At 39.8% G+C, this 144,179-nt stretch overlaps 1 protein-coding gene across 6 annotated transcripts; it reads left to right on the top strand.

Annotated features, from left to right (window-relative positions):
* Window positions 1-15,004: 15,004 nt before the first annotated feature.
* GALNT1 (polypeptide N-acetylgalactosaminyltransferase 1) lies at window positions 15,005-107,381 on the top strand. Of its 6 annotated transcripts, XM_075142356.1 has the most exons (15): window positions 15,006-15,627; window positions 16,633-16,688; window positions 17,635-17,695; window positions 41,708-41,886; window positions 60,350-60,578; window positions 67,681-67,855; window positions 81,661-81,827; window positions 89,207-89,414; window positions 91,033-91,203; window positions 92,888-93,005; window positions 93,965-94,145; window positions 101,148-101,287; window positions 102,413-102,511; window positions 103,271-103,405; window positions 105,976-107,381. In XM_075142356.1, exons 5-15 carry the CDS (start codon window positions 60,440-60,442, stop codon window positions 106,120-106,122), a joined length of 1,680 nt encoding a protein of 559 aa, XP_074998457.1. In that variant the 5' UTR covers window positions 15,006-15,627; window positions 16,633-16,688; window positions 17,635-17,695; window positions 41,708-41,886; window positions 60,350-60,439; the 3' UTR covers window positions 106,123-107,381. The 6 variants fall into 6 exon arrangements, with proteins under 6 accessions (XP_074998459.1, XP_074998457.1, XP_074998456.1 ...); XM_075142357.1 differs by lacking the exon at window positions 15,006-15,627 and having other exon boundaries at window positions 16,060-16,688; XM_075142355.1 differs by lacking the exons at window positions 16,633-16,688; window positions 17,635-17,695.
* Window positions 107,382-144,179: the final 36,798 nt, after the last annotated feature.

The following is a 144,179-nucleotide window of genomic DNA, read 5'->3' on the forward strand; positions in this document are numbered from 1 at the left end:
AAACAAGGAATTTTGCTAATTATTTCATTGTAAAAGCAAGCTAAGATCCCTGCTTCTCTAATGGAGAGGAGCCCGTCATTAAAAATGTAATGCATGTTTTTGTGTAATTAAAAATGGTGCATCTGAGTACTTTTCAAGGTTTTTCCCTTCCCCCAATTCCTTCCTTCCTCCAACACACTTCTCGCATGGGGGTGTGTTGTTTCCTGTAGCAAATATTAAGGGCTGATATGAACAGAAGATATTGTCTTTATCACCTTTCATCTTTTATGATTGAAAACAAATGTTTTCTGCATCATTTTGATTTAAAAGAAACCCTACATTTAAATTCCTCTCCTGAAAGGTTCCGAGGAATCTGTCTTCTCCAGCTAAGAATCTGAGAATGCACATAATTATACCAAATAATTTCACCACTGTCAGATTAGATTGATTTTTAGTCAATTTTGTGCAGATTAGATTCAACTCAGGTGCTTAAAGTGAAAGAAGGTGCATTAATCTGCAGTGACATTCTGTCTCTCCCAATTAGCAAGTTCTAAGAGATATTAGATAATGCAAGTTTGATGGTGTGAAGCACTTTTGTTCTCCTATGGACTTTAGTAAAATTAAGGAGGTTTAGGCCTTCAGAGGCAACCATCAGCAACTTAAGTGTTGGGCCTACAACTAATGGAAAAACTAATGGAAATAAAGAATATTCCTGACAGATTTAAAGTCTGGGGACAAATGATGGTGTTTAAACAGAGATTTTGAGGGAGACTTTTAAAAAAAATTAAATATCTGTAATGTAAGCCTGTAGTGTACACATCTTTGTGCAATCAAAATATGTCTTTCAAAATTTTGGTTAGCATATTGACATTTATAATGTGTGTAAGTTTGCATGTAGTGGTTTATCTAATGCTGCATAACCTTGTTGTCTGGCATGTAGGTGTTTCTGTGTAGTGTTGAAGGTCACGCACCTATTTTTTCAAACTGCATGTGGTTAGACCATAATTTTAATTATTTTCAAAGCAATAGTATGTTAGCATTACAGATGTGAACAGTGAAGGACAAAGTACTGAAAAATGAAGTGCAAATAAATGACATTGCAATGTGTGCATGTCTTCTGATTTGGCAGAATTCATGCTGGCAAAGCTTTGCTGTAGCTCAAAGTATATGTTTATTGCTTAATTATCTCAGTTACTGAATATGCTCATTGCATAATCTGGGGAAGCAGTAATTGAGTCCATTACTGCAGATAAACAATTGCCAATTTATAGTACTTAAAAAAAAAAAAAATCTTGACTGTAAACAGATGTTAAAAATCTAAAATATTGATGCTATCTTACTTTTACCATGATGAAATCTTGAGTGATTTTCTTAATGTGTGCTCTGCCAATGCTTGTTGAAAATTGCCAATATTTTCTTTTTATTTCTTGGAGAAAGGAGTCTACTCCAATTATATTAAAATTTTTTTTTCCTTTTCACACTTGCCTTAATTTTTGGATGAGCTATTAATTTTTTTTGTTTGTTTGTTTAATGTTGGTCTTAGATAACGTCAAGGAGCCAGTTCTTTTTAATAACTGAAGAAGATTGGCTTTTGATTAAATGAGAGTAATATTAGATATAATTTTAACTGATGGAGCAATGATGATTTTGTAGGCGTGTAGGCAGTTTTCAATCTCCTCCTCAAAAAGATATAAGAAGTTCCTCCTATTTCAGGAATGTTTGCATAATTCTCAATTTAGTGTTAAAACAAATGAAAAATCCAACCTGGTAGGAGCTCAGTGTTAATACCAGAAACAAGTTTGAATGGCATGGTGAGATGTAGGGGTTTTCCTGCAGATGATAATCCCTTGTAATTTTTAGGTTTAATTCCTTATATCTTGCCAGAATGTTAACCCACCTAATCCCGAAGAAGTGGTCTATATCCACTTTCCCACTTTCATAAAGCTCTAACTGATTGTTTAAAATTGTACCATAGGTTGGAAAGAGGGAATTTTCCTACATCTGAAACAATCCATATAAGAAACGGGTTGGGTTGGGTTTTGGGTTTTTTTTTCCTTTATTGGTGATTATGAGTTTTCCAGCACTTTAAAATATGTAACTATAAGACCCAACTCCTGCATCACGGGGACACTGTTGTCTTGTCTGAATGACTTCTGTCTGGATGAAGCAAGGCCTGGGCTGATTCCTCTTGGAAGCAGAGGAAAACTCGCCATCGACCATAGTGGGAGCTAGAATTCCTCCTGAAAGAGGAGTTACTTCATATATTGAAGTAGATTATGTGACTGTAAAATTGGAATTGGGACCTCTAATGTCTTAGGAGAATGAAGTTGCAACCCATATGAAAGACTTTCTGTCTCCTAACCGCCCCCCTGCTTTGTTAGCTTATGTATTTTCCTATTACAATATATGCTATACAGCAGTGATAGATTGGATTTTAATATATATATATGAATATAGACAGATTTTAGTATCTATTTATGTAACTGGAAGTCACATACACAGACACACGTACATATAGATACAAAGCTAAAACTTCTATATACGTGTATAGAAGTGTGTGTGTGAGTGACTGTATGTAAAAAGCACTCCAGAGGGCTCTCCTACTATCATTAAAGTTTTGCTATTGAGTATAGTAAGAATGAGTACATGCCTCCTGTTATGCAGAATTATTCTCCCAGTCTCAAGGGGCGATTTTGTATCTTATGTCTGCAAAATGAAACTGATCTCACAAGTACTTAGCCCAGAAGTGTTCATTTAATCTTGGAAGTAGTCCCACTGAATTTAATGAGCCCTTAGATGGTAAATTCTTTGGGGCTCTTATTTTCCTTTGTGCCTTTTTCAGTGGTAAGCACAATCTCCATTAGCTTTTACATTAACATCTACTGTTACTTACAGCAAAAGGCTTTTAGGTTTTGGCTTGAAAATGCAAATTCAAACACATAGGCACAAAAACTCTGAGGCAAAAGACAACAATTAAATTAGAATTATTCCAAAATTACATTTGAAGAATCTGAGTTGGCTTTGTGAAATTTCTAAAGTTACATTTTTGAGTGCTGCTGCAGGGGTCATCTGATTTGGCCTTACTTGGAAAAAGAGTCTTACAGCCATTGGGATTTTTGAGAGGGGAAGGATTGTAGACCTCAGATAGTAAACACCCCAAACTGCTGATGAACGCTGATAGTCAAGGTAACTCTGGCTTCTGTGTAGCGGGGAGTAAGTGTAGAAGACCACAGCTTTTGTTAGCTCCAATGCTGACAGCCGAAGGTATCCGACTGTTACCCACCAGGGTCCTCTGAAATCCATTCCAGTCAACTGACTGCACTGGCTCTGGATGAGCCTTCTCTTCTGCATGCTTCCCAAATCACATGCCTAAAATAAGCTTCCCGCAGGCTGGATTTGCTCAGTAGAATTGATGTGGTCTGACTATATATTTATTAATAAGCTATATGTAAAACACAAGCTCATTTGAGATAACTGACGCATCTTTTTTTTTCTTTTTCTTCCCAGATGGTTTCAATCTTTATTTTCAGAGTAGAGGACAACTCAACCTTGCCAGCAGAGAATTTCTAAACTTTGTAAATTTATAAACTTTGTAAGCTTTTTGATTTAGTTATAACACCATTTCTATTCTGGTGGTGTAAAACAATGTCCCACACTGACCAGAGCTCAGTATGAGACTTACAGTGCGTGACCATATTCTTTTAGCAGCACGCTTTGAAAGAATTCATGGGAAATTGTGCATGGTTTTTTAGGTGTTTTTATCTTGAGGGTTACTCTGCTAGCATCTGTTTATTTTCTCTTTTGAGAAAAAAGAGAGAGGTAGGAAATGGGAGGAAGAGAGAACAGTAATAAATACAAATGTAGGCAATAAAACCAAACTAGTCTGTCATTGCTATGAGAAAATTAGGTGAGATGAGTTGGTTTGTGTATTGGTTTTCACTTTAAAGCTGTGCTTGAAAGGCACATTATCTACTGCATTGGTTTTCATGTTAAAAAATGGTATTCTGGCTCAGCAGTGCTGTCAAGAAGTACAATATGTCCCACCTCATTAAGTACCATCTTTTTCCTCTCCATCTGTCTAGAACAGCAGGAAAACTAGTTTTCAAATAGAAAAATAATCAGTTTTGTAGATTTCCTTTCTTCACCTCTGTATCTGTATTCATCTAAAAATTCAATCAAATTTCCAGGGAAGTCTCCCTAGCACAACAATCCTAAAAAAGGCGCCATTCAAAACATCAGGACCTGTTGTTTGGGATGTAGCAAAATGAGCAACTATGAGAGCCCAAACAAAAAAATATATTGGACGCAAAAGGGAGGGAAAATCTGCCTATTTAATAGAAATATAAACTGTGTTTGATTGACAGCATAGTTAGAAGAAATTTAGAAAGGGAGGCATTTCCCCCTCTGTTTGAATATGTGACCAAGAGGTTCATCACTGTTTGGGTGTTAGAAGTAGTGCACCACTTCGTGCCTAAAAAGCATGATTTATATGGAAGTAAATAACTATGCCACATGAAAGAGAAATGCCCTGAAGGTTATTTGATTCATTACAGTCAGTACTGTTCACTTAAGGCCCTGATCCACCATAACAAAAGTGTAATACTTGCCACTTGCTTAACTGAGTAGACAGCAGCAAACTGCAGATGCTGGCTTTACTGCTGGAACTAAGAGAAAAACAATTCCAAAAGCCAGGAAGAAAAGGCAACAGCAAAAACGTCAAAACATTGCCTATGTTTTCAGGTAATTGCTTTCATCACCTATCAGCTTTTGGGAATTCCAGCATTCTTCAGGTTAAAGTGATTCTGCTCATGGGACTCGTATCAATGCCATCTCCTTATTCTTTACAGCGGCTGCTCAGAAGTCCTGCAAAAAATCAATTTTAAGCCTGTACTGCCTTTCTGAAGAATGTGCCCAAAAACTGAAGGAGGGGCTCTGATAAAACCTTTTGCTTTCAGAGGCTTCAGATCATACTGATACTGTTCAACGAGTTGGAGTAGTGATACTGAATGAATAAAACAGTCTTAACTTAAAAAGGTCACTCCTTTGCAAAGTCAGAGAGCGTGGCTATAGGCAGAACTTGGCTGCACACAAGGCTGACCCATATCAAAGGTTGGGTAGAAAATTGTATTTTACAACTGAGGTAATACCAGAGGATGTGTAACTGTGTGAATGAGTATTGTTTGCAATACAAAAAGCCGTTTTTAAAAAGTAAATAAATACAGGTTTAGAAAAAAGCAAATAAGCTAGCATAATTTATTCCCTGCATCCTGAAATATTTACATCTTTAGTTCTATTGTAGACACAAAAGGTAAGAGACCCCAGTGTGTAACAAAAGAAGTAAGCATGCAAATCAATTGCAGACAACAGACATCAGTTACCAATTTGCCACTAGGTGATGTTTAACAATCTGAGAGTAATGAAAGGAATTTTCAGGGAGAATAATTTACTGTGTTCTAGGCTATGCGTGTGCTAAGGATGATGTCATACACTGAAAGAATAACTATGCAGACCATAAACAGTCTTTCAGCTAGAGAGATTTAACACTCATTTTGCAAGGCAGGAGTGTATCTTCGAAGAAATCACTTTTCTCTTTCTCCAAACCCTTCTCTTTATCCAAAGAAGGATACTTCAAATCATAAAGCAAGTTTTACTGTTAAAACTGTACTAAATATTGATATGCTGTAGTGAAAAGCGAGATGCATGTAACAGAATAGGAGCATGTTTTAATAACGAAGCACAGGAATGGGAGGGGAGGTAAGACCTTGAATCCTTTTGGCACTATGTCACTGGCTTGCTTTGCAACCTCAGGCAAGACTCCAGTATGCCTCCCCAAAAGCAGGGGTAACCTTACTTGCGTTACAGGGTCATGTGAAGTTTAGTTAGGATTCGGGGTGGTGTCTTCTGGCCATGGTGTAAGTGTAGCTGATTGTCTAATATGAATGGGACTGAAAGTTGTGTCAGCAAAAGCTGTGACACCCTCAGGTAAGAAGTGTGGTGGATGTACAACACGTTTACTTACCTGAGACTTGCGCTAACCGAAGTCCCAGTGTTCCCAATATTTGATAATACCCAGATCTTGTGTACATTCAGATAATTAGAGAAAGAGCAAGACTTTGTTAGATGCGAAGGTGCAACTTCAAAACAGTATTTTGGAAATGATGATATTGTGCTTACTCTTGACTCCGATGCAAGTGATTAGCCCAGACACTGTGGAAATGCCTCAGAATTAGTACGGGGCAACTGGAATGCAGTTTATAACCCCGAGAAGGTACTATATTACTTTCCATGCCCACTGCCACCCGCTGCGTCTCGCTGTTGACTTTGTCAGACTGATGGGTTCACATCCCACATTGGAACAGTTCGAAAAGGAAACATCACATTCCTGCACTGTCTTTGACTTTCTTCCATCATCTCTTTTCCATAGCAGGCTTCAAGATCCCACTGGGACTTGTGGTATTTGGGCATTGTATTAAGCACTTTATCTAAGCTCTCTGGAAATGCCTACTTACTGAGCTCTCTGCTCACACACATCTGCTGCTCGCTCTCACTGGAAAGGTCGTAGACTTTTCCCTTTTGCATTATGGGAAGCCATCTCAGAAATGGCACTCTGGAGACTTAAACCTTTTTTTAGAAAAGACTGGAGGAAAAGAAAGGTATGAAAATAGATTCATATAAAATTAAATACATGAATTTACTTTAGTGCTGGTTCTAGACTATATGCTCCATCTTTTTCTCATCTCCTCCTAAGTGTATAGCGCATTGCTTGCACAGTCTCTTTGCTTGTTACATGTGATGAAATAATATTTCTGTACTATCCACCTCTGCTAGGATTTCTGAACATATATCCAAAAAAATAATGCAGCTTATTTTTAATTTAACAACATAATATTGGGATAGGGCTGGGGGAAAGGGAGGGGAGGTTTCTGTGGCTGCATTGTGTAATAGGGATGAAAACACAGTCTTTCTCCTGGATCCACAAGATTACTCTCCAGGTAGAACTGTTTGCACCACGTCAAGGAATAGTTAAAAAATGCAGGCAAGCCACAAAGTGGGAAGGAGAAGTAGATCAACAGTTCAGGCTTATCTTCCTTTTTTTGTCTGTTCCAAGCAGTGCTGCTTTGGCTGTGGCAGCTGCTGTAGCTCTAGGGCTGAAACAGCAGCTGCCAAGTAGTACCTCGAGGTGTTGGATTTTTTTTCTCTAATCCCTTCATGCCAGGCTCGTGCTCAGCCGTGGTGTACTCAGTTCTGGTGCAGGATTTAGGAATCGGGCGGTAGGCATTACAACAGTTCCAGATGGAGTGATTTTTATCCACCTTGTCTAAAATCAGTGCATCCCTGGAAGGAAGGCAGTGAATTTACTGATATCAAAGATCATTGCTACCCAGCAAGACACAAGAAAAATTGTTAGAATGCCCTTATTACTCAAATGTCTCCTGGGTAAAATATTTTATACTTGCATATACTTCGAGGTTGTGGGGTAGAAGGATTTAAGAACAAGAACAGAGCTGTAAGAATGTTAGACAACTTCATAATACTTGAAAATTGTTAACAAAGAAGTCTGAGTGATGGATTATTCCTTGGTTTTACAGAAAAGCCTCTTTATACTTTGGATAAATTATTTGACCCTACACACAGGTCGTCCACTGGTTCCAGAAATCAAAACCCTAGGGAAAGTATACAAATTCCTATGGTCTCAGCCAGATCATAAGGGAGAAACTGAATTAAGACATAGAGGTGATACTCGCCTTTCGCTTTTGCCAGCAGTCTGCATGTCCACAAAGATCACCTGCAGCAATTAAGTATTGCCAGTACATTCCAATTAAACATACACTTAAGTGGAGACCTAGCTGAGGATGTTTTACAGGATTATTGCCTCTGCAGACCTCTTCAGGTTATAGAAAATAAGTGAATTGCAAATCACCTTTGTATTGAAAAGACAAACTAAACCCAAATTCGGCTGGAAGCTGAGGAGTTGCCACCATGTGTTTGTAGTGGCCCTTGTAATCTTTTCCTGGGTACCCACTTTTGGGGGGTGTCAGAGAGAGGATACAAAGCTAGACAGACCTTTGGTCTGACCCAAACCATTCATTCCTGCAGGTGTAGCTCATTTGCAATGTCATTTAGGTAAATGGTAAATGTAATTAAATCATTGAATTGCAGTGGGTGTTGACCATTTTAAAACCTTAATTGGGCAATAAAAGTGGAATCTAGATTATGGGTGGAGTCCTTTGACTGAAAATAACATGTGGGAATGCTAATCAACACAGAGTTTACAGTAGGAACACCAGACTAATGGGAAAACCTACCAAATACTTATTAAGGGCTTGTCCTACCTGAAAAGTGAGTGGCAAACTGCGTATTTTTATCACATCAGTTCACTTCCTTTACCTGCCAGTAATTTCTTTTGATGCTTGTAACTAAAAAGAAACGTTCCCGCTTTCTTCTGCTGTTTGTGCTTCACAAGCCATATATATAACAAATAGTGCTTTTCTAACACAACTGTTTATTAAGTTCCAATCATTGCCTCCACTAGAAACCTGCTGAAGGCAAATGGACTATTCAGTTGTCGCTGAAGGCATAATTTAATGATGCAGCGTATCTCTACACTGATGAATTCAGCCTTTTTATTGTAGTTAATCTATGATGTGTGGAGCAGACGGTACCTTCGTTTTGCAGACCTGTCTGTGGGAAGCCTGCTTCCTCTCCTTTGCTCTTCTGTATACGATAAACAGAGCCTATTTATTGAAGAAGCCATCGAGGTCCAAAGTTGAAGCCCTCGGGTGCCACTTGTACAGTCCCTTTTCAGAAGGTACCTCCTCCTTCAAGCAGTTGGTTTCCAAGTGGCCTCTGGCATCCCCTACAAAATTGCCTTGTTTCACATTTGGCAAAAAATTATATTGCTGACCCACTGTGTTAACAGCAATGGTAAATAGTGAAGGATAGATGGAAGCATTTGGGTGAGAAATCTGTAACAGGCTTTTATGTGAAAACATGTACTATCTGCTCTCGCTTTAATCACTTATTGTTTTTAAGTCGGTGACAAAAACATCCTGCTGAAATAGGAACACTGGGATCCCATCTGCAGGAGAACGAATGGCGTTAGACAGACCTTACTATCGTGGAGATGCGACAGTATGTCAGGCAAACATATTAGTTACTAGTTTTACTGTTGTTTATAAGACTGCTTGAGAAAAGTTGCTTTAACCAGGCTTATGAACTTTCAAATGGCTACATAAAATTATATCTTGTCTTTGTTTATCCATAACATAAAGCTACTCTGGTAAAAATAAAATAGAGACTTCATCTTTTAGAGGTTTACTATACCTTTATGTTGCCCTCAGGCCGCTTCTATTTTTCTTGAGAGAAAGCTCATTCATATTTCTTCCAGAATAGGACCAGTCACTTTCAGTTTGTAAAGGCTAGAGCTGTTTGTGATAAAACCTCAGTCCTTTTGGTCACATGTATATTTGAATGAAGTGTAACAGTTCTTTTTCTTTTGTGGTTTAAACATCCACATTTCGTAGTTGTGGATATTCTCGCTGGATTAAATGTTTTGTAATATATTGAAACATGTCATTGCTGTGCCAGAAATATCCTAGAAACACAGCGCTCGTCTTTTTTCCTGTAACAGAACTTAGAAATAAGTATCAAAACAAATGATGACATATGGAATAACAACAAGCTATGTAAGAATGATGAATATGCTCCAGGTTTAATGTAGATGGGAATGGAATCACTTTCATACCTGACAAAACCTTTTAACAGCGTTTTAAAAACTGGTGTTTACATTCTTTGAAATGTTTATATCTAGAAGCAACCTCCTCCTTTGGCAAATTTGGTTTAAATCATCTTGGACCTTTGACAACCAAACTGACGAATATACCAATATGCTCTGATGTTGTCCTAAATCTTGTTTTCAATCGGAGAGTTAACAGAAGTAAAAATTGAGGACTGGGATTTGAGAAACTACCTCCGGATGAGGAACTAACACTCTGAAAATGTTGGCCTCTGGTGGTTTGGTCCAGTAGGCCCAATAGGAAAAGTTATAGTGTCAGTCAAGATGGATTTCAGGAATATTATTATTTAGGAAAAAAAGAAAGTGCAAGAGTTGCCAACAGCATCCTCTTTTATCGAACGCTTTCCTTAATGATTCACGGTCTCCTGTAACTCCTGACCCTTCTGTTGTACGATACAGAGCATAGACAGCAGCAGCACAGTGCCGCTGCTATTTTGCTTGCACATGGTAATCAAATGATTCAATAATTATTAGGTTGTCAAACTCGCATGATATCTGTAGGGCTAGGCTTACCCAGTCCAGTTTTGCCGGTCCAGTCTCACTGTTTTTCTGTCCTTAACTTTCAGCTCAGATACAGGATAGGCCAATACAGGGGAAGGAACAGGGTGAAGGAGACCTGTTCTCCCTCTTACTCCTCCCCAGCAAAGGAGCAAAGCGGGCAAGAGCTGTGCACCCAGGGGCTCAGGGAGCATCCATGGGCAGTGAGAGTGCTGCGAGCCTTGCACCCTGGGAGATGAGAAGGTGCCCTACCTTCCCCTCCGGGGTGCCAGCGCAGATCCCAGCTGTTCCTTCCTTACAAGTGAGGCGAGATCAGATCAGCTGGGGGGGTGGGATCGGGTTCATGAAAGAAAGACAAGTTCTCGTGGTGCTCTCTCTTTCTTACTTGCCATTTGCCCAAAAGGTATTTTTATTGTTATCAGGAAAAATTCACCCAGTACAGCTGCAGCTTTTTTGGAGCCCATCAGTGGTACAGGTGAGGAGCATAGAGATTACCCACTCCTCTTTGCTTGGTTTGAGCAAACAAGCTTTACCCATCTTTATGCACTGCATGTCACTGAACAAATGGAGGACATAAAGCGCTTTGTTCTTGCCCAGGCTGGAGGGGAAAAAAAGAAGTTGCATTTAATAGACAGAAGTCTTGGATTCTGGAGTAGAAGCCATTCATGACTACCTCTCGGATGACACTCTAATTCAGGAAAAGTGTGAAAGGACATCTGTTGGCAAATTGCCTTTTTGGGTTACTGAGAGCAGCAAGTTGAAAAACAGAAGAGATAAGAATATGTGGGATCCCAGCTGACCATAAGAAATCAAACTGCACTCTTTAAAAGAAAACTGATTACCAGACATATTAAGCTTTAATCTTATTTGCAGTTAGTAGCCCCAAAGAGAATGCTTTGTTGGAGACCTTCCAAGAACAGCTATTGCAGACAGCTTGTAAAACAAAGACAATGTGATGGAAATAATGCAAATACAGTTCAACATTTGCTATAATAAAGTTAGTTTATGACGCCCTTTGTAACAAACTCAACAATAAACGCCAATTTCTTCATTGGCAATTAGCTCTGGTGGGACAAACACTTCCCCAAAGTTGATGTGAAGACAGTATTTACATATTTCTTTCTTTTTACAAAGCAGATTGATTCTGGCATGTAAATATACTTTTTATTTCTAAGGTTTTCTTTTAAAAACACCATTTAAACACTGAATGAGTGCAAAATGACCTCTATTAAGGTACTGCTTGTTTGCATTCAGTTCAAATGGGATGTTGCTTCAGATTCCAATGCAGCAAACTGCCAAACCCTGACACAGTGACCTGCTTCAGCTGGGGAACATTTTAATCCTGGTTCTGTGAGGATTCTTTGGCAAGGATGCTCCTGGCTGTTGTCCTCATGACACTAAACCATGCTGCCAACACGAATGATGGTTACACATACCCTGTCTGTGGGATCTGGCCCCTGGTGCCTCTGTTTACCTTGCAGGTAGCCTAAACATCAGTTCCTCATCTGCCCTGAGCCTGGCAGCTTTGGCATTTGTCTTGGTCAGTTCACCTCTCTGCAGCTGTAGGTGGGCCGCACGTGTAGGATGGAGACCTGCGCAGGCAACTGTGCCCATTAGTGCCTGCTACAGTACAAATTGCACAGGAGGTTCCCCTCTGCAGTGTACTAGCTGTCTGCCCCAGACCTGGTATTTTTGGGGGTTCTGGGCACATCAGAGGAGTGGCACAGCTTGCACAAACATGTAAACCAAAGTAAGAAAAATCCATTATTTTTTTCCCTCCTCCAGGCATTCTGCAGTATGTGTGTTAGAATAATTTGAGAGTCTCATGAAATCAGAATCATTGACTATAATTACAAACTATCACAAAGATTTTAAAAATCTATTTATTTGTTCTCATGACCTGGAGATACGCGTATTTTAAAAGATCCCTCCAATAATAATTTTACAAGGTTGACTTAGTAGTGCTCCACAATCCATAAACCTGAATCTCAATATACTTCTCTTCATACAAATGCCATAAACTTAGTCCTTAAATTATAGACTACATTTTTGAATGTGCACTTACTCCAAAATTACATCTTTTTATCTACATGGTTTAGTGAATTCATATCACTTCTTAAAGTGTCTTTGGCTGTATCTAGACATATCACGCTGACTTCTTCTTTTCATGAAATTGATAACATTTTTGCTAAGTGAGTTTCCTGGACTTGGTTGCAATGCAATAGGACAGATAATCGAGGTGCCATGAAGACATTCCACCAGAGGGATTTGGGATACATCCTACAGCATCATCAATCATACGGAACAAGTGTTAAGCTGCTTGTATACGGTAAACTGCTTGCACACAATAGATCATTACTGCTAAAACTTTTTAGCGTAAATTGAAAACACACATTTTTGGCATAGGACAGCCTGATACTTTTTATATTATCTGCCTGTGTATAAACACACGCATATTCAATCCCCAGCCTATAAATGCTAAATGAAGGCAGCTCTATAGTTCTTGCAGTGGTGTGCATTACTCCTCACAGGGAAGCTGCCTGTCGTAGTACAGGGTCCCTGATGAATGTATCAGCTGAGCAATACAGCAAAGCTCAAACATTTAAGTTGTTTAAGCACACAAGGAATCCCATTCAGCTCATTGAAGGTGAACATATGCACGAGTCCTGCGCTGGGCGAAGAATGCCTCCTTGTCCTACTGTTTATGCGTTGGCTACCTTGGTATTTTTACATGTATGTTTACTCTGTCACCTGACTACAATTTCAAGCATTTTTCAAAATGTTTTTTATCCAAACTATTTCAGTCAACATTAGTCAAAGCCACTTTTAGTCTAATCCTCAGCCTACGCTGGCTAGATGTCTCCTCTCCTCAGGAATCCATCGTCCACTTTTGCCTCCCCCCAGTGAGGGAGGAACAGGCAGATGGAGTCCAAGTGCAACTGCCGTGCTGCTCCCTGCACTCTCCTGCTTAAAGAGGGGGGCCTGAAATAGCTTCTTCAACGCTTGCAAAAGTAGGCAAGTATATGGCTGTCAAAACATGCATACAACAAAATATACGGAGAAATAGGATTCTGTATGCTCTCTATCTAGCAAACTAAGTACTCGTCCTCAACAGATCTGCGGGGGCACAGCAGGATTCTGAACTCACCGGTTTTGTCTGAAGAGAAAGTATCCCGAATGAATGGTTGGGAAACCTAAGTGCCTTTAAAAAAGGCCTAAGTTACTTTTGAGGGAGGCAAGAGCAAGTAGCACCTGCATATGTGGGAGAGTAAAAAAATCAATCTTATGGTTAGACAAAATAAAAATACCACAGGGCTAGTGGCAGCTGCAAGTGTGTGGTGGGCAAAAGGCTAGAACCAGTCCGTGTCTGAACAGAAAGATCTTTAAAGAGAGAAATAAATGGGAGCACCAGCAAAATTCCCCACAAAATTCTGGGGCATCAGTATGAAAGTGTTTGGCACTCACCTAACTTTGTCTGCACACCTTTTTCTTTTTTTTTTCCCGTTTAAATTCTATTTAGAATATAGGGTTTCTGCCAAGGAACTTGTTAAATATGTTTATAATGAGCACAGCATGGCTTTTGGGTTCTGTAAACAAATACCTCTTTAAAGTTATATATCATTTCAGAGACTTAAGATTCACTCGTCAAGAAAACGGAAACCCAGTGTTTTCTTCACTGAAACTTTGCTAGTTAGACTTTTTAAAGAGGGCATATAAACTTTGATCTATAAACTTTAAAAAGCTGAATTTAAGAGTAGGGAAAGATAAAACGCTTCCCAGAATTCAAGTGTCAAAATATGTCTTGGGGGGGGGGTGTGTTGAAGTAATTTTCTAGCTGTATTAAATAATCGTAGCACACAAACACTGTGGTAGGGCACACGCCTAGCATTGCGATGCCGCAGTGGGCCCCGTACCCGCGGCCGTGCTCAGGGGCCGCTGCCAAGAGGCGGCTTGCTACGGCCCAACGACCTGATGCAAGGTTTCTTTCACCCATGGGTCCGAGAGTGGCAGCCGGCGCGCCACGCTGGCGGTACAGAAGCCACCCCAAAGCCATCCGTGGCCCAGCAAGGAGCTGGGAACCGCCGTCGCTGGCGGCCCCCACCAACGGGCGCAGGGAGGGCAGTCTGGCAGGTCACGCAGCCCCCGCACGCCCCCCAGCCCGGAGCTGCTCCTAGGGCACACCTAGCGCCAGGTGTAGCCGCTGCCAGCGCGGCAGGGACCAGGCAGGCAAGCACCGCACCTGCCGGCTGACTCCAAACCCTGCCGCGCCGCGCCAAGCCGCCACCCCTGCTTGCCGCCGCGCGTTGACAGCCGGCAGGGCCGTGTCGGAGATCCGGGCGCCGCGCAGCCCACCCTCCGCCGGCGGGCCGGGGGGCCGCAGCCCAGCGGCGCTCGGGGCGACACGCGGCGCTTCCACCCGCCTGTTGGACTAGAACCGGCCGAAACGAGCAGCGCCCCCCCGCCCCCCAGGGCACCGCCGCCCGCCAGCTCTGCTGCACCGGGGGAGGAGCGGCGGGAACGCACGCACGCGCCCGCCCCGCGGCACCGGCACCCCTGGGAGCGCGCGCGCCCCTCCGCACATCCGGGGTAGCGGCGGGATGGGGCGGGGCGCCCGGGCTCCGCCCAGGGGGCGCGGGCGCGCGGGGGACGTGTCCGCGCGCCGGGGCGGTCACCGCCCCTTTCCCTTATGCCCGCCCCCCGCGCCGCCGCCGCCGCCGCCCCCGCGCCGGTGATGGAGGCGCGGCGCTGAGGAGGGATCGAGCGGCAGCGGCGCGCGCGGGAGAGCGAGCGAGCGAGCGAGCGGGCGGGGGCGCCGCCGCCGGCAGCGGTGGTGCGCGGAGATCGGGGCATGCGGAGCGGGCGCCGCCGGGGGGCTGCAGCTGCGGGCTCTGAGGCGCTGAGGGAGGCGGCGGCGGCGGCGGCTCCTCCGCGGGGCTTCGTGTGACCGCGCCGCTGCGCCCGGAGCGCGGCTCCCGGCAGCCGCAGGAAGAGGGGGGCCGAGGCGGCGGTGGCGGCGGCGCAGCACTCCCTCCCCGGCCGCGGAGAGAGGCGGCGAGCGGAGGCGCCGGTTCCCCGCGGCTGTAGCGGCAGCGGCCGCCGCCGGCAGCCCGGCTGCGCAACGGCAACGGCGGCCGCGCCTCAACTTGGTGCGAGGCAGCGGCCGCCGCGACGAGCGGGCGGTGCGCGGCTCGTCCCCCTCCCCGCCGCCGCCCGCAGGATTTACCCTGCGGGACTCTCCTCCCCGGGCGCCCGGTGACAGGCGCAGCAGCGGCGGGGCCGGCGGCGCCCGTTGCCTCCCCTCAACGGCCGGCCGGCCGCCCTTCCTCCGCCCCGCAGCGACGGAGAGGGCCGAGGTGAGTGCGGGCTCCGGGCGCCTCGGGTTCCGCTTCCCCCCCCCGCTCCCGCCCCGCGCTGGGGCTCGGGGAAGGGGAAGCGCCAAGTTCAGGCAGCGCCGGGCTTCTCCCCTCTCCGGCCGCCGGCGGGGGAACCGCCGCCTCGGCCGATCGCCGCTTCCTCTCCGCCGGGTGGCCGGAGGAGCGGGGCGGCCCCGCCGCGGAGCCTGCTCGGGGGGCAGCCGCCGGGGAGGAGCGGGGCGGGGGGGGACGGGCACAGGCAGCCCGCGTGCTGCCTTCCAGCGGCTCCCCAAGTTGCTCCTTGCCGGGGAAGGGTGGGGGGCGGGGGGGCTGGGGACGTCCTGTTGCTGCTTCCAGGGGTCGGGGAGCTGCCCCGTGTCGGCAGCCTCTCCCTCTGTGTGTGTCTGTGTGTGTGTGGCAGCATCCCCGGCTCTACCTCCGCACCGCTGTCACATCGAGTTCCATCAGTTAATGGTTATTACACAACATGTGACTAATATTTTAGACTTTCTCTTATCTGCTGGAATCCGGATCAGCCTTATTTTATTTCCTTTTAATTCATAAAGCTGAAGAGGATCGGGGAAACTAAGGCTCTCATTCCAAGTAGTTGCCTAAAGCAACTTAGTTTTCATGTGACTTTACCCGTGCTACCTCCCTCCACTCCCAGAAAGCAGAAGTGTGTGCTGTCCGTCCGTCCCCCCGCCCCGTTGATTATTAAGTACGGCCAAGTTTCTTTTTCTGTTTTTAGCAGCCTCTAGAATCTGCCACTTTGTAAACTTACAGGGTGACATACTAAAATAGAAACTGATTTTTGTGCAGCAGCTGCTGAGAGAAATAACTTTTATGGCGATGAACAGGAGTGAACCAGCCTCTTCTGTTTATATAAATGATGTTGGCACTACATGAACTGTAAATGAACATAGCCAACAGCTGTGCAAACCAAAACTATGTAACTAACCGTGTATTTCTATACACTGCTATTCTCAACTTCGCTCCATTGCAAAGGCAGTGAAGATCATGCTACTCTGAACACTTGGAACACCACAGAACTCGTTTTTCTGGTAAATACAAAGGATTGCTTATATTGGAGAAAGCATTTCACTTTCTAGTGCCAGCTTCATCATTTTCTGTGACTTGGAATTTTGTCCGTGTCCTCCTGTGATGTTGGCCTTTTTTAAGTGGTATGGCCGGCACTTTGAATTTGAATTTGCTGCAGTTTATCAGGCTTACCTTATCTGTAAAACATGAATGCACATCAGACATAAATATTCCTCAAATGATTGTTGATAGGGAGATTGTGGCAGCATGGTCATCTTCAGAAAAATGATACAAATGGTACCTGGCAAGGACACCACATACAAGCCACCCTTGAGATCAAGGTGATAATGATAACACTTGGACTATTATTGGATGCTGCCTGGCTTTTCAGAATAGTAAGCTGTGTGAATGAGGATACCTTATTCCTCATACACCTTGTTCCTGTAGGAAAAGGGCAATTCAAAGACACTAATGAAAGTCATGGAAATGTTTTAAAAATACCGTGTGACAGTCATTGCGTAGCCTAGTGGTGAGGTGGTACTGTTTCACTTTTATACAAAGATTTATTCCTCCCCCCTCATCATTTCAAACTGGATTTATTCAAACGAGTTCAGGAATAAGCTATACAGAGAAAGAATGGAGGTAATTAAGAGTAAATTTCAATGCCAAATTGCTGCTTTAGTGAAATAGTACCCTGCTGTCCTTTCTTTGTTGCATACGTGTTGATAATCTATACATTAGCTGCAAACTTGTTAAGTATTTTTCTTTATTCTATCACAGAAAGAGCGTGATGTTTGTCTTTGGGATGAGAACAAAAAGTAGCTCCAGGGACACTCATCTAAAAATAGGGCACTTCCAAATACTTAAATCATTTGAATGCAATTTACATTATGTTTAGTTCAAGAGACAAGAGGTTCTTGACAGATTTTGCATTTTATATATTTAGTGGTTGTTTTTTTTTTTTTTTAGTGCACATGATACATCTCAGACTATCTACCTGGCACAAAGTTTGATTCACAGGACCAAAATGGTATGGTCTTCGGCTCTGCAGTCCTCCCCAGTCTGTTTCTTTAAGTGTCTTCTATGTGGACATGCAGGAACCATCTCTAGATGCAAGTTGACCTGTATTGGGAGCCTTCAGTGCTTACAAGGAAAAGGACTGGCCTACAAATTGAAATACAACTTTTTTTTGTATAAGATGCATTAAAACACCTTTAGCAGTTGGAATGGTTGCTTTTGAGAATGGTGCTGTTTCATACTTATAAACCAATTACTTTGTCAAGAAGATTGGAGTTCTTTTATTTGTCTTAAATTATTAACCACAATCTGGAAGTCTGAAGTGCTGTCCTTTAGGCCAAATTATAGTGTATGTTTTGCATTCCAGTGTTGCTCTTCAGGATCTTGATTTTTAAAGTTTGGTTGGAAGGTGGTGTTTTTGGTGTGTGTACCCCCCCTTGCAGGGCCAACATGGTGATTTTAGCATTGAAATTGTGGCAGTCGAGCTTATTTGGAGTTCATCTAGATGAATAGCTTGTGGCAGATATAAGAAGTGTTAAAGGAGGCAAATGTTGAATATTTCTGTATTGGTATGGGTCTTACACCAATACTTAATAGAAGGTAGGCTTGGATCCTTAAATGTGATGTTCCTCATCCCAGTCCAGTTTTCTTTCCTTTGACTATTGGCAGATTCTTTATTACAAAGACGCACTAGAAATTACTTTGAATATTTAATTATGCATTGTATCAAAAAAGCATACTTCTGAGCTGTATACTTCCCACTTTCACTGAGCAGCATCTTAATTTTTGAGGTGTAAATTACTTCCCTTCTGTTTATGTTGTTTAGTCTACTTGCAACTATGTATTTTTTTTCATGTCTTGCTTTGTGATTCTTTGTATTAACAGTATTAATTTCTCATTCTCCACCTAATCTAATACTGCAGCAGCCTTTTTCAAGTAACGATTAACAAAAAAGCACTAGTTTTGTATGAAGATACCACAGTTTTGCTACTGCTTGCCACTGCTGCTTTTGAATCCTGATACTTTTAATTTTCAATAGCTACATTCTCATACTGAACAGAGATCTTCCTTGAGTTCCACAGGGATGCTTGTAATCCTCTTGTTTGTACTAGGTCTACTTAATTTAGAAGGTTGCTAACCATACTAATAATTCTGTCTTTAACTTTCAGTGACGCTTCTTCTGCATTTATTAACATTGAATTTTGTCTGCCGCTGTGTTAGCTGTACGTCATGGTTGATCAGCTCCCAGTTGGTTACATTTTTGGTCTTGACTAACCTACACAACTGTTAACTTTTCTACTTTCTTTTCCAGATCATTAATTAATGCCTTTAAATGTTGCTTGCTTTATGGATCCTTGAAGCATCCTGCTGTTAACCTTTTGCCATGTTGAAGTTTGACCACATATTCATAGTCCAAGCTTCCTGTTTCTCAGCTAGGAATAAAACAAAATATTTAAAGCAAAACATAACTGAAATCTGCAAAATATATCTGCAGTGTTGTAATCATGGCTTTTACTCAACTTTTAGCACCAAATTTGTTCTTGAAAGTAGTATTCTAAATTTAACATCCCCAAATAAAATGTTTTAACTGTATGCTTGTCGTAAAAGCATTTTGACACCATCTTCCACTAACTCTGGCAAAGCATTTTTTCCCTTTTACCGTCTTTCTAGCCAGCTTAATCTATTATGTGAAATCAGCCCATCGTAAAAATCAATGGAATTGATATACTTTTAGCTAATGTATTAAAGAGCTGGCTAACTGCTCTATTATTCACTTTTTGATTACTTAAATATGGTTTTACACTATGAAATACAAAGATTCTTAAGGGGCATTTACTTTCGGCTGAATTAGAAGCTTGTGACTTAGAGCTCTGCATAAATACCTTGTGCATGTACTGTTGTAGTAACTCCCAACTCATTGAGGCGTTCTTATTGTCAGGTTCACATAAAGGTCTGGTTATAATCCACTAAAGAGAATTAATTGGAATTCTAAAGCCCTGGACTATGCAGGGTACTGAGTGGTGGTTTGTGGTTTCTTGTACGAAATATGACTTTGATTCCTTGTGTCTTTGTCTGAAGGGCCAATGGAACTGAGCAGTCAAGATAGAAAGGTGTGTTTAGCTGATAACGTCAGTTGAAAGCAAATGTGCTTGGAGACCTGGTCGGTTAAGAAAAGGTACCCTTGGCAAGGTGGTCTCCCTAGATTGTCTCTTGATATCACTTACTACCCTTGCTTCTGTGATCCAGGGCTTTATTTTCAATCATTTTAAAAAAAAAAAAAAAAAAAAAAAAGACAAACCTGCAACTTTTTTTTGTCTTATCTTCTTCTGCCTTTAAGTGGTAGGTAACTATGGTATAGGACTTGATTGTGAAGTGGCTTCAAAACGTCTTGTTTGTTTGTTTGTTTGTTTGCCGAGGTATTTGGTTTTGGTATTGGAGTGGTCAGCTTCATTTCTGTGGAATTAAAAAGTTATCCTCAATAGTCAGAGCTTTGTAATGGTGCCTTTTCACTGGAATCAGTGTTTAATGACCACCGCAGTTCTCATTGATAGTTTCAGCTCATGTATTTTTCCTTTATTATCAGATCTTTTCCAGCATTTGAGAGAGATATACAGGTAGGGATATTGAGCACTATTTGTGTTGTAGACTGCTATTCTGCGTAATCTGATGGTTCTTAAGACATTTGTGTTTGTTGTTCTGTGAGAAGTTACTGCCAGTGAAGAACAGTATAAAGCAGCAGCCGTTTGCTGCTGTGGAAATTCAGACTGTGGGACCCGCTGATGTACAGCTGCTGTGAAATTAATTCCTAGTTAAGGAAGGAAGTGTTTTCATACTTTTTTTTTTTCCTTGTGCCATGCTGGTATCAACTTTCAGAAACTTGACTCTGTCAGAAAACTTATCCAAAAGATAAGCCAGTTCAGTGTTCTGCTGTCTAGCTGAAAGAACGTTAGCATCCTTTGGAGGCAGAACGTGTGAACTGCTCTTTTGTTCCATAACGTTCGTCTTGCTTTTTAAAACTTTGTCCTGTAAATTGCAAGTCAGTGTAATATTGTAAATGTTTTGGAAAGCCTACTTTATTTTCACTAGTGCTAATATTGGTTAAGCTGTGCAAGTGGTACAATCTCTAGGAATTTTTTTTTTGTGGGTTTTCTTCCTGTAGATAAACTCTTAGCATTTTTTGTATACAAATAGTATTCCTTTGTAGTGGGGTGCGGTACCATATTCATGTTGAGTTCCAGTATTTCTTCATGTTAGAGAATTCCTGATGTGTAAGTGAAGTCATATGACAAAATCTGTCACCCACCAGTTACGTGGAACAATTGAATCAGGATGATATTCAACATCCAAGTTGCCTGTGAGAACTTGTTACAGGCAAGTGAGACGGTATGTCGTGTTCTTTGATTTTTTTTTTTTTTTTACAGTGCATCAGAATAGACTCCAGAGCTTCAGCTGGTGCTTCCCGTCAGCTACAGGAATTATGATAATATAGAATCATAGAATCGTTTAGCTTGGAAAAGACCTTTAAGATCATCAAGGCCAACTGTTAACCTAGCGCTGCCAAATCCACCACTAAACCATGTCCCTAAGCACCACATCTACACATCTTCTAAATACTTCCAGGGATGGTGACTCAACCCTTTCCCTGGGCAGCCTGTTCCAAGGCTTGACAACCTTTTCAGTGAAGAAATTTTTCCTAATATCCAATCTAAACCTCCCTTGGCGCAACTTGAGGATGTTTCCTCTTGTCCTATCGCCAGTTACTTGGGAGGAGAGACCAACACCCACCTCACTACAGCCTCCTTTCAGGTAGTGGTAGAGCGCGATGAGGTCTCCCCTCAGCCTCCTCTTCTCCAGGCTAAACAACCCCAGTTCCCTCAGCCGCTCCTCATAAGACTTGCGCTCCAGACCCTTCACCAGCTTTGTTGCCCTTCTCTGGACACGCTCCAGCACCTCCATGTCCTTCTTGTAGTGAGAGGCCCAAAAGTGAACACAGTATTCGAGGTGCGGCCTCACCAGTGCCGAGTACAGGGGCACGATCACCTCCCTGCTCCTGCTGGCCACACTATTCCTAATACAGGCCAGGATGCCGTTGGCCTTCTTGGCCACCTGGGCACACTGCCGGCTCATGTTCAGCCGGCTGTCAACCAGCACCCCCAGGTCCTTTTCCTCCGGGCAGCTTTCCAGCCACTCTTCCCCAAGCCTGTAGCGTTGCCTGGGGTTGTTGTGGCCAAAGTGCAGGACCTGGCACTTGGCCTTGTTGAACCTCATACAGTTGGCCTCAGCCCATCGATCCAGCCTGTCCAGGTCCCTCTGCAGAGCCTTCCTACCCTCCAGCAGATCAACACTCCCGCCCAACTTGGTGTCGTCTGCAAACTTACTGAGGGAGCACTCGATCCCCTCATCCAGATCATTGATAAAGATACTGAACAAGACTGGCCCCAGTGCATAAATATCTCATGTTAAGTAGTTCTACAGGAGACAGGAATACTAGCCTCATTTTACAGGCACAACATGATGGAGGCCAACAGAGCCTGAAGAACTGGAATCTGAATCTGTTTATTTTTCTGTAGCCACAGATCGTTGTTACCTTATCTTTTTCCATGCCATTTAAGTCTGCACTCTGCATGCTAGCAATGCTTTAGTGCAAATCGTGAATGATAACCAGAATTACACTGAAAATTAAAAGGGAAGTGATAATGCCAGGATTCTTCCAGGGAGAGGGAAATAAATTTTGGTTTCTTTGGAGGGTTCTGTGAGGAACAAACCAGGGGATGGGAATATTGGTAACGGGTTGGAATCAATTGTCAGTGTGTAGAGAGATTTGGAAGCGCTCATTACATATCTCAATGAAGAAACTGACTGAAAAGCAGAATGAAAAATGGATCAAATGACCATAGACCTCTATAAAGAGAAAGAGGTATCTAGTACTGGTCTTAATCAGATGTCTCCACAACGATGTTCTAAAATGAGTTTAACTAGAGTGGCAGGATGAGCAAGGACTAAGACCAAGCATAAAGCTATCTCTCACCCCAGCCAAAAGTGGGTGACAAGCAGATGTAATTTCACGTGGCCAGTTCTTAACTTTGCTAGGTGACACTTTTAAAAAAAAAAAAAAAACCACAAAAAAACCCCAAAAATACCAAAAAACCCCCAAACCACAAGTACAATAGGCTTCTGAATCTTCAGATGGTTCAAGTGCAAATTAGTTGTAGGTGAAAAAATAAGATTGGTCAGAGTTGTGCTTTCACTTTGTGTGACATTCATCAGTTTGATTACCATTATGAATAATTTAGCATTAAGAACAACCTGGGCTCTTATGTGCATATCCTGTTCATGATGTTTCTGCATTAAATACGTTGAAGAGAGAATATTCACTGATGGGACTTTCTGTAAGTATCTTTAAGGACTCATTTAAGTTAAAATTAAACTAATGGATTTATTTAATTTTTAGTTCATTGTGTACTCAGGGTAATTGGGATTGATACACTTTTTCAAACGCAGAAGCTGAATCCTAATTCTAGATGCAAAACTCAGCTTTGACTATTGTCTCCAGACAGTACTTCTGTAAGAAACTACATCAATTTCTGCTGATTGGAATACTACTTTGCATGTCCAGTTTGTGAGTTAGTGACTGTCGTAAAGAAGTTAATGCAGATGCATTTCCACAGAACTTTTTTTTTTTTAAGATCACTTTGTGGTTTTAAACTCTACTGTCTGTAGTATCATGTGAGTGAAATGAATGTCTGCTATCTTTATCTTTGAAAAATGGTTGAAGACAGCATACCAGAGCAGTCCTGTTCCAAAGAGATACTTGGAATAACAGATCTACTTAGAATAGCCAAAAAAACCCCACACCTGCAAGCTGTGTATGACTTTGTTCACCCCTTTTCCAATATACTCTTGCAATTTTTTCTTCAGGACTCACTGATCAGAAGTTTAAGAAACATAGGTACTTAAATTAGTAATAGTTTAGTAAACCTATTTTGTTTTCAGTTTTCAAATTCTGGAGATAGTGTAGACATGTGCATATCATACTACAAATATTAAGCTTCCTAAAGTGCAGCAGAGGTACTACAGTTTAAATATATTTATTTGAAATATATATTTCAAGAAAAATGAAACTCACCCCTTAAGGCCCTCTGCCTGCAAAGAGAGGTTTTAAAATTGAAGTCCTTTTTCAGGCTGACGTTTCTAAATATTTGATTTTGTGGTTTATTCTCCTGAACTGAGAGTCTCAGAAACAGCATGAAAAATACGGAGTCGTTCAGTTCAGTAACTTCAGGGCGTAGGAAACTGCAGTACCACCTTTAGGAGCCTTAGTGCAGATTAAAAACTATACACTCTTTGTATGTTCTCACAAACTTTGAAAGGTCTTTAGGTTCTTATCATGACTTACTCCTTGCTCCAGTGCTGTTGGTGTATAAAAAGGGTTACAGATAGGATAGGAAAGCCCAGTAAGTTAAACTTGCATTTGCTTGAGACTTAGCTTTAATCTAAGTATCTGGCCTCTAAAGAACAGACTGGTAATGTTTTGGAAATGTGGTCCAAGATAGCTGTGGGAAAACAACTCCAAGCTGCTCAGTGGTCCCTTTTCTTCAACTTCTACTGTGGTTTATTTGGGCACTGAACTGAATAGGGAGAATAATGTGACAGGAAGGATGCACAGGAATTCTTTATTCTTTGTAAAAGCTCGAGTTCCCTGCTAAAGCAGAACAGAACGGGGCAGCTGCTGGTATGTTAGATAGCATACTCATAAAAAAAGAATTTTTTTTTTCAGCTTCAAATTGGTTTTAACGTATGGCATCACAGATTTTATGAACATTGGACTAACATATTTTCAGAGTGTATAGATCAACATCATCCTTAAGGACTGCTTCAGCTGTGCAGAGTTCCAGAAGTAAATGGTCAATAATCTAGCCATCAAAATAACTCCAATGTGCTGAGAGCTTAAAAAGTATTGATAGTATAGCTTTAGAAAAAATAGTATTCATTATAGGTTTTGCATGCTCTAAAATCTGTATTTGATGTTTGGCTGTGAATAGATTCATTGAATTGCTGGGAGCTGCATTAATATTTTATCAAGCCTAAAATAATTTGTAGTTTGTAGTTGAAATTCTACTTTGTTGTACAAAATGTTGAAGGATGAAGCAAAATTTGGTACCGTGAGTGTCCAGTAACGCTAACAGACTCCTGCAGAAAATATTAAACAATCCATCAACTCTTGTAAAAGTGTAGTTGGAAGAAAGATACCTAAATGCAGTACAGCAGAATCAGAGTTACCCTGACAAAAGCATCTGAAAAAATCTTAACTTATATATTCAAAAGGCATATGGTAAAGTTGTTAAAAGTCAAAGGCTATTTTTTTTGGGGGGGGAGGTGAGGGTATTACAAATTCAGGTACTGTTTCATAATATTATTTGCATTATTCTGCTATGCTGTCATCTCATCAAACGAAAAAGGGTGTTTTAAAAAAATGAACAATTCTAGGAGTCTAGTGAGTAACCAGAACTGGTTAAAACACTTTAAAGCAACGTTCACCTTGTGTATGCAGACTCAGCACAAAACTTTTTTCTCTATCAAAATATGCTTGTCAGGCTATATATCTAATTTTGCACTGCAGTTCTAAATCATAAAAACTTTATATCTGCAGTAGTTAATTTTAAAAAATGTAAGGTAACCAATGCCCGAAGGAAACCAAGTAATCTTGTATATTGAATTTGTTAAATGTTTAAAAAAGAAACCCTATAAAAAACAGAAAACCAAGCCCCTTGTTTCTGGAAGTTATTTATTTTCTTTCTTTCCTTCCTCATGTTTCTTTCTTTTAGTTCCTTTTGGATTTTGCAGAGTTGTCAGATCACATCTTTTATTTTGTCTTTCCACGTCCAGGGAAACTAATCACTCTTCTGCAACCAGTTAATGCTTGAAATCTGCTGTGTGCAGGAAACCAATTGTCCCAATCTCAGCTGTGATCTGATTCACAGAAGTACAATAATATGTAATTTTCTTGCTTTGGATTAGATCAAGGCTTTCTTATGCAGTTTTAGACTATCATGACTATTCCTTTTTTCCCCCCAAATTGTGCTTCCAAACACAGTAAGAACTTCTTAGAGCTGAAACAATGGTTTCTCTATATTTCATAAGTGTTATGTATATTTGAAAGACATCTAAGGAGTCTTTTTAACCACATTTTCCTCTTTGTTGAAAACTTCATAAAACATCTTGGCTTCTGCCAGGAAAACAATGCCTTTTATTTTTTTATAGCATACCTCGTGTTATTTGCAGTAGAGTTGAATGGCACTGAGTTGCAGTCATTAGTTTGCGTTAATCCACTAGCACTTTTAAACAAAGAATCCACAATGGCATGGTTTTTAAAATGAGCAGGCTTTCTTTATTGTCACTTCTATGCAGAAGAGCCCAGACTTAAATAGCATGCAAGTCAGGCACTGATTTCCAAATCAAATGTTTGACCTTGGGATCCTCATAGCTAAATTTTCAACTCAGCCTGTAAAATATTTGATACCAACTTTCATATAATCAAACTATCTTTTGTTGCAGAGGCTAATGAAATTATGATTCACTGCCACTTCCGTCTGTAGGGATGAGCTGTACAGTCTATATCTATGGAGCAGAAAGAAGAACAGTTTCTTGTTATTCTGAGAGACTGTGTTTGCTTCTGTGTCTGTCACTTGTAAAATGCTGGCTAATTGTTAGTTTAAAACAGCTCTTATCAATTACTGTTGTAGCATACCAGCTTAACAGTTTTCCATAATTTGTGATTTCTCCATTTCTTCCATTTGTTTGGGTGTGTAATGAGTGGTTGGGTGTATCATTAATTTTTATTCAGAAGGATATGGTAATGATTCAAGAATGGGAGTGGAGAAATGTATCTGAGAGAAGTCAGAATAATAGAAATGGCTAGCAGTTTGGGTTTTTTGATATATAGTTTGACATGTCTTAGAGACCTGGCTGTCTGAAAGTGAAGCTCAACCTTTTTCACAAAATCATCACTTTTTTAGTGTAACTCAAGTATTTCACAAAAAAAAGAAACTTACCTTAACTTACTGAGAATGTTCATTTTACTGTACTGGTGCTTGGAGAGTATTCAGAAAAGGCGTGAGGTCTTGTATTTTCTTTTGCATGCAAGTTCGTGACATAATTTAATTTACTAGAGATATTTCAATGTATTTTGAATAACTTAGTGAGTTCCTTTGTGTTTTAACAATGTATCAAGCTGTGACACAAAAGGTAAACTAGGATATGGCAGGAGAGAGAGAGACAATACTTTTTTAAGAGAAAAGTGATGACTGGCATCTTTGAAGTAAATTGAAATCTGTTTATGGCCAGGCATATTGAAGAGGAAATGAACATAGTGGCCCAAGTGACAAACACTGTCTTTAAAGATTTCCAAATCTGAGTCTTGCGGTTTGGAGGAAAGGGGATTAATTTGGCTCTTTGGTGACGGCTGGAACTGCTACTGCTTTGGCATCATGAAACTTGTCATGGGCTGAGCAGTCACTTTCAGACACAAGAAGGAGAAAGTTGAGCCAGTTCTTGAAGAATTATCTTCCTTTTCCAAACGGGATTTGTTTCAGATGGAGGAAAAAAAGAGTATGTATTTATAACAGCTTGTATGCTTATGGAGGAACGTTACTGAAAAACCTCCAAGCTTATGAAATCTGTATATAGGCTAGGGAAATTTTAAAAGACTTCTGTCTTAAAACTGTGTATATGTCTGAAAATCTTTGTATCTGCTGTAAATGAAGGTGTATGGAAGAAAGTGTTTTCTGTTCAGCTTCAAAAAGAACACTTAATAGAGTTATAAATAAACATTTTTTTACATGATTCTTTCAGGAGAGAGGAAGGTTAAAGACAAAACTTTAATACACAAGAAATTTGAAGGACATTTTGAAAAAACTTGAAGGCACTTGCTTTGGCTGCATCTGTATGGATCAAACGTCTAGTCTTCAAGTGATGGAGGGGCCTTTCCCTGGCCGTACCAGCGCTGGCTGGGTTCTGTTCTCTGCCTGCAGTTTGTCTGTTTTCTCATCGTATGTCAAATGTGGTAACATCATGCCCTGTGGTAGTTCTTGTTGTAAAAGCTAATAGTGTTTTTGCGTGAATGCTTGCCCCAGCCAGGCAACAAAAATCGCTTTGGCCCGAGAGGAAGAGTTGCCTTTTGAGGTGGTTTGATCTCCTGCTCTGTTCGCCTTCAGCCCTCCATTGCTCTTCCCCCGCGCCCTCTCCCTCCCAGTTTGTAGGCTGCTTTTGGTCATACGCGATGGGCAAAAGTCCCCAAAATATTAAATTGGCACAAGTTTGGAGAAAATTGATGCTGAGGAAGAAGAAAGACAACTCAACAGCTCAGCAGTTGCCTGTTCTTTTCTAGCCTGCCAGTTCACCAGTGAGCCATGTTTTTGACTGACCAGATAGGGTACCTAAACCTTGGAACAAACTCTACCATGTGATACCTCTTGCTGATTTGGTAATTAAGAGACATAGGGAAGATATAATAGTATCATGTGGGGAATGGATGTTTTGGGGTTGGAGGAAAACAGGAGAGCTTGTGAGGGGCAGCAGCAGGAAGGCGCTGAGGTTATTGCTGTTCACTGAAATCTATGGGAGATCAGGCCACAAGTTCTGCTTTCCACAAGGCAAGATAACTTGTTTTAGCAAGGGCTGCTTGCAGATAGGCTGTAATTTATTTCTAAGCATCGACATTCCACCAGGTATTTTTCAGTGTGCTGCTGTTCCTACTGCAGCTGGTCCTTTTAAATTATAAAAAAGTAGCCAGCTGCTGCTACAGGGTAGTTTTTTAGAAGAACATAGTGGTAAAAGTTAAAGCACTTTGCATGCATTAATGAGTAGTTGGTCATGTTTCTTCGCTGCGACACAAAGTTTCCACAGTTTGCTTCTGAACTCTTCAATCTGAATTTACTGAATGTATTTTTTTTAAAATGGGAATAGCTTGAAATCTGCTCATAGAAGAGATAATTAGCTTATAAAGTGGCTATTTTGTAAGTATACCATCTCCTGTTCTTCTCTTGAAAAACCAAAGAGGAGAACAGGAGAGCAGACTTCAGACAAGATGAGAAGATTAATGAATTGTTCGTACATGTAGACTATGTAAGCTGATGTAATTAGGGAGAGTGATAACCTAGTTTATTTACTTTCTGAATATGATGAGGAAGAGGAATGAAAGAAACTCAATTCACTGTCTTTGTGCTAATATTTTCTACACTAAAATTAAACTGGATGCCTCACTGCACTGGGAAAACCGAGGCTTGTTTCTTAACTGTGACAGCTACTTGTACAGAAGGGTGGGCTGAGAAAATTAATAAAGCAACTGTCTGCTAAGGCTTTCTTCAAATTCAGTTGTCGGATATTTAGTTATGACCTAGTTTCTTTGGTGGACATGTGTTCTACACTGTAGTGTCCCAGAAACTATTAGGAAAGACTTCTTATACCACAAATAATAGTATAAGTGTTTATAAAAATATTCTCTCACTTTCTTGAATGAATGCTACTAAATGATATGATTTTAAGGACTTGAATATTACCAAGAAGTGAAATGTTAATGTAAGCGTGGACATATTTTTAACATTGTTGTCACCTATGCTTTCACTTCAGTTTTTACCTGAATTACCTGCTTTTTCTACATGTAGTGTGTAATATTGTAACAACTTTCGTGGCATAAAAAAAGATAATCATCAAAAGAGTTGGTTGCTTCAAGTCTTGAAATGAATAAATTCTAAGAAAAAGCATAGATTGTCTTAAGGTGTATTGTAACTATTTTTTCATTTATTGCTAATGGTATCTGAATTATGTGTTTATGCTGATCTGCCTAACAGGGATTGGTCTGTCTTTTTTTTTTTTTCTTTTAGCATATTAACAAAAATTTGCAAATTACATGTAATATAATACATTCTGTTACGCTCAAACTTCCCTTCATTCTGGTAATGTTCATGGGTCATTGACATTCTTTTCAAAGCATTATAAGTAAATTACTGGGTCACAATATTGAAATACTGTACTGTTGGCTCCTCAGCTTGTAATTACTTCAGTAAGTATGTAAGCTGTAAATGGTCAAAGGCTAGACCTCTGCTTAAAAAAATAAAATAAAATCTGATAATGAGATACTGCTTTGTTGAAGGCTGTTTCAAAAGAAGTAGATGGCCTTAAAGAGCAAATGTTTGAGACTGAGGAAAATTGGGACTGGGTGGCATAAGTGATGTTACCAAGCATCTTTTAATGATTAAAAGTAGTTGGGAGTGGGTCAGAATTAGAGGCTTTGGTAGCATCTGAACAGCTTTGAAATAAGAACTCTGGTGCAAGATCCTGTTGATGAGACTAAAGCTGTGATCTCCAGCCTTCCCTGGACAACTGCACTGAGCAATGTGAAGGAAGCAATGTTGTTATGCTTTTCAACTTTTTAATTTATTGCAGCTACAAACAGCATTGAAGAGTCTCCTAGTCAATACTTTGCCTAAAGGCACGTGTTGGGGGCTCCAAGTATAGGCAGACAGGAACTGGGCAACAGAAAACCTGTAGGAGAAGGGAACAGAAGAATTGGCAAGGGAGAATAAAATGTAAATATCTTGCTCTAGAAGATGAAAATATTTACATGGCTAAATAGCATCTCACTCTTTCTTTTGTCAAATAGTGACAGTTATGGTTGTCTAGCAAGCTAATTAGTAAAAGAGTTTGCAAATCCAGAACTATTAAGAGAATGTGGAAGTGTTGACTGGGGAGAATCTACCTATTGGCAAGTGAAAGTTTTGACTAGCATGATTAGCCTGTCTAGCCAATTTCAGCTAGGAAAAAATCAGTTTGACCGTCTTCCTTCCCACCCCTCTTGACTCTGACGAGTAAAATTTACTCTTGGCATAGGACTTAGTTTCCTTTTTGTGCTTGCTTGTGCTTTCTGGAAATGGAAACATAAAAATGGGGAAAAAAAAATGCTTTAAATGCTAAAGACATTGATATAATTCAGGCAAAAGAGGGTAAGCTATGATTAGCAGGAAATTATCAGTGGGATCTCTGCAAGAAATGGGAGGGATTTATCTACCCCAATAAAATGTAAAATACGCATACCGTCTGCTTTCATTTACAGCATCAGGGATACTGTTATAGCCCCGGGGTATGTTGGAATAATTGTTGAGGAGGTAGACAAGACAGTTGATATATTTGGATAAGATGTGATGTCTCTTGAGCAAAAAATTACATGGTAGTTCAAACCAGACAGACAAGATAGTTACATAAGAGGTAAAATTTACACACTCTCTAAATTCCTGTAGTTTTCTTTTATGTACATATGCTGAAGACAACACTGAACTTTAAGTCTTTTACAAACTTTTTTGCCATATTCATTCTTGATGAGTAAGCAGAATATTGTTGTTATGGTATGGAAAATCAAATTTAATTTTCCACTCTGTATATAATTTTTCCATGAATATGGAAGGTTGATAAGGCTTTTGCTGAAAGGATCATATTTAAGTCATCATTAAGTCTTTTTATTTAGAGTTTATTTAGAACTTAGTTTCTGGAAGTGTGGAATGCTTTTTGGTGCAAATCTAAGAGCAATACTGACAAATCAGTGGTTTGACTATACTTGGTCTGTAGAACACCAGCTTGCAAAGCAAGTAACTGTTCTCAGCACTTGCTGTTCTTTTGAAGCTGATGAAGCACTTGAGCTGCTACTTGTAAGTTGGTTCTGATTAATTTTATATCAAAGTAATTTGAAGCTGAATGTTCACGTATCATACCATGGAAATCCAGCTTAGGTATTTTGACAAATGGGTGGTCTTCTGTTTTGGTGGGAGCCTCACAGGGAGGTAGTTGCAAGCCCCGAGTTTTCAGTTGCAGAGGAAGGTCTTAGAAATGCTTTTTCAGCTGGCACTGCTGCTCTAGTTTAGTTACTAATGATGAATTGTATTTGAGTCTTTAAAAAAACATAGTACATTCCTAACGTATACAAAAAAGTTAGTTGATCCTTTCCAGGTGAGCCAATGTTAAGAAGTGGTTTGCTAAGGGTACGACTTTGTCAAACAGTTGAGCTGAAAGCTGAAGGAGCTGGGAGGCTTTGTTTTGGCCTGTCATGAGGTGTGCAAAAGTGTTGAGAGCTTCCTGCTTGCTTTTCTTGATGTCAAATTAAACATTTCGGGTTAAGTGGTTTAAGACAGCATAGTCTTAGTAATCTCATAGACTTCCAAAGATTTTTCCCATCTTTCTAAAGGAGTAAGAATAATTCAGTGTTGATTGAACAAAAGTAGTACATTCATATTTTTATCGCTTTTTATTTAACTGTATTTTTAGAAGGTGCCTTCTTTCATTTTGGTGCTTGCTGAAGCGTTCTGTGGTATAGCATACCTGCTATCAAATAAAATGTTCAGATTTTATTCTTCTGTAAGTCGTAGTTCTCTCTATATCCTGACCTTCCTTTCAACATAGCAAGTACCTAGCCTGCTTGTTACACTATTTTATGTTTAGTAACTTTGTTTTTAGAAGTTCATTAGAAACTTAAACATTCTGAATGTTTTTGTATCGCTACCTAACTTTTGATGTACCCTAGGATGAGCTTCTATATGAAGATTCCTGTTTCATCCCTTTCTAGAATATTCAAACAAGACTTATTCCTCAACCCTGAACCAGCCAGGTGTTTTAGGGAAGCAAGAGTTTATACAACTGATGTCTTTCCAGTTACTGAAAATGCTAAATGGTTGAATTTACATCTGAGTAGCTGATGGAGATTTCCAGTAGTGAAAATTTCTCAGACCCTGAAGCAGTCTGCCAGGTATCAGATTAATAATCCTTCCCTACATCATGATGTTATGATGTAATTCACAATGTTCCTGGTCCACAGCAGCTGCTAAAGAGGTGTTTAAATTGAGATGGAAAACAGATACAGAATAACTGAAAAACAAACAATTAGGGAAAATAGAAGACATAATTACCATGTAACAGGCCTGTTGAGATTTAGTGTAACAACAATGGCAAGTCTCAAAATTTAAGAATTAGGTTGTTAGCTTCACGAGCACACCAGTCTGCCACTGCTGCCGAAGTAAACAGTCTTTGCCTGGCCATTCTTTCCCTTCCTTAGGCATGTATTGTGAAATAGATTGCAAAATTTTCTGTATTGCAGTACATTTCTGTCCTAAATTAGCTCTAACCTGTACCCAAATGTGATGTCAGAAAGGAGCGTGGGGATAGACGCAAATGCTTAGGGACTAGGGGACGTTATTATCTGTTCCTTGAGCTGCAGTGCTGGTTTTCAGTGTTCATGACTTTTGACTTGATTTTAGGCATGATGTATATGTAAACTGCGCACCTTGCTTCCTGCATACTGAAGTATCTTCTAGGTTTGTATGGGGAAAAACACAGGCACTGCAAAGAGCTGATGGGCTCAGCAATTAGTAAACTGAGTGAAACAGGGTATTTCTAGGAAGAAACCTTAAGGTTTGCAGCGTGATTTGGGAAACTGCGTGCCGGATTGCTGCATTGCCAAAGGCTGCATTAAAACAGCAGTGCTTTTTTTAGAAAAGCTAATTCATTAGTTTATTGTCGCAGTTTCCTCATCCTTGTTATGACAGTGTTAATAGCTCGTGGTATTCCGTTTCAACTACCTGTTACTGATTCTAGAGAAAGGGACAAGAAAGAAGTTAGGATCGGTATTACTAACTGAATCCATTGTTTTGGAAATCTGGTAACGTAATGTTTCCTGTGTTCCTTTGGGGTAAACAAAACTTCCTGAAATAGGGACCATTATCTCACCTGAAGCCAGAAAATGTTTGCCTGCCTGTTGCTACTTAGAAGAATGGAAGAATTTTTTTTGTTTAAAGTTATATTCCTACTCTTGCAAATGAGAAATGATAGTCATTTGTCAGCTCAGCCAAATTTCAGATACTGTTGCAATCAGCAGAGCTTTGCCTGGAGGCAGATGAAGATAGCCGAAACTAGAATTTCTGTGGGAGGGTTAGTATTTGTTTATGAAGATGTATGCTCAGTCAAGCAGTTTGTTGTTTTAGGGTATGTATTCTCCTGTTGACACTGACAGACAGTCTTACTGAAATGCTTTAAATCTGGCAGAAGGCAGTAAACCATTCTCTCTTCACTTCCATTTATTTCCCTCGCCACAAAATTTTTGTTTTAAATACAGCATTAATATTTTCAAAGAACCAAGTCCCCAGGCCAGGCTTTTTTTCTTAGGGGAGGTTCTATGTATTGCTTCTGTGCTCTAGGCTAAGTCTTTTCTAAAGGTTTACTTTTATGTGCTGTAAACTTACTGTTCCCTGAGTTAAAGTCTTCCTAATAAGCAGTGCATTATTTTGGACTTTGGAGTTATGATATGCTTGTTCACCTCTTAAACAGCTGTCTCTAATATTTCCATTACTTACTGCGGGACTAATGTTGCAACATGTGATAATATAGGGCTTCATAAAAGCTTGTGGACAAGAATACAATTTTCTCATTTTCCTCTTTGATTAAGAAGTGCTAATTATATATCTTGCAAGAGAATACTTCCTATTTGATTTGTGAGGGGTTTTTATGGCTACATTTGGTTCCTAAGTTAGTAAATATATAAACAGCCTTTTTTAGCTCTGTATACAGCCATCAATTACTTGGTTTAGAGTAAGGACTCTAATATTTATATTTCTTTCGCAATGAAGGTACAGGGCTGAATAGACAGTAGCCTGTCTCTTATGCCAGAGTGCTGGAAGAAATGATTTCTCAGTGTCTAAACAGACATAATTAGATGTGTGGAGCAGTGGTTTTACTTTGGGGATTTCTACCACTTAGCACTTTGTTTATTATCTTCATGAGAAAATATTATATCATTGAGATCCTTTGTAAATGTTGAGAAGTATTATGTAAATTTGACATTTGCTTTTACAAATTTACTAGTTGATTTATTTCAAGTACTGCCCGTTGCGAATGGCAAGTCTTAGGATCTTGCTTAGATACCTCCCCCTCCCACTTTTCTCACTTTAAGTAATATACTATAGTGCACACTATAATACTCTGTGTGTGTGATCTCCAAAAACCTAAGACTTTGGATAGAAGTAGAACAATTCTGTAGTTCCCTTTCTCTATGTGTAGGACAGAGTTGCTGTAATTTTATTATCCCACAGTTGCCTGTTGCCACTTGCAAACTGATTTCCTGGCCCGTGGAAGGCTGAGGTTGTGACCTCTTAAGCACCATAAAGCAGCATATTTGAATGTCCATAATTTTGCATCCCTCTGATCATCTCTAAGGTAATGGGAATATTTGTAGTTATCTCACTCACTGTAGTTCCATTAAAAACTTTCAGTGGAAATGGAGAAACTGGGTGTGACAATAACTCGGATACATTTTTTTTTTTTCCCCCTAAACTCTTTTCTCCCACACCCTCCCCCTGTAAGCTTTCCTACTGTTTGTTTTGGTTTTTTTTATTCATCAGATCAGAAAACGAGAGGTTACAGATTATTCAATTGAATATTATACCTGAGAATATAGCAGACAGCTTTCCTGAAGCTCTCTGCTCACTGTTGAAGAAAGCATTGATCTTCACAGAGCATGCAATTTTACTGAACATTTGAGGGCAGCTGTGATTTATTTTAATGTAGTTATGTATTTAACTGTTTTGTATTCATAATTAAATAGGATTTTTTTCCTGAGGTTTGGGTACTTTTACTCTTTTCTGATGAGTCGGGGAGGACTAGAAAAGGTTAAACAGAAAGCATTGTCTTTCTCAGTTGAAGGGATCCTATGTTTGTTTGCCAGTGTTAATGTCACATACACTTTTTCTAGCAAAGAACAGTACTCTGAAAGTGGAAGTCGAGCCATATTCATGGCTCTAACTAAATGAAAAAATCCACTTTGTGTATACACCTATGCACATGTACACATGCACACATCTATACAGGTAGCTGGGGTTAATGCCAGTTGGCATACTGGAAGGAGCGGATGATTCCGCCTAGTTGCTGATGCTCAGTTTAAGGCTGTTGCCATACTCGTATTTTTTGAGGAAGATGACTACTTGAGCTGTAACAGTAAGCGATAATTATCTGATGTCTCCTGAGCTTCATGTGACTTGTGGTGAAGAGTTGTCAGTGAGGTCCAAAGTCAATGCTTTGTATACAGGAAATGTGTTGACTCTAATGTCAGGGGTGTGCATCTGCTGCTGGTCCCACCTGAAATCTCACAAGTAGGGGGAGAGAAGATAAGACTGGAGTTTGAAGCTATTGCGGCATAGGATAGGAAGGTGGAGATTTTGAGAGGGAAGTACAGCTCAGTCTTTAAGTTTTCAATAGCCCATTACAATAGAAATATTACTGAAAACCTAAATTACCCACTCTTCATAAACAAACAAAACGAACAGACAACTTGTAGTTGACACTAAATCTTATTTTCTTGACTTCTGGGTTCCTTCATAGTGAATGCTTTGTCAACTGAAGGAGCTGAGAGGTGTCTAATGCATTTTGCACTGTGGCTCACATCCTCCATATGAATCCGTGCTGGTTGCTTTGCATACTTGTGAAACAATGAGGGTAGTGTTTCCTGGTGGCTGAAGAGAAGGTGCAGAGTGTGTCTGCCAGCTCGCAGCAGTCAACACACAACTCTTTGTTGATAGTCCCACTGAAGTCCCAGACCATTGACGCTCCGTGCTTATACTTAAGGCTGATGTACATTAATGCTATCAAAATTAACTGGTTTTGCTGATTACTTCAGTAATGTTTTTGAATCACGGTAGTTAGGAAAGGCTTTGATCGTCTTTACAGACCTGTAGCGCTGCTCCTGATTTGCCAATAATTTGGTTTTTGTCTTTCTGGAGAGCAGTTGTGAGGTTATGAAAGATAGCTTTTATCTTTTTCGAGTTATGCAATTCTATGTAGGTACTGTTTGAATTATGAGAAAGATACTTCTTACCGTCCAAAGAGATTTAGTAATGATGCTGAATATGATAGTAGACACTTTACTGTTGAGAGCAGTAGATTGTCTTGTATTTTTTTGTTCTCGTGCTTTCCAGCAGTGTAGCACTCTTGAGCAAAGTGAAAGTGAGCTTTGCTGTAGTCTTGATTTGGGGCGGGGACAGGAGGGAGCATTTTATAGTTGACTTCTAAAAATAATATTTACTTAAAAAAAACCGTATGGGTTCAATCACTCTTGGTCCCTTTCATACACTGCTAGTGTTGGCTTGTGTTGCTTTGAGTCAGTGTCTCCAGAAGGCAGCAGGCTGTGAGAGGAAGGCACTGCTGCATTGTTTGCATGGCTGTACTTGCCCAAATCGTTGCTTGGTTGGTGAACAACCTATTGATGAAGCCCAAGAAAAGTAAGGGCATACGCTTTAGATGTCAGCTGGATAGAAATAATTGTTACCTTGAAAATTTTTTATAAGTTTTGGGGAGATAGTACAGTAGTAGTGTGTACTTTACCCTGTTAAACACATACGTGTGTTTATGGCTTTGCTAATTGTATTATAAATGATGCCTATGAATCTTACTTTTTTTCTGACAAATTGCATGCAGGAAAAAATCTTTGGATTGTCTCCATTAAGAAAGATTTATTCAAATGATTATTTCCCTTGCTGTCTTTCTGTATAAGATAAAGCCATGGAGAATTATGGAATAAAACCGGGGTGGTTTTGTTGCATGCTCTGTTTTTTTTTAATGTATTGTGGATCACTTCAAGACCAACAGGTAGATGATGTGGTTTTCTCAGTGTTATGAATCTGTTTTCTCTGGAGTTTCATGGCAGGCTAACAATTTTCTCTTGTTTTCATTATTCCCTGTTCACTCCCTTGCTCTGATGTTTTTGACCATGTGCAGGGTCATACCACTGGACTGAGCTGTTAGAAAAGTAAGCTGATTAAATGGAGTTGGCTACATACTTTATGGTAGCTGTGTGATTTGGGGGGGGGGGAGGTGGGTCACTAAATAAACAGAAATTGACTGTACAGACTGGGAAGATAATGCATGACTAAAAAAAATCATACAGTCACTCCATATTATATTTAGGAAGAGGTGAAAGTGGTAAGTGGGATAAAGAGTGACAATTAGGAATAGATATTTCATTGTGCATAAGTAGCTCTGCGTGATTGTTGCCGTTATTAACATTAAATGTGTCAGAAGGAAGTTCTCTGAATAATGGGAATGCAAATATTGAGGCTGTTCAGTATAGACGCTTGAATACGAGACAATTATATTTTGCACTCTACAAACATTTGTGGCTGTGAATCTGGTCAGCATATCAAAGTGGCTGGCTAAAATTTGTTTAGGTTTAAATAAAAGCTCAGAGTATTGGATTTCCCTGAAAAGTCAATTTTCAAAAAAACCTTTCTTCGTTGTTAGGTGCCACTTACAAAAGCTAAGGTATCCACTGTGCAGAGGGTCTGGTGCATGTGATGGCAGAATATTTAGCTGGTAGTAATGGAGTATAAAACAGGACAGTAAAAATTATTGGCAAGGGAGATCTCTGCCTAGAATCATCCTCATCTAACTTTCATCCTGTGAAATACCTGGAGTTGATGTGAGAACTTCTTATTAACAGAAGCTGCTTGGATTCCAAGTTCCAAAATCCCACCTCCAACAATTTCATTTGAAGTCTGTAGCTATTTGTGTGCACAGTTTAAAGCAGAAGTAGTCTTCAGTTTAAATTGTGTAGCAGTGTAACATGGTATGGAGTATTGAAAGCTAATGCCTACTGGTAGCCTTAATCTAAGTACTCGTAACTGCTATTGAGCAAATGCTTTCTTGGTTTTGTTCACCTACATACTCTGTTATTGGTGCCCAGGTCTCCTGACCACACCAGCAGTGTGTATGGGTTATTACTTTTTTCTGAGTTACTTAGGATTTACATCAAGAAAATGAAAGGGCACAGTGCATCTTCTTCACCTTGGTTTCTTTTGCCCGTTTCTGGCTAAAATGGCTTTTGTTTTGAGTCGGAAATCACCAGGAAAATCACCAGCCAGTTCTGTGTGCATATTGTGCCTTAATTTTTGTTCTTGACAGGATATAATGGAAAATCCAGCTAGAATAGAAACATACTGAAGAGATGTAGTTACAGCTAAGACAGTCCTCTCCTTGAACATACAGTTTAGGGAAGCAAATTTGGAAGCCTTATTGGGAAGATCAGAAAAGCATAATCAAGCCAATCTGACTTCCTCTACAACAGGAAGCTTGTGGACTGCAGAAAGCCACATGTGATACTGTTACAGAGCAAGCTAAGGAAACATGGCCTAGATAAAAAAAGCTATTTTAGGATGTGTGTAAAATCATTAGGTTAACAGTAGCCAGAGTTTTATTTTTCAGTAGTTCACTTTCAGCAAGGGAAAACATATTGTATGGGATTTTATGTAGTTGTTTCAGCTTATTGTTCTTGTTCATGAACTGGGTAATGGAATAGCATGCGGTTATGAAATCTGAAGATGAGGTGTTTGGGAATAAATGCAGGTACACGAAGCTGGGATGGCAAGTCAGAAGAATCTTGAATGTTGGAAAGATGGCCTGAAAGAATAGATGTGATTTAGAAGAATAAGTGAAATGCTTTATAGTTAGGTCAAAATAACATAAAAATAAAAGATGGAGAACAACTGTTTAAGTTGTTCCTGCCACCCCATTCCCCACCCTGATCTAGGACAAGCCATGAATTATACAATGAGAGGTAACAATACAGCATTGTTCAGAAAGAAAAGGTGTGTGTACGTATTGGCATGAATAAACAGTGGTATAATCTGGAGGACACGCAGAGTTGAAACTTCTGCTCTGTTCTGTATTGTAAGGTTAAAGTACTGTGTCAGTTTTGGCCATTGTACTTCAAGAAAGATGTAGGCACAGTTAATTTGCCTCAGGAGGGTAATGGTAATGACTGGTGATTTAGAAAAGATGGTATGTGCAGAAAGAATGATTGAATTGGCATTTTTGTAACCAAAAGAAAAGATCAAGGGAAATTATAAGCTTTTAAGTGTGTGGAAGTTCACTACAAAAAAGCGAACATCTGCCCTTGGTAGATGTGCCTTGCTTGCTAATGGCAACATGGACCATTTTCTGTGTCCTGCTCTCATTGTTTGCTTTTTGTTTGCGTGTTTTATAAGAGCTACTTCTGTCCAGTGTCTGGACAGCACTGAACAAAGAGCATGTCATCTTAGGATCCTTTGAAGAAATATATAAATCAGCAAAATCAACACAATATGGATATTCATCTAACCAGATAGATGTATAGGTAGGTATCTATCAGTTACAACTCTTGAGCAGATAGAAGAAAACTTGCTCCCAGATTTGCCAGCTGCTTAGCCAGTAATGGACTAGTTTCCCCATCTGTAAAAATGGATCATGTTCTCCACCTCTGTAAGGCACTTGAGTTTTACTGAAGAAAAGTGATATAAAAAAAGCTAATTTAACATGAGCAACACTGCTCTTCTTTTGTGTATTGCATGTTACAGTGCAATGTGTAGAGCGTAGTCAGATATATCGTAGAAGTCTATGTGTTTAATCTTCTTGAAGGCTGTGACTAATTTGCTTTGATAAAGGCAGTTGGGTCTCTTCAGAATTATGTCATGATCTCTTAATATTTAACACTTTCAGAAAGATAACAATCATGTGATTTGTTAGGTGTCCTGCTGGGTATGTCTTGGGTCATTTTGTGAATCCATATTCTTCTGGCCCTTTGAAACTTCCCTATTTTTTTCAGATTTGGTAAAAAATGGTATTATGTCTGGGAGATCCTTTGGCAGTTCTTTTAAAATTCAGACTGTAAACCACTTCTGTGGATATAAAACTGCTTACTATTCCTGTTCTATCAGTATGCTTTATCAGTATTTTGGTAATCTATTCTCAAATGGAGAACAAAATTAGGAGTTGAGAGATTTTCCCTTTCTACTTTGATATGCAGAAAGATGGGAAACTGCCAAGTATTATACTTATTTCACCTGCCAGTACTGGAGTAATAATTTTTTTCAGAATAAGCAGTTGACAAACATCTTTTCTATCACTGCCAATCTTAGCTTTCCTTACCATGTATTTCCTCCATGCTGTCATGTTACCATAGTGTCAGCATCTTTTTTTTTTTTTCCTCCCTTGCACATAATTTTTCATCTGGACTGGCAATACATAAAGCTAACAGTTTAAACAGGTAGAGCAATAAACTTGAATAACTTAGTAGGCTCATATATAATACAGCAAATACAACAGATAAGCTCATAATGTATGGCAAATATTACTTAAGTATAGGCAAATTACAATTGCATTAAAAATTTAAAAAATCTGCTTTCTTGTCTGTTAAGATATTTTATTTACTTTTAAGCTGCTTAGAATTTCCTTCAGACATTGCTGTACTAACTGGGTAAAGGAAGAGATCTGAAGGAATTCATTCAATATTGCTAAAATTTTAACAGATAGCACTTGGAAAGGCTCAGGCATCATTCTTCAGGTGTCACTTTTTTTTTTAGAAGTGAAAAAACATTACTACTTAAGCATCAGGTCTGTGTTAGTTTAATAACACCTTTTTTTTACAAAAGCTATCATTGTAAATGCTAATGTTTAACTTGTGGGCAAGAGATGAAAGAATGTAAAAAAACCCTGCATCTATAAACTAGAATATGTATGGAAAAACTTAGTCCAAAAGAATGATCATCTGGGGAGCTGCTCATGTGAATGTGTGCCATTGAGGAGACTGTTTTCCAGCCTTATCGAGAACAATTCATAGTTTGTTGTGCTACGTGTTCATGATTGGATAGAGGGCGACATATATAGAACTCAAAAATAGATAACTGCTTATTTGGGAGGACAGGCAGTCCTCCCACTTAAATCATATCATCTGAAAGGCTAAAAAATTTTAATGACTTGTTCCACTTCTCCACTCTGCGCTGCATATGTTGTTTTCCTCACAGGCTCAGTTCACTGCCTTTTTTTAGAAGCAATATTTTGGCTCCTTCTCCCTTGCACAGGATTTTGAAGTCTTAAATGCTGGAAAACTTTCCTCCTCTTCCCCTTCCACCTCAAGCTCTGCCACAATTGAGTGGGGAACTTATTTGAATTTCTGTTCTTCTTCTAGGACAGCGTTAAGATCTTGTGGATGGAAGACTTCTTGTGCTTCTACGTTCATGTCAGAATGGCCTAGGCCAATCTGTTGCTCTTATGGTTCCTACCACAGGCACTCTACAGCAATTTGGGATTGGGATTTTGCTGCCAGTGCTAGTGGACCATCCAGATGGCTGTAAACCTGCAGAGGAGGTTAGTACAAAATGTGATCCAGGAATTTTTGACACTTTGGTCAGGTCTGTCTGCTTTGGATGTATCTTAGAGCAAAGGGAGCGCTTAGAGACTGCATGTATGCTACTACTTTGTCATTGCATATTCCATATTTTTCTGTTCCTTCAGGGTCCTGGTGGACCAGTTCAGTTGCCTGCAGCTATTAAGCAGGTGTCCATAAGAATCCCTTTAGATATTAGCACAAGCCTAATTTATCGGTTACTGTCTCTGTGTATTGGAAAGTACAAAATCCAAGAGGGTAAAGCACCCCATTTTTAGTTCTCCTAAACTTACGTTTATTCTCTCAGTATGATATCATCTTGAAAAGAGTGATCTAGGCCAATGAGCTGGAATTCATATTAGTTTTCCATCCAGCTGAACTAAGAAAGCCTGGTTTTTATTTTCTGTGTTTCTACAGTAAACACAGTTCCCTTAAAGCATTCTTGTTGGACAAGAGATGACTTATTAAACTACCACTGTGTACTGACTGTCTGCCCAATGAGGTGTTCAACAACTAAGTTCTTGTCAAGCCTTCTCTCTGTGTGCATCTCCCACTTGCTACTGTTTTTTTAAGCTTGACTGAAACAAGATGGAGAACCAAAGTTTAACGGGACAAATGGGCAAAGATGTGGTAGGACAAGTCTGTTTCCTTTGACAGAAAAGATTAACCAATTCATTTGTATTTAGTGTGTTAAATGTTGTCCTCCACTTGATATCCTTGGTATTGGCATTTTGTGCTTATTTTTCGCCTTGATTTTTTTCTTTCATGCAAACCTGTTAGTACCTTTCATATGGATAGTTTTCACAGACTGAGTTCTGAAGAATTCATTGGGGCCAACTTTGAAGTTCAGGTTCAGTGGGGTAAAAAGGGAAAAGCCTGTTTCAGGTCTTTTCCAGACAACTCCAGAAGATCTTAATCTGGCATGTACTCTTGAATTCAGTGCTTAAAAAGTATAGCTTGAACAAGCATCAGTTTAGGGGATAGGGAAAAATATATCCAAAATTACTACCTAATGGTGTTAAATAATAGTAAAGGCTACTCAGAATAAAAAATTTAGGGTCAAAAAAAAAAAACAGAACAAATTTTTTATTTTTGGATTTACTGCTTATGGCCTCTCATGCTGCAGATCCACTGGTATTTCTTTCGCTGTAGCCCAGCCACCTCTTCTGTGGTTGTTGACTCTAAGGGTGAGTTCAATGAGGTAACAGGTTTGAGTGGAAAAAACTGCTGTTGTGGGGGGATACCTGATTAGTCTGCATTCTTTGCTCTGGGTCTGCACTTGGAGACTGGTGTGGCTGAAAAAACACAATTGTTCTTGGTTATTTTTCAGCTGTATCAGTTCCCTGATTGAGTTTCTTCATTGCTGTGTAAATTTTTGCTGGCAAAGCGGAAGGCTGGCATGTTGGAATGAGAGAGAGGATGTAGCAACTACTTACACAGTAGTGTGTTGGTGAATCTTTAACCATAATCTAACCATGTGGTATGGCTTCTCAGGCATGTCTACTCTTTCTTGTTGTAAAGATTCCAGTATCTTCAAAGAAGTTGAAAATCTTTCAGAAAAGTTACTGAAAAGTAATTTTAAATTAATTGGAGCACAGAATTTTAAAAGGGGCTTTGAAAGTATCTGATTTAATTTAAATTAAAAAAAGTGATTTTATTACTGAAATGCTGCGGTCTCCAATTCATGCATAGCTGAATTTGCAAAACAGTTCCATCATATTCCCTTTTTTAATGTTTTCTGACACATTAACCTTTTTTATGGTGACCTGTTTCTCTCTTGTCTTCTAGTCAGGTATGAATTTTGAATTGTAAAAAAGCCTAAGTTGCTACCAGCTTTATACCTTCAAAAATGATGTCTCAAATTAAATACATTAGCTGTTTTTTACAAAGTGCCTGACAACTTCTGGAAAAAATTGGTAAAGTAATAAGCACCTGAGTATTTGAAGAAACTTAAGCAATTTAGTGAAGTTTAATACATCTCTGCCATACCTAATGTTATACTGATTGTTTTCTTTATGCAACTATGCAGAAAATTGCTAGCATCAATCTTATAGGTAACTTGGAAAAAAAAAGTGAACCCTTTCAAGAAACAGTCTTTCTGCCTTAAATTACGTGGCTATTTTATTTAAATTTGCCAAACTTTTTCATATTAGGATGAAATGGCTATTTTATTTAAATTTGCCAAACTTTTTCATATTAGGATGAAAACTTACAAGTTAAGCCAGATGGAAAACCTTTTTTGGAATCACTAGCTGTAAGAGTATAGTCTTGAAATTTAACATGTGAGTGAATCTGCCATTTTTCTTCTAGAGAATTAAGAAATAAAATCCAGCAACACTGGAAAAGCATTTATCACTGACTACTGAAAACGTATCATTTTCCTGTGAAAAATGACTGTTTAAATACTTTTCATATCTTAAGTGAAAACTAATTTTTTGCCGTTTTATTGATTTTTGTTTTCTAGCACTTTCTTTCACAAAGGACCTCAAAACATGATAGATTTGTTATCGTTTAAAAAAAAGTACAGATTTTTGAGGCTGTTAACAAAACAGGATTGCTATTTTCTATAGAATTCAATGTATTGTTTCCATACTACTGCTTTTGATCAAATGTGAACTTTAATGTCAATTTTTTTATTTTTCGATGAAGTTGAAAGTTGGAAAGAGTGCTCAGTGGTTCTGTTTAACCTTTGGAAATCCAAACTGGAATTTCCTGCACAAATGCTGTGATTACAGTGACTTGATAGAGCTACCCAAGAACTTCTTTAAATTTATATTCACCTGTTTGATGTAGACCTTTTTCTTTCTTGTTATATTTTCTCTCATTAATAATGGTATGCTTTTTGTAATGGTGTGTCCAGAGTGCAGAAGAAAGTTCATTCTGAAAAACTATAAAGCCAATAAGTTCTTTGTCACACTTGGCTGGATTTAAATGCAACATGCTCTTGGTCTCAATGTTCATACTTTGTATTTTTAAATTTCAGCAGATCAAGTTTAACTAGTGGGTTAATTTTTTTTTTTTTTTTTGCTTAATTGTTTGGAAGTACTGCTCTAGTGAATATAAAGAGGTTTAAAATATTTACTGTAGTATTGGAGATGAGTCTGAGAAAAGTCTTCAATGTAGCCAGTGTTTAGTTTGCCTGGAAATACTGGCAAATGAAGGACCCACGAACTACAGGCCGGTCAGCCTGACCTTGGTGCCGGGGAAGATCATGGAGTGGTTCGTCCTGAGGGTGCTCACAAGCCATGTCCGGGACAACCAGGGGATGAGGCCCAGCCAGCACGGGTTCATGGAAGGCAGGTCCTGCTTGACCAACCTGATCTCCTTCTATGAGCAGGTGACCCGCCTCGTGGATGAGGGAAAGGCTGTGGATGTGGTCTGCCTGGACTTCAGTAAAGCCTTTGACACTGTCTCCCACAGCATTCTCCTAGAGAAGATGGCGGCTCACGGCCTAGACAGGTGCACTCTTCGCTGGGTGAAAAACCGGCTGGACGGCCGAGCCCGGAGAGTTGTGGTGAACGGAGTTAAATCCAGTTGGCAGCCGGTCATGAGCGGTGTTCCCCAGGGCTCAGTTTTGGGGCCGGTCTTGTTCAGTATCTTTATCGATGATCTGGATGAGGGGGTTGAGTGCTCCCTCAGTAAGTTTGCAGACGACACCAAGTTGGGCGGGAGTGTTGATCTGCTGGAGGGTAGGAAGGCTCTGCAGAGGGACCTGGACAGGCTGGATGGATGGGCCGAGGCCAACTGTATGAGGTTCAACAAGGCCAAGTGCCGGGTCCTGCACTTTGGCCACAACAACCCCATGCAACGCTACAGGCTTGGGGAAGAGTGGCTGGAAAGCTGCCCGGAGGAAAAGGACCTGGGGGTGCTGGTTGACAGCCGGCTGAACATGAGCCGGCAGTGTGCCCAGGTGGCCAAGAAGGCCAACAGCATCCTGGCCTGTATCAGAAATAGTGTGGCCAGCGGGAGCAGGGAGGTGATCGTGCCCCTGTACTCGGCACCGGTGAGGCCGCACCTCGAATACTGTGTTCACTTTTGGACCCCTCACTACAAGAAGGACATGGAGGTGCTGGAGCGTGTCCAGAGAAGGGCAACGAAGCTGGTGAAGGGCCTGGAGCACAAGTCTTATGAGGAGCGGCTGAGGGAACTGGGGTTGTTTAGCCTGGAGAAGAGGAGGCTGAGGGGAGACCTCATCACACTCTACCACTACCTGAAAGGAGGTTGTAGCGAGGTGGGTGTTGGTCTCTTCTCCCAAGTAGCTAGCGATAGGACGAGAGGAAATGGCCTCAAGTTGCGCCAAGGGCGGTTTAGATTGGACATTAGGAGAAATTTCTTTGCCGAAAGAGTGATCAAGCCTTGGAACAGGCTTTCCAAGGAGGGGGTTGAGTCACCATCTCCTCCTTCCTCCTCCTTTTGTTAAATAGTCTTGATTCCAGCAGCAACGGAAGATCGCTTTTTCATCCTGTCTCTACTTCACCTTTTATCTTCATTTTTGTTTGTATGGTAGCACCTAGGAGATGTAGATATAAGAGTAGTGCGGGAAGGAGAGTGCATCTGTTTGCATGGTACAGAATTGGTCAGAGGAGCTGCTGCCTGCCTGAGAGTTTGCTTGCTTGAATATCAAATGGAAAAATGCAGTGAAAAGGAAAGGGAGAGTAGACTTTTATTGTGAGAATGTCCCAAAATGTGAAACTAGCCTTTGCAACAGTTCAAATTAGACAGTACTGATACTTCTGTAAATTCTCTTGTACCCTCAGTCATCACAGGTGCTTCTGCATATAAACCTTTGTAGCTCACCTGAAGTCTGAATTCTGGAGTTTAAGCTCTGGTCCTGTGGACATATTAGTACCAGTGCTGAAGACCAAGACGACATGGGGAAAAAGAAAGTATCCAGGACTCTAGTCCTGAAGAAGAGCCATTGCTATATTGGGCTGTTAGGAAACTAATATAGCAACTTCTCCCTTTCAATTTTTTCTTTCCTTGTCCAGTCTTGAAAATGATCCCAAGTTCTAAAGGATTTCCAGAACTCTGCTTTATTAGTCTGCCTATTTAGCTTTTTATCTGACAGTTCTTTTCTTCTTGTTTTCCTATCCAAAGTAGAACCCAAAATACAAACATTGCCTACTTCAGAAATAGACTTTACATGGACAAATTTATGGGTCCTTGAAGTAAGTCTCATGATTGTTCTTTTTATACCATGTGTACATTCGCATGGGTTGACAATGGAAATAAAGAACTTAAAGCATGGTATTTCTCAAGCTTGTGTTGTCAGAGATTTCTGGGAAGACAGAATTAAGAAAAACTAAATTTAAAGCAAGGGAGTATGAGTAAGAGGGAAAGTGAAGGATGGATGTGAAGAATCTTATCCTTAGTTGCAATATTGTGTGTGTTAAATACAAAACAGTTGTTAGCAGCAGAAGCTACCTGCTGAGCAGACAGCTTTATGATGTGAAAACAGACTTCATGTGTGAATGTATGTTTAAGAGCTATATGGCCTGTATAAATACAGACATTTGCTTTCTATGTAGAATTTATATTTGCATATGGATATAGCAAAGGGGCACAAGTTTTTGTAAGAAACATTGCAATAATTTAACGAATGTATCACAAAATTGGACAATGCTAGCTTTTCTTTTTTCTTCCATATCTGATCAGGCTTTTCTTTCTAGGGAAAGAGAAACAAACATATGTTCTGATTTTTTTTTTTGGATGCTAGGTTTTTTGGATGGAGTTCTGATGTTTTCTCTATATTTCAAAAAGTATTTAGCCCTGCAAAACTGCTGAGCTACTTTTGGTTAGAATTTTTGTGTTTCCCTAAGCGTGGTGGGATGTGTGTGCTATTTTTAATTTTTTTTTTTTTAAGCCATCTGCAGCATCACTGTTAAAGGGATGGGAAGTAAAAACTTGTTAACAAAATCTTTGAATTCTTTATCATTCTTCATTTTACTTGAGATAATATAATCCACCATGTGTTAAATTATTGTCATCCTTATTTTGTCAAATAATATTTCCTAATTCTTTAAGTCTTCATGTTTAGTCACATGCATTATCCTATTCAGCAGTTTTTAACTTGATATCTGCCTGTATTTGATTTATCAGCAAGTTCTGCAGTTACTCTAGGCAGAATTCAGCCAGCTTCTCTAGGATAAACACCCTAGGCCCCAGCATGTAACATCAATTTTTCTTTACCTGTATTGTTTTCAAAACTTTTCTTCTAGAACACTTAGATTTTTTTTTTTAATATATATTTTCCAGATATGTTGAGGCAGAGAAAAAATGTTCTTCGAATATACTTGGTATTTCTTCAAGTTCCCCTTCTGGATTTTTAATCTACAATAGACAGTTTTCAGGATTGGAGGCTTCTGCAGTTACTCACATAAGGATGGTTGAATCTGGTCACTGCAATTTACCCTATGTTTCCAGAAATCCCCTTTAAATCTTTTTTCTAATTAGCTGACTCTGCTTTTCTTTAATTCAAATTCTTGCCCACTAGTGATTCATCCTTAATGATGACTATTTGCCTATGTAGTTTTCTGCCATCTTTAAAAGTGTTTGAAGAATTAATGAACAATTTTATTCCACTCTAGCTTTTGGCTTTGATACATATCTAAAGAATAATCAGAAGCTTTATGGAGGTTGGATATTTTAGAACATTTGAGATTTAGCTTGCAAGATTTAACAATTTCTCCTAACATATAAGGAAGGTTTCAAGATTTTCGTGTAAAAGATCTGTTCACTTGATTGTTCGTAGTCTGCTTAGATCTTTGTCTATGAAAACTGTGTAACTAGCTTGGTGATGGTGAATTATTCTGACCTTTAAGTAGTCAAAGATTCTCCTTGAAATTTGTGATTCTTTAATACTGACACCTGAGTTGCTAGTTTTCTTCTCTTCTAACTTCTATCTTAATAGCAGAATAGAGAGTAAATTCCAACCCCCTTTGTCTGTATTCATCAGTGTTTTCAAGAAGAATCCCCTTATTTCCTCAAAATACTTCAAAAGCAAATGCAACCTGACGTTTTTAACTGTTGACATGTGCAGACTGAAGAATCATCTGCAGAAAATTCTATTGAGTATTTGACACGTGTATGAAGAGTGATCTATTGATAAGAATAGTATTCATTTTAGTTCAGTCTCAGCTGGTAAAAACTGAGTTTGCAGTTTGACATTTTGATGTAGAACTTTTAAAAAATTGTGGAAGTAAAGTTGATTTTCTGGACTATGCAGAAACATTGTAAAGGAAGACGGAAAATATGAGCATTGAGAATATGGAACTGCTTACTGGGTTTTTACTTCCACATAGTCAAATCTAGTGCATATGATTTCTTAAAGAAGATTGCTTGCAATAATAAATCTAATATTTTTCAGCAGGAATTTTAACTTTAAAAGAAGTCCTGTCAGCTAGTCTGTTCTACTTACAGCTCATCTTGCACCTGTCAGATGATTTTAAATAGTCTTTGGAATGTGTGACTTCTTGATTATTAGAAATTCTTGACTGCCTGCATGCATTTGGTCTTAGTGAACATATGCCTTGTAAGGCCAAGTGATGCTGCTTTTGGCTAGAAGCCTTCATGGTGTGTTACATCATGTCACAAGCCTGAGTATCTGAAATATGTGAAGGTGTTTACAAGTCTTTGTTGTAGGCAGCAAATAGTATACTAATATATAGCCTAATCTCTACTACTGTGACGCTATCCCGTTGTAATATAAATTTTGGGTAGTTCAGCTTTTTATTTCTTAAGAGAGCCTTGGAACAGGCATTTAGCTCTGATAGGGAAGCTAAAATTACTTAGTTTTAAAAAAATGTTTCTTCTGAGTAATAGTGAACTTGCAAGGTCTGTAGCTTACATGACAAAATTGTTTTTCGTGAGGAAATGGAGGTCTTCACCTGGAACACCTGTGCTGATGTGACCTGGATTTTCCTCTTCGAGTCTTATAGTGTAGGGATTGGAAGACCAGCTAGCACAGCTCTTCAGGGATTTATTAAAGATTGGAGCCAGTTTATAGCTCTGGGATGCTGATGGGCAGGAATGTTGCTGTACTGAAAAAGCTAAGTGCTGGGTCACCAACTGTGCATCTTCTGAAAAGGAAAAGCAAAGAAAATCCCTTCTAGGCCTCCGTGAAGGGTAGCAGAAGGCTCGAATAGGTCTTACTGATGCATCTTCAGCTATTAATTATTTTATGTCGGGGATTTATGAGCTTGGTGCATTGCTAGCACTGACATTAAAATCCTCTCGCTGCTGTTAATAACAAAAGCTTTTCACTCATGAATTGCTCATTGTCTTCATGCTGCCTGTGATACTCGCTGATGAAAATACTGTCTGTAGTCTCTAGCTGGCTGTTACTCTAAGGCAGGCACAGTCAGTAGTACTCCCAGAGTGTGTATGTGAAGTAGCTATGGCTTTAAAGAGGAATGTTTGCTCTCTGTCAGCATCTGAGGTGTCATGTTTCAGGAAAAGAAATAACTGTCTCTCGGCTTATAAATCTGCTTTCCTAAAAGGATTGCCTGTTCTGTAGCTGTCAGGAGAGGCAATATCTGCTGTTCAATGTAAGAAGGAAAAGATTTGAATAATGGTGGTTTGAACTTACCTGCCAGTACTGTAATACCCAATAACTTAATGCCTATGCAGAAACTTACTGCTATTGGCTTCACTATATATCTGTGTATTCATTTTGTTATGTGTTGTAATTAACTCGAACTAATGATGTACTCCTAATATTTGAAGCAGTACTGTAAAAAAATGTATAGTTTTTTTTGTATAGGATTGGCAATATTAAGTAATGTATACCGATTATTCACTGGGCATAATAGAAGTATATTTTAAATCTCAAAGCAGTTGAGAGAATGGAAATGTCTGAAGGATGCCTGAATGTCTGTCTATTTTTAGATAATTTTCATTCAACCTGGAGAGCAGACAGAAAAATGAAATTGTTGCCTCAGTCACTTGAAAGCTGCTTTAAAGTCATGGAATAGGAGTCTAGTGAATCTCAGCTGTTTATATGACAGCAGTAGTCTTTGTACTTTTATTGTATTCTTGGTTTCCAATTTTAGCTATCCCCTTGAGCTTTTGTAATATTTACAGTGATATTGTGATAGGGAATATTTTGTCTCCCTCCTGGATCAATTTATTCTTTTTCCTGTATAGAAAAAATTGTTGTAAAAAAGAATGTAAATCCAAAATCTGTGGATTAAATTGGTTTTGAACTTTTATTATTTGATTAAAATATTGTTCATCTGGTCCTTTGAAATCTTGCCCATTGCAGTTTCTTCCTGCAAGCAAGATAGGTCTTTCTTAAAGTCAGTCTAAAAAGTATTGGCTATGACTAGGGGGAAAAAAGTAACTTAAGAAAGCCTTCCGAAGACTTTAATCTGAGGAGTTCTGTAAATAGTATTTTATTTTATTCTTAAAAACTATTGGAAGAATTTGGCATTAGGGGAATCCATGAGTGTGGATTTTTTTTATTCTTTTTCCTTCTAAAAGACCAACTTAAAAACAAAAACCAAACCAAACCAAAAAAAAAACCACCCCAAACGCTGAGCTGGTATGGAGGAGTGTTATGAGAAAGATCTGGCATCTGCGTTTGCTTCTGGAAGCAATTAATTTAGGCCTTTTCATTTGTGTTCATTACTCTTCTATGAATTCCAGGCTGGAAGAATGGGAGTAGAAAGGACCGCCTGGATCACTGTGTCCAGTCCCCTCCAGTGGTCTCTTGTAAATCCACAGGGCTCTGCTTTGAAACATCTTCTTATGAATACATAGCTCTCCCTCTGCCCTTCCCTTGTGAAATACTGGTGCATCATACAATAGTTTCTGGTTTTATATCTAAGGAGAATACTTAAATGATGCATCCAAAAATCTCATTGGCCTTTTATCCATGACTGAGTGACAGTGACAGCTCACAGTGTCACCCTTATGAGCCTTTGCTTATTGAAACTCTTCAGCTGATAGCAAAGTTACATACTCCAATGCATACTATTGAACGTATTTTATTAAATGTCGTCTTGATTCTGTTACTCCAGTCCACAAAACCATCTTTCTTCCTACCTTATACTTGTTCCTTTTTAACGGCAATAGATCTTAAGATTGCCCATCTAGATCTAGCACCAAGATTACTACAGAAAATAGTTGCCAGATTATCAAAGGTGCATTCCCATCAGTCTACTTAGTTTTTTTTATAAGCTTTTATAGTCTTTCTTGTAATCATCTTGTTTATCCACATTATTTTTTGTATTAATCCTGATCTTCCTCACCTTCAACAACAATTTTCCTTGTGGGAGCTATATTTAAAATGTTTTGCACTAGCTGACAGCATAACTTTGAAGTCAGTTATAGACTGAATGAAATTTACGCTGTTCTAATTTTATCAAAATTGTATTGTTTTTTATTCAACTTCTGATCTACTTATATCCCTGATCATTCCTCAGTCTGTTCTAGAAACATTTGCGGTATTTATATATTATATAAATTACTATATTAATCTATACTATGTTAATGCCGTATTAATATACTTTATTATATTAAACTAACCATATACGTCTGGACAACTTGCTGTCCTTCTGAATATCCTTGCATTTATGCCTGTTTCAGGTAGTATGTGTAGTAAATTACCGGACTTCTCTGCTATCACACTTAGAAGTTTCACAAGGCAGTTCTTTCTGGGCCCTACAGAAGGGATTATATGCAGAAGTACCATCCTCGTTTTACCAGAGTAGGTAATCTCAGTTGGTTTTGTTTCATCTTGGGTTTGGTAATTTCTATGTCCTTGTCCCTGTTGCAATTAATTTTCACACATTTCATCTGTATTAAATGGAGGTAAACTATATTTCTAGTACAATTAATATTTGGGCCATACTAGGTAGTTATTAATCTGCAAATGATCATTTTTGTTTGAATAGTGCTGATTAGGAAGAGAATCAGGAAGGACTGTGTAGTAGTGGGAACTGCTTGAAAGTGTTGACCAAATGCTTGCTTGATTTCTTGGAAAATTTTAAGGAGATTTAATCAAGATAGTACATGCTGCATACAAACTCATTTGAGAAACTGTTAAGCACTAATTTGCGGAATGATAAACTGTTTTCAGAAGTTAAATGATTGTAGTTAAGATGTTTCTGAAAAGTATAGGTACCAAAATAGCAGCGTCTTTTAAATGAATTTTCTTGCAGTAACTAAAAGAAGAGCTTGGTTTTTAAAGTGTTTCTACTCAGTTTAGAAATGTTATTTCCTTACTATGTATCTGTAGAAGTAATTAGAACTAATCATAAAAGTTTAGAGGTTAAGTAAACACTACTTAGATGATAAGGTCCCTTCCAACCCAAACTATTCTATGATTCTAAATCGGGAGAATCAGAGGTTCAAGTGCACAGTGACTTGCATACAGTTATAAACAGTTTGACAAAATTGTGGATGGAGCACATACCTGTTGTTCCATTTTTGGCATTGCTTTTCTGTGTAATGAGCTGGATTTTCATCTCACAAGAGCTTCTACTTTTATAAGCATATTTATGCATTCTAATTTATCTCTAGGAAAGCCTCTAAGAACCAATAACTTCTGTCTTTGTGTATGAAGTTCATCCTTGTTTTTCAAGTGTAGTCAGCTACTCCTGTGCTTCTGTTTTATTCTTCCTTCGTTCCAAGGCCTACCAGTTTTAGAAACATAATTGATAGTTTTTTCAAATGGTCAGTTTAAAAAATTGACTTACTAATTGAAAATTCACTTCTGATGAATTAAAAGTGTAGTCTTCCTACACAGAGCAAGGAGAATAGAAATCGATTTTACTGACCTACATTTCTCAGATTTTTCTGAAGAGTATGTTTGCTTTTAATGAATTGTTTTCATACTGCTCAGACTAGTATGATCCGTTTTCTGTCATCACTTCTTCAGAACTTACTTTTGCTGAATTGTACTGACAGATGACTTTTGAATACTAAAACCTTTCAAAAGCCATCAAACAAGTGTAGCCCAATGAAGAGTACTTCTCTTGTGTTAACTTCTGAGCAAGAGTACTGGTATCCTTGAGCTCATGAATATTTTTTTACCTGATGAAATTTACCAGAAGACACTGAATACACTGAAACTAGGTAACACTTTTTTTATCCTCAAACTGACCTATTTACTGATGAGCTGATGATAATGAGCTCTCTGCAAACAAACACTAAAAACAATTTGACAGAGCGTGGGTCAGTAAAAAGGAAAAAAAAAAACCATCAGCACAGTAGCAAAAGTAGTTCTGAATCCTGAATGTAGTGTTGGCATCAATTCTGTTTTCAAATATAGACATAATCAACTGGATAGGCCTCATTAATAGTTCAGCTCTATGGAGTTTTAGACAATGCTGATATTGACAATTTGCATTTGCTTCATTTTTTAGAAGTTTGCCCAAAAATCCATACATATGCCTAATATGTTACCTAAAGAGTATGCCAGTCTTTTCTCCCTGACTGAGAAGCTGAAAATTCAATTTTGTGTAGGCCGTCAATCTTTCCTTAGATGCTGTTCAGTTAATCACTTTCCATTTGGTTTAAATTGATATTAATGGCTTAGAAATAGCAAATGTTGTGTCAGGATTTTGATGAGCCCTTACTTTGTGCCAACTTCTGTTTATTCATATCTGAAAGTTTGGAAAACAAACTTTACATCAGCTTTGTCTGTTTAGGTGTCACATCCAGTGTAGAATCCTGATTTAGTTGAATAATGGCAATGAAGTCCTTTGTCAAGTCTGTTACAAAATTGTATGGAAGACTGATCACTAGTATAAACAAAGATTAAGTTGGTCCAAAGATAAAAATGACTGAATAGTCATATGTCATACTGAAAAGAGTAAGCATTCTTTCCCATGCCAACTGTGTTGGTAAAAGAGGTGGTAGAGTGAAACAATGCACTTTATATGAGCAGTAATTTTAAAGATGACCTTTTTCTATAGTGTCAAATGTATCGTGGATTTTGTCAGGGGGAAAAAAAAAATCACTTGACCTTCAGAAGTAACAAGACTTGAACGTACCCGTTTTTCCTCCTTTCACTTTATTCTTGATAAGTTACAGCCCCTGTTTCTACTCTTTCCAAGGTGTTTTTAATACTCCTTTTACTTCCATGATGTAGAGGTTTTGTTATCTATTATCTAGTATTTTGAAGGGAGGAAAAATACCTGGTTTTGCAAAAATCTTCAGTTTTATTACATTACTCAGTAGTAAAGTAAAGTATTAAACCTATGCATTTTAGGATTATTGCTGTGGTTACCGGACTTGTTTATAGGTGCAGTTGACTTTCTTTGCCATAAGGACACACTGCTGATTCATGTTAAAGTTGCTATCAGGCTCCAAAGGTTTCTTTCTGCAGAGAGCTTCCTAGACTGTTGACACCCAGCCTATATGGATAGTAAGGTTATTTCATGCTGGGTACAGGACTTTGTACTTGCATTTATTGAACTTCTTGAGGTTTTCAACCTGCCTGTTTTTCTAGCTCTTGGATGTCCCCTTGGCCACCCAGGGCCATTCCAAGGTAATGTTTCAGGATACCGTCTGCATGCTCCACCCTCTGTTGGGTGTTGCCAGCAGCCTCGCTGAGCATGCATTCGGTCCTGTCCTCCAGGTTCTCAATAAAGACACTAACCAGTATCAGCTCCAGTTTTGACCTCTGAAGGACACCACTGGTGAATGTCTGTCAGCTGGACTTTGTACTGCTGGTCAAAATCCATAGAGCCTGGTGGTCCAGCCAGCAGTCTGCCCACCTGGTAGCCCGCTTCTTCAGGTCATGTCTGTTCTGACAAAGTACTCTGTAAGACTGTCACAGTCCCTGTTAAAGTCAAGGTAAACAACATTCACTGCTCTTCCCTTGCTCACCAAACCAGTCTTATCCTTAAAGCAAGCTGCCAGGTTGGTCAAGTATGATATGCCCTTGGTGAATCTGTATTGTCTGTTCCCAGTAGCCCTTTTGGCTTTTTTTTTTGTGTGTGTGTGTGGATGTAGGTTCAGGAGGATTTGTTCCATAATCTTCGCAGGGACTGAAGTGAGACTGAATAGCAGATCGTTCTCCAGATCCTCCTTTTCCTTCTTGACAATACCGTTTTTCCTAATTCTGAGGCAACTATCTGGATCACCATGACCTTTCAGAGATGATAGAGAATGACCCTGCAATAAGATCAGTCTGCTCCTTCAGCACCCTCAGATGCCTCCCATCTGGTGCCATGGAGTTGCACATACCCAAGTGGCTTAAGAGATCCCTGACTCAATCTGTCTGTACTGCATGTGAAGTTTCATTTCCACAGTCTCTGCCACTAGGCTCTGTCTGGGGCACTCAATAACAAAGGAGGCAAAAAAGGCACTGAGTATCTTAGCCTTTTCCACACCCATTGTCATCAGGGCTGCTGCCCCACTGAGCAGTGGATCTGCGTTATTCTCAGCCTTCCTTTTGCCAGTATCCTTACAGGTGCCTTTCTTGTTGCTGCTTTTGTTTCTTCCAAACTTGAACGCCAGGGTTCCCTGAGTACCTCCCCACATGCTCAGGAGATGTTTCTGTATTCCTCCAAAGTAGCCCTGCTTCCGCCTTCTGTGTATTTCACAGAAGTAGTGCAAGAGCCTCTCCCTGATGCTGCTTGCCTCACTTTGTCACAGATCCTGGCCAGCAGCCCTCATTCCTGAAAGCGGGTCCTGTGGTCTTAGAAGCCTGCCTTTGACACCAGCCGTGCAGCCAGGTGTTGATAGGCTGTGTGCATTTCTGCCTGAGTCTTGCCCTCCCGCTGGAGCCATTGAGGAGAGCAGTATCTGGGTCCCATGCCTGCTGTACTCTACCCCCCCGAGCTCTGCAGTCACTGCTCATATGCTCAGGTTCACACCTGGCAGTATCATTGATTCATACATGAATGAATAGCCAAGGGGTGGTTGTCTAAGAGCTTTCAACAGCATCCCAGGCAGTATAACTGTTCTGGAAATGCGCATCTGCAGGCTTTCCTTCTGTTGCCACAAGTCACTAATTTCCTGGATTTGTCCCTCGATCAGCCCCCATCTTGGGATTCTCCATCCACTCATCCTTTGAGTGCAACTCCTAGCTGTCTCTTCTTCCTTGTGTCATGGGGCTCAGACATGGCTCTGCAAGGTCTCTGTGAAGACCTGTCTGCTTACTGTTCGCCCTTGCTCATGGTGTACCAGTCTGCCCACTTTGTCCTGTAGCTCCTTCCACTGAAGAAGCAGCATCTCAGGCAGAGCACCCCTCCCATGGGTGATGCCACCACCATGGCTCCAGAGAGAGGTACCTAGCATTTCTTCCAGCCCAAGCCCTGGATGGTGGAATCCTCTCCCAGAGGTCTGTCTGGGTCAAGGCTCCGGTATGCTAAGAGCAATTGCTTTAGCAGAGTTTCTGGGCCCCTCTGCTTCACTGCTGTGCTGCCTGAATTCTGCTGGTAAGCAGACAGTGGAAGTGCTGTCATACACTGTATTTTTACCACTGGTTTTAATTCATGAGATGGTAAACTGCCCAAGGGAGTGAGAGCCTTTGTCTAAGAGTACAGGGAAGGGCCTTATTGATGGTACCTGGTGAGTGTTGAACTTTGCATTGCTGTCTCTTGATCACTTCCCTGAACCCTCGAAGGATTCAAAGGGTTCACAAAGTGTCTTTTTGACATTTCGCTGAACTCTCAAAGGAATTTTCTTGCATTAGAAGCAGATATAGTGCCAGCCTATGCATTTTAAAACACTTGATATAGTTGGTATTTTTATGGACAGAAAGTCTAGATAACAGTTCTCCTCCTGGTGTCTTGCTAATTTGAGGACCCTTAAGCACTGTGCTCCTGTGTGTTTCACACTTACTTTTATAGCCTAATATCTCACAAGTCTGAACTTCAAGAAGTCTGAAATTATAAGAATTTATTTAGTTTTCTTTTAAAACATGCTATTTTTAATTAGCATTTGTTTTCTTTAAGTACAAGCAGGGTGGTGGTATGACTTGATTCTTCGCCAGATCGTTTCCATGGTGTCCCGAATTAGAGCAAAAGAAACCTATTGTATGGAGAGTTTAAGTACAGTCGTACCATGTCAGACAGATTTTGTCTGTATACAGTATTTGTTTCTGCCAGTGATTGATAGCGTATATCTAGGGAAGAGAACAGGGGAAACTGTAATGATACTTCCTCCCTGTATTCTCCTAGCATGCAGTGACTTAAGGGTTGCAGTCAGGGACTGCCTGAAGTAGGGGTGAGGACTTGGTATTCAATAGCTGATGAACAGACTTGCAGCACTGGCAGTGTACTGTGGCAGGCAGTTCCCCTGCATAACTACACACTGTGGGGAATACCTTCCTTTTGTTTTTTAACCTCTTGCTGCTAAATTCACTTGATTTCTGCCAATACAAGACGTAGGAGTAACAGGCAACAGTTGTTCTCTATTTACCATCTCCATGCAGCTTTTGATTTTATAGACCTGCCACTTGATTTAGGTTACATCTTTTCCAGCCAGGAAGAATGCTACTTTCTTCACTTACATCTTATAATGAAGCTATTACTTGTTGTCTTCATCCTTTTGTCCTTCTCACTTGTTCTTTCTAATCCTTCTATATAATTTTTGAAATGACAAGACTGGATGTTCATACAGCACGCACGATGAGAAAGCAGATACTGTGTAATGGCATAGTGATGTTTTGGTTTCTGTTCTTCTCTTAGTAGTCTGTAACAAATTATTTTTCTTTTGCTGCTGCTGGTCACCAAGCTAATGGCTTTATAGTGCAACTCTAAGATCCAGAGTTCAGGCCCATCCTTGTGTCTATTTAAAAAAACAAAATAAAACAAAAAAAAACAACCAAAAAATCCAAACAACTAACCCCTATGATTTTTTCTTAACATATCTCGCTTAATGTTTCGTTGTAGTAATTTCATCTGCTATTTTAACATCAAGTTGTTAATTACAGATACTTTTGCAGTTCTTCGTTTTATATAGTCATCCCTGTATAGCAAAACTACACAGATGCAAACTGAGATTATCCCAAACAAAACTCTTTTCTTGGCATTTGATGTGCACCTATGCAGGAAGCAGAGGGATATACACTCTTCTAGTCTTGTGCAAGAAGGCTACAGGCTCCTATGTTGCTATACCATCCAAACCAATGCCACTTAATTGTATAGGGATGCATGGAGACATGAATGTCTCTGCTGCTAATAAGAAGAAATAAGCTGTATTTAGAAGAGGAATGTCATAGCATTTTCCCTCAGAAAGCCAGGGGGAGAAGGCAGGAATCAAATTATGACAATGAAATACTAAAGGAAGGGTGGTTTTAATGATACAGGGTTTTTTGTGAGGTTTTTGCATAATCATGACTTACAACTAAAATTCTCCTTTCCAATAAATTCTTCAATTTAAGCTGTAAGAGGAACTGTGTGTATGTAAATTTTAAAATTCTGGTGTGTTGAAGGGTCTTATTTCCCATTTATTTTATAAGTTAAGAATATCTGCAATTCTGGTTTTAACTAGTAAGCTATTCCCACTGGGAAATACTTTGGGAGTATTTTGTGTTGAAACATGTCAGCACTGGTGGGAACCTGTTGGTAAAAAAAAAAAAATTAAAAAAATCATATTTTAGTGTAAGTGAACAAGCCCAAAGCTATTCTTGATTGTGCCTTACCAAATAGTCAGTCAAGAAAATAAGCAGTCCTTGTAACAAAATTTGCTTGTAATTTGAGTAGGACAAAAGAGAATTTCAGATTGGCATTCTAAAACTTTTATGTATACATGTTGAAAAAGGTATAAAAGTTTGCTCTATAATCAAGCATTAAACTATTAAAGTCACTTTAAGCATTAAAATTATTAGTTATACCTTTAGCTTTGAATGCCTAGTAAGTGATCATAGTGGCTTGTGGGTACTTTCTTCACTTTGCCTACTGTTTAACTTTACCAAAAGGGATGTTTATTTTTGGTTTGCTGAAAGCAAAGCATTTGTCTTTGTGATGAAGATGTAAAGCCATTAGACTTTATGTAAAATATAGGCGTTTGTAGACTAGCATTGCTAGTGATGGGCCCAGAAAGTCAGCGTGTACTACACGTGAGGAGCATGAGGAATGTTAGCCATGCACTTCATGCAGCACAGATTGATACCCTGCTTCCTGAGATGTTCCTGGTTTTCATTCATTTAGCTTGTTCTGATTTCCAGAGGATCCAGAGAATTCCTTTTAATTTCATTAGATGTGCCTATCCTCTTCCCCAGTGGCTCAGCCGAGCACTCTGTTTTGGTCACTCGTTTTAGCATTTCAGGTGATGAACGTTAACATAGTAAAGGACTGGAGTAATGCCGCTTTAATTGACCCTGTTCCCTTAATCTCATCGGAGTGCATAGAGCATTCATTTTGATACATACAGCATTTGGTAATTAAATTATTACTGTTAAAATGTAGTTAAAATTTCTGCTTTTAGCTGCTGTCCTCAGGTAACTTTTTGTGACTTTTTCTTTTTCTTTTTTTTTTTTTCCAGATATAGAACGTGGTCTCTAAAACTGGATTAAAGCAACCTGTTGATATTTTTATTTATACTTTTTTATTTTTGTATTTGACTTAAAGTGCCATGAAAAAATTTGCATATTGCAAGGTGGTCCTTGCCACCTCTTTGGTTTGGGTCCTTCTGGATATGTTTCTATTGCTGTACTTCAGTGAATGCAACAAATGTGATGAGAAAAAAGAACGAGGCCTGCCTGCTGGAGATGGTAAGTTTTCTGCCTGAAGCAATCTTTGAATTATGCTCATTTAAAATTGCACTCCTTTTAAAGATTTGATTTTTTTTTTTTGTCCCAACAATATAGTATTGCATCAGCATTTTGGTGTTGCAGAATGTTCAATGTTTCTTTGAATGACTAGGGAATAAGCACATTGCCCGAGACATATGTTGCAGACTTAAATGCTTAAATGCTACTTAAATGTAGAATTTTAAGCACTAACGTATATGGAAAAATAATAAAACTGCACAGCTATAATACAGTCTGAAGCATGTTCTAAATTTCCACCAGTGAGGAAGCAAAGGTGCTGTTAACTTCACTAGACTTGGTGGTAAAACAAACCGAACCAACAATCAACATTATTTCTCCCCCTACCCCTGCAAAAAAACCCCAAACCAAACCAAAACAAAAAAAAACTAAACCAAAATTTGGGCAGTGACTATAGCAATAGGGGACAGTGAATGTTGTAATGAAAATAAACTTATGAAAATGACTAGAATAAATCTGGCTGTAAAAGTGACAAATATGAGGGGTGTATATATATATGTGTATATATATACACACACACATATGCACATGCTTATGTATGTAACTTTTTCTTTGAAGTGAGAGCTGTGTTATTCAATACTAAAGCTCTTCAGATAAGCGTTCTGTTTTGTTACTGCCGTCTTAGGTTTTGGGTACCAGTTAGATGAACTGAGTGTGGTTTTTTGAAAGCCAGTACTTTTCATGTTGCCAACTTTATTTTAGGTAGGTCTTCATAGTTGGGAAAAAGGTTTGGTGCAGGGAGAATTCACCCTTGTGATGTCTCAGCACAGGCATTTAGAACTGCAGGCAGCTGCTGCCTCCAGTTAATTTTGAAACATCTAATTTTGTAGTATGGTGTCTCTCCCACCGGAACGGCTCTGTCTGTATGTTTCACTGCTGCTATAGGAAACTTATGTGGTGATGCTCAATGTTAAGTCTGATCAGCCAAGATTACTGTACTCAAGATTAATCAATGCTTTCCATCACAAAAAAACTTTTTTGCCTGTTGTCATCTGGTATGGCCAACCTTGACCTCCCTGGGAAATTTTCTGAAATGTTTTAAGAACAATGTTGCGCTATTACAGAATAACACTGGGGAGATGTTTAGGAAATGTTTGTGTTGGTTTTTTTTCACCCCATGATCAAAACAGGCCGATAAATCTCCACAGAGAACAACAATGTGTAGGAATGTAGAATTTCTCTGCTTAGTACCTCTGAACTGTTGTTTCCACAACTGCATACGAACATTTTGGAGAGGTTCTAGTTCACCTGAGTTTTGCAGAAGGGACTTAAATTTTCAGTTTTTTGCATTTCATCTTTTGGGTTTCTTTTTCAATAAGTGGAAAAGAACGTGACGAGAAAATGAATTAGGGTTATGTAGAAAGTATGTCTTTTATAGGAAGTCTTTTCTTTTTTTTGTCTTTTTTTTTTTCCCCCCCAGAAACCGGGAAATTTTCTTGAGGATATGACGACTGATATTGTGTTAAGGAATGGATCCACTTTTTGGATTCCCACAAAGTTTTTACGTGATGCTAAGCAGATAACTTATGCCAGGCTTCTTTAGAGCTGTCTTGCAAATGGGATTTTTTTTTTGCTGTTGGCAAACAGCAGCTGAAGCCGATATACAGCAAACTTGGTTTGATATATTGATGATATTGAAAGTTCAGATGACTTTACACATAAAGTCATTGGGGGATCCTTCAGGTGAGGGAAAATCTGCAGTTTTTAAAGATTAGTATTATGACTTTCCCTATGCAACGTTAGTTTTCCTTGGTTAAGTACAGTCTTCATTCTGGCGTTTCCCTAACCTGTGTGTGTTAAAATCCCTGATATCTTTTTAATATCTTATTGGCTTGTAAACAAACAAACAAACCAACCTCAAACCAACCAACGAACCAAAACTTTGTATATAGTTTTGAACATTTTTCTTGTTGTTTTAAACTGACTTGTAGTAAGGTATGTGCAGAAATATGTCTGCTAGAAACCATGATTGTAGTTGACAATGTGACACTTCCTCTTAACCTGGTTGCATGCTGCCTGATCTTAGATATTCTTACTTGTTCCGGTAGTTTACTGATTTGGAGTCTGTAGTAGATCTATTCCCACTCAGAATGCCTAGAATCTCCTCAGATAATATTGAGGCTATTTTTTCTGTGAGGCTTTTATCAAAATCTGCTTTTTCACTTCACTTCCCCCCCCCCTTCATTTCCATAATTGATATAGTTTCCTTGATTCAGCATAAATTATGTAAGTGTTCTGAATTTAATAGTCTCTGTCCATATCACACTAGTATATAGCTTCTCTTTGCAATTCGTGGAAGAATTCCATGGCATTTAATGAACCTACTCAATATATGAGTGAGTTTTTCTGAAGAGTTTGTAAGTTTATTTTAGGCTGTGCTTGGCCTAGTTGGAAAAATTGGTCTTTAGATATTTCAGCAGAAGCAAAGGATTTTCAGGATAATTTCAGACAGTTTAGGCTTTCATGAAGTTAGAAGGGTGCTTTCCTTAGGTTTTTAATACAGAAAATAGAGGGAGTTTCTTTTTCGGAATGAGACTTAGAGCCATGGTCTAAATTGCTTTTGGGAAAAATCTTTCTCCTTGGTATTGATGGTGTAAGATACTAGCATCTTAAATCGTGAGCTTCAGCTTATGTGTTTAATATTGGATTGTATATATACCGCTGTTATATTTTACAAATTGCTCAGAATAAGAAATAATAAAGGAATATGAATCTGTGGAAAAATCTGTGTACATGATTATGGGGAACTGAGTGGGATAAAGGTCTTTGTGTCCGCTATCACAGAGATTGAGGGTTGGTCGTTGAAATGATGCGAGTGTGGAGGTGAGGGGACAAAAGTTGAAGTGGAAGAGGGACAGGCACTTGCCAGGCTATGAGTAAGAGAGCTGGGGTGGAGATGTTTGGGAAAAGGGGGCCTGGCATGGTGTCTGGGTAGTATCGGGCTGGGGAACTAAAGTGATACCAGAGGAGGGATAGTTGGAATCTAGTGACTGTAATTGTGTGGGATGATTTGGCTGTAGGCTTAAGCCTTTGCCCACCCCTTCCCCCATGGTGGAAGAAGAAGTAGTAGCTTCAGGAGGTAGCCTGGGGAAGCAGGATCAGAACACCTAGCAGTGTTGATTCCAGCATCAATCCATGGGAGCTGGGAGGGAGCCTGTGCTTGTCCTGGCTGATACTGCTGCTCTTTCTTCTCCCCACCATGACCACTCCAGAGAGGGGAGAGTAGGTCGGGGAAAGCTTCTCCAGTGCTCAGCTCTGAGGTTGTCTCACCTATTCTGAGCTACCCAGCTGACCTGGATAGTGTACACCCCTTGCCCAAACTGTCACAGCTGTTCCTTCGATTGGCACATCTTCTGGGTGGTGGTTCCCTTTTTGTAATTGCTGATGTTTCATCAGTCAGATTCTCAAAGAGTAATAGCTGATGATGGAGGGTTGTTGCTGTAAGTTTAAAGGGTGTTATGAGTTGGAAAGAAAATCACTGAACCTTAGTAAGCATCATCCATGTTATGTAGTAGTTTTTTCCAAACCTGAAATGCATAGGATATCTAGTTGAGCACTATTGTTTCCAGATGGGGATTCAGCATTGCAATTCAGATTTCACAGCCTGGAGTAGAACTTACTGATAAGTGTAAACAAGTTCTAGACTTAAAGAAAGGGTTCAAGCCGATCTCTAACAATACAAAAAGGGAACATTCCTGTAAACAAAAAATGCCCAGGTAGTCCTGTGGTTTTACTAATAAAGATTCTTTTGTGTAGCTCTGTCTTATTTCTGTAAGAATCCTGTATGTCAGCTCTGAGGTCTTGACTTAAATGAAGATCAAATGAGTCCTTCCTTACCCCCAGTTACAGGCTTCTTAAAGGTATGACTGCAAAGGAACTTCCAGCTTTGGCACTTGAAGCAGTTTCTAAATAAACTTCCAAACATTTTCCCTTTTTTTCCCTCAAGGGGCATTCTACTTGTGTAATGATTAGAAGCCCTGCAAAAAAAAAAAAATATCTTTCAGACCTAGGATTGGTATTGCAAGAGTCTTGTGATCTCAGCTAGTTGCTATTTACAATCTTTTCTTGGGGCAATACAAATTTAAACTAGGACCAGTCATTTTTGTCAAGTGCCAATCAAGGCCTTGTGTTCTGAATTTTGAACTCTTCGGTAAAGATGGAATATCAAAGTTGTGACTCAGTTCTGAATATTCTCATCTGCATAAAAAATTCCTAAGAAGAAAACTGAGCAGATTCAAGATATAAAACACAGATTTAATTTTTGAAAATAGGAACTGTTCAAAATACATCAGTCTTGTTCTATTAAGGCTGAGGGGTGTGTGAGAGACAAAACGTTTCTGAACTTTTACCTGTCAAAACAGCTTTCTTGTAATTGTGGTGGTTCTTCCAAAGTGCTTTGGTCAGTTTACCATTGTTGTGGCCCCTAAAGACATGTCAGGGAAGAATCCATTCCTCTTTCTGGCTTTAGATGGTCTTAGGTTTTGAAGTATCTGTTTTTCATCAAGCATATTGCCTGGTAAAAAGGAATTTGTAGTCCATAGTCCATAAAGAGTTCCTGACTTTTAACGAAGATCTGGAAAAGATCAAGCCCTCTTTGAAAATAATGGTTTACTGATACGAATGAGAAATGTCTGGAAAAACATTACTAGATTTCCCATTGGATCAGGTGATGATTAAGTCATTCATTTAGCTCTGAAACTTGTAGCTGTAAATTAAATTACTGTTTGTTAGAAGTATGTCATCAGTACATGTCTACAGACTTTCAAAGGAAATATTTTTTTCATACTTAACTGACAAAAGAGCACTGCAGTTTGAATTTTTAACAATGTGTATTAGTCATTTTGGGAGAATGTTGTTGGTTTGTGTTTATATGAAAACTACACGCTTTTGTGGGAAAACAGATTGCTGTAAATGCAGAAACCTGAGAGAAGACGGTTAACTTTTCTTGGAAAATCATCTCTGTGCTTGCACATCAAGCTTGCCTGTCTTTGCATTTAGTGAGTTCCATAAAATATCTGTGGATCTAGTTAGCTGTTGCTGGATTTTTCTGCTGGAGAAGGGAGTACTTTATTTAGGTAAAGTGTGTAATCAAGTAGTATATATTTGCTAATGAAATTTAAAAATTCAACTGATGAATATGTGGAATTTGTACATCTGGATCCAACTCACTGATGTGCTAAACTAGCGTCTAACAGCAAGATCTACAAATGTGAAAGATAGTTTTCAGTTAGTTTAGCTATTCAGTCTAACTGGTTTAGTCAAAGTTAAGAAACAACTGGAAGTGTAAATGAAACAGGAAATTATTTTTTCTTCTAAACAGCAAATATGGTAGAATAAGACATTCACTCTTGAGAATGCTGAAAAACATGGTGAATAATTGTTTTTTTAACATATAACTATATTCTGATAGCTTTTGTTTAATCTTTTTAGGTATGTTGAACACTCATCATTTAATCATTTTCTGTCCAAGTGAACCTATATATTAATCACTATACACTTAATAAAAATAGGTTATGAAAACCTATGTAATAAAACCAAGCTGACTATATAAAATTAAGCCCAAATAATTGCCTTATTGTTTACCACGATTTTATCTTGATTACCCCCCAAAAGGCACAACTTCTAGTTTAAAAGGTTATGCAATTGCAAATCACTAAGTTTTGCCGTGGGTTCAACCGTAGTTTCTTAGGAGGCAAAGATGCAAAGCAAACTGCATGCTCATGTTAGCCCATGGTTAAAACTATTGCCTAAATCAGTCTGCTCAGGATCTGCTTGGACACGTTGATTCTGTCATTTTTTTGTGTATGAGTGGCTGGCTGGCAACTTCTAGTGTTATATAGCTGAACTTGCAGTCAAGAGGAGTTTGATGAAAAGAAAGCATCTCTGTGGTGGGAGGATTTTCTCTGCTAAATGTTACTACATTAATGCAACTAGTGCAATTGCTTCAGGTACATGAAAATGAAACTTTCTCAAGGAACACATTGTGCTTGCAACCGATTAATGCTAGATGCAAACTAGCAAAATGTTTCACTTAGTAATAAGTATGTATTTTAAGTCTTAGTGTTTCAGCAAGGATGGAAGGCTTGGGCTTTTTTTTTGAATTTTATTTTAATTCTTTACATGGCCATTTGCTCTTGCCATAAGCTTTAATTACACTGTGCTGTCCTAGATGCAAATTAAAGATAATTTGAAGCTAGGCTTATTACTGAGGACTTTGGTGCCTTTATTTTAAAATACTTTCTGTTCCTTTGTTTAGATCTTATATTACTACTTTTTTAATTAAAATTTGCACTGAATTTGTAAAGTAGTAATATATTTCAAATACATTTAAAATATTTCAGTTCAGAGAAAAGTAAATGGGTATTTCTAATGACAATGTAACAGGTTTTTTTGATGTTTTGTTTTTTCACGTCTTTTGTTTAAAAACTCAAATAATTCAGGAGTCTGGATTCCTTTTCTCCCTCTCTCCTGCATCAGTGTGATCAGATATTTGATATTTAAGATTTCTTTGGTTTAAACATGTCAAGTGTTACTGTTTCTGTTTCGAGTACTAACATTAAACTCCAAAATGTAATTATGTTGACTAAAAATAATGTTAGTAAAACCAGGAGAAATTATTTCTGAACTGTAAATGCCGATGTCATTCTGTCAAAATAAAGATGTGGAAATGAATGTAAAGTTACAATTTTACTTTAATTTAATCTTTACTAAAATCCCTGTAAAGGAAAATTCAACTTTTCCTGAAAAGCTTGTGTGTGCAAGAACAATCTGGGATATAAATGTCTGTTGTTCCAGAACTTTAACAGTAAAGTCAATTAGGACATGATGATGGATAGATATAAACCCTTAATGTTTTTTCAAATGAATTGTGGTGTCTAAGAGTAACATTTAAATACTTCTGTTGAACTCCCATATATGAAGATTTGTTTTCACTTCCAAAACCTGATGGGTTTAGAACTGTTTTAAACAGGAACACTCCTACAGTGTAAAGTAAACAAACAAAAGGAAGCATAAAAGTAGTTACCAACATTTTATTTATTCTTAGTTCCAGAACCCATACAAAAACCACATGAAGGACCTGGAGAGATGGGGAAGCCTGTGGTCATTCCGAAAGAGGAGCAAGAAAAAATGAAAGAAATGTTTAAAATAAATCAATTTAATTTAATGGCAAGTGAAATGATTGCACTCAACAGATCTTTACCTGATGTCAGGTTAGAAGGGTAAGTGCTTTATGTTGTATTAAAAATGTACTCTACGTAAATGAAGAACGTGCGAAGAGTGATCCAAAACAAGAGTTCAGTTCTGTAAGATATTACTGTTGAAGTGAAAAGTAGGAGGATTTCTTGTATATGTGGTACTTATTTGTAAAATAAGATTGAACAGCAGAAACCAGTTTTCTTCAGTGTTATTTAACTTTGAATCTGATTACAAGTATGAAGCCTGTTTGGGGAATAGAAATTAATTTGGTTGAAGGAAAACAAAGTTAACTTAAGATTTGGCATTTCAGGAAAAAATTACTTATTTGAAAAACTCATGCACTGCTTGTAATGAGGTAGACTAAAATTCTGCATTGTATGAAATAGAAAAGATTTGATGATGAAAAAGAAATGCTTTAAATTTCTTACCTAATGCAATGTGCAGAGCCTCATTTAGATTGCGTTATAATGTTTTCTAATATCCATCTGGTTTATTTTTTATCTTGTATCTGAAATATTGATCTTTTCAGAGCTATTTGAGTCATAAGTAATTAAAAAGAAAATTGTAGCCTTGTTTTAAATAAAACTAAGATTGCCTTATTCTCCTGGGGCTACTCTGGCAGGGTAACTGATGACTCCCCCCAACCCCTCTTCTTTATGAAAAGGACTCTCAAGTTAAATAAAGCTCATGAAACGAGATTTTCCCAATCAATTATCTGCATTCTCTTGCAAGAATCAGATGCTATGGAAACCCATTTCTTTAGAATCTCTGCTGTTGCTTCTGTATACAGAAGGCCTGGCTGCTGGATTAATTTGTTTTCATTTCCTACCTCAGAAGATAATATTAGAAGAATGAGATGAAGCTCTGACTGCTTCTCATTTTTAATGAGTGATAAAGAGCTGCTTTGTAGGTACCTTCATCTATTGTAATGAATGTGATTCTGTGTATCGTGCAAGTTCCTGGTAGTGCTGGTGTTCTTAATAATTGAGCCATATATTTTTCAAAATGTGATTTCATAAGTGTGAATTAATGTAACTTTTCAATTGATTTTCAGATATGTTATTAGTCAGATTTTATGGTCACTACTTGCCTGTTTCTCAGTATAGTGGTAAAATGCAAATCATGAACTTGCAGGGTTGTCTTTCAAAACTGACAGATGTTGTTTGGGGGGGTTATATCCTTTTCTCTCATGTTATTGCTCTGATCATGGTTGTAACTTGGCAATGGAATCTCTTGGCCTTCATGCAGATTCATATGTAGTGTCTGCCCCTTTTATCACACTCTATAGGGTAAGATATTGCCTCACTGTAAAGTAGTGACTTCCACTGGTTTAGAACTTGTAGTTAGCATTCTCAACTTGTTTTAGCTGCGAGGACAATCATGAGTTTCATTGGAGAATTTTGTCAAAGCTGGGATGTTAATTTGGGGTGATTTCTGTGTGTTTTTTCTGGAAGAGCTGAATGGAAGGGATTAACAAAACTTTGGGGAAATGATAGTTACAACAGTTGGTTGTTTGGAAGTAAACATGAGTAATTTTTCATTATCACCCTGGAAGCATGGAAGAAACTAAATAACATCATCTGTTTATCAGCATTCATATTGGAAAACCTGCATGTATATATTCTACCATTTTTATAGTGTAAATACAAAGATAAGAAAATAAATTTGTGGATCTAAAGAGTTGACTTAATTGTAAGCTTTGTGAAGTCTAGACTTTGAATTAGCCAAAAATGGAAAGAGAAATTGTTATAAACTATTAAAAATTTATTACCAAAGCATTACTCAAGATGCAGACATTTTGCAGACAAATGAAATTACAATTTTAAAGTCAAGTTGAGCTATAGGAATTGCTTGTCTTGCACACTTGGCTATGCTCTGCAGTTACTGTGTTTTGCAGTAAGATATGCATTATAAATTTAGTAATGTTGCATTTGTTTCTCTTTTCCATTTGTATGGACACAAATACTGTCACTATACTATGTGTGTGAAAGTGGACTCTCAGAATAAAATTTTAGGTAAGGTCTTAGGGCAGAGTTGGATTTTCTGTTTTTGTAAATTGCTGCCAACAATTTTAACATTTACTTGCTATGCGCATTTTCAGTAGATTTTGAGAGAAAAATGATCCCCAAAAAGCTCCTCCTTTTGTCATCTTTTCAGTATGTACTCCATAAGGCTAATTAAGAAGTTAGGGAGCAAATTTGAGAACAATACTGTGTTTACAATGCAAGGGTATCTTAATCTGTATGTGTGGATTAATATTACTTTCCAAGAACACTATAGCCATTTTCAGAATTGTAAAAACTATAAATATGCTCTGGTGTTGTATGTACATCTTTTAAAAGTATTCATCTGATTAGTCAAAATACTTACATGACCAGAAACTCTTTCTGCTGCTTAACTCCACTGTTAGTGGAGTTGCTTCTGTTATAACTTGTTCTATCTATATCCCTACTAATACGGAAATAGTTTTGGGAGAAGGAGAGTGGGTAATTTCTAATCATTCTTTACCACATTTATGTGCTTACAGCACAGCTGCCAGTAGCACTTTCAATCAAGGTTTTGAAAAAGTGGGATATGTTCAAAGGCACACTTAGCTGTTCAACCATGTGATTGTTTTCTTCACAGGTTTTGTGGGTTGCTTCCTTTAATGTGGTGTGGGGGGAAGATGTGACTATTTCAAGTCCTATAATTCTCCGGTATGTCAGTTCTTCTGAAATACAGAAGTCTGTAAAAGTTTTCCTTAACGGTTACTCATTCAAAAACTGGTGGAATTAAGTGTGCCAGGACCAATTTGCCACATGTATTTAATGGGGATGGCATAACCTGTCAGCTGGAGAGCAGCTTTTGGAGTAGTCTGCGTTATCCTTCACATTAATTTCTGGTTCTGTCAAGACCCCCTGTCACCTGTGTGGAGGCAAGCACGTTTGTGTACCTGCTCGGTCCTCGAGGCAGCGTATGCCTTCATGGGTTACGTGTTCTGTATCGCACGTCTGCTCCGGGTGCTCATAGGTTAATCTCCACAGATGACCCACTCAGGGTATCATGTTTATGTTTTGGCCAAGAAATTTTGTCTCCTTACTAAAAGAACAAAAATGTGAGCTGTTTTAATAACTTCTAGGCACTTCTCCAGCTCAGGGAACTCCTCAGTACGAACCATCTACAGCAGTTGAAATCTGTTCTACTGAGCTGTGCCCCAGCCGTATTAACAGGTTTATATTTATTATTTGGCACAAAATCACTGAGGCACATAGATGCCTTTAAAATCATTGGCATATGCCTGAATTGCTAGTCATTTTGTGTCTGCAAGCGGGAACATTATTCTACTTATTCTCCTCGTTGTCGCAACTAAATTATTTGCCTAACAGAAAAAACTAAGCCAGAAGTAATATTTTAGCCTAGATACTTCTCCGAATCTGGACTGGGGCATGTAAGTGTAACTAACTAACATAACTGACAGTGCTACAACCTCTGGAGGGATGTTGTGGGGGAACAAGCAGCTGGGATAGCAGATTGGTTTTAAGTTGTTAATAGAATAATTCTTGTAAGCACATCTTATTCTGGTCTGTGAATCAATCATCAAAGTGGGAGTTGATTCACAGTTGCCAGGAAAATATGCAGCTGTGGGCTTGACATGACAGCAGAGTAAAAGATTGGTGATTAGGAACACTAGAGTCTTGCCTTGATTTTGCTGAAGGTGAGGGAGGCAATGACTAAAATAGGTGTCAATGACTAAAATAGGTGTTCAGCTGTGCCTATGTGTCTTATACCAATATTCAGGCTGGCAAGTGGTGTGGTTAAATGCACGAAATTTGTATGTGTCGTATGACTTGGTTTTGCTCTCCGTGCTGTTTGAGGTGACCTGGAAGCTGCTTTATAAAATGAAGAATGAGTACTGTCTCTAAGGCTGAGCTTTCCAGGCTGTAGTCATTATTTAATAATTTGTAGAATATATAAAGCATTTAAGGAGACATTTGGGTCCCTGGTGTGAGAGTTTAAACCCAATTCTGGCTTTTTTATACTAGAAAAGAGCACCTTAGAACACTCCTCCCGGCACAAGTTGGTCAAGGCTTGGAGGCATAGCTGGGACAGAATAATGTTCATGTAAGCTCTGTTCCTGACTGGAGCTTATGATGCAGCACTAAGGGTGTCATATTTTGCAGGTTGAGATTTCTTGGAAAGGTGGTGGGCTTCCCCAAGCAGACCTGCAGCAAGGAGGAGTGTGGATAGCTTTGAGACACCTTAGCAACTCTTTCTCCAAGGTTGCAGGTTCTGTAGAACTTGGCATAAAAGCTCTTCCTTGTCATTTGGTTCCTTAGTTGGTACAATTTTGCCAGAATTAAGGGTATCTGACATCATCTTATACCTCAGTTAGTTCTGCATAACATCTGGGATCTTTTAACTGTCCTTTTCTCAAACTGCCTGTATTCAGGAAGTAGGTATGTTGGGGTTTGAGTGGTATAGTGGTTAGGGTATAATCAGAGTTTTTAGCCAGGTAGTCCTACATATTTGAGTGAACTGGGTCTAAATTCATACGAACTATGACTTCAGCCGCTTAATAGAAAAATAAGATGCAGACCTCTAACTTAAAAAGCTTAATGTTTAACTAGTGCAATAATGTGGTCAGTTTAAGTTATTATTGAAGGCTTTTTTGCTGAATCAAACTACCTTGCCCAGTTCCTGCTGCCAAGCTTACTTTCACAATTGGGAGGAAGTAGACAATTTTTTTTCTGGCGTTAAAAGCCACTCTTCTAAGTCTAACTTACATGAATGTTGTGGAGTTTATAGCAATTATACTGGGCTCCTTTCTGAGCAAGTCCTTCATATGACTAATTTTGTCATCTCTTTGTTTAGAAAAAACTGTATTTAGATTTAGGCTTTAGATTTGGGCACTGTTAATTATATGATACAATATAATGATTTCCAGTTATGGGACTGCAATTTGGTTTTCATACGTGTGCTTTAAAAATGTATTGTTGATTTTAAGCCTGAAATATACATGTGAGAACACACTGGAATTTGGATTTTTAACTTCTCAAAACAAATTGATTTGCTGTATACTTTAAGATACCACAGTTGTATCATAATATGACACATTCATAAAATTTACACAATCCCTGTGTGAGGAAAATAGTTTGAGTAAACTTATTCATGGTAAAACTAGTAAAGGCACATGTGCAAGAGCATGCTCTTGGAACTCAAATGTGTGACACTATGGGTTTTTTAAATGGCAGTGCTTGAAATATTTACTTCTATGTGAGGCTTGTGAAGGTGTGCTCTTAATTACACCTCTTAAGGTGTGTTTTTAATTACTTTAATTCAGGAGAAGAGCTAAGGGGGTAGTTTTATACTACATATAATCTGGTGTAAATGTGGACTGCAGCCAAAAGAAGTCTCACTGCTTCTGTTGATACTGATCTGATGATTGTGTGGCCTTGGCATTCACTGACTGGATGGAGGATTGCACACCAAAAAGGGGAAAAAAGTACATTTTGTTGAATCAGTAAACTGAAGCAACACACCCAGCAGTTGTATGATTACCAGATCTGGTGCAAAGAAGGGGATAGGACAAAACTGTAATGGTGAAAAGTGGGATTATTGCTTTTGGCTGCAGCCCACAGTTGCACTAGATTAGGTGGAACATGGGGGGAAAAAAACTTTCTTACAGAAAGTGTGTATTAAAATCCCCATAAGATCCTGGGGATTTAAATAGCTCCATAAATTGTGATATGCTTTGTGAACTTTTGGTATTCATTTAGCTCAGGTCATAGTGATGTAAAAGAGAATAAAAAAGAGCAAAGTTGTCAGCATAGCGATGGAAGACTTCAGAAGTTTATTCAATGTTTTGTTACAAGCTAGAAATCCAGGCTGTTAATTAACCTGGCATCTGTAAAGGAAATCTGCTGATCTGATGACCAGCAATGTAACTTTCAGCAACGTCATGCTGGAAGCCTGAAAGCATGTGGGGTATTAAAGACTTTACAATTCTTTCAAGCAGGAATATTTTTTCACCTGGCTTTTGTGGTGCATATAGCTTGTTACTGGCCCACTGTAGAATCAACGTTTGGAAATATTCTTGTTCACGTTGACTTGATGAGTTAGCTGGAAGAAATTACCTATCAATCTTTTTCCTAGAGAAAGATTAGAGGGAAAAGAAGTAACTTTAAAAATCAGCTTGCTTCCTGTAAACGTTTTTAATATATAGACATATATATACACATGTATATATGCATACATACATACGTGTCTGTGTCTGTATATACACACAAACACTTGGCAATCTCATTCTTAGTTATGAGTGTCTTCCATTTTGGATGAGCAGCCATCTCGTGAACTTTATTCAAATTGATAGGTCAAGTATAGAAAATAATTTGGCTAGAGAACTTAAGGTTCAGTTTCAGTCTTTGAGGACAGAATTGGTTTTGCTTCTGTCAAGAGATTCTTTCCCGTGATCACTTTCAGGATAAGGAAAATAGTCAATTGCAGCTAATTATTTTTGTGAAATTCTGCTTGAATTCTGTAACCACAATGGTTTTAAGGACCATTTTGGATTTTGTTTCCAGGGTCTAAAGAAGATTTCTACTTGACTCATGAGATAATGCGACCTTTCTTATATCCAAATCTTTGAGATCAGAAGAAAGGAAAATTTCATACTCTTGATGTCAGGTAAATTACATAATACTATTCAAGGCAGACATTAAGCAGGCTGGATGGAAATGTTTAAATAAGAATAAGGGATTTGCCTGCATTCAGGTCACCTGTTCAGAAAGATTAATTGGAGTTGTGATATGAATTATAGAAATGAAGATGTCTTTCTAAACTGAATTGTTCTGATTTGATTGGAAGAAGCACTTCCAGGGGTAGTGTGAAGTTTTGTTGCAACCTTATCTACAGTGCTTTCTCTTTGTGTGGCCACAAGTTAAAACTGTGGTTGTATGCGCAGTCTGTGCATTGAAAAGTGGTTTGGCATGTTACGATACTCAGTGATTCCATCTTTCTCAGAAGTATTGCTTTTAGCCCTTTTAGCTGTGTTGTTTCTGTGTGAAAATTACATCTTTATCCAGCTCGATTGTCTTCAATTTGAGGGCTTGGGGTACTCTTAAAATTTATGTCAGAAGCAGATTTATTAACATCCTCATTCATAATGATATCATGAGGCTGCTGCTCATATCCAGGAAAGACTAAGTCGGTGTTTACCAGAAACACACCACTTGACTTGAGTGCTGGTGGTTCTTGCTGTAGTGTTTTGACACTTTCTCTGCCACCCCTGCTACGGGGCGTTATCCTCTGATGGAAATGTAGGTCAGTCTCAGCAGCTTCAGGGTGACTCTGAGTCTTACTTCAAAACTGTTTTCATCCATGATTTAAGTAGAGAGGAGTTTTCGCGTTGGGCATAGCTGTGCCTCAGCTTTATTACATTAAGTTTACTGCAGACTATAACTTTTGACAAATGGACAGGTAAACAACGGAGTACTGACGTTTTATGGCACTGCAGCGATATTCATCAGATATCAGTAATTAAAGCCTGAGGTTTCATGAGAGGAGTTCAGATTTTCTGATTTTCTTCTCTGTCAATCTGGCATTAACTTTGGTAACCTCAATAGAAAATAAATGTGTATTTTCAAGTCTAAGGATACTGATGCTTACTTCCAGAAGTTCCAATGTGTTTTAATACTGAAGAATATGCTGTTTGTACTGCATCAGTAATATTAAACAGATTTATTACAGGGGCTGTGCTGTGTAGCATTTCCTCAAAACTTCAGCTCTAACATGATTTTCAGCAAGACTTGGATTATTCCTTTGTCAAATTTGAAGTTCTGGGATGCAGTTTATTTATAACTGCAGCATTTATTTTATGTTGTTTGTAACATGCAAGGTAAAAGATTGTACTAAATTTGTAAGATGACTAAATACGTTTCCTCCCCTGCTCCAATCTGTTGCTAATACAGCTTTCAAAAATGCATCAGCACTGCATTGTGATACTGCACGTACGAGCTCTGGTCTGAGCTCCGCTGGGATTTCCCAGCTGATCTGTTCAGTGCACAGGAGACACTTTTGCTTGCATCCATCTCTGTCCTTTATCAGAGTGCTCTGGGTTGTGTGCACTGGGCTAGAAAACAGGGATTGCATACATGTTTTACTGCTGTTAATGTTTTTGAGCCGCTGCAAATTATTGGTCGTGCCTTGTTCCTATGAAAGGCTGGTGGAATCTGGGAATAAAATTGATATCAGGTATAGCAAATGTGGCTAAGGTAGCATCTAAGTCCATTGATTTTTCTGTGTAGGTAAGCATGAGTGGCCTTGTTTTGAAAATTTCATATTTTAGAAAAAACCCTCCGACGTTACTTGTCCTCTCATTGTTCCTCTGTGGAGAATAACCTGTTGGCAGCATCAGAAGAGGTAGAGATCTGCTCTGTAGTATTTAGAAATTCAGCATCTATTTCTAATGCAGAATATAAATATGACATCATCTTTCTAGAAAATGACCCAAATAATTTTTTTTCATGTTTTGCCTCATTGAATGAGGTTTTCCTCATTGTGTCTCACTGCATAAACATTATGGTAGTGTATAATTGATTTCCTACAAAACCTCTACCTTGTTTATAGCTTTTTTGGGGGTGTGATTCTTTAGCCTATGAAACAAAAGTATGTAAGAGCTATCAGGATATTAAATCCTGTTTTATTACATCACATTCAGAAATGATTTAGCATGACTTTGAAGGGTGTGCAAACAGATAACTGCTAACATTGTAAATATTTGTCTTTCAAGATATGACAATATTACACATGTAGCACTCAGCCTTGGGTTTTAGGAATAATTTCTAAGTAAATTGATCCATGAATACAATTTCATAGTATTGATAAAATGCCAAGTGCTATTCTGTAATAAGGTGGCTGCACAGTTGCATTTTTTTAAGGTAATATTTGAAGTGTTTGTGAAAGTCCCAAGAGTAGACTGAAAGAGGTGATAATAGGATAGCGAAGGGCGGTGTCCTGGGTTCCTGGCACCTCTGCGTCTCTGGTGCTAATGGTTAGAGTGGGTAAACCTTGTTTATCTCGGAGTTGGGCACTGAGCAGAGCAGATAGGTATCAGAAGAATTTCACCTTCTGAGGAATTAAAATGAAGGATCTTGTGAGATTACCTAGTAGATTTCTTCTGTCCCTGCAGTGGTGAAGTAATTTTTTCTCATTCCTTTGCTGGCATGAGAGAAGAGAGAGGCTTCCAGTTCTGCCAGATGTGAAGGAGGGTTGAGAATATATGGTTGTGCTGATGTAGGAAGCGCAAGATGAAGAGTTGTCTTCTTTCCTTGCAAGATTGTGCTGAAGCAGCATTTAAACTCTGAGATTTAACAGCTTAATTTTATTTGGACAGAATTGCCTTACCTGATGTATCTTCTAGGTTATTTTTGTAATGTCTCCTGTGGACTATTTGTACCCTGGACTGAAAGAGAAAAGAGGAAAGCAGTTTATTCAGAGGCTTTTCAGGTGTGTTTGAAGTAGCATCAGGTAGTTTTCAAGAGACTATATATAATCTATTTAATAAAATTGATTATTAATTGAGTTTTTGAGGTTTTTTTTGTTCTAAACATCTCCCTATCTAAAATGTGCAGAGCTTCTATGTAAGATTCAATTAACATCATCACAAAAAGTCACGATAATGGAGAAGCATAACACAACTCATAGTTGTTTTTGGCCTTGCATTTTAAAAACTTTTGTAATGGATTTAAAACTTTGAAATCAGGCTACAGGGTGTTACAGACAACAACTTGTATTTATTTTGCTGTCACTGTTCTTATTTAGCAATGTTATACATGCATATGCTAGGATATGTTCTCCTTCCTTCGCTTGTAGTCCGTTAAACTTAAATTCAAGTTATGAAGGGTTTGAACCTGTTATACTGCCTTGTGCTCTTGGGGAGTTATGGACCTATGAGTAACCATGTAGTTATAAGGGACCAGGCCAAAGTATTTTGAATATATGGTGCAAAATTGCAAAAAGGTGAAATTCTGTGGAGAATGTGCATGAGCATCTTGCAGAGGTCAAAGCAGAGTCACGTCTTTATAGTCCCATGGCTCCTTTGTAAAACAACTTTTAAAAGTATAGCTTGTAAAAGGAATTTTTTTCTGAAATCTGATTTTGATGAGGCATTAAAGATCTTGGATAACTTTAATTTTATTTCCTAATTACATGAAAGCAAGAAGTCAAATATTAGGGAAGAATACAAGACTAATGCAGCTGAAGTTGGGGATTTCAGTGCATGAGAGGGAGACTTGCTATGAAATAAAGAACATTACTGTTTTGAGCATTGGAATGTGTACATCAAGAAATGTAGACTAATTAGGCTTTTTGTCTTGATCATGTTTTAACAATCTGGCCTATTCTTTTTCTGTGTCTTCAGGTAATAGGGCAGTAAGTCTCTGCTTCCATTTAAAATGTCTGACATTTCTGGGGAGTTTCCACAATCTAAATAATATGTGGAGTCACATTAGCCGAGAGTTTGCATGATGAATGCCATAGATTAAGGAAAGGATGATGCATTCCGTGTGAAGTAGACATTCTCAGCTGCTGTTTGGAGTCTTCGTTAAATTACTGGGGATGGTATGCCTTCCTAATATTATGCACTCAATTTTAAAACTGTTTGAGGCATGATCCAACAAAAGGAACATAATGTATTAGTAGTGAATTAAAATTCAAATTGTCCTTAATTCATACCCTGTGTGTCATACCCCTCATGGTTATGCTACTAACGTTGCATAACTGTTGGTTGAAACTAATACTGTATTTTAAGTTCTATAGTAATCCCTTTCTGGGGTAATTTGTTTTCAAATGAAAGACAAAAAGGATTCTTAATTTAAATATTTGTTAGTAAGGATAAAACATGAGGTTTACATAAAAGGCTAATGCTCTAATCCCAGGTGTCAGCTGTTCTATTTTATTTGTCTTATGTTCTGCAGCAATATGTTCCTGGAGGGAAAGGAGTGTACGTCAGTGTTTTCAAAATTAAAAACAGGTTTTTTTTATTTGTATGTATTCACAAAAATTTGTACAAATATAGCCAAAAGGTGTATATATAGAAAGGCAGGTGAAAGGAGTATTAAAAGTCAGATATCGTGCTATTAATTCTTTCCTTTATCCTGCCTGCATCAATGAATCTTTCCAGAATAATTTCACACCAAACACTTTATTAAGAATAGCACTCAAAAATTTCCAAGCCAGTTTCGTTATGAAACACCCTTGTGTTACGCATGGCAGCCTTTCATATATTGGTAAACAAGCCAGTTTAGGGTCGCTTTTAACTTGTTACCCCAGAAAGGCTTGGTCTCTGGGGGTGAGAATAGGCAAGTCTCGTTATGGAAAGGAGGATGTTCACCTTCTGCAGGACAGGGCAGTAGAAATGCCTTGCAGGGAGAGGGGTGTCCCAAAAAATTCCTGTATGCCTTCCTTTTAGTGTTAAAAAGTTCCCCTTCAAAGACAGATCTTAAATGCTTTGATATATTTATACTTTGGACAGTGTAATGGTTTAGAAACACGGGAGTTCCTGATCACTTGGCTGGCTTTTATTATACCAATTCATTGATTTGAACGCAGTAAAATAAAATGTTCTGTAAAACCGTAAGAAAAAAGGCAAGGCTGGAGATGAGAGATTTCATATTACAATCGTAGATCCTGTGGCCACCCCAGCAAGATGTTCCTGGTGAATGACACATTGTTATTGCTTTTCACAGTGAACTGCTAACAGGCTTCTCTCAACTTTTTTACAAACATTCTGCCAAAAAGTAGAGGAACAATTGGTGGATTTGTATTACTGCTGTAGCTGAAGGTCTACAATCAGACACTTATTTTCTGGTCTAGGGAGCAGTGCAGCAGAAGGAATAAAATATTGAGAATTTGCTTTTAAAGCAGCAAAATAGGCTGAACAAGTGACAAACATGGGGGAAGAATTATTTGGCTTCTGATTGAATTTTTCATCTGAAATTCACAGCATTTTTGTGAAAAGCTATTTTATTTTTCAAGTGATACCACAGAAATAACTTTATCAGTTGGCATGCTTTGCAGTTTTTTTTTACATGTGAATTAAATTGGAAAACATAGGGATATATGGCTGCTTTCCCTGAAGATTTTATGGTGTTCACATCAGTGTGGTGAATAATTAAATTTGCCCATAATTGTATAATAAGTAAGTATAATATTGAAGACAGATACTGCCTTATCCTACTGTTCCAATTCTCAGAAATGAAACATGATTCCACAGAAGCTCTTCCAGATATTTCTTCAATTGTACCTGGACTTACTGATCTTTTATGGAATCTCGATGCACATTGGGCTTTTGTCACCACCTCAGAGCTGAAATGCCTATTTACTGTTACAAAAGCTGCTCTCACTTAGAAGAGCTCTGGCTAACGAAGTTACCCAGCAAATAAAATACTTATTCTGGGAGCCCAGTTTTGGCTGACATTCCTGGTGTCACTGTTTTTTTCAAAGGGGGAAATGCTGACGCCATGATCGTGTGTTGGCAGGTTGTTTAGGGTAGAGGATATGCACTATGTACTTCTCAAGCCCTCAGACAGGGCCACTGCTGTTAAGGTGATAGTCACAAATACTTGTTAGCATATTTTAATAGCATTCAGATCAGGTTATATTAGAGTGAATTGACTCAATAATTTGGGACCTAATAAAAACTTTTTTTGTTGGAATGAAGCTCCATTGAACATGTTTCTTTTTCCGCTTCAATATTTTCCTTGTGTTTGAGATCTGCATATATCTCTTTAGCTTTGATTCTGAAAAGATTTAGTACCATCAAATCTTACGTAAGTTTCTGTGTGTGATTTTGAATATGCAGGGGGAACAGATCTGTGCAGAGAACACTTAAATTTGCATGGTGATTTTTTAGCGCAGAATTGTATTTTCAGAATTGTTAAGAGTACTTTGTGTACAGCATATTGATTTTTCTAGGAGATACTGAAAATATCACTTGTTTTAAAATAGTATTGTGGAGTGTGAAATGTTGGCTGCATGTGGGGTTACTTGGAGCGTGTGTCATATTTTGCATAAATGTCCTATATATACTGTTAGGAGAACTAAACCTGTGGTCTTCCATGCTAACTTTGGAATGTGAATATAATTCTCTTTTAATTTGATGAACTTTTATAGCACTTCCAACATGTATACAATGAGGAGGAAAAAAACCCCTGTGTAATATAATCACATTAAATTATGAAATATACTTAACTCACCAGTATTATAGGCAGCATACATGTAGTCTTGGCTTTTTCCAAACATCAACTGTGTCCAGAATTCTTTACCTCTTTTAGTTATTATTTGGTTTTGTTCTATATATACTTTTTATTGCATTTACTTCCTAGTTTAAGTTTGCCATTTCTTATCTTGTGTCTCTTTCGCCCTTCCCCCTCTGTCCCATTACAATACTAGGGTTTCCTCCTTGCCCTCTGAGGGAATGCAGGCCTAAATTAGGGACTTGGATTAGTGTATCTGGACATGCTACTCTTCCCAAAACGGGCGTAGTGGAAATAAATAATCTGTTATCATCTCTGTGTGTTAGCAGTATAGATGTCTCTTTCATTTCTAGAATTGGTTATTGAATTGAGGTTCTCCTTTCTTAGTCGTAGGATGGAATACATAGATGTATTCACAGAGTCAGGGTGTTTTTTAGATGAAAATATAAATCTGTGCACCGTTTGCTCCTTTGTCATACTTGCGTACAATTGATATATCATGAATATTAGTATTGATACTCAGAAATAAACCTGAGAATTGCAGTTCTAACTGAAGGCTTGACCTTTACAAATATATGCCTTATTTTTGTTTATAGGTGTAAAACGAAGGTGTATGTAGACAACCTTCCCACGACAAGCGTTGTCATTGTTTTTCACAATGAGGCTTGGAGCACACTTCTACGAACTGTTCATAGTGTGATAAACCGGTCACCACGACACATGCTGGAAGAAATAGTCCTCGTTGATGATGCCAGTGAAAGAGGTAATGATAACGTCGATGCTTTAGCTTGCTGCTCTTTTTACTTCAAAAATTGAGACTGACTTTCTACGGGCTTAGCTCTCCTCAGCAAAACACAGTAGCTGGGGTAGGGGAAGGCAGAGTGAGCAATGCCCCTTTTGAAATACAGGTGGGTCGTTCTCCACTGAAAACTAGTGTAAGTTAATCTGTCTTTACTTTTCTGTTTACAGTGTAGAGCTTGTGTTTGCTAGTGGGTTTATCCTATGACAGCTTTCATGTTTTGCATTTAGAATTTTAACACATTCCTAAAGCTTGAGGGCATTTAATACTTGAATCACCTGGTGAATAATAGCAAAGGCAACTCTTTTCCTCACACACATCCAAATTTACTATCAGTACCGCTATTAAACTTGGCGCTCAGAGGGATTAATTTTGATCATTCAGTTCCTGGGAAGTTGAAATTCAGTATCTATGCTATAAGAGATTCCACTGTTTAATAACTAGTGCTCCAGATGAAAACTCCATGCTACAGAATGAAACTTTCCGTGTGTAATGAAATTAATAGACAAAACTTGAAGCTAATTTTTTCTTAAAGTAACTTGAATTAGATTTTACTCTTTTCATATTTTTGTAAATTACAATATAGTAGAAATAAAAACAATATTCTAGACAATACTTGGTGTTTTGTTTTGGTTAATAGTTGATATTTGCCTTGTTCCTTAATCTTCCTCGGTGGTGTGGGTTATAAAGTATAACTTGAGGGATATTTTTTTTTTGTGTCTGTATTTTTATATTGAATCACCCTTGTTTCTATATTTCTACATTGAAAGTTTTTCACTAGGACTAATAGCTAGTAAACCACTAGAAAAAAGTCTTGGTAGCCACCCGTTGTAGGCTGTTACCTGTATCAGCAGGAATTCCCATGCTTTAGTCAGGAAAGGGTTTTACACCCAGCATGCTGACATCTCTGCCTGATGCTTCTGATTCAGTGCTGCAAAATCCATATTCTGCTGCTTATGGTAATTCCAACTTCAGAGTAAGATGGGTGACAAGATCTGTCCAAAGAAGATCTATGTATGAAGACAGACACTGGATTTCAGATCATATGGTCTAAGTAGCATTATGGTGCATGGATTACAGTGGTTAACAGGAGGTTTTATGATAGATAGTAACCATTACAACGGTTAACAGGAGTTTTTGTAGCTGAAGAGCTTTAGGAGTGGATTTTTTGCACTTCATATCTAACGTGGTAGAAAGTATAATAGAATCGTAGAGTAGTTTGGGTTGGAAGGGACCTTTAAAGGTCACCTAGTCCAACGCCCCTGCCATGGGCAGGGACAGCTTCAACTAGATTAGGTTGCTCAGAGCCCCGTCCAACCTGACCTTGAATGTTTCCAGGGCTGGGGCATCTGCCACCTCTCTGGGCAACCCATGCCAGTGTTTCACAACTCGCATTGTAAAAAATGTCTTCCTTGTATCTAGTCTGAATCTACCCTCTTTTAGTTTAAACCCATTCCCCCTTATCCTGTCGCAACAGGCCCTGCTAAAAAGTCTGTCCCCATCTTTCTTATAAGCTCCCTTTAAGTACTGAAAGGCTGCAATAAGGTCTCCCCAAAGCCTTCTCTTCTCCAGGCTGAACAACCCCAACTCTCTCAGCCTTTCTTCATAGGAGAGGCGTTCCATCCCCCCAGTCATTTTTGTGGCCCTCCCCCTGGATCCGCTCCAACAGGTCCATGTCTTTCTTGTGCTGGGGGCTCCAGAGCTGGACGCAGCACTCCAGGTGGGGTCTCACCAGAGCAGAGTAGAGGGGCAGAATCCCCTCCCTCGACCTGCTGGCCACGCTTCTTTTGATGCAGCCCAGGATACAGTTGGCCTTTTGGGCTGCGAGCGCATATTGTCGGCTCATGTCCAGCTTTTCCTCTACCACTACCCCCAAGTTCTTCTCAGCAGGGCTGCTCTCAATCCCTTCCTCCCCCAGCCTGTGTTGATACCAGGGGTTGCCCTGACCCAGGTGCAGGACTCTGCACTTGGCCTTGTTGAACCTCATGAGGTTCACACGGGCCCACTTCTGGAGCTTGTCCAGGTCCCTCTGGATGGCATCCTGTCTCTCAGGTGTGTCAACTGCACCACTCAGCTTGATATCATCTGCAAACTTGCTGATCCCACTGTCTGTGTCATTGACGAAGATGTTAAACAGTACTGGTCCCTGTACGGACCCCTGTGGGACACCACTTGTCACCGATCTCCATCTTGAGCCATTGACCACTACCCTCTGGAAGCGTCCATCCAACCAATTCCTCACCCACCGGACAGTCCACCCATCAAATCCATTTCTCTCCAGTTTAGAGAGAAGGATGTTGTGGGGGACCGAGTCAAAGTTCTTACAGAGGTCCAGATAGACGACATCTGAAGCCCTTCCCATGTCCACTGATGTAGTCACTTCATCACAGAAGGCCACTAGGTTGGTCAGGCAGGACTTGCCCTTGGTGAAGCCATGAAGCCATGCTGGCTGTCTGGAATCACCTCCCTGTCCTCCATGTGCCTTAGCATAGCTTCCAGGAGGATCTGTTCCATGATCTTCCCAGGCACAGAGGTGAGACTGACTGGCCTGTAGTTCCCCGGGTCTCCCTTTTTTCCTCTTTAAAAATGGGGGTTATGTTTCCCCTTTTCCAGTCAGTGGGAACTTCACTCGACTGGCATGACTTCTCATATATGATGGATAGTGGCTTAACAACTTCATTCGCCAGTTTCCACAGGACCTGCGGATGGATCTCATCAGGTCCCATGGACTTGTGCACCTTCAGATTCCTTAGACAGTCTCAAACCTGCTCTTCTGCTACAGTTGGTGGCTCTTCATTCTCCCAGTCCCTGCCTTAGCCTTCTGTGGCTTGGGTGGTGAGGCTTGAGCACTTGCTTGTGAATGAGTTTCTTCTTTATATTGCATGTGTGTATGATGCCTTAGCATATTAACTGACCTATTCCAAACTATGCAGGTCTGGAGTACAGCTGGTTGTGGAGTAGCTGAGTAGACTAAAGAAAGATCATATCAGCTCACTGAGCTCTGACCAAGCTGTTTTCCTAAGGAAGCGTAGCTCGGGCGCTCAGGTTGTGTTTGCATTTGTATCAGTCTGGTTTCCTTTCCTCTCTCGGCACCCTCGCTTGCTGTTGCTTTCTTACCTGATACTAACTTTAACTGCTTCAGCCAATTTCAGTGCCATTTGGAAGAAGGGACAGAGGCATTAAATACAATTACGCTCTGGCAGCAGAGGAGGAATGCCCATGCAAAGGGCAAGGCTACCACATAAATGTGTTCCAGATTAGATAAGAGGTGTGATTAACTTTTGCTTTTAGAAAGGCACAACATCAAATTTTCACAGTTTTCACTTGTAGGGAATTTGTAATTACACTCCACAATTTCTTGTAGTTTTTCAACCTTTATATAAAAATTCCAGATTTTTTTTTTGCTTCTAATACGTGTGAAACTGCTCACCTCTCTTGGCATTGTTCCCAGGGAACAATCGTCTTTTTAACACGGATGCTGATATTTGGATTCTGAGTGCCCATACTAGGTTATTGTTACAGGTATATGCTTCCTTAATGGAACAGAGATATAGTACGTTTGTTTTGGTTAGCTAGTTTTTCTGCACAGACTCCTAGGAAAACAAAGTTTATTGCAAGTGTGCTCTGCTTCATTTGTCAAAACAGTCCTTGGCACTAATTCAAGTCAGTGCTAATGATTAATTGTGACAGGTCAGCTTTCAATATGACCTAGAAATAAAGAGCAAGCTAATATTAAAATAATGTAGACATAATATTTCTTATGTTTTGCCTTTTCAATTTCTGTTTTAGAAAAATCAATTTTAACATAGCAATAGCCATGTCCTCATTATGAAGTAGAATTACAGTCCATTTAGAAAAGCATGTGGCTTTCTCTAGATAACTTTTCTGTTTCTGGGTTTGGGTTAGGTAATAAAAGCGAGGTAACTTAATTCCAGGCTGAAAGATACAGCATTTCAGAGTTTTTTTGGTGGTATTATTGAACCTGTTCCAATATTTAGTTTTGAAATCTGTGATCTTCATTTCAGATCACTCGGGCATCTTTTTTTTGCAGTTATTTTCAACAATTACTGAACGGTTTGTTTTGTATTGTTTTCCAAAAACTTGTTATGGTTCCAGCAAGCATGCTTTTACATTGAACAAAACCAAACGGTGTGATGCCTGAAAATTTGAAGGGTTTAGCATATGCTGCTTAAGCATTCTGTTTGTGTTGAACTAAAACAGCAGACTTTTCCAGAAAAAGAAAATGTTCAGCCTGAGTTGTATAGTTTGAATTCTAGCATCAGAGTCAATTTAATTGGAATAAAGTAAGCATTCAGTCTGCCTGAAGCACACTTTGTACCTGCTAGTGTCATGCTCTTAGAAGAATGAATTTGCATAATATCACGCATTTATTTACACTGAAAAGAAAAGCTTTGGAGAAACAAGACGTAGCTGTAACATTGTTCTCTACTTACTGATCAGAATTGCATGTTTTAAGTATTGATCTTTGGTCACTATTTAAAAAAAAAAGTTAACAGGAGAAATCAGAATTAGTCAGTACTTAAAACTAGGTCAGCGCTGAATGGCCAAGAGTGGTAGGCAGATTGCATCAGGATAGAATACACTCACAGAAGTTAGTTACACAGATACAGATCAAAGCAATGTAACCAAAAGTAAATTCCTGCCAATAATGTCTTATAAAAGTATTCACACTTCTTAAAACTGTGTTTGCATGCTTATATGTGATAAATCTGGTGTTTATTGTAGTTTGTAACTTAATTTTTCATTTTTATTCGTATGTGACTCAGTAATAGAATTAGCAAAGTATTTTTTAACTTAGGCACTTATTTGACTTGAACTGAATATATTTGCTTTTTTGGCTTTCTTAGTTCTGCTACTGCCACAGAAGATGCTCTTTAAACTGTCCATAGTCCTAGTTAAAATTATGCACCCTTTTGATACAGAAAAAGTTTGAAAGGAATATCCAGCAGAAGGAGTTAAATGAAACTAAAGTTATACCTCTGAAAAATACGTGAATTATTATTGTTCCCAAGTAGAAGTATTTGTGTTTTGTTTTGGTTTTTTTTTTTTAATATTATCAAAATCTCACTCTCTGTTTGAAGTGTATGAGGCAATGCTAAAAATTTACTCAGCTGTCATCCTGGGTCACTTGTAAACAACTGACTCTGTAATGCATAAAACTTTTCATTTGAGTGTTGAATATAGGATTTAGTATAAATATGACCAATAGGTTTGTATAGAAAATCATCTCTACAGCTTCATCTTGGCATTTTTTGTAGGCTAAAATGCATTAAAAGACTATTCAAATACTCTTTTTTAAAGAAAAAAGCAAGTCTCACCTTACAAGAAACTACTACCAGCTTCTGGATGGATGACTTGCCCAAAACTCTAGACTCTTGCTCCTTGAACTAAGGGGGCAGTTTGTGAGGGATATGTATTGCTCTAAGAGACAGTTCTCGGAAGGGAAAATACGCTGCTTTGATTTGAGCATTTAACCTTAACTGTTGGCAGCAGAGGAAAACCAGAAATCTTGATGCCTGAGTTATTTTCCATGCTTTTGTGGGGATGAGACATGAAGCTTTACCTTTTTGCTTATTTTGCTGAAATGCTAGTAATGTTTTAAGGGCACAGTTACTCAATGTCTGGCACAATGTTTTCTTTCTGGGAATACTCCCTTCTGAAGTTTTGAACAGGATGGTAGTTCATAAGAATGTTTTTATGGACATGGTTAAACATGGGAGAAGGACTGTTCTTAACCCTATTCCCTCCATAGTGAAAACACTGCACACCTCTCTGTGATTGTTTCTTAGAGAAAAAAAATTGAAAAGTACTTGAGAAGATAAATTGAAATTTGAAATACTTTACAGAGAAAATGTAGGTAGGACTTAAGGTTTTTATATGCAATATGTTGACCATGACTTTCTGTAACATAACTTCCTGTTTTATGTTAGTTCTTGGCTGGCTGCAGTTGTATTATTGAAATCTTTCTCTCTTCCTTCTGTCAGAATCTTACCATTCTGTTAACGTAACTGTGCATTCAAGGACCAATGTCACAGCCCATATTCAGTCAGCTTTAAGTGGTTAGAACTACTTCAAAAGCTTATCAGCACTACACCTGAAATGTGCAGAGGAACATGTTGATTTGTGTGACTTGCTCATGATATGGTTAGCATAGAGAGAAATACTTCACTGATTCTCTTTGTGTGTATCATGGAAGCCATATACATTAAAACTATAAACATTACCATGATACTAGTTCTTTTAAATTAGTGGCTTTGGAAAACTACACCGTAAAGAGATGAGATTATATTTGCTACGGACTCAGTCAGCCAAATGATCTCTGTTTGTGCTCAACCCCAAAAGGCCTGCGAAATGTTCAAACATGTACACTTGGTTTGTACTAATAAACATTTATTCATTTGAGTCTCTCTTAATATGCAAAATAAGAATTAACTTGCTTTGAGTTTCTCTGGAGACAAATATTTAAGATCTATCAAAATCTTAGGCTCTTTTAGCACAGTTCAACTTTCAAGATGTGTCAGAACTTATTTCTGTGGGTTTTAGTGACAGTCCAACAATGCACAGAAAAGAATGAGGAGGCAATTAGAACTCATTCATCCGGAGAAGTGGTAAGGAATGGTAATCACCCTCAGGTCAACTTGAGGTTTACAAAACAGCCACTAAGAGCTCATGCCGTGCTTTTTTTCCCCCTTCCAGTGTCACGTGTATTTTTGTATGAGGTACTTACTGTCTTATGCTAAATCCTACTGCAGGTTTTGCACTGTTGTAGTACAACTCCTATATGCTTTGAGTGTGTAATCTAATATATTCCGTAGCTGTGTTATAAGACTATTTTGCCTTTTTTACAGATCTGAAATCTGCAAGTTATTGCAAGAAGTCTGTTTCTGTGACTGTCAATTGCATTCTCCCTCAATTCTTTGTTCTTCCTTTGGCATCATCCATCACAGTCTAATTTTTCATGGTGGACAAAAACCATGCCTGGCAATGGGAAATTTGTTGATTTGGCAGCTCTTTGTAATGCAAGTGATTTTGATTCTCTAGGCATATGGTAGTCAGTTATGTTTTATTTTGAATAATTTGTTCCTCAGCTAAGCTGAGGTTTGTTCATGTTAGGGATATTCATTTATGTATAGCTGATTTTGTCTTTATTTTTGTTCTTAGGTGTTATAGTGATAATTTAATAGAAAAAATATTAGCCAGAGAAATCTAGAGAAAGCATGATTGAAAAATGGATTTGATCAAGTCTCTCTCTCTCAAAAAAAAAAAAAAAAAAGCTGAACTATGTAACCGACAGTTTCCATGGTTTTGATCATTCTTTGCAGACTTTTTGAAAAGACCACTGGAGAATTATGTGAAAAAATTAAAAGTACCTGTTCATGTGATTCGAATGGAACAGCGTTCTGGATTGATTAGAGCCAGATTAAAGGGGGCTGCTGCTTCTAAAGGCCAGGTCATCACCTTCTTAGATGCTCATTGTGAATGTACAGTAGGCTGGCTTGAACCTCTGCTGGCAAGGATCAAAGCTGACAGGTAATTATCCATCTGTTGGTCCATGTTGGTTTATTTGGTTCTTAAGAAATGTTCCAAGTATTACAATATAGCCTACAAGCAAATATCTACTTTCTGAAAGGCTGGATAAATTCTCATTGGTGTAAGGATAAAAGGCTAATTCAGTACAACTTTTTAAAAGTAAAACTTCATTTAAAGTGAAGCTTATATTGGGATGCATGGGATACTGTGTTAAATAGCAGGAGACCTGAGCATGAATGGAGTTGAGAAAGCAGTGGAATTTGAGGTCTTCCGTCTGCAGCCTGGCCCATTCCTTCATGAATTTGGGAAGATATTCTTGAGGAAGAAATGGAGCCCTGATCTCATGTAACACCAACACTGTGAGCGAGAACTGTCAGGTTTACTGTTTTCAGGTTCTCATTGTGATTTCTTTATTTCGTAATGTATTTGTATTGTGGAATTCTGTGCTGTGACTTGGTCTTCTGGGATGTATTTTCTAAAGTTAGAATAGTTACTGGAATCATACTGATCTACACTATAGTAATGTAGTTTTATATTTCTATCGTAAGTCAATACTCACAACACTTACATCCATGATAGTGTGACGAAAATTGTATTGGGGCGGGGGGGGGGGGGAGGGAACTACAAGTGAGAGAATGGTCTGCTTTATAAAACATTCATACATCTGAGCAGTAATTCCGTAGTTGCACACTAGTCCGTTAGTAACCAGCATATTAAATAGACTAGATATTATGTATGGTGTTACAGATCTCTGTTTTGCTGTTATGGTTATAGATAAAAATCCTTTTAAAATTTAACATTACAAAATACAGCATTGTGTGATGAAAAAGCTACGAGTAATAAAGAATCTTTGTTCAGAACTGTGCTAAGACATAATACTAACCTTCAAGTTATCATTAATACACTTTTTGTGAGACTACGATATTGTTACAATTTGTGCAAATGGCTCAACTAAGTCCTTTAAATTTAGTTGCAACCCCTGAATCTTTTTACAGAGCTTTCCGAGAGGAAGCCTGCTTGAGGATGGTAACTTAAGTGTCTTTAAGATGGTTAGAATTAGTTTCTGTGAGTATATTCTTAATAATGTCAGGACAGTGGACAAGGAGGCCTCTTTCTGTCAACTTTGATGCAGTAGTTATACTTTGTTAACAGTGACTATAATTTCTTAGTCCTGAGGGCATATACGAATACTTTCCCAGAGCTAATGACCAATTCTTAATTTCAAAACATGCAAGTTACTTTGACCACTTAACGAGAAATGAAAAACTCTTATTTTCTATAAAGCCACTGTGTGTGTAGCACTGAGAAAGCTGTGATCAATTTTTCCATCTGCAGAGGGGTGAATATTTATTACTGATAATAATGCAAATACTATTTAAAAAAAGAGCTAGTCTTGCCAAAATTGTATCAGAAAAACAGATTTTCCTTTAGATGAATTAACTCTAATTAGCAAGACAGACTTTGAATATGTTTCATGGTAATAATCTATTGAGTACTGTTGTTAAGAGATGTCATTATGAAAATTTAAACTGTATGTGTTAAAAATAAAATTTAAAAAAAACCCCACACCTTTTTTGAAACTTTAATTAATTAGGTTTTGGTTCTTTCCTTTTTCTAGGAGAACAGTAGTGTGTCCCATCATTGATGTAATTAGCGATGACACCTTCGAATATATGGCAGGTTCTGACATGACCTATGGTGGATTCAACTGGAAGTTGAATTTTCGTTGGTATCCTGTTCCTCAGAGAGAGATGGATCGACGGAAAGGAGATCGAACCCTTCCTGTTAGGTAATGAGAAATTATTAAATTGGTTAAAATGTTCACCTGATATTTACTCATATCCTTTCCATGTTAATCTTGTAAGTGAGTACTTAATGAATTGTATTGTAGCATCATTTTTGTCTGGTTGAAGGAACAGGATAAAAGTTTTTACATGGATTGGTTGTTGGTAAGTTTTGGTAGCAATGAAGAAAGCAATCATCTTGTCACTTTAGAAATATTTTAAAGTTTTTTGTCAATTACTGGTGAATTACTAGTTTTTAACTAGTTTTTATACTGATTCATGGGTTTTTATTGAAGCTTATTTTTATGTTTTTTTATTGAAGCTTATTTTTATCGAACCTTATTTTTATCTTCTATTCTAACAAAGTAAACAATATTTTGAAAAGATGCATTGATTTTTGGCATATATGTGTGTATATATTTGTGTGTGTGCGTACATATATAAACTTAACGTCTTCAAAGTGCATGGATGGGAGGTGAATTTATACTTATATATCATGTAGATGTTATGACAAAGGTAATGAGACACAGATAACTTGCGTGTAATGTGTACTTTTTAACAATTGCAAACTTACATCTTCTGGCCTTACTGTTCTGAAAAGTGGGCAATATTTACTTACCATAAAGTTGAGGGTATAGCCTTTACTCTTTTTTGTTTGTTTTTCGTTTAAGAAATCCAGAGGTCTTCTCAGGATACGGCTAATTGTATTCTCCCTCCTCCCTTTCCCCCCCCCACCCAAGTTTCCTTTCTAGTGGAATAAATTTTTAGTTAGACTGTGACCTAGCTTATATTTTATGTGTCTTTCAGAAAACGGCCAAAGCATTTCAGGAAAATGACTAGTGATAGAAAATAATTTATGCTAAAAGCGTAAATAATTTGTATATTTGAACTACAAAGTTATCTTGTCAGCCTAATATATAATCTACCTATTGTGTATTTGTTGAGTAAAAAAAATGGAAATTTGGCAGATGTTGCTAAAGTTAGGAGAAACTAGCACAATTTTATTTTTTTCTACCAATAAGGAATTTGTAAAGAAAATCTAGATATAACCATGACTATACAATTTTCTTGTATGAAGCACTAAGAGTGAAAGCAAGCAGGCCACTTCGTGGCCTCCCATAACTTTTTCAAGAACAGTTGCCAAAAGTATAAATTTCCTGTAAGAAACTGGTTTCTTTTTTATAAGTTACCAGCATTGGAGGCAGAAGTCTTTCTCAGGAATGGCAGCAGTTTTCTAGGGGCTGTCTCTCTATACGGACTCCAATTTGAAGTGAGAAAATAAGGAGAACTGTCACTAACTAGTGAACATCTCTGGAAAATTTTGAGCTTGCAAGTATATCAGTGGTAACTGAATTTGGATGGAAGCCTACTGAGAAGGAACATGTTAGGAACTTGGGAAATAAAAAGCTATTTTGTCAGTGTAAGTGTGAAATGTATTTAAGTATATGTTTTTATAGTGACTGATGCTTTTTCCCCCTCCTTTTTTCCCCCTCCTTTTTTCCCCTCCTTTTTTTCCTCCTTTTTTCCCCTCCTTTTTTTCCTCCTTTTTTCCCCTCCTTTTTTTTCTCTTTATTTTCCTCTTTTTTTTCCTTTTTTCCCCTCCTTTTTTTTTTCCCCTCCTTTTTTTTTTCCCCTCCTTTTTTTTTTCCCCTCTCCTTTTTTTTTTTTTTTTTTGGTTTCCCCCCCCAGGACACCTACAATGGCAGGAGGTCTTTTTTCAATAGACAGAGATTACTTTCAGGAGATTGGAACATATGATGCTGGAATGGATATTTGGGGTGGAGAAAACTTAGAAATTTCTTTCAGGGTAGGTAAAACTCTTCTCTTTTCAGTGTGCTATTACTCAGGATAATGCATCTTGAGTTCTGTAAAATACAGATCTGCCTGCATCGGTGTCCTCTCCTGTTGTAGCACTTCGTTTCCCATCAAGTTCCTCCAGTGGAGATACGCAAAGACAGTATCTGTCAGTGAAAAGTGCATGGTGAATAGTTGGCAGAGCCTTGTGATTAAAAGATTGGGATGGTCATTCTGAAGAATGAATGCATGTGTGTTAAAAGGAGTTCAGTTAGAAAAGCTAATTGGGGAGCATAAGTTAAGGGTGATGTCATTAATGTATGGTTTAACGTGTCAGTGAAATGTGAGCACCTCTATTACAGACTCTCTCTTCTTGCTGTTTTCTAACTTAATGATTGCATGTGTTTGTTTGGATGTGGCCCTAACCAGCACTATTCTCACTTTCCTTCCTACCAAAGAGCACTTATTTCCTTTTGTTTTACTTATCAGCTTAGAGTATATAGGTGGATACTTCTTAAGTAGTTCAGCTTTCTGAATCTGCCATTTTTAGAGGTCCAAAATAAAATTGAAAATTTTTTCAGAAACCTTACTTGAGAAGTGAATGGGTTTTTTTACATGGAGATTCTATTTTATAATGGACTTTTCTGGACAGATTACCACCTGTTACTTCCCTGTGATTCATGTGAGCCTTTTCCTTCCTTTGCTGTCAGCTTGCCCAGTTCTCTAAAGTAGTCTATTGCTGATGCATCACTGCTTTAAGGCCTGATGTACTCTTTCTTATACTACCTTACTCAGGCTTGCGAGCATCTTTGTTGAGCAGGACACAGGCATACATGTCTTTTCCATGCAGTATGTATTTGTTCTAGACCTCAACTAATGTTCTTTCTCCAACTTGAACAGAAGCAAGGGATTAACATTTTTAAACTTTTTTAACAACTTGAAGCGATGCAATAATTGTTCTATCACTTTCAGATTTGGCAGTGTGGTGGCACTTTGGAAATTGTAACTTGTTCACATGTCGGGCATGTGTTCAGAAAAGCAACACCATACACTTTTCCAGGAGGTACAGGGCAGATAATCAACAAAAATAACAGGCGGCTTGCAGAAGTCTGGATGGATGAATTCAAAAACTTTTTTTACATCATTTCCCCAGGTGAGCAGGTCTTTGGTTATGAGAAATACCTATTGAGAATTAAAAAGTTATTACTACTGGGAAAGAACATGAGTATTTAAATAAAAATGTTATTGCTTTGAAGTTTGTAAGACAAAAAGCTCACGAAAGATGTAGAAAAAGGAAGGTCTTAATTGAAGAATAATTTCGTTAGCCAGAGATGGGCCCTGAAGTCTTTTTTTTTCTTTTTTTTTTTTTTAAACATGCACATGATTTATGAATGAGCTTCCTGTGCAATAGAATTAAAACTCAGTGGAACGTCAAAGAGCTCAACCGTAGTGCTGAAAACTAGCCATCCAAATACATCTCGTAATGTGCTGGAGTTTGGTCTCTGGCTTCTGTGTTGTAGACATTCCAGGCTGAGTATATCAGAAGTGATTTAAGTTAAACCCTATAGCAGGAGTGGCAAAAGTTAACATCTTCTGGCTTGATAGATTTTGCACTTCACTATCCAGTAGGGGCAAGCTGCCAATATACTTGACTGTGATTATATTTATTATGTTTCTTAAAATGGATGTTAACAAAACAAGAGGATGTAAAATATAAGAGCAAATTTCCTATGAATGCAAACTTTCTGAAAAAAAATTTCAGGAAAAAAAAGGAAGCCTGGGAAATACTGAATTATTACTTTCTACTACAGGATATTTTTGGTTTTGTTGTTTAAAAAAAACAAACAGAGAAAAACTTTGGGTAGCAATAGACATCCTCACTAAATATTTGAGACATTAGAGACATTCAACTCTGAATATGAAGTGGTAGTTCTATATGCCACGTCTGCTTTTCCAAAGACCTATCTTTAAAACTAGTATTTCCTTAAGAACTTGCTTATTAAACCTGTGTTAGCATTGAAATTTAAAAGCTGTAATACAGTGTGTAGTATGAGTCTGAACAGTGTCAAATTTTAGATTACAGGTCTTAAGAGTACTTGTGAGAACAAGTGACTGTGCAGATTTATGGTGTTTTTTTGTCTTAAGAGAATGCATTACTCAAATAAGACTGTGTAGGTTTTTTTAATTAAAAAAAAATTCTTGCTACTACTCAAAGATTTTTAGGTGAAATCAGAAGCTAACAGCTTACGGTTACTGCCCTGTGTTGTTGTTCATGAAGCATTATGAATTCGAACACGACATATATGGATATATCATTCAGAAAAGTGGTATATAAATAGGAGCAATCACTTTTGGTTAAGTTTGCTTTTATGCATCCATGTCAAGCTAGATTTTAAAATATACTAAGTAGCTGGAACACCTAACTATAAAAATAACCTAATTTTTAAAAACAAATGTAAATTACTGAATACCATGATGAGGCTCTGTTACTTCATATACAATCTCTATATCCCTTCCATTTCATGTAGTAACCTACAAAAGGAGTTATACTGTTTGAATTTTGTAGGCTTGTTGTTTTGATAGAACTTTCTTTCATAGCTTTGCAGTATTGTGGAATATGCATGCATTCTCCTGTTGGAGAAAAGGAATGAAAGAATTTAATTTAAAACAGAATACATTAAAAATTTTGAAATTTGAAATGGATAACTTAAGCACTTATCTATAACTGCACTGTGTATTTTGTTTCCTTTCAAAAGATGCATGTCTGCATAGTTTATATGCTAATAGCCTGAATGATCTTTGGATAGGGATGTGTTCTTGCCGAGCTCCTGTTAGAGCATCTGCACCTGCCAACTGGCACACAGTCTCATTTGTGTACCCATATCTGTATTGACATTGCACTAAAGTTTGATATTAGAATTTCCAAGTGTTTCAAGAATAGGATCATATAGTACCTGAATAAGTTGGGTTATTCTGAAATTGGTTTGTTGCCTGGGGCTGTGAAAAGAGTGATTAGTACTGTGGTTCATTCTTAGCTGTGATACAATACCTATTGTTTAGAGAATGAACACATTAAACCTACTCAGTGCTGCTCATGCCTCTCACTCCCCAAGTCCATGTAAGTTGTGAGAGCCAGTAGGTATTAACTAGAAAGGATTGCTATTTTGGGAGTTTCACAAACACCTTACTGTTGTTATTCTGGTATCTCCAATCTTATCTGAGTGTTGCAGACCCTGATTTTACCTGTTGAGAGCAAATAACATCAGTGTAAATTTCAGTAAGTCTTTCTGGCCAATAGCTGTCTTAGGAACTCCATGAATCTCTGCCATGCTGGCTCATTTAGCCATACTCTGCTTTTCCAGGTATCCTTCTAATATAAAAATTCAAATGTTTAGTTCTTGCAGAATGATGATATAGTGACCCTCTGGCAGAGTACAGTATGCAGCCTGTGAAACTCTTTGCTAGTACAATGTATACTTTCAATATTACTGTGATAGTGTCACAAGTTCTTGCAAGGAGCGAGGTGAGGATTTTTAAGCTGATGCTGTTTTGCAAGCCTGGGTGCAGATGCACAGGGAAAACAGGCAGTCCTCTGTGCACCCAGGTTTTTCTCTCGTTAGTTGACATGGATGAGAAAATTGGATTTTGAAGGAGGTAATATACTGACAGGCATCATTGATCCTAGCAAACAACAAATTTGTTTCCTTCTTTATATCCTTTCTCTTCTCCTCTCCTAAGATAGTGAATCACAGAGGGATTGGTCCAGGAAAGCAAACCTAAGATTCTCAGGTAGCTTTCCCACTTCATGTAATCTGTGTTGCCTGGAAAAAAAAGGCTTACTGCTTGAATGATAGGAACTCAAGAGACTTTTACTATTGATGTAATGTAGTTAAATGAAAGTTGCCCTCTTGAAAAGGAAGCCTATAATCCTTTTTTCTTTAATAAGTGCAGCCTAGTAGAAATTGTTACTTGTCTATTTTAAGCTTTCATGCATTTTAAAAGTCATCTCTCCGCTTAGAGGTGGTCAGGTACAGATGGAGGTTGGGCAGGAAAGTGTTGCAGCAGCTGCTGCTCAGCCAAAATAGCTGCATGCAACAGCTATCCATGGCAGGAATGGCACTAGCTGTAGTCTTTTCTCATTAGCCAACTGTTTTCCTCACAGTCACGTGTTACAGCAGGGCACCGTTTCCCAGGCCATTTCCTCTTAGGGTTTCAGAAAATGCATCCAGTATGTGCAGATGAATAGTCTGATTCCTGGCACTGGTCAGCCTGTTCTGTGGACTTTGCCACTTCTTTATTATTTCTAGTGTTGGGCTTCCATCACTTTCTCCAATCTAAAATGCTAGGACTGGACTGTCCAAGGTGAGGCTTCACGAGGCGGCCATGTCAGTCTAACAGCTTGCTGTGCGGAGAGTGCCTTGCTTTTCATGGCAGGTGATAGAGCTTCACCTCCCCTCACTTGTTGTTTGTTCATATATGTTAACTGATTCGACTTGCTGAACTTGTCGGGATTATTTGCCCTGTGGGCTGGCTCACTACTGGTTAAGTAGGCACACCTGTGTCAGCACAGGAGGTGCAGCAGGAATCCGAAGTTGAGCAAGGGAAAGCTGCCCCTTTCCGCAGCAGCAGCTGCAAAGCATTAGGCTGGCTTACCACAGCTACCTCCTCCTAACCTTCTCCTAACTACTAATTAAGGATAAACTGACAGCTGTAGAATATGTTCGTATCCTTAATCTAAAAGTGAAGTATGGATACTTTCATATGTGTGGTTTCCCCATGCTGCATGTGAGTCTGGGTTCCAGCTCCTACATGCACCCCCGTGCTCCTTGTCCAGCGTGCATGCTTGTCATTCTGCAGCCTCTCGCATCCCAGCTGGTGAGATGAAGGCATCCCGAAAAGCAGCTCCAATAAGCTTGGGTAGAGCCTCGTCTGGCTCGTATGCAAATTAATTTTATTGTTGACCAAAAGTTTGCCCCAGAAGGTATCTTCTGTTGCACTGGGACTAAGTGGACAGGCAGAAGGCCTGAAAAGACAGCATTACCTGAGCAAGAGCCATCTAGACAGACACATAGACATGTTATCCTGGAAACTGGATCAGTAGGCCTAGTTTCTAATTGCTGCATGCACTTGTCTCTAGCCAAGCATGGTAAGTCAAGGTTCAGCATGTACAGACTCAAAATGGATAACGTTTTTATTTATGGTTGATAGGGAGGACAGAGAAGGGGCCAAGCCCACATCTTGCAATGTAGCTAAGCCCATGTTCGAAATATGTAGCGAGCGATTCCATATGTTCTTGTTTTCAGCTAGTATTCCCTATTAGCATTAATTGGGAATGCAAATAATGTAGCTATTCAAATTGGTTTAAAATTATTATTGCTTATCGAGTTTCATAATACTAAATAAAAACAAGTTCTATGATTTTTTTAACAGAAGACTAGTTTTAGGTGAAACAGTTTTCATAGTGTTCTTTTGATAATGATTGAGCAATTTATAATCATGATGAAAACATGCTACTTTGTTTTTTCAAAGCAATTTAGCATAAATATATTGCCACACATTGAACCTGGCAAGCAAATCTTCATCTCTTTTGAAATTTTGAGGATGGCAGAACTGTTGCAACACGACTGATAGGAAGCTAAAATATAAGGTGGCAAAGAAAATTAAACTGGAAAAGAAGTATTCTACTGATAGACATCATTATATGTATGTTTTTGTAAAGGTATAAGAAAAACCATTATATATTACTAATCAGAGTAGTCTGGTACTGCATACCAAACTTCAAGAATAGTGACAGCACAAGCAAGTGCTGAGATGAATCTTTTATTTGTACAAAAGAACTGGTGATGGTGTGATTGGATGATTAGACGTGGGGTTTTCTGCCTTATCAAATGTATAGGAACACTCAAGCTAGTTTTGAGTAATATAGATAAGGTACCAGAAACCTAGGAAACAGTAATTCAGCCTTGTTAGAGGACACCCCTAAGGCAACTAAACCAGTTCTACTGTTCAGTCCATCTGCTAACCTGATGCTAACTGTAGTCTATGTGCCAGCATATGGTTTGGTGCAGACCTAACTTCAGAGAGGATTTTAAAAAAATCTTTCTGACTAAAAATGCCTAAATGGAATATAATACACACCTTTTATTTCATTGTAACAGAGGGAAAATCAGCTGGCACCTTTCTTTCTACCTGGTGACATTTAAAACTACTTCAAGAAACAGCATGCTTATATGCTATTAAGTATCACTTTACATTTAATCCTTTATGGTTGTGAGTTTAATTCTTATTGCCATTCAGTGATGTTACAAAGCCTTAACAGTGTTGTTTTCTGAAGGTCAGTGTAGTAAACCGTGATGAACAAGTTTTGAGTATTGTAAGGTAGTTGTGAGGATGGTGTGATAACTGTTTCATCCATCAGCTGCTTTTTCATCAGCTGAATGAAGAACTCCATACTTAGCTGTGGTTGGTACAGTTTTTCTCCTCTTACTTCATCATCTTTTGAGAGAGCGCTCCTTTTGGTGTAGAGCAAATATTTGCTTTGGTGAAGATAGGGCAGTGTTTTGGGAGTTTTTTTTGTTTGTCTTGTGTTTTTTGGGTTTGGGATTTCTTTTGTGACTGGAAAGCCCAGGCTGAAGTTTTCTGGGGTTGTATTCCAAGATATTTTAAAATTTCATTCACTATTCAGAATTTCATTAAAAAACAAGCTTTCGTTTGCTTTCATTCCCGTAGCAGTATAGTTCTCCAGCATCTTTGTTAAAGTCTTTAGTGTTTTTGGTTTTGTTTTTGTTTTTTTTTAAAGAAAAAAAAAAAGGGAGAAGAAGGAAAGAAAAAAAAGCCTAAAGGCCTGGCTAGCATTTTTGCTTTCTGGAATATTGAAATTACTAATGTTTTTATTGATATTTACAAACATTTGGCTGAAATTATGCAGTTGTCTGTCTTAATTGAGTAGAAATACACCATCTGCTGGCAGGTCGATTTAATAACACCCTATGCCAACTTAGAAATGTCTCAAACTGTTTCAAAAGGTCAACGATTTTAGAGGTAATTCACAGTCCTCTAAGTGGAGGGATTTCTGAAAAATGTGTGCAGCAGCAGGTCTATAGTATTGTGGCCAGTTGAGCCATATTTGTGGTCTGTGAGGAGAATTTAAATTGCTAGGACTTGTTTTTGTTCTTTTTTGGTTTGGGGTTTTGTTTGGTTTGGGTTTTTTTGTAGTGTATTACTTTTGGCCTGTGTGGTATGGAGTGTAGTATGGAAAATACAAAAAGAACATGATGCCTGAAAACTAGAAATTATCCTACCCTTAATTAATTAATATTATTAGAATATTAATTACAATAGTGCTTAAATCTGGTGAGGCAAAAGTATTTACTGATCATGCACACCTTCCTCAACCCATCTGCAGATGGGACTTGCACAAATTAATTTTCAGAAGGAATTAAAACAACCATAAAGGAGTACAGGAACAATAAGCACTTTGATAAACGAGGAGCAAAGGAGAAAAAAGGCATGCAAAATACCACAAAAAAAATGATAACAGTCCTAATGATGAACGTACTTCCTGCAAATGCTGCAGTTACATTGAACAAATACTGAATTATTAAAGGATTAGTTCCCTGTATGAGGGCTGCTTTCTGACTGTTTCTTTGTGCAGTTAGATAGATGATGAAGGGTCCAGCAGTGGTACCTGGCTTACAGAATTAAATTAAAATGGAATTCTCCTTGCTCCACGGAAGGAGACTGCTATGTTATACTGCATAGATATGCACCCCAGTTGCCATTGGGGATAGAATGGCATTAATGACTATAATGGTTTCAGCCTTTCTCCTCTGATGAATTAGTAAGCAACTGCATTCAAATTGTTCCACAAACCACAGGTAAGAAATTGTCATGTGTAGCACAGATGTAGTGATTCCATCTTTTGAATAATTATCTGGAAAAAGAAGTCACAGGTAGTGACTGACGTGTCCTCTCTGAGAATATAAACAGCATAATGCTATATTAAAAAAAAAAACCAAAACATTTCTTTGTGTAGAGATGACTTTCTAAAGAGAAAGTCTTTTGTGCAAGCGGTGTATTATACTGATGATTTTTGTGTTAAGTGGAATTATGTAACGTTTATTAGCAGCCATTGAATAAAACTTTGTTTCTACAGGAGTTACTAAAGTTGATTATGGGGACATATCGTCACGACTTGGACTAAGACGCAAGCTCCAGTGCAAGCCTTTCTCCTGGTACCTGGAGAATGTTTATCCTGATTCTCAAATTCCACGCCATTACTTTTCTCTGGGAGAGGTAAGATTTTATCCTATGTATTTATCTACTCTATGTAAAGTATGTTGCGCAGTAACTTGTTTGTATGTTGAACTGAGTAGTGCAAACAAGTTATCTCCAGCAAAGTTCAAGTATCTTGCACCTGTGTTCCTGTCATCTGTAAAATGATACATCTGGCTTCTCAGTGGGGCAGAAAACTGAACTTTGGTATACAGTACTGTAATTTGAATGTTTTCCCTTTTTTACTACAGTACTAATTGTCACATAGAAGGGCTTTAGAAATATTCCTTCAGAAATGTATAGTTATGGATAACCTTCTGTATAGTGTTCTCTATGTAGAGTATGAGCAGAGTTTTGCTTAAAAAACTAGACCAGGTCAAACAAGGACTCTGCCTAAAAACTGCTCTGAACTTGACCCCCAGAAACCGTCATCAGTGACCAGCAAATTTCAGTGATCCCTAAGCCATGCTGGGCATTTCTCTGTTTTTTCTTTAAAGTTTTTTAAGTGACTGAAGAGGTAGTACAGGTGATGCTGTCCTAAATAAGTAGGCACCTACTCTCCCCTACAAGTCATGTTGAGCCAAATACTGAGCCTGTTGTAGGGTGATTTTGTACTGTTTGTTTTTAAAATAAATGCTTTTAACAAAATGGAGCAGGCATTTGTGGTGCTGCATGACTCGCAGGAGACTTGATATTCATGGCTGCTTACTATATAGTAATACAGGGATTAAGGCTATAACTCAAGAAGCGAGGAAATTGAACCCAGTCACCCGTGATTTCAAAGGGAATTAAACCCACCATGCCTAGGAGAGTGCTTTAAAACTTTGGAAGGTTTTGGGCTGGAGACTCAATTGGGTCCATTCTGTTGTAGCTGAGTCTTTGAGCAAAAGAGTCCCCAAGATGGAAAGATCCCCGAAACAAAGCAAAGAAACAAACATGGTTCTGTAACGTGGTAGCTTGAACATTTGCTTGGGAGTTTGAGTCTTGGACAGTGGTCTTTCATTGTAGTATGGTTCCTATATTTTACATTTCATTCACGTAACCTCTGGTGTATAGCAGAGAGAACTGATGCCGGTGTGGTTTGATATGGACCTAGTTCTCTTCTAAAAATATCAAATTTGATGATGTGCTCTTTTTCACTCCCAGATAAGAAACGTGGAGACAAATCAATGTCTGGATAACATGGCAAGAAAAGAAAACGAGAAAGTTGGGATCTTTAACTGTCATGGAATGGGTGGCAATCAGGTGACAATTTTTTAAAAAATTATCTTAATGTACTGAATTATTTGGAGCACTACTTCTCATCAGGACAGTTCTTTGATTCTTTCAGTAGTTATCTTTAAAATATACTTAAGTGGTAAAGTTTAGGAAACCCTCATTGAAGAAGATGCCTGTAAGAGGAAATGCATCAGAAGATTTGTTGGTAGTTTGTCTTTTGTAGGTTTTTGAGGCCTGACTGCAATAAGTTTTAGATGAACTTTCAAGTCAAAAATGAAGTGAGGGGAGGAGGAGACAGCTATAAGCTAGACTTCATCTCCTGTAGGTTCTCTGGAACTGTCTTCTGGTTAGGCCTCCTGATTTGCATCATTACTTTAAAAAAAAAAAAAAACCTGTACCTGAAATGCTGTTTTTAATGTACATTTTTCTGGGTGTCAGTTCTGGAATTTATTTTACATCTGTTTTTTTGTTCTACTTTGTTAATAATTGTTGATGAATTGTTTTCCAATGTACAGAGATTACCTGTGTTGGGGATCTTCCTGTTTCTATGCAGGAAGCAGTCTGTAATTCAAAAAAATGTCAATTTTGACTGAAGAGCTTGTTCATATAGTGTTTATATTTATTCCCTAAAAAAAAAAAAATCTTTCTCTACATGCTGAAGGGAAAAGAAAAAAAAAAATTAGTGAATATTAATGAAGTAATGCACAAATGTTTCCCTTTCCACCCACCCCAGGAATCTTTTAGTTGAACTTTTTTCCCAGTTCCTCTCATTCTTTTTCTGTCTAGGTTTTCTCATACACTGCCAACAAAGAAATTCGAACAGATGATTTGTGTTTAGATGTATCCAAACTTAATGGCCCAGTAACGATGCTCAAGTGTCACCATCTAAAAGGAAATCAGCTTTGGGAGTATGATCCAGTGGTAAGTCTTCTAACAACTTGTGACATTAAAATGAGACAGCTTGGGTTTTTACGTGAGCCTACAGAGCAACATCTTCCAATGTGGGACTATTTGACAGTCAAAACAGGGAGCAAAGTCAGGATTGTGTTCCCTCTGTTATTAATTCATGCTGCAGTCACTCAATGGGCATCTGTATTGCTTTAATTACCCGGTGAGTTTGGGGGGAGCTTTTAGAATATTTTCAATGTGCTTTTGGATCCTCTGGAGAAAGATAGTCTGCTAGTGTAGTCTTGTGTTACGGTGAGATCAACAATGGAAAAGTATTCCAGGTGATTTCCAGTCCATTTTACTGGACCAGTAAAAGATAATGCTAACGATCTTGTGACAAATTCAGCTCCTGGTGTCTTATCTTGCACAAGGTTAAAAGGAAGTACTTTTCTAATTAAAAAATCAGCATCCCAAAATTATAAGGAAGATTTTACATTTCTAATTGTGGTATGTTTAAGGTAGAGATGCTTAAAACGGCTTTATTTTAATAATTCTCTTTCTTGTTCATAATGTTCAAATTTATTTTGAACTGCCAGATCTAGAAATCATTGAGTGTTGATCCATTCATCAGTAATTTGATTTGCAAGCTCTAAAAACAATTTTGTGATTGAGTAGTGCAGTGAAGAACTCTGACTTGCGGCATGGCTAGTTAGAAAAAAGTAGTTCTCAAGCTTGTTAATTTAAAATCAGTTATTGCGAAAGACAGTTGCGAGACAATTTGTGGAAGAAGAATCTTGCCAGTATAATCATGATTTTATATTTATATTTATTTATATAATATATTTATATTCATATTTTATAAAGAGAACATGTAGATATTTAGCTACTAAAAAGTCATTTCACTGATTAAAACAAACAAACAAACAAACAAAAAAAACCCGCAAAAAACCAAAAACAAAACCCAAAAAATGGGATATTTCTAACTGAATAGACTTGTTATAGATTTTAGTAGCTGAGGTGTTAATGAAACCTACAGCCTTTAAGACTAAAAGGAAATACATGTGAATGATGCTTTTTTTTATTAGGATGGCAGTTAATGTGGAAGACAGTGGATCTCTACTAGGATTTCTGTACATTGCTAGCAACTGCTGATAGGAGACTGAAGAAAGCTGTTGCCAGCTTTCAGGATTAAATGTTAATTGAAATGATTAAATTTGAGTCTTGGGAACCATTCATTCTTGTTTTTTATGTAGTTAGTTTACCTGACTTAAGTAAATAAGATGAGTAATATTACTACATGCGGTGATTCACCAAACAGCAAGTGTGTTTTATTTTTACTTCATCAATTGTAAGAACATTGCATCTTTAGACACCTAATTGCAATAGTCTGTCTTGCAATGATTGCCACAGACTGTAAAACAGACTTCCCCTGTGTCGATCCTCAGCCATAAATTTGGTTGTCTGTGTTTTTTCTCTTTATTCTGTCAATGGAAAATCTAGGTATAATCTTCAGAACTTTACCGAAAGCTGGCTAATAAAGCACAAAAATAAGTTAGAGAATACTTAGCAAGAACTCCTGCCCACATAGTTGGGTGATTTTTCTGTAGGTTTTTTTCCTTCTGCCTCTGTTCAGGAGGCACATAAGAAGCCCTTTTCCCTTAATGTCTACCAGAAGATAAAGAAAGGAGGGGGCGGGGGGGAAGCTTTGTGTTAGTTATTTGTCTGCTTTAGTCTGTTCCAACTCCCTTCTTCATTCTTCAGCTGTTGTATGAGTGCAGGAGATTGATGTGCTCAGGTTTTTGGTTGGTTTTTTTTACCCTTTGCTGCTTGTGCATGTAAGGCCTGCCTGTTCTGCCGCTTTTCAGTCAGTCCAGTGTCCTGGTTGTGCTGCTGGGTGAGAGAAGAAATACTGATAGTAATGCCAGTCAGTACCATAGACAAGTTGATGCACTGATGAGTATCCATAGTACAGTGGCAGGAAATGCAACTTCCGAAGATCTCTCCTCCATGAGGATAGTGCCGAGGTAGACGGAAGGGTGTATGAGAGATTGCATAAGTAAGATTAGAGGGTATTGGAAAAGATATACACATATATGAATTTGTGCACATCTTTTTTTTAAAAGAACATACTTTTTAAAAAGAACATAGTACTGAAAGAACGTAATGTAAGGTCAGTTTTGTGTCCCCAACTGAGAAAAAAGCGTATTTTTGAATACATATTCAATATGTTCATTCTGATCTGATCAAAACTACTATTATAACTAATAATTGAAGTTGTATATCTTACCAAACTTTAATTTCTAACTCCTCAAAGATCACTAGCTGTATAGTCCTATTTAAAGAATGGTGGATATTGCTTGATAAAGAACATCATTTAAAGGTTCAGACTGTTCTGTTTTTCATGAAGCAATGTTTTTAGTATCTACAACATCAAATAGCATATTTAAGTGTTCTTTAGGATTGGGATCCGGAGTTGGTAACCAAGGTGTCTTGTCTAGTTCCTACTTACCTATGGAAGAATTGTAATGGCCACTAGAAACTTTTTGGTTAGCTTATGCCTGGTGATTTTTGTAAAACTAATTTCTTTTTATTTTGTCTTCAAGAAATTAACGCTGTTGCATGTGAACAGTAACCAGTGCCTGGACAAAGCCACCGAAGAGGACAGCCAGGTACCCAGCATCAGAGACTGCAACGGCAGCCGCTCCCAGCAGTGGCTGCTTCGCAATGTCACCCTTCCAGAAATATTCTGAGAGGTTCTAAAGAAAAGCAAGGATTGACTGGGCTACCTCGGCTGATACTTTGGCTACGCTGTTAAGTAGCAACAGAAGAAACTTCTGCTCGGCAGAATCCACAGTTCGTCAGCTGTTAGAACTCCTGCAGCTTCTCAGTAGCTGTGAACCAGCCTTCCTGTATAAGGATGTGAAACTACCACACATACTAGTGAAACTGCGCCCACTGATGTTTACAAGATCGAAAGAGTTTCTTCCAGCAAATAATTTAGAGAACGTTTGGACAGTGGAAACATAATAAATGAAATAGTCTCTCTGAAGAGCAGCATATCGTTGTAGTTTGCTTGCACATCAGTAACCTCTGCTGAAAGTGCTGTTGTAATGAAGAAAGTTCCAAGAATTTTTTTTCCTGGTTAGCAGTGGTAACCAGACTACTAAATATAGATCCACAAAAAAATGAAAGAGAGAGCTGGAAACCAGATTCAGTAACATGACATAAGAATTCTGTGGTTTAAAAACAAAAAGTAAACAGGGTTTAATGGAAACTAAATCAGAACTATGAAAAGTACAATTTGTTATAGTGAAGTATCAAATTTATATGTAGATTTTATACCTCAGTGGGGGAAAATAACCAAGTCAAAAGGCAATTGTTTCTCTTTTTCAGTTGTGTGATAGTCCATAAATGCTATTTTTTTTTCTGGTGGGTCTAAAATCATTTTGGGCACAAACAAAATGAGCATAAGAATAAACTTAGCTCTTGAATGTCAGATCAACTTTTTTCATTTTTTTATTTTAATTTCTTGGCTGTTGGAATTGTATCTTTTTATTACTGTCTGAAAACTGGAGGTTAACATGCTGTCTAACTTTTTTTTTTGTCCAGACCTGCCGTTTCGGTTTATATTTGGGTCAGTCAGCTTATGGACTTTCATGGCCAAACAAAAGATTTAAGTACACTTTGAAATTATTAAATTAACTTGACGGAATATGCTTAGTGCCCAAGACTCATACTACTGTACTACGGTTTTGTTTTCGTAGCAATAAATCTTTTGTTCCTTGTTTGATTTCAGTCATCAGAAAGCCAGAAGAAAAGATACGTGATTTGGGTAGCAGGAGATTGGCAAAACTGAAGGTTTTCTGGAATCCTTTTTCACTTCATATTCAGATGTGCTTCATTGTCAAGTGCATATTTAGATTAGACTCTGAATTGTAATGTTGATCTGCTGCTTTTTCTAATAAAACCTAAAGAAAAATAGCTAAATTGGCATGGTTTTTAAAGTTAACATAGCCAAAGGCAATATGACTATGTCATTACATTGGTCTGCATTTTTTAACTGAATTGCTCTGTTTTGTTAAGAAAAATCTGTGTGGGCTGATCTTGAAAATAAGCCACTGAATGCTCAGAGTATACATCGAATTTTCTTTTGGAAAGAAAAATGAGATCTGCTTAATGGAGAGGATATTTTTATGATAAATGTCATTGTTTGGCCAACTGTCCTGTAAAGCAAATTAAACCTAGACTCATGCAAAAGTTGTGTGGAATTATATTTGGCTGTTATGGCCGTCTTAGATTTGCTATTCCGAGTTGCTTTAGTCCATGTTATCTCTGTTATTTCTGCAGCAGTACACAAGAGTTTTCTTACACAAAGCAGGGGAAATGTTAACAAATTGCAGTATTATGTTGCTACTTTAAAAATACATAGGATGAGTTGATGCGGGATTAATACCAGATAAAGCATCTAAACATATAACTGTCTTTCATTGACCCCTCTTTTTGGATAGCCCTTCAAATCTTACGAGGTTGAAGTGGGTTTATGAAAGTAATGGTATGGTACATTTATCAGAAAGATACTGAAGTGTGCCCAAATGACTTTAAAAAAACACCCAACAACGCTGTCTTAGAGGTTATATAAGACAACTTATTCCTTTGGTACAGTCAGTGAAGAGGATGGGATGGGTGACAGTGTCATCATTTGTAATTGATACGTTTTCTTGCTCCTTAGATCCTCTGTGTTCCCTCCTGCTGTTATACTGTCTCTGAAGGACAGTTTGTGGTTGACTGATACTGCATATTAGCCCACCAAAATACTGTTTGTAGCCTTCTGCTGTGTTACAAGTGCATGATGGTTTGGATCATGTTTTAGATTTTATTTTAGTTTATCTTAGCAAACTAGCTTTGGTTTTTGTGGGGGGTGGGTAAAAATGAGGTTAAATATTAATTCAGAAACAACTTCCCAAACTCAAAATACATCCCTTTAAAAACATTGGCAGTGAAGAGGCTCTAAATCAGAGGTGGGTAACCTTTCATGGAATGAGAAGCAGGAGCATCAGAAGTACAGTGTAAAAGTCCTGTAAGTTTTTAAAATTTCTTAATTTAGTGTTTCAGATTTCATAAGTATGTGGCACATCACTGAACACACAAAAATGAATACATTTTCACTTTATATTTTTAACTCTTATGATTACTGCTGTGATATCCTGTTAAAAAAAAATGAGTGCCATGGCTTGTAATGTAACTAAACCTGTAAGCAGGCCTCAGCATTACTATGATTTTGACCCTTATTAATTCGACAAGTCATTTTAATGTGTTGGCCAAATAAAACTGCAGTAAAAATCATTGCACAACTGAAAATCCACATATTAAGTTGTCAGCTTGTTGTGGTTTAACCCCAGCCAGCAGCTAAGCCCCACACAGCCACTCGCTCACTCCCCCCCGGTGGGATGGGGGAGAGAATCGGAAGGGTAAAAGTGAGAAAACTCGTGGGTTGAGATAAAGACAGTTTAATAGGGAAAGCAAAAGCCGCGCATGCAAGCAAAGCAAAACAAGGAATTCATTCACTGCTTCCCATCGGCAGGCAGGGGTTCAGCCATCTCCAGGAAAGCAGGGCTCCATCACACGTAACGGTTCCTTGGGAAGACAAATGCCATCTCTCCGAATGTGCCCCCCTTCCTCCTCCTTCCCCCAGCTTTACATGCTGAGCATGATGTCCTATGGTATGGAATATCCCATTGGTCAGTTGGGGTCAGCTGTCCCGGCTGTGTCCCCTCCCAACCTCTTGTGCTCCCCCAGCCTCCTTGCTGGTGGAGTGGGGTGAGAAGCAGAAAAGGCCTTGACTCTGTGTAAGCACTGCTCAGCAGTAACGAAAACATCCCTGTGTTATCAACACTGTTTCCAGCACAAATCCAAAACACAGCCCCATACTAGCTACTGTGAAGAAAATTAACTCTACCCCAGCCAAAACCAGCACACAGCTTCAGAAAGCTGAAGTAGCAATCCCATTTCCAGCCTATACCTTGCCAACCCTTACCTGCAAAGGTAGCCCTCTTCCCCTGCTGAATACAGGGAGGGGAACCAGCAGATTGGAGATGTCTGCAGCCTCTAGGTGTTTGGCTCAAAACCCCTTAGCTCCCCCAGTCCTGTGGTGGGGTAACTGGTGGTGGTTGACTGGCAGTGGGCTGTGCTTAGCCTGCCCATCTCGCCACGGTGCCTGCTTGGCAGTTGTACTGTCTTGGTGGACAACACAGGGCTTCTGCAAAGATTCCCTGTCCCTCTAGTAATGTGCGTTTCAAATACTCTGTTGTATTAAGTGTCTTTCAAACATGGCCACAGAATAGCTTGCCCCCAAGTTTTCTCCTAGCTTCTCTTACCACAAATGCGGTGGCTGTCATCAGAGCTCCCTGCAGAACGTGAGCTTCCTCAGTGACTCTTTAGCTGTAGTCTCCCAGAGGTGGTCCTCTGCTATGTCCCAGAATTTGAATTAGTTGACTCTATCCTTTCAGAGTTACAGGCGTAGTTAATTCCTTTCCATCTAATCTATCTTCCTATCCTGCAGTCTTCAGTTGGAATTTTTAGAACCTCTATAGCTATTTTTATTTAACCTGTTCCGGAAAAAAAAAAAACATTGTGTTTTTTCTTACTGTGTAACATACCTGTGTTACTAGGCATATGAATAATTTCTAATAGAAATCCCACTCTGCTTTCCAGGGCCTCTGCATTTATGGCTGCTTTGTTCATATCAAATGTAGGAGGGGGAAAAAAAAAGACCGCTGCTGTCTTATTTCACATTGATAGCAAATACAAGCAGGGTAAGTGGAAAAAATCAGTAGTCATATTTTGAGGAGAATCGTTAAACTCTCTTTTTGTCCACCTTCTGTCCTGCGCTCAGTGTGTTTAGCATAAATTTCCTATGCATGCTCTAAAGACAGTGTTCTGTTCTCCGTTTCTTCTCATTTGCCTGTGCAAAGACATTTATTGAGAAACACCAGTGCCTTTTAACTGAGTTGAAGTGTATTACATCTTATGGTACAAACTTTGGATAACTAGACTGTGCCAGGTCTGATTAGGTCATCTTCAGAGTTTTTAGATATTGAAAGTCGCAAAACAGGTACCTGTATGTACAACTGTGAATGTCTTTGTCTCGATCTGCCAGTTTGTTTTATCAGTATGAAATTAAGCTGTATTAAGTAGACTTATTTTTATGGCAGTACTATTCAAAAGGGCTTAGCAGTCACTTTTCATTATATCACAGCAATGGACCTAATCTGAGATGTGTACTGTAAGCAAAAGAGAATCTCTGTGTTACAAGTTAGCAGCAAAAGTAAGATAATCTTTCTAATTCTTACTCTGCAGAATGCTTCTTAGTTGCTCTATTTGTTCAAGTAACGTAACGTGTTCAGAGAGATGAGCAAAACCTTGGCAGATTTGTTCTGCCGTATTTCCCCTCCAAGGTAAGTAAGGAAATGCAAGTATGCTTCCGAAGGTTGACTGAGCAATAGTTACTCAAAGCTTTCCTTTACTTGAAAGTATGGAGGAATTGTTAAGGTAGTGAAGAAATGCTGGGAAATTTAGTTGTTACAGAATAGATTTTAATAGCTTTAGGTACCTTGCATCCTGTTTGAACTTAATTGTAATACTAGAGATGTAGGGTTAGACAGGCATATGTCAGGTTAGAATGATCAAACTCGCACAACGTCAGAGTGCTGTTTGGTCTCAGGTCTATAAGAACATTTCTTGCAATCATCTTAAAGCAAACGGTTCCCAAGTTTGTGTCTAAACACTTTGATAATTGAGAATTGATCAAGTAAGCGTAGTTGTGATACTACGTGAAGATGGTGCACATGATGTACAGTGCTTTGAATAACAAAATAGTACTTTCTGTGTAATTAAAAAAACCAGTTTTTAATGTAGAAAACAGAAGTGGCACAATAGTTAGTAGGTTATCTAGAGACTAGAAACTATGACATTGAGATGAAAACTTACTACACCGCTCACTAGTTTTCTTCTTTGAATCTTGGAGAATGCATTTGTAGCATTCTGCTTACATTCTGCAGCTTCAACTGATCCTTACCATTCCAAGCCATTCAGCCAGGTGATGGTAGTCCATGTCAAAACCAAACTCTGAGATGAAAGCATGCTGCTACTTCTGACAATAAACCAAGTAATTGCCATAGCGTCAGTTCAGGGCATAGATAGTAACCTGCCTCTAAAATGATCATTACTGGTTTCCTTGCCTCTGACTCTGAAGCAACTAGTAAGACACACAGAACAACTTCCTTCTGTTCAGTTTTAAATGTTTCATCTTTCTTTCAGTAGACGGACGTCTTCAGGAGGTCTCAGATAACCTTGAATATTATTCTTGCTTTGTATTTGTATTCTTCAAAAAAGCTCTTTGGTCTCACCTCTTGTGGAGTTCTGGCTCATTTTTATGACCTTTCCCTGAGTCTTCTTTTTTTTTATTCTTTCAAAAACTGGATTATGGTGTTTAAGGTACGATGAGTTTCATATATTGCCAATAAAGATGTGCATTATTTCTTTGTTATTCATTATGCATTCTAATAGTGCATTAAGTAGATGTTTTCATGAAGTGATCCTCAGTGGCATTTTAGTCTTCTGAACATTTAGTTTATAACACAGGACTGTAGAAGTAATTCTTTGTTCCATTTTGCATTAAGTTGAACTGATAGATTTTTGCTTTCTTTCCTTGTATGCTATTTAATCACCTAGCTTTGTTTATTTTGCTATCTTAAATAACTTGGACTTCTTTCTCAGTACGTGACGATACTGGTTCAGTCACAAGTTTCTGACATTCCCACTTTTGCTTTTCGCTTGGGTTAGAATGACCTCTGCAGGTCATCGGGTCCAAACCGCTGCAAAAGCAGAGCTGACTTCAAAGTTAGATCAGGTTGCTAAGGGTCTTGTCCACTCAAGTTCTCAGTATCTTGAAGGATACGACCTTCTGGCCAGCCTGTTTGTGTTTGACACCTCTCGTGGTGAAGATTTTTTTTCTTCCTAATACCTAATCAGAATTTCCTTTCCTGCAACTTGTCTGTTGCCTCTCATCTTTTCACAGTGCATTTCAAAGTTGATCATAAATCTTTGATCATAAATCTTTACTGTTCAGATACTGTCTGCTATGGCACTTCCCTGTTTCTGGGACTATAACCACTTGGCCAAGTATAGTTTATATACTGCAAGTGAACTGCTAATAGAAAGGAGGTTAAACCACTTTTAAGAGACTTCACCACTGCTTCCTCTAAATTCTAGAAAGACGCCTTTCCTACAAACTTGACTTTGGCAAAGGCAGGCACCTATCCTGTGATGTGGTCCCAGATAAACTGTTGGGTCCGTGTCCAGTCCACAGGAAGTGGGAAAGGAGCCCAGCCTTCATTGCTGCGGCGACTTCAGCGTTGGAAATATTCAGACCAAAGAATTTGAGAATGAGTTTTGTAGTTGCCTTGGCTGCACAATGAGGAGATCTGGGTTGTTTCAGAGCAGAAACCTTGTTTCAAGTTCAGTGAAAACAGGAAGAATTTTCTAGCTGCTGTTTTCTGTCATGGTTTTGATTCACATTTGGCACGTGAATTGATTAATCAGGGTATCCAGGTCTCTAATGGATCTTTTTGGCCTGAAAATGTTTTCAGGTAGCTAACCAGATTAGCAAAGTGGTAGTTTCAGATCTATGCCAGTTAGACGGACACAGCTCAAATGACCAATTCTGATGGTAAGTATTCTAGGATTTCGGGATATAACAGCTGTCACTATAGGTGATTGCCATGGTATGGTAAGTAATCGTTTGTTGAATGCTAATGAACCCTTCGCTTGCAATTTCTCCTGTAGTCTTTTGAGTCAGGGAAGTGCTGGGAGTGGAAGTGTCGTTTCCATTACCAGGGTAAAGAACCTCTCCCCATGTGAAACGAAAAAAGAAATGTATTCTTGAGACGGTGAGATCAAGTTGCACATGTAATTCCATTCAGATGTGGTTGTACTAATACGATGAATGAACTGGAGACAAATCTCAAAACCAAAAATCTTCTCTTTCATTCCCAGATGCTGAAAACCGCAGGAACCAACTCTGTATTACCCATATTTATGGCTTGCTTCAACATAGTAGCTCTCAAAAATTACCCTTTGTAGTCAAAGCCAATCATTCTTCTGATGATCTGGCCTGGGTTTTTTGTGATGTTGAATGTGAAGTACTAAAAGAAAAAGCAAAGAATTATTTAATTACAGATTGTGCATATGTGCGTATTTATGTGAAGTAGTTTAGACAAAGCACATTAAACCACTTCAAGCAATTATAACTGAAGTTCAGCCCCACAGCAGGAGTGTGTACACCCTATCACTTGAGAGGCTGTTTTACTTCTGTATGATCTGTTGTAGGCATGCTTAGCCCTGCCAGTCATGTTTGCTGCATAAGATGTAGTCAGTGCCGTCTCAAGCCTGCTTAGTCAGGTCCCTGGTGCAATGAAATTCTTCATTATGCTCATTCTTTTCATGGTTCTGGACTGCTGGGAGGCATTGTGTGCCATTTCCACTTTTCTGCATTGTATTCTTGCCTTGAAAAGTGCATTTCGGACCAGTTCAAGAGTGCTGAAACACATCTTGAAGGAAATTGTAGCTTCTTCTGAGTCATGGGTTTGTAGAAACCAGACCCCAAAGGTCTGATTTTTTTCTGGCTAAGGACTTGCCAGAGGCTGCATCTCTTGAATCTGTCACGATCAGTCCCCTAAGACTTGCTTGGTTTCTCTGATGCTTCAGTCCAATTGGATCAGTGATCTTCCAGCCGCAAGAAAGCTTAAGAGGCCATTTGAGTAAAATCCATTAACTCAGTTGGTTCCTGCAGTCAGATTTATGACAAATGTTGGGAGTGAACTTAAGTAATCACCGACATCACTAGAAAGAAATTCATTGTTTTCTTCAGGTTCCCAAAAATCCCGTGCCCGCCCCCCGCCCCCAGCACTTTGTCAATAGAGAAGGGATGTTTTTGGCTTTGTCAGGACTGTAACTAGAGATAACTCTTCAACTATGCTGAGGCGTAGGCATTTTAGAGTTACCGGTTCACTGCAGCACACCTGGTCTGCTCTGTAGTTGCTGCTGGAAGCCGCTTGCCTGTGAGCACCTCTCTGCCCCTGCCACCACTGTGCTGCCACCGTGCGACACATCACGGACGGGTGGCCGAGTCCACCTTCCCTTCACCTAATCCCACGACAGGTGCCTGAAGATTGCAGACCTGGCTTCCAACAGCTTGCGTGGATGGATGGTTTTGTTTTGAAGGTCACAAACTACCGACTGAAATAGCTTTTTTTGGGTGGTTGAACTGATGTGATACTTGGTAAGATGGGAGCCTGTGTCCCATTTTTGCCTGGATAGCTGGTTAAAGATTATTCCATATGAAGCATTTGCTTAGAGGAGAACCAGCTTGTTGGCTCATAAAGGGAGAGGAGGCCACATTATTCTGAACAGTGAACGGGTGATGCCTTTTGCATGGTGTTTCATCAGTATCTGCTGGGATGTTACGTGCAGCTGACAGCATGATGTAACCAGCTGGTATAATATCCACAGTCTAGCACAATGTTGCGTTCTGGTGTAGAAGCAGTTGACCACTGATATATTGGTGCATTGAGCCTCAGATTTGCTTGTGGCTCATTTACTATATACTCCGAATATTCTGGTGCACGGGCTGAATTGGTTGAAGTTCCCATATCTCGCGTAGGAAATATCAGAGGAATGCGTAATGGACTTTCTTCCAGACACAGGGCCATTTGAGTCTGCCTGTTAATTGTATGTTTGACTTGGACATCAACAAGACACATTAATTGTTCTCATCCTGTCAGTGATGTGTGGGGAGGTCCATTAGATGTGATTCTGGCTGTAGGACCGGAAAGGCTGATGTACAAGTTTCCTTCATTTTTCAAAGAGATGACAGAACTAGACTCGTAGTAATGACGGCAATGTGGTAGTAATCAATGTGATTTGGCAGGGACTGTCGTGATAGTGGGAATGTCTTTATCGCGCTCTCAAAACTGTTCAGTGGTGCTCTCCCTTCTCCCAGACCTCCTGATGGAGATCTGTGGAGCGCTGTGCCTAGCAATTCTCCTGAGCTTGATCTTGGACGTGGGTGCAAGACGGCTCTTTTAGGAGCATACGTCTCTTCTGCCTTGCAAGATTTTCTCATCAATGGCAACAAGGATTACACAGTGTATACCTATGTATGATTTTCAGAGTGTTGTTCTTACAGTCCTTTTACAGAGGAACTGGAGGAGACTGGTTTGTCCTTCAGTTTTGCAGACATCATGTTGTAAGGGGTTTTGTTTTTCTTTCGTGGGTTGTGTGGGGTTTTTTGTTTACTGTCCTTTGCTGTGTTCACATTCCATAATATTACAGCTCCATAGGGAAGTTAGATGAATCCTACCCGTCCCCTGATGGAACTTGTCTGTGAAGATGTCTGCAAGAAGAACAAATTCTGCCAGAAATACAGAGAAGATAAAAGCACTTATGGATAAGTGCTACCCTGCACCAAGCTCTACCCAAGCTTTTTTGAGATACGGTAGTTCAGCTTATATTTCTTCCTGTAGTAATCTGAAGTCCACTTCAGTTGTGATATAAAGGTACCCAGGTTTTTCATTAAACTGCTCACCTGGGAAGCTGTGCTTTACGGTATTATCACAGACGGTTTTATCTTTGTCAATGATATGAGGTTCTTTAGACGAGCCCACCCAAGGTTGTCTGTACTTAGTTGACAAAGCTAGGGGAATGGTCATCTCTGTGTATACACCGTGTCCTCCTCCTCTGCAGAGTACTTCACTACAGTTGGGGTTATATCGAGTGTTCTTCCTGCCACTTCTCAAGTAGATGATGTGAGCACCTAGGGCTCACGTGGTGTTCCTAAGGTGTTTGTGAAGTTGCTGTTTGTGAGAAGAAACCCTCTGACAAGTCGTTATCAATGTGTCGGGCACTTCATGTTAACACTATAGGTGACTCCATATATCCTTCTTTTGATAATAGAATAGTTAAAAGCCCACAACTGGAATTAATTCATATGTGTGTGCTCATTTTCCTCCCTCCTTTCCCTTTCCATAACAGTCCTTATGGTTTGTGGCTATCAATCAAGTGGCTGAGAAGGAATTTAGATGGTGCCTAGGCATGTCTGTGCCCCAAATATGAAGAGCAGAAGAGTTACTTTCCCCACTATGGATACTAGAAATAAAGAATTGTGGCATATGTACAACCAAGATGCAAATGTGCAAGTAGTCTGTAACTTGGAGAACTCCAGTTAAAGGTAATCTCATTTTTATGCAAACTTGTGTATGATTTTTTTAAAACTGATGAAGTGAGCCTTGACTTCTGACTATCTTGATTATTCAGAGCATGAAGCTTACTGAAAACTAAGCTGTTGCAAAAGGCTAATGAAGTGATTGTTCCTGCATCCTGTGGATGTAGCTTGATAACTGTAAATTTCAGTTTAGTTTTTTTAGGATGTGCCTGGACTAGGAATGTTAACTAGCTAAAATAGATTTAATACAGCTGTATATAATCAAGGAGAGAAGGAATAGGAGCTCATGTTCTACCTGATGGGGTTTGGATTAAAAGGTAATGGGCTAAACGTGACTTGGAACAGACTGTTCCTTGCTGGCACATCAAAAAAAAAAAAAAAAACCCAGCCGAAAAAGGCCAGCCCTGCTAGTGACCATACCATGTTCTAATAATTTCTCACAGTTAGGGGGATAGTAAAAAAAACCTCAGTGAACAATTGAATATGTTGCTTCTCTGAATTTCTCGAAGATTAATTTCTAATGCTTCACCAGTTACTGAAAGCAGGAATTTTTTTCTTTTGAAGTCCAAGATAGCGTGTCCTCTTAACCAGTTTTTGCTGTATATGCAACCACTCTAAATGGGAAATGTTTAGGGTCAGCACAGGGGCAAGTTTTGCTTTCCCAGGAGTCATTCTGTTGGTTAAGTAACTTACAATAAATACATATAGCTGAGTCCTAGGAAAGACAAATTATTTTTCTTTTAAGTTAGGAGAGCCAAAAATCGTATCTGGATCACTACTGGAAAAAGAGATGTCTTCACAAGTTTTAGCTAAACGTAAGCCTATTACTTTACAATCCTTCCTCTGAAAGCAGTGACTGAGCTCACATGCAGGTAACTAATGCCTGTCACCTCTGTGAGGAACTACCAGCTGGGTGAGAAAGGCCGGCTCTAGGTGTTGCCACCGCCGAGATGCGCAGGGCACGTTTGCTTTGGGCTGCAGCTGCTGAGCACAGCCCGGGGATCCGGGCTCCAGGGTGTTGTGGCAGGCACAGAGGCAGGTTATTGAGAGAGGAGAGCAGAGGTCTGTTAAAACATGATGGCAGCTGGGAACAAACATGAAGCTTTGTGAACTGAAGAAGCATCCCTCTGAAGATTTGCTCATCGTGACTTCTTGTCGCTGGGGTCTGCTTCACCGGAGGGACTCCTGGATATCCTGAAAGAGGTGGGCATGGCGAGGCTGGGGGAGTGTCTTTCTAAGGGTCAAAGCAGCACCCAGCCCAGGACTGGAATTTCGGTAACAGGGACTTTCTCTGAAGCACAACAGCGGTGGTTGTGTCAGAATGGCCAGCGTAGTGCTCCGTGTCCTGTCCAATTTTCATTCGCAAAGGGGACAGCCCGCAAAAGCTATCCTTCTCTTCTCATTGAAAAGATAGAGCTCGTCTTTCTCTCCCTTTTTCCCTCCATGCGTAGAATAGGTTAATTTTCAAAGAAAAGAAAGCTTTGCTTAGCAGTCAAAGGAAAAACAGCAGTTAGATTCCCTTTTTGTGGGAAGGGAGGGTGCAGGTATGGGGAAGCAGAGAATCTAAGACATTGTCTTTAGTCTTAAATGTCTCCACTGAATTGCACAGAAAGCCTAGCTGGGCAGGATTCTGCAGCTGTCAGCATGAGTATCTAGTTCATGGGAAGAAAAAAAAAAACACATAAAGCAATTTTTTAAAGGAAAAAAACACTTCCATGGCTGAATATTTTGAAATGTTTACCCTTAAAGAAGAATACACAACACATCGTTTTGCAAAGAATTGGCAAAGTATTTTGAAGATGATGACAGCTAAAAGAGCTCACTTTTTCCTTTTTGGGTCTAGTCCCATTTTCTTGGCATTGCAACATGTCTTTTCATTCCTTTTTTTTTTTTTTCCCCTCTTCCCCTTCCCCCTCGTCTTGAATGCCAAAAATGTAACTCTGTGGTTACATCAGAGGCTTAATCTTGGGGCAGAGCTGGAGATAAGCAGGTGTGGTGTCTTGCTGCTCTTCCATTGCTCTGCACTTTCCTCGGTTGTAATTATTCTTGCAATTCTGCCTCCCACTGTTTATGCTGTTACAGACAGTTGCTTCATGTGGCTTTTCACTCACCAAGTCAGAGCAACCACCCACCCTTCTTCTGATCTCAAACCAGGGACCAAAGACACCATTAAATTTCAAATCCTTCCCTACTCTGGGTGTCTCTCCGGCATTACCTCCTCTCTGCTTTCCCTCCCCATGGCAAAAGTCTGGTATATCTAAAGCCGGAGGCCTGTTCAGAGGGGAGATCCATATCCGTGGTTCCATTTGACTGCCTTTTTGACTGAATCGCTGTGGCAGATGCAGCTGAACCAGCGCTAAGACCGGCCCTGGCGCGCTGTGGCTGCCGCCGGCTGCCCGGCTCCTGCCGTCCTCCCCACCTCCCGCAGGGACCCCGCGTTCCCCTCGGATCGCTTGGCTGCGCTTGGTGTAAATGGCGTCTGCTGCACCTACCCGTAAGGTGCAACCCGTTTCAAAGTGACAGCTTGGAGCTAGTGGCAAAGACGAAATAGGTTGATGCCAGCGTTGGTTCCAGATGGCGTATAAAGTGCCTGCAAGCAGCTTGATTTTTGACAATGTTTTAAAGGTGCAAAAAAAAAGTGCTTTTTTTGGTTTGGTGCTCTGAAGGGTGCTAGTGATCTCTCTGGGGGCTGTTACCATCAGCACGGTTTTTGTCCAGCTTAGTAGTACTGTGAAGAGCAAACCTGGACCAGTCAAACCCAGGTCTCTTTCTTTACCAATCTCCTCGCTTGCGAGTTGCATTGTGAGCTTCTCCCAAGATGTGCAGTCTTGTTTTCCTCTGTGTAATGAAAACCTTTCAGAAAACTTCTGCACGTTGCAAGCAAAATCTTTTGTGTAACAGCAAGTGATCAGATCTTAGAGAAAACCATTTTACAATTGTTTTAAACAGATTTGAAGTGCTTGTATTGGACTGATTTTTGGCATCTCCTTTTTTGTTGGTAAAGCCAGGAGCATCAGTTACTATGAGTACAACTGTGCAAGGCCAGAGGCAGCTATAAAAACATATGAAAGAAATTAATACCTCTTTCCCGTGCCTGATAATGTTGTAAGTTCTGTGATCTGAAATTTTAGGATCTTGTAGGGTAGCAGTAACTACCAGCTGTCCTGTCAAACTTTGTCATAGCTGGCTTAAAAAGCTGGGGTAAGCATGGAATTACCCCCATCCAAAGTGCTCAGCTCTAGTCCCCTTCCAAAACGCAGAGGAATACAAAGAATGAGAAAGCAAATCTTTCCAGCTCGTACCAAACAGCTTTCTAGATGACACTGAAACTGTTTGCAGCTGGCCATGTGAAACCAACCTGCAGTTGGCACCACATTTTGATTGAGAGCACAATGGTTAAAATTTTCAAGACAGTTATTCATGACTTTTATCTGGTTTGCAGATTTTGCTTTGACAGACAGCAAGTGCCTTAATTTGGAGAGTAGAGGTGGCTCCAGTTATCAGTTTGCACTGCTGATAAATGGTCTCTCCTGTGCTTGTCTGCGTAAGTAGATTGAAAGTATCTGTGATGGTCTCTTTTTTTTCCTTTTATTTTTTTTCCTGGTAGGGGGTTAGGAATGCAAGAACTACAACTTCCCTGTGGTTTTAAAAAAGTCGTCTGCTTCTTTGCTTTTCTGTTTAGCTACATAGGGCTGAACTTCAGTCCTGAAGACCAGGGTGTGTACAAGTATTGCACTTGTTTGTTCTAAAAGTAAATAAGAAATTTGCAGAATCTTATGTGATTTCCACCCTGCTTTTCAGGATTAAAATAGTGGTCATTCCTGGGAATTTTTCTTTCTATGCTTATATTTTACTGTACCTCAAGAACTGGCCTAGAATTGACTTGATCTTTCATATTGCTCAGCTGAAGAAGGCAAGTAAGTTTTCAATTATTTCCAATAAACTAAGAATGCTGAAGAGAGAGAGAAGAGTAGGAGAGGATTTGAATAAAATAACATGGTCTGCTTTTAACTTAGAAATAATAATACTGCACTGAACCTGTAAGCGAACACTAAATAAAGCCCTCAGAAGAGAACATTGGTTTTCCACAATGATACAATAGGACTTCTGTCCTGATGCACGGTTCTACCAGAAAAGTTTCTCTGGGCTGTAAATGTCATCCTCGGACAACTGTGCCATGTGCCAAGGAGTTAAGCGGGGGGGAAACCGATTCAGACCAGACTTTAAGTTAGATCAGGCTTTTGTTGCAGAAAGTTCCTGAACTGCGTTAGGATGATACCAGAGTTGAAAGGGGAAAAGCGAAGGGGAAGGAGCAGAGCGTGTGCCGTGCCATCAGCCTCCAGCGCGTTCAATGCCGCATCGAGAAGCGTGAGTCTTCAGTCTTCGTGCTTCTGCTTTCTTAAATGCCGATGTGTGGATTTAGTATGCTAGCTGTTATTTAAGGAGGTTGTTTAAAATAATTAGATTTCAGAGTCCATTACTCAGGTTTTTTTTTACTCTTGCTTGCTTCACATAATGATCATCATCTGTTTGAAATTAAGGCTTCATATGGAAATAATCTAGACTGCAATGGCTGCATTCTTATTTGGATGTGTTTCTGTTATTTTTTTATTATTATACATCTAGTGCTGGCTAAAGAAAAAAAAAAGAGAGAGGGGTTACGGGAGTATTTGGAGTATTTCAGTCTCAAGAGCCACTCACAGAGACCCCCAGCTACCGAATAAACCTGCAGTATTGTTCCCCTGTTTGAGCAGTGTTTTTGGTGAACTTTTCCTTCGTCTATCTGCATTGTGCTGATACCAGCAGTTTGCTCCCTGTGAGCCTCCTGAGCTCTGTCAGGCAAGGTTTCCATCAGACTGCAGATGGTTTTGCATGAGGGGTTTGGCAGGGGAGTGTACCAGTATTGTCTCCTAATAGGCAGGATGCGTTAGCTGACCCTTTTCTCCTTCCTTACCCTATATCTCCTGTGTTTTCTTATAAGGCAGAAAATATTGTACAACGCAAAGGTAAGATGTAAGCAAAGATAAGGTGTAAGGGCTTTGAAGGAGGGGTAGGCAGGCTCCTGAGGACGGTGGTTCCCATAGTGCATCCATCTTTTCTCAGATAACCTGACGTTGCAGACTGCTGCGGTACAACACAAGCTCCCACGCTTGCGTCTGGGTTTACTATAGGTGTTCACATAAGTTCAGAGCTGCTTTGCGTGGCTGCCTGGACTTGCAACTGGAACGTCCTTATCTGTTTATTCTAGCGCTCTTCTGACCTGAGGCACTTGTTTAATCTGCTCTGGCTGTTGCCCGAGGCCTTCCAGGGGAGCAGGAGTCCTGTCCCCGGCTTCTCTTGGCGTCCTTCTGCCCCGACACTGGGAATGGCGTTACCTTTTATCTCCCAACACGTGTTCCTCTGGAGTGGCAAGCTGGTGTGATGACTGCTGTCTGAAGTCACTGATGTCCCCGGCAGATGTGGGCTTGTGTTCTGGGAAGTGGAGGTGGGACCTAAAATCAAAAATCAGAGAGCTTTCTATGAAGTTTTATCTACCTCACATATATATATATACACCCATAAAACCCATCTCCTCTAATACCGCTTTCAGCATCACAGCCACCCCCTTTTTGATCTGAAAACACTTTGTTTACCAGAAACCTGTGTTATATTGTAGATCTGCTCTAAATTTAGCTGTACTAGACACAGTTTAGCTCAACATCAGTTGCTGCTTCATTATTTAACACAGTTCCTGTTACATGAAACTTGCCTTGGTTTGTGTTTGCTCTGGCTCATTCCTGAGGTGCCAGGCGTCACTGTTTATGCTTCCCAATATTTTTAACCAGATCAAGTGGTCATCCTAGGAGGAAAATATTTGGAGGATGAAGCTTTGTAAGATACAATTTTATCATTGACTTAACGTAATCAGGTCTTTGGGGTTTATGTATTTAAGTGCTTGGAATTCTGCCTCCCTGCTGTAGCAATGAGCAAGTATTCCCAGAGTTACGTTATCCAGTAAAGGTAAGGTACTGTTTTCCCAAACACTGCTACAAATATTTTCTTCTTCATTAATATTGATGGTGGTTCACTCACAGCGTGTCAAGTTTCCTTCCTCCTCTTACAGGACACACTCCTCACAATAAACCCTGAACTCGCTGACAAATTTTCAGTGCTTGGAACTTCTTTTTCCATTTAATACTGTTGTTTCTGGCAACTGACTTGTAACTGTGTAACAGTGTCCAATTGAAAGTTAATAATCGAATTTGCTTTTCAGAGTGCTTTGCAGCAGGCTATGGACAGATTATCAATTCCCCTTAGCTAGCAGTGCTTGAGGTGATCATTTCTGTCCACTGCATTCTTGCCAAAAATGAGGCAATCCATTGCATGCCTTTTTTATTTTTTCACTCCATGTGGTAATATTGTCTTGACCCGTGGAGCTCACCGCAGCTTGCTTGACTGGTTTTAAGCTCAGCAAGACTTCTTGTTGCAGGATTTTGGAGGCAGACAGTCCTCACTGCAGCATCAGAGTCCGAGCTTCATTTCAGGTTCTGTTCAATCTGCAGAAATTGAATCGAGTTATCCAGGGATAAGTACAGGTCTCCTGGTAGTCTCTCTAGGGCTGCTGCTTTGGATTCCCACCGCAGTCTGCTTTCTTTTCAGGCCCTGACGGTGTCAGGGAGGCTGGTCAAGATTGTCCCTGGATCAGTCACGAACTCAAAACCGCATTGTACTGCTCATCTTCTCATTGCAGATCCTCCCTATTATCTTCCTCTGCCTGACTCATCTGACAGCTGCTAAATGTACCACGTACATCACTTTGCCAAATGAGGTCCTCTTATCGTTGCTAGCAAGTTCTCACTTCATTCGGGGTGAAATGCTGCTTAAATATTTCCATTCCAGAGGAACTCTATATACTCCATACCATGGCATTCAAGTCTTTCATTCTTCCAGGTGTGTGTAAACCCAAACTATTCTTTTCATCAGTTCTTCTTAGGGTCTGATGTTTGAGAACTGCACGGGGCAGGAGGTGCTTGGAAAAATGCCTTCAGTGAGCAGCGAGCGGGTCCCAGGGCACCCGAGTACCAGAAAGTGCATTTCTGCCTGTCTGGTCCCCTTGCTCAAGCCAGACCTCCAGCAGCTAAGCCACCTGCCTGGGGACTCACACTTCCCCTCTGGCCACTGTATGTGCATGGGTTCACCTGCTACTTTCTGACAGGAATTGGTTTGTTCTATGAATATGGTGGAAACATTATTTGTTTTGCAAGTTCCAAAACCATTTTTGTGTGCAATAAAGCCTAATGAGTAGTTATGGTGGCAAATGGCTGGAGAACACTTTTTTAGTACAAGCTTCTTCTGTGTGCATATTAAATATGCATATATGCACGTATAAAAATATTGAGAATATTTTAATGTGTGTCTATATGGTATTTTTGGTGAGGTATTTTACAGAGGGATTAGGGTTATGTGGACCATGTTTTCCATTTAGAAAAAGGAAATTGAATCACCGTCCATATTTATTGATGGGAATTGTATGCTTGTAAGTAAAGTTATTTTAAGGGTGTAGATATATGTCCTGCAAAATGAAGTACATCCAAATAGGCAAACTGCTGTGCATTCACTGAATGCATTTGATATGTTTAGTTGCAGTCTTTATTAGTTCGCTTGTATATGTTGCACTGATTAAATGGGCACCTTCATGTTTGGTTGCTGTTCCACACACTTGCAAGTGAACACACATGCACGCAAGCAGATCGAGCATAATCTTTTTGTCATTTACTTTGCTATTTTACTGTTAATCAACGCTCTGTGTGTAGTTGATTCATCTGTAGATTTTAGCAGTGACATTTTATGTGTTTGGCAAAGCGAGGTGCATGGTTTTGAAGAGCCAGCTGTCCTCTGCGGCTAGCTGGCCTGGCTGTGACCAGCAGCTGGGCGCTGCGGAGTCCCGCTGGGCACCACCGCAGCAGCCAGGCCAGGGAGCGAACAGCCCTCTGCTTGTGGGCTGGGCTGCTTCGCTGGTCAACGTGTACCTTCCAGCAGCTGAAACACACCCATCGCAGACCCTTATCTCTAGGAGTGTATTTATCCACCAAGTTTGGTAGTATTTTTTTGTCTGTCCAGATACGTCTAAGTTTTTTCAAGAAGATAACGGATCAATAAATTTTGGTCTATTGTACCTGAGGAACACGAGGCAGGAACTTCATTTCTCAAAGTTTGGGTTAAGACAGTGTGATACCAGTGGTGAGCTCTGAAAGATCATCGCTGTTTGGAGAGGAAACCTGCTCCTGTATTTTACGTAGAGACACTGAGGGGAAAAAAGGGTGAGGGAGCTTGACAGGTCCTCTGGGGTCCAGCAACAAAAAAGGATTTCATAGATGAACAGACCTATCTGCAGCATTGGAGTCCTATTTGTGTTCCCTGAGCTTCGTTTTAGGTTGCGTGCAACTTGCAGTAAATGAATTGCCTTACCAAGGGATAAATGTGGGTCTCCTGGCAGTCTCTCTAGGTAGTCCCTGTCAATAAAGGTCCCAAGGAACCTCCTTGCTCGGATGCCCTTCACCCTGCCCTCGCTCTCCTTCTCCATGCTCTGGCATTGGCAGCTGCTCCATGCAATTGATTTGTTGGTGGAATGTAAGGAGCCAGGAGGTGAGAGCACCCTGGAGTGAAGGCAGAGGGATGGCCTGCAGGCTTAACGCTTTGCTTGTCCTGGACCTGGTAACACTTTTCTCTGTTTCTGTGGAACTAATGCCAAGTCAGGAGTGGTGTTAGAACTTTGTAACAGAATTTCAGAATTAGAAATGATCCTTAAAAAATCAGAAAAACAAAATCCAGGTTAAATCAGGTTTGTTTGGATATGAGTTTCTTGGTGTTTTTTCTCTTTGTCTACATGTTTAAGTTGAGATGTTTACTGGTTTGAACTGAAATCAAATCTTTCCTTTGCTGCCTTTCCTGACCAATTACATCAATATCACAACCTCAGAAGTCATGCTGCCTACTGCTGCTGGAGCTGGGCACTGGACCTTGATGGCCTTTTCCTCCTTATCGTGCCCTGAAGCCCTGGAGCTGCAGTTGCTTCTTCTGGTTATGTGCCAGAGACAAGCACACGTGTCAAACACCGCATTGCCATTATTAGGGTGCTGTTGCCAGGGCCCAGCAGAAAGGCTTCCAGCTCAAGGAGCAATTGTTGAAAGCTATTGGGGACAAAATTAAAATGAGAGAATCGCTTCATATTGTGTGATTGCAGGAATGTGGAAAGAGGAAGAATCCTTAATTAAATGCTTTCAGAAGTCTTAATGAAATCAGATGTCTAATTCTGGAGGTAGAGCTTCTCTTAACTAGATAAGGCATATTGGCCTCACATGAAGAGAATGAACTCAGTTGAAAAACATCTCTGATTTCACATTAAATGAAACTCTCCAGAGATGGCAAGGGTATTGAATAATAACAACACTCAACATTATCAATAGCTTTTTGAAAGTACAATTGTATTATTAAAACACAGTTTGGATTATATTGCCTCTATCAAGGCAAGGTCCATGAGTAGGAGTATATGCATGTCAATACACGTCAACAGGTGAGGTAGGTGGTTGTCTCAAATGCTCATCGTCTGCTTCGTGCAGACTGTATGTATGAACGTATGGGACCATCAATGTGCATTTCTGTTTAGCTAATGTGCAGCCTCCACATTTTCTTTCCTTTCCTTCTCCCCAAACAGCCTCCATGAATCTTATTTTTGTTCTTTGAATGTTGGCAACAGAAAAACGTAATTTCTTTGTCCTTTTCTTCTTGTCCTCCTCTCTCAGGCCTTAATCTGCAATTTGCAAGTTCTTCACCCCGCCCAGGTGTTCCTTCACTTGACTGGAAGTGCACATTGGTGTAGCCTGCCAGGTATTTGGGCAAGTCCTTCAGAGGGCAAGATACAGGGGAAAGGAAGCTTAACTGGGAAAAACTGCTGGTAGGAATAGAAAAAAGTGCTTGTAGGAATAGAAAATGGAAATATCGGAAGCAGGAATAGAAAATGGAAATATCGGAAGCAGGTGTAGTGCCATACTTTGAGTTCAGTTTTGTTTAAGCAGGCCAGACTTTAAGTTCATGCCTTCTGAACCAGTACTGTGCAGCACACTGGAAGTAATATAGTATCCATATATCGCATGGATATCTGTACCAGCCAATATTGCACTCATGTTTATGGATAAAAGTGACCATTGTCATACATGAGTGAGATTAGTGCATTCTGGCTTTTTTTCAACGGAAGTAGTTCAGAACTTGATTTGGAAGGACCCCGTTTCTCTAGAGGGTGTGCGTGGTGGCAAGGACGGGAGATCCCAGGGGAGCAGTGACACGTTGTGCATCTTTCATGTCTGTATTCTACTGATTAGCTGTTGTTAAAACCAAACCGAAATAAAAACGCTCCTGAAGTCAGGAGCAGTGTTGGCTTGTGTGCGTGCAGCTCCCTTGCTTCCTGCCTTCAGCTCTTAGAGGCTATTCCTTTGATCCACTATGTTTCTCCATTCATGCCCCCATCTTGTAAGCAGTGTCTGAAGGGGCAGGCTGTATCTGTGGAAATACAGTTATCGGAAAGAGAGACTCAGAGTTCATGTGGACAAAATTGCATTAAGAGAATATATAACACCTAACTGCCCTGGTAGGATGTGATAGAGAGACAGAAAGTTTCATAAAGTTTGAAGTTTGCTCAGTTTCAGGTGGAAGAAGGAGATGTGCTCCAGAGCTGACCTTCAGCCGGGCACCTCCGAGGGTACGAAGGCATATGGGATCTCCTGTCTGAGCAAGAAGGGAGCAGAGATTAGAAGCAATGAGACATGAGCTCATTTGTAGTTTTGTAAATGAAGTAGAGAGGAATAACCAAAAAGCTGGGAGGAGTTGATGTTACAACACAGGCTTCTAAGAAGCAGTTGTTAATCAGAGCCAATCTGTTCAAGGAAGTAAAATGATGAAAAGACTCTTGGCTTGCGGATGGAAAATGTCTGTTACCACAAATGTAACTCTTTTTTAATTTAGCAATTCACACTCTTTCGCCCCCACCCCTCACCCCCAACCAAACCCATGGATCCAAATTTCCATCAAAGCAGTAGGGAGTTGCAGCTCAGCCTCGCTGCTTCTGAGGCTTTGAAATAGGGAGTGAGTGTTCAGGATGCCGTAATGCACAACCACATCAAAAAGCTGTGAAGGTATGAACAGATCCTTTCTGTCTAGGTTTCTTGGTAAGTATGTACACCAGGGTTTATCTAGGATGGCATTGGGCAGCAGCCTGCTTTGACCTGTTCATTCATCTCCCAAGAAATTCCTCAGAAAGTATCTTGGCTGCTGAGTAAAGGGGGAGTTTGTGTAATTTGAACCTTAAAGAGGAATTATGATATTGCTCCCACACAAACGCATTGTTGTGGTAAGGAGGTGAGGTGGTTTTTAGCCAATCATTAACACTAACTTATGCAAAAAAATTGTTGGAATGAAGCAAACAGTTTTTTTTCAGAAGTCACAAGTTCATGTGGAGTAAAAGGTGTCTGTGTCTTGGTAAAAGGTTCCTCCTTCTGGAACTAAATATCAGTACAATTTTACATGTATCCAGTACCTGTGATTACTGTTTCGGATAGCTGAGAAGTAACTATTGCTATATCTGCCTCTCAGAACTAAAATTAATCTATAGGAATCTAAGCAGACTTGATGGTGCAAGACGTTAACTGGGACACACCAATCAATTTAGCAGAATCATGGGGGTGATTATTGCAGTGCAATGAGAAACAGGCTTTGTAAGTGGATTAAGCACATAATTTTAGCTCTGGTTCTCGAGACATAATGCTCATGTGCATTCCTCCAAACCTCCTCTCAGATCTCCTTACCAACATACGTTGGTGGCAAATTGTAGACTGGCACACATCAATTAGACCTAGAAAATTCCTGCAACCATCACAGGCTCCGGGACAGCAAAACTGAAGCCAGTAGTTTCCAGTGAACCTACCTGAGTTATAGAAGACTCAGAGTTGCTCACCAAGTGTCTGAGACTGAGACACCTTAGTGAGCAGAGGGTAATGTACTGTGGTCCTTAGGTATGGGGTTACCAAGAAGTTTTTGGAGGTTTTACCTGAAGTGTTTCTCAGTGTCCTCTTGCTGCCAGACATCCCTTTTCCCATCAGTAACCTGGGATTCCTGTCTCACCAGTTGCAAGGGTCAATGTTTGCCTTGTGTGTTATCTTTGACCTTATCAACTGACATACAGGGCATGATTTAGGCTCTTTACTGTGACTGGTATTACCCTTCCAGCTGAAAACTGGCATAGGAGAGATTTAGTAAACCATCAGAAGTGACTCCTTCCTTCAGTTTTGTTCATTCTCTGTGACAGGCTCAACTCAAACCAGATGAATAAGCTATAACGTGATTTGGCATTTTGCTGGAAGAGCTGAGTATGCGGGTTTTTTATTGTAGTCTGGATTTTCCGCTGTTTAAAAATATGTGATATAAAGGCAGGGAGGTTAGGGGATATTTTGCAGATACTTACAAATGAGAACGTTGATCTTGAGAGTGTCCTTATGGTATACTCCCAAACAATCCTCTAAATCAAGAAAACAAAAAGCTCAGGTAAACCTTGACGCAGGTCAATGAATCCCAGTTTGTTCATGGCTCATCTCCCAAATGATGAGTTGTTTTTCTGCCTCTGTCCGAAAATTTGAAGGTCAAGACACTGTGTCTTTAGGATGTCGACAGAAAAATGTGCGGCTCCACAGTATTCAATTACAATGAAGTGCACTGTGGAGTGTCAACAACATACTTATTGTATTTTGGTAAGCAATATGTAGTAATGTTTGCATTCAGATGTTGCTTAAGATCTGATGAAGTCCACTCTGTGCCGTGTAAGATGGAACTGGATTATCCAGTCAAAATTGTAGAAGTCCTCTAAGTTTCTGAGCCTGAGAGTGAGCCTCCTTACCAAGCAGATTTCAATCTATCAGAGCCTTTAGCTACTGGGTTACCAGCAAGTCCCATTCATGATATATGGGAGTTTATGCTGGTTCTGTGGTATATTGGCCTCATTTGAAGATGACTGCAAAATTTGCATAGATTTTAAAGGCAAGAGGAGGTGCTGTTTAAGGAGATTATGCAAGCCCTGCCATTTGTGTTGGTCCACGTCCTTCATACTTCTCCAACATCCACAATCACTGTCATAAATATACAGAATACAGTTTTGCCCAGTCCTTTCAGAAATCATTTATATATGGTCTGTTGATTTGTTTAATTCCTTTTTTTAACCTGCTGACATTATTGACATCCACGATCTCCTGGGGCAGCAAGTCCCAGAAATTCACTACCTTCTATGTAAGGAGTTGTTTTCTTTTAACTTTTTTAAGCTGGTTTCCAGCCAGTTTCCTTGAGTGTCCTCGAGTTCCTGCAATACGGGATCTGGTGAACAACAGTTTGGCATTCAGCATGGCCACCAGCTTTGATATTATGTCATTATATTGATATTGTGTTATATGACATGCCTCGGCTTTGTCCTTTGCAAGTTGAAGAGTCCCAGTCTCTTACAATCTCTCCTCGTTGGGCAACTGCACTGTCCCCTTAATCACTTCAGTTACCCTTCTCTGTACTTTCTTTAATTTCACTATGTCCTTCTTGAGATGCAGAGACCCAAGCCACACACCATTTTCAAGATGCAGGCTGTCAACTACTTATGTGGTGGCAAAGTGTTCCTTTCTGTCGTGTTCTCATTACCCTTCCTGATGATGCCCTCATACGTTGGTGTTTTCTTTCTTTCTGATCCTATACGCTGAGTTAGAAATTTCCAAGAGCTGCCAAGGATCACTCCAAGATCTCTTTTCTGAATTGTAACTGCCTCTTCCAAGCTTCATGTTGTATAGGCACAGGTAGGCTATTTTTCCCTAGATGTATTTCCTTGCTTACATCGACACCGAAGCTCACCTGCCACCTTTCTGCCTGCTTTGTTCAGCTCCTTCTGAAACTCTTTGCCCTCGACATACAAAAAAGAGCTCAGCATCGTGCAAAAACATGGCTGTTTCACTGTTCACTCCCATCTCTGAGAAAGATGCTGGACAGAAACAGTCTCAGCACTGATTCCTGGGAGACCTCTCTGCTGACTCTTCTGTCTTCAAAACTGACTGCTAAGGCCTTGCCGTTTCCTTCTCATCTCTTCACCTATTTTTAGTCCAGAGCCTTTTTTCTAATCAGGAGTGAGCTCTGTTTCTTTAGTAACCTTTGATACGGACCATCGCACGTGGAAATCTGCGCTGGTTACGTTCCTGGATCCTCCCTGCTGAGGGAGAGAAGGAGGGACGTGCCGCTTCCCATGGGGTGCCTGGCTGCAGCGGTCAGCACTGCTGTCTGCAAGGAGCCCGCAGGCTCCCTCCTGGAAAAGGTCCGTGCAGCTGTTCCGAGCACCAGAACGGCAACGCTGCGTTTTGTTCTGCCGAGCTGAAGCGCGGTCAAAGCAGCCAGCTGGCGTTCAAAACAGCACCCGCAGAACAACCCGCTGTAAGAAACACACAGCTGTAAACTTGCCTTGACTTGATTGATCAGAGTTTGTAAAAGGGAGGAACTCTGCTGATGAAGCGTGTAGATAAAGGAATTGCAAAATATTAGTACTGGATGTTGAGAAACGTGCCACGTGTGTCCGTGCACCAGCTGCGCTTGAGAAAGAAGTGGCCTGTAAAGGACCCCAGCCCTGATGGCTGGTACCGCACCCGGATTTGTCACAGAGGTCAAGCATAAATAACCCTGGCCAGTAGAGAGGAGAGCTGAGATCCAAAGCCAAGATGTGCAAGAGGTCCCAGGCCACATCTAGCCTGCCAGCCATAAGATTAACCGGCTTCATAATGTACCTTTAGGAAATTAAAATGATTTTTTAAAATAATTGACCTAAATGCACTTGCAACAAATCTGCAAATCTACCTGCTTCTTAAGCTTGACCTTTTAGGGCTGCACCATTAATTTCAGAGCTAGCTGTAAACTAATGAGGTAAATTATCCAGTCGGTCTCATGTGACTGCCAGGACCACCCTGACACAGCAGCTACCTTTGTTACTTTCCCTGGTACCTATACAATAGCAGAGCTCGAAAGTCTGGCTTGGGTATCTTTACATGGCATGCAGTCTGCAGTATGATGCTGTGTATATTGATGTTCAGAAAGCAGAATGTAACTGTGATTTATGTGATAAATCATACAAAATCTAATTAGGCAACTATGTTAGAAATTGTATACTGTTTAAAGAAAAATGTTTAGTTTATATTGTGATTTGGGAGATGTGCGTCTTGTCTCTACGTATGCATTCTAATGCCAGATGCTACAATGTGCTAGTGTATGAGATTCCCCTTAAATTTTGTGTTACTCAACAAATAGCAGGTGATTAGGCAAGACGTGTCATATGTAAAGAAGCATTAAGCTTTTGCTTGCAGTTGCTATAATGCTGAGAATCACAGGCTTGGCTGTGACTAGAAGAACATACAGACACCAGACTGAGATTTTCATTGCCAAAACTTAAAATCAGTATCATTGCACACAAAGAGCTTGTTTCTTTAAAGGAGAGTTGAAATCCCTAATTGTAAACTCCCCTTATAAATGAAGCTTTAGAGGGCACCCTGGGAACCACAGGGCAGTGAGTCTGACTCCCAGCAGTGGTAAGATGATAGAGCTGATAGTAAGGAGTAAGAGCATTGGGCAGGTAGGTATAAACACAGCCTGTGGGAAGCAGTCGGCGTGGCTTTTTTAAAGGGAAACCCTACCTGACCAACCTCCCGCAGTCCCATGGGGCTGTCTCTAAGTATGTGGATAAGGAGGGCCCAGAAGAGGGGATGTATGTGGATTTCCAAACAGCATTAGGCAAGGGTCCACACCAGAGGCTACTAAAGAAACTAAGGGAAACATCAGGCTTCAGCAAGCAAACTTTCAAAAATCCCTTTGCAGGGTAAATGTCAGGCTGTGGGACTGGAGGGAAGTTTTTTTTATTTTTTTATTTTTTTTTAATGGACAGAAAGCTGGTTAGAGGATGAGATGCTCTGATACGCACTCCATTCAAATATTAGATGCTTTGAAAATGGAATAGAGTCTGGTCCAAGTCTGCAATGAAAATTCACATTTTAGTTTCCCTGTGAGAAAAAATATTTAATGAACATTGTGTGGAACAGGATTCTGGGTGAGCAACATGTGTTCAACGTCATTGATAATGAGTCTGTTGCTTGTTTCTTCTAGGCCTTAAAAGGGCACGTATAGTCAGAAGGAAATCGATGGCCCGTGGGTGTGCAGAAGCCAAGTGTGTAAAAAGAATGGTTTTAGGTTCTTGGCCCCTCACAACTGACGCTGATCGGGCCACCCAGCTCAGCCCATCTGTGAAACAGAGGGACGAGACACTTGCAACTGAGCTACCAGTTAAAAAGATGATGTAAGGAAGAGAACATCACAATTTCCTTTCTTTTATTCCTTCTTCCTCTATATCCTCAAAAAAGCTGCCTGACCATTATTTAGTCTCTCATTCCTGTCCTGCAAATAACATTAATAAAAATATTTCTGAGGTAGGAAAAGGTGTGTGAAACTTCAGCCCTGAGGAAAGACATTACATGCAAGCGGAAATTACTTTTTGCATTGGAAATGTTTGTTCAGCCCTAATGGTATTCACTGGTCCCATGAAACAAAGCAGGGAGAAAGAGCAAAGCTGAGCAAATCCAGTGCAAAGTTTGCCTATAGGTTTTGGGTTTTTTTTCCTTTACTCAGAGTTGAATTTGATCCGTTTTCTTTTGTTTGCTCTAGAACAACAATGATCCTCTGCTCCCCCAGCAGTAAACATTGCAGCCTGTGAACATCAGGCTTCAGCAAGCAAACTTTCAAAAATCCCTTTGCAGGGTAAATGTCAGGCTGTTGTTCAATTAATTATTTTTAAAAGTGAATTCACATGCAGCGGTGACCTTTAGCTGTGCTGCACGCACACGACTGCTTTTCATGATCTCATTTGGTGTTTCATGCGGTGGCCTAATATGGGGGACTGGTGTTGTGAATAGCAGCAGAAGAGATGCCTGCAATGCTGGGGGGGGAGAGGTGCTTCCTTCGCCCCGCTGCTTTTGGGGGGGCAGGGAAGGGAGGTCAGTCAGAGCTCCAGAATTTGGAGGGAGCGACCTACTCTCCCTCCCCAGCCTCAGACTTCACCATCTGAGACCTGCTGGGGCCACCTTGGCCTTGGTCAGAGTCACCTGGGCTCGGGGAGGGGGGTGAAGTGGCTGATCCCACCTGGCGTCCTGCCCCCCTTCTCACTGCTGTCATCCCCTTCACCAGCAAATGAGACACAGCTGGGACTCGTACGCTGAAAGGAGAGAAAAAAACTGATGTGCTTTGGAGTCCTGTAAATGAGACTGTGCTGTCCTGACCCCTCCATCTGGCATATTTTGTGGTCTCACCTGGTGTCGCTTCCACATGCAAATGAGAAAATAACAATTCCTCTTCACAGGTGGACTGAGAACAGCTTTGTTGACATGAGCCATACGTGTGCAATCCAAGCAGCCACCTGAGGAGCACTGCAGTTTTGTGAGGTGTCTCACAAAGCTGCAGGTTTGTGGGTCCTGAGAAAATGCACCCAACAGCAACAAGAATGTTCACCTGAAAAAGGCCTGATGGACTGAAATTCATTTAAAGCACTAGTGATGGGGTCTGAAGTAATTGCAGAGATGTTTAGCGCTCTTGCTTGCTCTGCAAGAAAAGAAATAATCATCCCCACCATGCACCACAGCTGAACTCAGAAACTTCAAGAAAATTGTACCTCCTTAGAAGGAGCAAAAGATTTTTTTTTCATCCTGAAGCTACTTCAACAGGTGATAACATTAAAAAGCACATCCTCTGAAAGGTGTGTGGAAGACCACCAACGAACAAGGGAAAGTGAGTGAATCAAGGCAGGGAACTGGCGTGCCCGAGTCAGGAGGGCCCTGTTGCACATGCAGGGAATTGGTGGAGCTCCGTCCCACTGCCACGCGCTGGCTGGATGCCCAGCAGCTTCGCATTATTTAAGTCCATTTGAGTTTTGCCCAGCTCAAATCCTTACTTGGTTTGTGGAACTTCACAGCTGCTAGCAGCTTCATGTTTTGGTTTTCTTTTGCCACCAGACAGAGATTTTTGTCTAGGTACCATACTTCAGGAAATAGAGATAAATGTTATGAAAACCTTTACCTTCTGTTTTCTGGGGGATTATTATGTTTTCTAAGAAAAACTCAAATGTGAGATTTGATATCAAACAATTTTTATTTGTATTCCCCACTTTCCATAATTCCCATTCTTTACGTTGTTTATATTATAGACACAGATCCTAGTACTTACTGTGCCAGCAAAAAACAGTTAGAGGAAGCACATCCAGATGCATGTATGCCCTTTGATCTTCATTTAGCCCTAGTGCTCAGGTGTTCCTTGCTTGTGGCATGTGTATTCTGATATTGCTTAATGCATTTAAAAAACCCAAAGTAATGTAAATATATTAGAAACTGTAATTACCCTACTTCTTGCCACTTGCATTGAAGAGAGAAAGGAAAACCAAATGCACATGCTTTAGCTGAAAAATCAGATTCTTTCTTCCTTCCCTTCCCATGCTAGTGAAAAAAGCAAAACTTACAGCAGGAGAACAGATGGCAAAAGGTCTTCCAGTTGTTGATCAGCTACACATTGTATGTATGTGTATGTATATCCCAGATACGGTAAGTCTATTTGTGATTTTGACGGATCCTCAGTATAGGATCCTTCAATGTTCACTTGTAACTTTGTCCTGGTTCCAGCTGGGACACGGTTAACTTTCTTCCCAGTAGCTTGTTTTGGGTTCGGTGTGAAAGGAGCGTTGATGGCCCATTGATGCTTTGGCTGTTGCTGGGTGATGCTTGCACCGGGAGGGGGGAGCACAGCCGGGGTGGTGGACCCAGCTGGCCAATGGGGTATTCTATACCATGTGACATCATGCTCAGGATAAAAACCAGGTGTGTGGGGGGGCTCGCCCCCCGTTCGTGACACGCGGTCGGTGAGCGGTTGTGTTGTGCATCGCCTGCTTTGTGTATTCTGTTATTGTTGTTGTTCTCATTGTTATTATTACTGTTCTACTTAGTTTTATTTCAATTATTAAACTGTTTTTATCTCAACCCGGGAGCTTTCCTACTTGTGCCCTCCCGATTCTCTCCCCCATCCCACTGCGGGGGGGGGGAGGTGAGCGAGCGGCTGCGTGGAGTTTATTTTTGCTGGCTGGGGTTAAACCACGACAAACTTATTCCCTTTTAAGATTGGGGTAACTTGATTCAGATTCAGGCTCGCTATGATGCTTAACCATACGCTCAAAAGGCAATGTTTTCATTTGTCTTAGACTTGTGCCCAAATTTGGGTTTGACGGCTGGTGTCTTGAGTCCGCCCTCCTCTGGAATAAGAGGAGACCTGTATGTTTTAGCAGCATGACCAACATTTTGGCTCCCGAGTTAGGTTCTCTTCACTATAATAACTACTGGTTTTCTTGCAGACGACCATAATGGAGGGCAGCTGAGGGGTGCATGGGTGCTAAGGACCTCAAAGCAGGTGTCTGTGAGAAAACTTCAAGCTTGCACGCACAGTAATTTCTGACTTACTGCGCCTGACGACAGCATCCACTCTTCCACTGCTTTTGTGGCTGTGCAACATCATCAAGGGATCAAAGTAACTGTTTTACCAGCTATTAAGGATGGTGGTGGAGAAGGTTTGTGACCAGTACTTCCTCTGAAGATTATTTAATTGAAGAACAGGGAAGATTCTTGCAGTAAGAGATACTTAATATGCAAAGCATCAGTGCCTGGGTCCATTTCCTGTCATTAGCCTTCCTGGAAGCACTTTCTGTGACTAATGTGGCCCTTTTACACAGAGTGGGGTCATGCAGTTTGCACCCCTGGGGTAGAAGCACCTGGTTTCTGGAGCGATGCTGCAGCAGCTGCTGCCAGCACGACGAAGGGGGGCCGAGGTGGCGAGGCTGAAGGGATGTGAGGCCCATCTCCTCTGTGGTCTCGCAGGAGGGGAGAAAAAAAACTCATAAGCAGTGACAAAGAGCCAAATGGCTTATGGAAAACACCCGGTTTATGTCCGTCTTTGTGGAAACGGGGCCCATTTCCTAGAAGCTGGTGCCAACAGGAAGCCAAAACACGTCTCAGCCTGAGAGGCGAGACCTGGCTCCCCCCTCATCCCTGCAGGTGCGTTCATCTGGGTATCTGACTGCTGAAGCACGCTAGCAAGAAAAAACAAGCTCCTATTGTCGACAAGTGTTTAATCTAGAGTTTAGTACAATATTTTGGTTTTCTGTGGTCTCAATGTGACACTCAAAGCCTACATTGCCCTCAGGAGAGTGTGCAGACCCTGAGTTAGCTCCCGAATGCACCTTTTCCTGGTGTACGGCAGAACCTCAAACACATAGCGTGGTGTAATCCTTAGCCTAACTTTTCTCCTCAATTGGGCTGCTCCTCGGTCTCCCTTCAGAAACGTTGTTAAGGTCATTCATTTAAATGCAAAGAGACAATTCTCCCTTTTTTGCTTGCGGAAGCTAACAGAAAAGCATGGCTATACCATTGATATGTAGGCTTGAAAGGCAAAGGTCTTGTGTCTGGGTTACTCCTCTTGGGTGCTACAGGTGCAGTGCTGGAGTGCTGCTGGTTCTTCATCTAAGTCTTTCAGTCAGTGCCAGTAAAAGCACTTTTCTTCAGGTCAGAACACATTAAAATTAAAATTCAGCTTCATTAGCTGGTCACTGGGGTTGTGCTTATGCATGAAGATTAAATACTGATGTGGATATGGGAAAAAAGGGACTCTGGACAGAATAAAGCTAATCGCAGAGCAAAGACTGAATGTCTACAGCGCACTGCTTGCTGCCCTGTGGTGCTTTTCTTAAAACCGTCCTCAGAAAGAGGCTCTGAAAATGCCAGCTCCGTCTGGAAGCAGGGAGCAATACTGGTCTAGGTTAACCATGCAGACTTGGAGAAGAAAGACAAGAAGCCAGACATGACATCACGATAAACTGAATGTAATAAGGGTTTCCAGTGGTATTAATATTAGATGATAATGTCCGAGCGCAGCTGGTAATTAGACAGGACAGCTGCCAAGGCCAGTCATTAGTAATGTTGATTTATTCACTCAAAAACCAGAAAAAAGTATTGCAGCTGTTTCTCTGTCACTTTTGTTTTGGCTGTAATGGACACAATAGCTCTTCTCCTCCGATGCAGGTAAAAAGTTCACCCCCTGCATAACAGACTTGGATTGTTTGAGTTGCCACAGGATGTTCTTATTTCTTTCTTGTTGTGTTTGGCTTAGGGCTGTAAATCACAAATACCAGGCTGTGTAATTCTGACTTTTATTACGTTAATGTATTTTAAAAGCAGGAAATCTATAGGCTCTTGGCTCAGTGCAGCAGAAGCAAAGCACGGTGGGAACTCTGTGGTCAGGAACGTTCTCAGAAATATGCCTCTTGCTGCAAAGATGACCTCAGGATAATCTTTGCTCAGCTTTTGGGCTGGTGAAGGAAGGACATCTCAACCTCTCAGCTCAGGTGTGAGCTGGAACATGGGTTCTGGGTGGAGGAATTCGTTCCCTGAGTGTAGTGAGGGAGGGAAGGGTGAAAAAACTGGTGTTAACCCCAGTGCTGGGACCAGCTTGCAGATGCAGAATCCAGTTTATGCAGGATCATCGCAATGCTCATCATTGCACAGCAGCAACGGCGTAGCTAGACAGCTGAAGGCTCCTAAGTCCCCAGCCTGGTGCCTTTTCTACTGGACCGAGGTGGCAACATAAGCTCTACCTGCAATCTCTTCAGGACAAAAAATAAATCGCCCAAGTGTAGGCATTGGTAGCCAGGCTTAGCTCACAGCCCCAGTGAGCTCCTGATCTGTGCTCCACTTCTCAGCGAATATCTGTATCCACAAGCAGTTCAAGTGGCCACACAAGGAAGCGGGACAAAGCGTGAGCTTTCGTGCTGCTGCGGTCTGCACAGGTGGGCTGGGGAACAGGCTTGAATCCAGGGGTGCGAAATAACGACCAGGTAGCTGAAAATGGGCTCTGTCCTGCATGCTTTGCACTAGGACTCCAGTTTCTGCTCTTGTTAACACACGTGTTACTGCTTTTTGGATGTCAGCGGGGACCAGAGGGACTTGACTGCAGCCGGTCTTCAAAGGTCTGCAGAGGTGAGGCCATGAGGGACAGCACCCTGGGAGGCTGTTTCCCTTTTTAACGAGGTAAGGTGGAGGGACTACGTGTAGAGGTAATAGCCATCTCTGCTTCCTTGGTCTCTTTCTAGGTGTTAAGCTATCTTAAATAAACCTCAGGTGTTTCAGGAAGCTCCCCTTCAGCCCCACTGAGCATTGATGGTGTCACGGCGTGCAAAATCGGTCTTCACATCTGAAAAATCCTTCAAACTTGTGGCTGGCTACCACAAAAGATGGTGTTCGGTGGGTATAACTGTGCGTGAACTCACTAATGATCACGAGCTTCTCCGTGAGCCTGTTGTTTTCCACTCTTTTGCACAGCTCACATCTTCAGGCTATTTTAATTTAGGGGGAGGGAGGGGAGAGAAACCAGATTGATAAGCACTTGGTCTGCAGAGGCAGGACTGCAGCATCCATGTAGGATGGCCTCTAGGCTAGCAAACTCTATATTGCTCTGCCTGGGGGGGGGGGAAACCTTGCCCATGTGAATAGTCAAACCTGAGAGAGGACTGTCAGTGGCGTTCAATGGGCTGTGTTATATCTATAAAGTTGCCAGTAAGTACTAATATTTGCAGGAGAGAGCATCCATCTTTTCAAAGGCATAAAAAATGGGTTGCTCCTTTTTTTTATTGCTTCTGAATATCCTACCCCGAATTCACTGCTCTCTTTCAACTGTGAAAGCGTGCTGGAGAGTCTTGAACATAACAGAGTCATGTTATCGCTCTTGATCCTTGTCGTTCGTAAGCACCCTGCTTGCTCAGGAATGCCTCAGGTAGGTAGTGCTGAACTGCTAGGGCAATTGTATCACGTTCTAGCCTTTCTTTTAGCTATCATATGCTGGGAGAATTATGCTAAACCGGGTCATGATAGAAATGTTGCAAAATGGAGGTTGAGATAAGAGAGACCTGCTTTGGTAAAAGCGAAAGTGGAGAGGGAGGGATGTAAGAGACAGGGAGATTTGAACTACCTCTCCAGGTCCAACCTCTAAAGAGGAGAGGTAGTGGAAGCTAATGCAGTGAAATGAGCTGTGACAAAGCCATGCCAGGAATTATGCAGCTGTTCACAAGAATTTTAGAAGAACTATAATTGGGAAATGATGTGAATATCAAACAAAATGTCACTTGACTGGAAGCCTTGCAAAGAGGGAAATAAAAGAAAATGATGAAAAAACGGCATTACATCTCACCCTCTTAGACACACTCTGGAAGAGTTCCCCGCTCCCCACTTAGACCCTTTGACGCGCTATTGGGGAGCGCTGTGTATTTCCGTGTGGGGTGCTTCTCCCTGAAAGAAATTAAAATGATGGGAAAGCTGGCTTGTCACATTAAATAACATCACATGCTTTTCTGTTGGGGAGGGGGAAAAAAGGAAGAAATACTCTGCTGAGTTCCAAGAAAATAACTGCTAAGGAAATTAGTGCAGCGGCTTGGGTCCTGTCCCTGGAAAGTAACAGCTGTGCCAGCATGGGGAAACGCTCTTGGTATCCTGACAGGGCTCGTAGGTAGGCTTGAATTTCTTTTGCATGCTGTTTGCTGGTGACCTGCGGACTTGACTGTCCATGTCACGGAGCTCTCCGGCTATCTGTAATGATTTCCTGTTCAGATGTTGGGGTTTTTTCTAAAATTTGATATGTATTTAAAAATATCGGGACTGCTGACCACCATTTCTGCTCTTGTTTACTAATATCCACTTTTTTTTCTCCAAATTCCCATTCTTCTCTGGAAATAAGTTCTCCTATAAGCACCTCGTTGTTGTCTTCTCCCTCACCGTTACCCTTCACAGCCAGAGAGCACCCCCGGGTTGGGTCCTCTGGGCCCCTTGACGTTCTCCTCAGCACTCACAGGAGTATTGCCCTTCAGATGACCTGCGGGTTCCCCATCTCTTTAATTTAGTGTAAGCCTTTGTCTAGAAACACCGAGAAACCACCCACTGCATGTAGGAACGTGGGGACCATGGGAGCTGTTGAGCCCACTCTATGTTTGGGTAGGGGGGGAGGACCAGGACTAGATTTACTCTGAGGTTTACCCAAGTGAAAAATCCTCCTTTCTCGTGAAGGGAGATGACAACAGCTTTCTGTCATGAAAAGGGCTCTGATTTCAGTTAGGCAGAATTTCTCAGTGTGCTCCTTCTCACCTCAGATCTGCTACAACCAGGAACTTAAAAAACAGGGTAATATGGGTTTTGCTTGGCTTAGTTGGTGGAGCTATATTAGGGAAAAGGTCTCTCAAGACGCTGCAGTAAAATAGTAAGTTGTCAGAAATATATATTTTTTTTATATATATAGTATAATATAGCATATATAATACGATATATAAAAATACCTATATGTTAGTAATATATATCCTATTTTAGTAACGATCTAAACATTGTCATTACGTTCAGGTGATTTTATAGGGAAGTCTTCAGGCAAATATTTTTAAAGGCCTGATAAAACAGATATGCCAGTTTCTATCTATAAACTGTAGTGATGTTGATAAAAATTGCCCAGTTTCTTAAAATAATGCTTCATATACAGTAATCGTAAGAAAAATCCTGCCCTGGAGCATTGCATCTAAAAACCAAAACACTAAGTCCTCTTGCGTCTTTCCCTCACCTCCACGTCTTCACTACAGAGTTGGGAGACACGTGCCAGCTTTAAAAGAAGAAAAAAAAGTAAATCCACTCTCTTGCTGTTAATTCTAGAGAATGAGGTCCTATAGCAAGGTTTTAACATTTCTGCCTGATGTCTCCTAATTCTATCTTTGGATGTGTATTTGATTTTTTTAAAATTGTGTTTATTTTTAATTTTGTTTGTTTCTTTGGTGCTGTTTCTAGTCAGTGAACCATCATCTCTAACGGCATCCCCCCATCAGGCTGTGTGGGGGCACAGCCACCATAAAACGCACGTGCAAGCATAGGACCAGAGGCAGGTGAGGCTCTGTTCTCACTTTACGTAGCAGCCAGTGTTTCTCTACAGCCTCGAAGCCAGGCTGGTAGAGCACTTTGCTTGGTTGAGCCCAGGCAGTAATTCCCCGCTGCCGTGCCAGAGGGGGGCCGGGCAGGGGTCCCTGCACCCCACCACGTACCCCTTGCGCGCAGAGGGAGGGTGCAGAGGTTATGGGAGGTGATTTGGGCTGTCATCACTCTGGGCACTTTGCTCCCAAAGACAGAAGCTCTGTCAAAGGGTGCTGAAGAATAAATTCATGTGTAAAAGACGCAGAGACATAATTTATTCAGGGAAGCTAGTACTGCAAAAAGGAAGCAGCCGGGCAGGTCAGCATTACCAGCCAGCTTCGTGCATCTTCTTAGCAGAAGGTCTTGGCACCTGCGTGTTTTTCCAGCCCTCTCCCATTCAGAAGCAAATGTGAAGCGATGCAGATGGTTTGTGGCCTATTCTTATTCCTGCTACAGGGAATGAGTGTCGCTTTTGAGTCTGGGCGGGAGCAGGTCTCCTATCTCCTCCGTATCTGAGCAGGTCTTGTATCTCCTTCAGCCGCACAACTCTCTGTTGTTTTTCTCCCCCTCACTTAAGGACCTCACAGAGGCAGATTCTGGGTGTATTGGTGCTTTTATCTTTGGTCTCAATTATTAATGGGTCTAATAGTTAACATTTGTTTGGATGAGACCTTATTAATCAAAGGCTGCCTGCTCTAGTAAAGGTCTAATGGTATTTCAAAGCTCTTGTTCCTAGAGCAGAGCTTTGTCTGTGAACAGTTAACCCAAGTTTTCCCCGGATCTCTCTAGCGTGTCACTAATCACTGCTACTTTCCCTTGCAGGGATGGCTGCTTTTTGGCTGATCTGAGATGCAAGGGGCAAAATCAAATTAAAATATCTCCTCCGTGTTTAAGTTAAATAACGGTGCTGCTGCTGTTCTGAATTCGGTAGCATTCCCTGAAATAATTTCCTGGGAATGGATTTGGCAGACTACTTTCCAACTCAAACAAATATGTTCTTGCTGCTTCGGAGTGATTGAACGGAGGAGTTTGCACACTGTGGTGTGCTTTTGATTTCCTTTTTACTTTATCCCTGCATTTTTTCCCCCCAAAACCATTATAGAACATTATGAACTCACTTGAAAAGCACTGTGGGGTATTTTTTCCCTGTTACGTTATACAAAGTTATACCATCAAATATTACCCTTCAGTGGGACTCCTTCTTAGCTGGCTGCGTGGCAATACAATTGAGAGCTTGGCAAACGATAGCACGTAACCCTTGATGTCACCACAATGTTTGATAAAGCTTGTATTAAGACAAAGTATTTTTCAGCTAGGTTTAACTGCAATGCAAAGTGAAAAAAAAATGATGCAGGACCAGACTGTTCCTGACGGCTTTGTTCTTGTAGCATCGTATCTGCTGAGGGCAGAAACTGGTCAGCGTTAAGTGCTACTGTAATGTCTTGTAACGTCTCCCTCTAGCAATACATTATATGCTATTACAAACCAAAGAGCAGAGTTCATACTCGTCCATTGAAGTTTCGCACAGCCCTAGCAATTAATTCAGCTACTTCATATTCTTGTTGAAACCCCTGGTGTGGTGGTGGGGGGAGCCTGGGACTCTGGGTTTCACCTGCGGAGGAGGGTGAGAAGCCTGTTTTGGGGAGAGCAGGGGCGGTGGTCTGGGCTCAGGGGACAATGGGGAGCAGCGAGGTGCTGATGGTGGGTGCAGCAGGCTGTTGTTTGGCGTCTGGATGGCTTCACTCAGCAGGTGTATTGGAGAAAGCAGCCTGCAAACAGAGGGTGGAGGGGGGATCTTTTTGCAGTTCGTGCCCCCATCTTCTGCAGTGGGGCCCTGGGAAGGAAAGAAATGGGCCTCTAGTTGTGTTGTGGTGTCTCCTCCTGCCCTCTGCTCTTTTTGGTAATCCAAAAACTGGCAAACTGGTAACAATGGACGAGGAGAAGGCTGAGGTACTCAGCAACTGTTTTGCCTCAGTCTTCACTGGCAACCTCTCTTCCCACACTTCTCAAGTGGATGAACCGCAAGACAGGAACTGGGGGAGCAAAGTTCCTCCCACTGTAAGAGAAGATCAGGTTTGTGACCACCTGAGGAACCTGAACATATGTAAGGCTTGCCAATGTGACGCCCATCTACAAGAAGGGCCGGAAGGAGGATCCGGGGAACTACAGGCCGGTCAGCCTGACCTCGGTGCTGGGGAAGATCATGGAGTGGTTCGTCCTGAGGGCGCTCACAAGCCATGTCTGGGACAACCAGGGGATCAGGCCCAGCCAGCACGGGTTCATGGAAGGCAGGTCCTGCTTGACCAACCTGATCTCCTTCTATGAGCAGGTGACCCGCCTCGTGGATGAGGGAAAGGCTGTGGATGTGGTCTGTCTGGACTTCAGTAAAGCCTTTGACACTGTCTCCCACAGCATTCTCCTAGAGAAG

The sequence above is a fragment of the Calonectris borealis genome, chromosome 2 (genome assembly GCF_964195595.1).
Source record: "Calonectris borealis chromosome 2, bCalBor7.hap1.2, whole genome shotgun sequence".
NCBI classification, from domain to species: domain Eukaryota; kingdom Metazoa; phylum Chordata; class Aves; order Procellariiformes; family Procellariidae; genus Calonectris; species Calonectris borealis.

Bases quoted from the DNA above. Each gene is read 5' to 3' on its own strand.
- GALNT1 (XM_075142358.1), top strand. From the start codon at position 60,440: ATGAAAAAATTTGCATATTGCAAGGTGGTCCTTGCCACCTCTTTGGTT. The intron at 102,512-103,270 runs GTGACAATTTTT...TTTTCTGTCTAG, and splicing joins ATGGAATGGGTGGCAATCAG to GTTTTCTCATACACTGCCAA. The intron at 103,406-105,975 runs GTAAGTCTTCTA...TTTGTCTTCAAG, and splicing joins TTTGGGAGTATGATCCAGTG to AAATTAACGCTGTTGCATGT.